Source organism: Oncorhynchus masou, chromosome 6, assembly GCF_036934945.1.
Source record: "Oncorhynchus masou masou isolate Uvic2021 chromosome 6, UVic_Omas_1.1, whole genome shotgun sequence".
Taxonomy (NCBI): Eukaryota; Metazoa; Chordata; class Actinopteri; order Salmoniformes; family Salmonidae; genus Oncorhynchus; species Oncorhynchus masou.
In genome coordinates, this window is record NC_088217.1 from 72,450,882 (window position 1) to 72,595,060 (window position 144,179).

A 144,179-nucleotide genomic window follows, 5' to 3' on the forward strand; every position below is an offset into this window, starting at 1 on the left:
TTTATGTTTGTTAATTGAGAACCTCGGGGTTTTTTGCAACAAGGTAGACGCTCGAGCTTCTTTGTTGTGTGACAACTTTTGTCCATGCTTAGGGATACATTTTTTTTTTAAATGACACATAAATAAGAGTAATTAGTCACGAAATAATACATTCTGCTCGAAACTATAGGACTGATTCACATTCAACATGCTAGTATTGAAATCTTTATCCCATAAGCTATAGTGTTAGTGTGGGTAGTTAATTAAATTATAATTGGGACACTATCAATATGCTATTTAGCCAAGTAGCCATTGTGGAGACGCAGTCCCTTTTCAGGCGGTAAATGAGGACTCCGGCTCTTATCTTGCCCGCAAAGAGACGCCTTGAGAGGGGCCGCAAAATATAATTTATAGCTTTTAATTACTCTTCATTCCGCCTGATCAGCTTGGCGTTCATCACAGCAGAGTGAATAAAAGCCGGTCAAAAGCACTGTCACTATTCCCTGGCAAGGCGCTTAATCAAAGTAAGCAGGGCAATATTATGCGCTCAAGAGCACCCCGCGTAATTTCCTAGGTGCTGATAAAGCCAGTTGAATAATGCGGCGAGTCTTCTGAGACACCATTTACAGAAATGACTTTATTGACGGCTTAACGTTGGTAATTCATTTAGCCTTTCATGTACTGGACCTGGATTTGTAGCAGTAATAGGATGATAAATGCACTGACGGCCTGAAGCTCGTATTATTGAATATAGTGGGCTAGGTTGCAACACACACACACACACACACACACACACACACACACACACACACACACACACACACACACACACACACACACACACACACACACACACACACACAGTTACGCACACACACAGTTACGCACACACACAGTTACGCACACACACAGTTACGCACACACACAGTTACGCACACACACACTTCTGCCTTCACTAACGTTAGCTGAAAAGCCCCAAGACAATTTCTAAACGAATGCTCCCACACTTTCTATTTATTTTTTTAGGCCATGATCGAATTGCTTTCATACATTTTCGATTGTTTTACTATTTTGCAGAAAGACAACAGACTGAAAGAATACATGTGCTTTTCTTGGTTGTGAGACTTAGGTAGGTGTGTGGTGGACTGAAACACCTGGCTGGATACGTACTTGACCGCTCGGACAAAGACAGCCCATATGGATAGAAACGTTCTAGGATATGACCTCAATATAGATGTGTCTCTTGCAACCCAGTCTAAGATAACTTGTGGTTTCGTACAATTGAATGTAAATGGGTTGGAGTCAGTTACACAATAACAATTAGGCAACAAAAGGTCAACCTGCACCTGGTCCCAAAGCAGTCAGAACTGGAGCACGCAGGCCAGCGCACAGCACTTGTAAAATCCAATGATCGTTGAGGGGATTGATCAGTGATTTGGGCTATCGGATGAAGTTGCAAAGACAGTTGAAAAGCATTGGTTTCATTCCGTTATTTGTGGAATCACAAAACACTCCCATTTAAAGTATATCCCTTAAATTAGTCGAATAAACAAACAAAACATGTTCCCGAATGCATCGCTACCTAATGATGAAGGATGTTGTCTGTTAAATTACATTTGGCAGTATTTTGACAATGATATGTCTACCGAGTAATAGTCATAAACCCAGGCTACTGGCAACAGCAATATCAGTTTGTAATATTTCATAAAACGAAGGTTTATCTGTAGTCAGAAGTACAGAGAACAATGGAATCAAAAGCATTCTTTCATTTGAACAAAATATCAAACTTTGTAATTTTTTTTATTTGAAATAGGTAGCCTAACTATCATAAAGCGAATGAATAACGGTACTGTCTCTTTGCGTCTTGAATTCTTTTCCCGTGAGAAAGGTTGACCATGGTTAGCCGCTCAAGCATTTGCAATGCTTATCTTTTTAGTACAGAGAAATATACAAGACATCATAAAGCAATCGGCCTACTGTGAAATAACTGTAAAATCAACTTTATTTGTTGAATAACTTTGCATTCAAGGAATATATAATACAAACTAATGTGATATTGTATTCTTTTATAGTTTAGTATATAACACTATAATATGTTAGTATTATATTTCATCTGATCTAATCTTATGTCATATAATATTATATGATATTGTGTTTTCTTATAATACATTAGCTATAACTTACATATTTTAGATTAAAAACTATTGGGTAGATTGATAATCAAAATGTTAAAACTGAAATGCTTATCTCAAAAGCCATTGTACTTTAATTAAGAAACTAGCCAAAATAAATTATAAATATGCTATTGAGTTAAATAGCCATTGTGAATTGTAATTATTCACGACCGTTGCCTCATATACGGAAGGCCTAAATTAGCTGTGCAGAACCCGGTCCATTGCAATTGCGTGTAGCCTCCATCTAGGCTAGCTTTGAACAATATTTACATTCGTCAATATACAACCATTGTATTACCAAAATAGTACATGCATTGTAATTGATTCAATTGTATACTCCTTGTAATAATGAAATAAAGTCACCTCTTAAGGATACGCTTCATCTGCTAGGCTTACTCATATGCAGGTTAAAGACCCATATAGGCCTAGGCGTATTTCATGTAGACAATTATCACGTTTCAGATCGGTTACACGTTGTTTCTTCTATTCTAGAGATTCGAACTGGGTGTTGAAAAGTGCTCTTCCATTTCTCTGATAGGCTACAGGGCTTGATACAGTGCGAGACATTTAGATACGACTCCGGAATTGTGCTGTCCTCAAGTGGCCACTTCAAGAAATGGGCTTCCCTCGTTCCCAGTGACACCATTCAAGTCACGTTCAGCTATTCATAGTAATGATGGTGCCAATATAAAACCCATGAACAGTGTCACCGTTTAATAAGGTGTAAATCATATACTGTATGTTGAAATACGTTACTAGGAAATGTGTAGACCTAAGCCTACTTTTTCCCTTTAAATTTTAATATATATTTTTTAAGTTTAAGTTATTTTTGTTTAGTTAGAATATATGGATGTGAATGTTATACATTTCAAGATTTATATCTTTCCTTGTGCAAATAGTTTCTCTTATCAACTGTCAAGTTGGACTTTTGGACTATACTTGGAAAATATTAGTATTATTATTATATATGCGTCATCATCGTCTTTATAGTCGTCACTGTTTTTGGCCTAAACAGCTTCATGCAAGTCTTCGCAATTTACCAATTACATTAATATTACAAACTTGGGTGACATCTTGTGGTCATTCTTGTCATTGTTTTGTCTTATGAACAGGAAGGAATGAAGGAGGCATGGAACGGAGGGAGGAAGTAAGGATGCGAGAAAGCAAACCGCTTCAGAAATTCAAACAGAGATTCTTCTTATCATGTCCAGTAGATGGCAGGCAATCGCTAATAAGCTAAATCAGTTCTGCAGCAGGCTCTCAGTTGAATGTGCGGTGGTAACATTGCCACATACCACAACCAAACGTAAGATGCAAACAAGCATGTAAACTATCAAAGGAGTAAGCATTATTAAGCATAGCTGTATGTTGCTGTACATAAAATAACATTTCTGTACATAAAGTATAATGTTTCAGCGTGTGAGACAAACATTTCAAAATGGCACTAAATTCTTCCTATTGATGAGCAAGCGTGCCCCCATGACAGGCTTTCAATCCCCTCCTACTGTAATTACAAACCTACTAGTCTGCAGAGCAGCATTGATAATTAGGTTATGAATATCAGCATCCCAAATGGCAAATATTCCTTATGTAGTGCATTACTTTTGACAAGAGCCCATACGGGATAGGGTGCTATTTGGGACACATCCATAATCAATCATTTACAGAGATATTCCAAAGAGAATATGACATGTGAATGATACCCACCACTGTTTTCCTCTGGTGCTCTTTTCAAGGATGACTTTTATTTCTATTTCATGCCATACCAATGTTGAGTAAATGTACATTGTGTCAATACACAGGATGACTGTGGAGCCTTGATTTGAACATGCAGGGCTACTGGAGAAATGCAATGAACATGCACGCCACAGGAGGCTGTTGAGGGGAGGACAGCTCCTAATAATGGCTGAAAACGAGTGAATGGAATGGAATGGTATCAAACACATGGGAAGTGCAATACCATTCCATCTATTCCGTTCCACCCATTACTATTAGCCCATCCTCCCCAATTAAGGTACCACCAGCCACCTATGACACACACCATCACCATCATATGGGTCATATCTCTATCAGATTGCATTTAAATGATCTGTCTGGATTTTTTTGTTGAAGATGTCTGCACAAACATACAGAATGAAAAGAAAATCCTATTCAAAACCTCTCTCAGTCAAGGTTTTTGCACCTCCCACTATCATCATCCACCACTGAAAGTCTCACCACACTCTTGAAATGCAAGAAGTATGCCCACAAACCCACATCTCAGCCCTCAGACATTTATATGCCAGAGAGGTAGAGATGTTTGCATACTAAACAGTAATTATCATTCTGCTCTCTCTCTTGCGCTCTCTCTCTCTCTCCCTCTCTCTCTCACTCTCTCTCTCTCTCTCTATATTTTTTTCACATACACACACACAAACCCACACAAACACACGAAGGAGAGCTTGTGGAGTTTGTCGTAGAGCTTAGGTTGAAGGGTCGGTATGACAGAGCAATGGAAGGGAGTGGAAAGATGGATGCACACTTAACGTATTGTATTCACTACATTTTATACTTTCATATAATACATAATGAAAAATGTCTTCATCGTTTTTTTTATAGCACTTGTTTTATTGCATACCCTTGCGGGGGAAAAGAAAGGACAGGGGGGCAGTCACCAGTGCTGAGCTACGCTTCATCTCTTCTCCGGCCTGGGTCTGGCCACAATACTTTGTCCACATCACAAGATACGTTTTCTCTTGACAAACATCGAGGGAGGTATCTCCTAGCATGGCGTATCCAACCTTGGACAGAGGCAACCTCTATGTCCCCACATGCGTCCTCCATTGCCTGGAGAAGCGGCATGCGGGCATAGGGTTGGCGATCATACTCTTTCCAGCGCCAGGCTGAGAAGAATTCCTCTATGGGATTTAGAAAAGGTGAATATGGGGGTAGGTACAAAACTACAAATTGTGGATGGGTGGTAAACCAGTTTTGGACCAGAACAGCCCGGTGAAAACTAACATTGTCCCATAAAACCACAAATCTAGCAGGCTCCTGATCTGGATCAGGGACAACAAGCATTGTGTAAATTGCATCCAGAAAAGTGAGCATATGGCCGGTGTTGTACGGACCCAGTGTGGCATTGTGATGGAGGACCCCGTTTTGAGTAATGGCAGCACACATAGTTATATTACCCCCACGCTGTCCAGGGACATTGGTAATTGCCCTCTGTCCTATTACATTTCTTCCGCGGCACCTGGTTCTGGTGAGGTTGAAGCCAAACTCATCCATATAAATAAATTCATGGCGAATTACATGGGCATCCAGCTCCAATACTCTCTGTAACAGACAAAAGGATATACAAATGAGTAAATATGGTATATCTGAAGTACTGGAAGTGGTGTTGCATACATACCTCTACAAAGTCATGTCGCATATTCTTGACTCTGTCAGAGTTTCTCCCAAATGGCACCTTGTAAAGTTGTTTCATCGTCACTCGGTGCCGTTGGAGGATGCGTTGTATGGTCGACAGGCTGACAGCATTGAGGTTGTTAAATATGGTGTCATTATTCAAGATATTCTCTCTTATCCCTCGAATCCTAATTGCATTGTTGGCCAAAACCATATTGATAATTGCAGTCTCTTGAACATCTGTAAACAAACGTCCTCGTCCTCCATGATGTCTTTGCCTTTCCACTCTGTACAGAATTCAAACACAGTATGTGTTCAGCATAGGAACTGTAAACAATGTACAAAACAATGTAGTACAGCATGATAACCAACCTCATTCATTCAATGCAGTGCAGTAAATGGATGGCTTAGAGTTATAAATGTTTATGCAATACTATGCCGTCATACGTATTTTATAGTACATTACTGTAATGCTAAAATAGTCATTAGATAATTGCATACCTGTTCTCATTTCTGAAGGTTTGAATTATGGACGCCACTGTAAATCGACTCAAGATGGGCTGGACTCTCAGTCCAGCCTCTCTCATGGTCAAACCGTGGTTGATCACATGATCAACAAGTGTTGTCCAAATCTCATCAGAGATGGCTATCCTTCCTTCTCTTCTTTGCCCTCGTCCTCTTCTTCCTCTTCCTCTCCCTCCTACTCCTCTTGCTCTCTGTCCATTGTTGGCATCCATTGTTCAAAACAGGTAATCTGACCTTTGACCTATTTATAGGCCTATACTACAGAAAGCAGTGATTGGTTAGTGATCAGTATGAGGGAGTTTTGGCCTTCCATGGTGACATCACCATGTGGTAAATTATACTGAACAAAAATATAAACGCATGTAATGTGTTGGTCCATGTTTCATGAGCTGAAATAAAAGATCCCAGAAGTGGTCCATAGGCACAAAAAGACAATATCTCTCAAAAATGTGTTTACATCCTGTTAGTGAGCATTTCTCTTTTGCCACCTTACAGGTGTGGCATATTGTGTTGGGGACAAGAAAAGGCCACTCTAAAATGTGCAATCTACCTTAAGCTGCCTCCAACACTGCTTTAGAGCAGGGATTACCAAATTTGAGTACGCATACCCCCAGTGTAGCGCGCAATGCCGTCGGGGGTATGCCAAATAAAAATGTGATTCACATTTACAGTTTTTTACAATTGCTAACAAGCGTTTACCTATACTTAAGATACTTTTTCTCAACTCTTAACACAGCAACACACCTACATCACACAATTAGCCAAATAGTAAATATTCTGCTCAAAACCACATTTTGTTCATTAAATACCAACTCTGCATTTCAAAATGCTAAAAAAAACTTTCTCTACATACGCTAACTCTATCAAGACACAGAAAACCTGACTCAATATCTAATAATTCTGTCAAAACACTAGCACATGTTTTCTATCCAAGAGGAACATATAGTCAATCATAGCACAAAGACTTTCAAAATACTAACAGTTGATGGCATTTCAAAAACTGCATTACTTTTCATGTTTCAGTTCTGCCTGCAGACAATGGACAATATGACATCCATTGTTTTTTATAATTCAGTTTCCTTTTACTGTAAACCACTCTGCATTTTTTGTTTGAGTGTCGAATGTGTGCATGTTTGGCAACATACTTTCTAAAAGGGAATGAGTCATCTTTACTTTATAGAATGTACAGTAGATAAAATAGTAAGTGACAGAATTGCTGCAGTAAAAGCTTTATTAGCAACATGAAATTGCTGCCGGTGATCAACAACACATCCAACATACATGGCCTTTGGTTCAACAGCACATCCAACATACATGGCCTTTGGTTCAACAACACATCCAACATACATGGCCTTTGGTTCAACAACACATCCAACATACATGGCCTTTGGTTCAACAGCACATCCAACATACATGGCCTTTGGTTCAACAACACATCCAACATACATGGCCTTTGGTTCAACAACACATCCAACATACATGGCCTTTGGTTCAACAACACATGCCACATACATGGCCTTTGGTTCAACAACACATCCAACATACATGGCCTTTGGTTCAACAACACATCCAACATACATGGCCTTTGGTTCAACAACACATCCAACATACATGGCCTTTGGTTCAACAACACATCCAACATACATGGCCTTTGGTTCAACAACACATCCAAAATACATGGCCTTTGGTTCAACAACACATCCAACATACATGGCCTTTGGTTCAACAACACATCCAACATACATGGCCTTTGGTTCAACAACACATCCAACATACATGGCCTTTGGTTCAACAACACATCCAACATACATGGCCTTTGGTTCAACAACACATCCAACATACATGGCCTTTGGTTCAACAACACATCCAACATACATGGCCTTTGGTTCAACAGCACATCCAACATACATGGCCTTTGGTTCAACAACACATCCAACATACATGGCCTTTGGTTCAACAACACATCCAACATACATGGCCTTTGGTTCAACAACACATCCAACACACATGGCCTTTGGTTCAACAACACATCCAACATACATGGCCTTTGGTTCAACAACACATCCAACATACATGGCCTTTGGTTCATCAACACATCCAACATACATGGCCTTTGGTTCAACAACACATCCAACATACATGACCTTTGGTTCCAAATGTGTACAAATAAATCACAATTACAGTAAAAAAGGCACAGAAGGGAAAAACACTAAAATGCCTGTCCTGTTCTAATCTATACCATCTTCAGCATTTAGACACATGTTCTCGTCCACATCACATCTTATGTCGTCTCTCGCTATGGACCTTGGATAGAAACGTTTGGTCTGCCTTATCCACCACTGGCAGTCTTCAGCTGAGATGTGTCAGCAGCCGGCATCCATTGCGTCCAGGAGGGACATTTGGTCATGTGGCCGATGATCATACACTTTCCACCTCCAGGCAGAAAAAACTCCTCAATGGAGTTGAGGAAAGGTGAGTAGGGAGGAGGAAAAGGCAAACCGTTCTTAGATGGGATGCAAAACCAGTTTGTGATTGCATGTGAATGGTGGAATGCTACATTGTCCCACGCAATCACAAATGTCCTAATGTTTCCTCCCACCTGTTCCCTTTCTGCTTCTGGCACCAGTTGTTGGTGGAGGTCATTTTAAAACAAAAGGCGCTCAGTGTTGTAGGAACCAATCTGGCATATCTGCAGGACCAAACCAGCACTCCAGATTGCAGCACACATTGTGATATTAGCTCCTCTCTGACCCAACCCTTTTCCCGATGATGTTTCTTCCCCGCCGACGTGTTTTCGCCAGGTTAAACCCTGCCTCGTCTACATAAATTATTTCATGTGGGGTCTGATTAGCCTCCAACTCCATGACTCTCTGAAAGAAATCAAACACAGTATGTGTAAATGCTTTTCCGTATGTCCTACTGTATGTACTGTAACTCATGTTTACATGTAGCATAGTGTAAAACTCACTATAGAACAAGACTTAATGGATAGACACCATACCTGGACGTATTGGTGCCGGAGTGTCTTGACCCCATAGTGTAAAACTCACTATAGATCAAGACATATTGGATAGACACCATACCTGGATGTATTGGTGCCGGAGTGTCTTGACCCCATAGTGTAAAACTCACTATAGAACAAGACTTAATGGATAGACACCATACCTGGATGTATTGGTGCCGGAGTGTCTTGACCCCATAGTGTAAAACTCATTATATAACAAGACATATTGGATAGACACCATACCTGGATGTATTGGTGCCGGAGTGTCTTGACCCGCTCACTGTCCCTTTCAAAAGGAACTGTGTACTACTGTTTCACTCCAACTCTGTGATTGGTCAGAGTCCGAGCCAATGGTAGTCAGGCTGATGCTTTCCACGTTGTGAAATACCAGATTGTCCTCTACAATTTTGCATTGTCAGCAATGTCCATTCCTACAATGGCATGCTCTTGGTCTTCACTGAGCTTTCCTCTTCCCCCAGAGGTAGGAAGACGTTGCGTCATTTAGAGGAACAAAAATACAACATATGCACAGTATTTGCATTGGGACTGGTGGCCTACAGTTACTGTGATACATAGCAGCAGTAATAATAGAAGAAGCCCTTGTGAAATGCATTACATACCTGTTGGTTTGTTGAAAACTCCGGATAATGGAAGCCACGTTTAACCATCTGAGATTAGGCTGGACTCTTTCTCAGCAATATACCATGGTTTATCACATGGTCTATGATGGTGGCTCTTATTTCATCAGTGACAACACCTCTTACTCTCCTTTGAACACCACCACACATTCTTACTCCTCTCCCCCTCCTTCTCCCTTGCCCTAGTCCAACTACGCCTCTGTCTGGTACAGCTACTCCTCTGCCTGGTCCAACTACTCCTCTAGCTGGTCCAACAACTCCTCGCCCTGGACCAGCTACTCCTCTCCCTGGTCCAACTACTCCTCTGCCTGGTCCAGCTACTCCTCTGCCTGGTCCAACTACTCCTCTGCCTGGTCCAACTACTCCCCTGCCTGGTCCAACTACTCCTCTGCCTGGTCCAACTACTCCTCTGCCTGGTCCAACTACTCCTCTGCCTGGTCCAACTACTCCTCTCCCTGGTCCAGCGACTCCTCTGCCTGGTCCAACTACTCCTCTCCCTGGTCCAGCTACTCCTCTGCCTGGTCCAGATACTCGCATTCTTACTCCTCTCTTGGTCCAACTACTCCTCTGCTTGGTCCAACTACTCCTCTCCCTGGTCCAACTATTCCTCTCCCTGGTCCAACTACTCCTCTCCCTGGTCCAGCTATTCTTCTGCCTGGTCCAACTACTCCTCTGCCTGGTCCAGCTACTCACATTCTTACTCTTCTCCTGGTCCAACTACCCCTTTGCTTGGTCCAACTACTCCTCTCCCTGGTCCAACTATTCCTCTCCCTGGTCCAACTACTCCTCTGCTTGGTCTAACTACTCCTCTCCCTGGTCCAACTATTCATCTCTTTGGTCCAACTACTCCTCTCCCTGATCCAACTACTCCTCTCCCTGGTCCAGCTATTCCTCTGCCTAGTCCAACTACTCCTCTGCCTGGTCCAGCTACTCCTCACCCTGGTCCAACTACTCCTCTGCCTGGTCCAGCTACTCCTCTCCCTGGTCCAACTACTCCTCTGCCTGGTCCAACTACTCCTCTGCCTGGTCCAGCTACTCCTCTCCCTGGTCCAACTATTCCTCTCCCTTGTCCAGACATTCTTTCTTTCTGCTCCTCTGTGTTGTTCTGTATCCACATTGAACAAAATCAATCCAAAGAGTCCCATTTTTACTGTGTATGTCCACGTAATTGAAAGAACTTCAACACCTGGTTATGTTGAAATTGGAATCAGCTGTGGTTGGTCTATTTTACACAACTTACAGTAAATCAGCTATTTCTCAATGTTTTAATGATCTGTTCATTCAAAAATGCTTATCAGCTGTTTCAATATAGCCTTTGAGCTGCTGTTGTTGCAGAAGTAGAGACTTTAATACTATATTTAAGGTTTTGAACATTAGGTATTCATTTCTTGCATGCTGTGTGCAAACATTTGTAAATAAGACAAGAAAGATCTATGATTTTGGTATTGGGTAAGCTTGTATGTAAAGAAAATGTAAGCATTTTAGAAATGTATTAATTGACTGCATATTCTGTGAAAACAACATGACTTGTGTTAATGGTATAATCCACAACAGACGGATGTTGTGCTAATTGTGTTTAGAGTTTTGAAAATGTGACTACAGATTGAACAAAAGGATGTTAGCGATTGTAAAAAAAATTGTACAAATTAAATTTTAAAAAATATATTGAAAAAATAATTATTTTTCTTCACATTTTTAAACAGTCCATATATATTTTCCAAAGCTATACGTTTGGGTGAGTTTTTTTTGTTGCCTGAGTAGCCTCGTTTCACTGCCAAAAATAACATGAAACTATCTAGTGTTCAGCGAAATAACAACACAATGTCAAATACAGGTTGCCTACTCAAATAATTAACATCCAATCACATCAACCGTTACTCTCTCGTGTGGGAATTCCACTAACGGTCCGTATGTAGCCAAACGTAGTTGCTGCTCATGTTGGTATCTGTACTGATGGTGCAAAAGCCATGACAGGGAGACATAGTGGAGCCATAACGCACGTATAAGCAGTTGCTCCCGACGCCATTTTGGTACACTGCAGCATCCACCTAGAGGCTCTTGCTGCCAAGGGAATGCCTGACAGCTTGAAAGACGTTTGGACACTACAGTGAAAATTGTTAACTTTGTTAAAGCAAGGCCCCTGAACTCTCGTGTATTTTGTGCATCGACCATGTAACACTTTTACAACATACAGAAGTGCTCTGGTTATCAAGGGGCAAATTATTGACACGTTTAAAAAAAAATTGAGAAACAAGCTTAAAGTTTTCTTTACTGACCATAATTTTCACTTGTCTGACCGCTTGCACAATGACAAATTTCACACACGACTGGCCTATCTGGGTGTTTTTATCTCGCCTGAATTATCTGAATCTAGGATTACAGGGACTCTCCGCAACTATCAATGTGCGGGGCAATATTTAAGCTATGATTAAGAAGTTGGAACTCTTCTCTGTTTACATTAACATGGACAACACACAAGTCTTTCCATCATTGTGTGATTTTTATTTGTGTGCAAATGAACTCAAGCTTACGGGCAATGTCAGATGTGATATAGCGAAGCACCTGAGTGACATGGGTACGCAATTACACAGGTACTTTCCCGAAACGTATGACACAAACAACTGGATTTGTTATCCCTTTCATGCCCTGCCTCCAGCCCACTTACTGTTATCTGAACAAGAGAGCCTCGTCGAAATTGCAACAATCGGTTCTGTGAAAATGTAATTTAATCAGAAACCACTGCCAAATTTCTGCATTGAGCCGAGCTCAGAGTGTCCTGCCTTGGCAAATTGCGTTGTTAAGACACTGATGCCCTTTGAAACCATGTACCGATGTGAGAGTGGATTCTCGGCCCTCACTAGCATGAAAACTAAATACAGGCACAGACTGTGTGTGGAAAATGATTTAAGACGGAGACTCTCTCCAATACAACCCAACATTGCAGAGTTATGTGCATCCTTCCAATCACACCCGTCTCATTAACCTGTGGTGAGTTATTCACCATTTTTGATGAACAAATAAGGTTTTATATGTAAGATGGTTAAATAAAGAGACAAATTATAGACTAAAACTCACACTCATTCTTATGTTTAATAAATGTATCGTATAGTGTGCGTGGCAGGCTTACAATGATGGCAAAAAAAAACTACATTTGAGAGTACGCTGACCCTGGTGCCAGTGGGGGTACGTTTGAAGGAGTACGGGACTATAAGTTTGGGAACCACTGCTTTAGAAAATTTGGCAGGACGTCCAACCGTCCTCACAACTACAGACCATGTGTAACCACGTCAGTTCAGGACCTCCACATCTGGCTTCATCAGCTGCAGGATTGACTGAGAACAGCCACCCGGACAGCTGATGAAACTGTGTGTTTGCACAACCGAAGAATTTCTGCACAAACGGTCAGAAACCATCTCAGGGAAGCTCATCTGTGTACTCATTGTCCTCACCAGGGTTTTGACCTGACTGCAGTTCAGCGTCGTAACCACCTTCAGTGGGCAAATCGTCACCTTTGATGGCCACTGGCACGCTGGAGAAGTGTTTCAACTGTATCCGGCTGACGACAGTCGTGTGGGCGAGGGGTTTTCTGATGTTAACATTGTGAACAGAGAGCCCCATGGTGGCGTTGTTGTGATGGTATGGGCAGGCATAAGCTATGGACAACGAACACACTTTCATTTTGTCGATTGCAATTTGAATGCACAGAGATACCGTGACGACATCCCGAGACCCACTGTCGTGCCATTCATCCGCCCGCCATCACCTCATGTTTCAGCGTGATAATGCACGGCCCACATGAAAAATGTCCCAGTTCTTCAATGGCCTGCATACTCACCAGACAGGTTACCAATTGAGTATGTTTGGGATGCTACGTGTATGACAGCTTGTTCCAGTTCCCTCTAGTATCCAGCAACTTCACACAGCCATTGAAGAGGAGTGGGACAATGTTCCACAGGCCACAATCAACACCCTGATCAACTCTATTTTAGTCAATGCCACTCCGACATTGCCCAATCTAATATTTATATATTTTTTCTTTTACTTTTAGATTTGTGGGTACTGTTGTGAATCGTTTTTTGATACTACTGCACTGTCAGGTACTACTGCACTGTTGGAGCTCGGAACACAAGCATTTTGCTACACCTGCAATAACATCTGCTAAATATGTGTATGTGACCAATACAATTTGATTTGATTTTAGAAGATCTGTTGTGCTGCATGACGCAAATGATGATCACACCAGATACTGACTGGGTTTCTGATCCACGCCACTACCTTTTTTTAAGGTATCTGTGATCAACAGATGAATATCTGTATTCCCAGTCATGTTAAATCCATATATTAGGGCTTAATGAATTCATTTCAATGGACTGATTTCCTTATATGAGCTGTACCTCAGTAAAATAGTTGAAATTGATGCATGTTGTGTTTATATTTTTGTTCATTGTAATTAATAGACCTATAAGAAACTACATTCCAAACCTCTCTGCCAATAACAGATAACTTTCTGCATTCCCCGCCCCACTCAAATCACTCCCAGACAGTCTTAGCTAAATTCTTGCTTGAGAAATTGCCTTTTGCTAAGAAGCTATTTCCGTTTGTTTTTAATTGAAAACAACCACAGTAAGGTACTCAGAAATTATTTGATGTTGAGATAAAAATGTTATTTTGATGAAAATGAGCTGTCAACCCCTTTGATCCGCCCCCGAAACAAACAAACAAACAGAAATAGTGTTATATGTAAACCAGAGAATATTAATCGATTTATATAAGGGCTGTCTAGAAAGATGGGGGAATGAGTGGGGGATGAGAGGGGTGAGATGGCGTTGGCAAACGTCTCAGGGCCCAGAGGAGGAGGGGGAGAGGGGGCACAGCTGGTAGACCTGTGAAGCAGAGCTAGGAAAGGATCCAAGTCTCTACTATACCCTCTTCAACTCCTCTCCTCTTTCTTAATTTCTGCCACGTGTTCTTTATTCTAACAATTTAAACATTTGCCCACAGTAAGGATTGGTAAACTTTAGAGAGAAGTCATAGATGTGACACCGTGGCCCTCCGTCCCCTCAACCCAAGGCAAAACACAAACAAGAAGTGATTACAGTCGAAAGCCATAATTATGAGTAGTCAAAATGAGGGCCAGCACACTGTTTTGATAGGTTTTTGTTGTGGGATTCTTGTGTTTTGTGATGTCGTTTCACAATTTGACTATATTCTCATTGTTAGATATGATGTCTGTGGGCGTACTTGTCATATTTTGATTGCTGGCCACGAAAGAAGAAAATACAGTATGTTGCATTAGTTGCCATGCTTAGATTAATTAAGGAATTGTACCCTCTTCAAACACAATACCCTCATCATAGTGAGGAGTCCTGCACAGACCAATATTGCAGTAATTTGACCAAACCTTGTTATTTTCGGAGTCCTTTTCTTCATTCATCAACGCTACAATTAAAAGCACAATCTGCAATTTCAACATTGAATGTATCTGATCAACAGGAAATATTCCCTTCAAGATAATCCTTTATGTTGGTGACGTCACGATTTGAATGTCAAATCCCCGACAGGGAGGTTTCATTTGCTCTACCAATCAAACATATTTTGTTCTTCAGCTGTTGAGGCTCATTAGTAGCCTGTGGATGTGGGACCTCATCTCCCATTCAGCATTGTGGAGCCACTAACCTTTCTCAATGCCCCTGGAGGAGCAACTATCTCATTTGTATACAAGCCATGTCAATTTCAATGTTAAAGGGCGGCTAAATGCAATTTGTGTGGAGGTGAGCTTTAAAACAAAGGAAGTGGACGTGTCTTTGTCATAGTTTCCCTGATAAGTGTTTGGGATTTGTTTTACTTGTTTTTCTGATAGGCATATTGTATCCTGATTAGGGTTGCGCAATTCTGGTAACTTTCCCAAGATTCCTAGGTTTTCCAGAAATCCTGTTTGGAAGATTACCACAGGAAATCAGGTATCTTCCATCTACGGTTTTGGGGAAAACAGACATTTTTCAACCCTAACCCTGATCTGATTGAGTTGATGGTGTTGTAAGAGTTTTGCTTTGGGGTTTTGGCTAATGTCTTCTAGTTTCATCATCCTTTTCTCCTTTTACCAAACGTTTGATGCATTTTTACTCAAACCCCTGTTTGATTATCAGAATACATTTTTTTCACCTTAATCAGGAGTAAAAATGTGAGAAACAAATACAATAGAATGACGAATGGGCCACGCAAGCACGATCATCTCAAAAGCCGGAAAACTCAATGTCAAAGAGTTGAAGACTGGCAGAAGCTGAACGATTATGTGTCATACACAAGTGATGATGATCAGAGTGCCTGAGGAGGAAGAGAAAAGGATGAGAGAGGGAGGTGTGTAGAGGTGGTTGAAGAAAATGCAGAAGGCATGATGACAACTACCTAAACTGAGATTCTGAGAGGAGTGAGTGAGAGCCCCCATTGGTAACCCATTGGTAACCGGGGGGAGGTGAGGAGGGATAGAGGAGGGATGAAGAGAAAGGGATGAGAGAGGGAAGCGTGTAGAGGTGGTGCAGAGTGCAGAGTGAGTGATGGGAACCCCCAGTTCTGAGAGGTACGAGCGATCCTTCCCTTGTACCCGGGGGGGTGGAGGAGAGGGGGGGGTGATGGATGGAGGGGTGAGGGGGGTTGTCATGATGGATCACAGCATCCCTCTAAGCTCCTCATCATGCACAGGGTCCAGCCTAACAGAGATGTGTTTTTGACAGCTATACGCCATGTGGCCCATTCCCTACCCAATGAATCATCTGATCTCTGGCTCCAACAGGCAGCACAATGCAGATTGAGGGACATAATTCAGCCGGAGGCTTTGGATCTCCAGAGTCAGACCCTGTTAGGAGAAAATGAGGTGCCGGGACAAGGTGTGACAGTGGTGGCTGATAAGTGTCCAGAATGCTAAAGGGGGTATGTGATTGTTCTGGATTTACAGAAAGTGAATAGAACTTCATCTGGGGACAGATCATTTGATTCCAAGCTTTAAATGTAACCCTGTAGAGAGAACCGGGAAACTGTGAAAAGTGTTAATTTAATAGTTGCAAGTGAGGATGATATAACCACTGAAAAGTGTTACATTCAACAAGCTCTCAGTGTTGATAGGCATTTGAAGACTATGATGTCATGGCACATCGTGTTGCTGAGTTCGAAAGGACTGCACAGCAACTTGTTACGGCATCTGTATTGCGTTGTAGCAACGAAACAGGTCTTTCATTAGTGTGCAATGCATGGGATCCCAGGTCTGGCTTCCGGGTCGTAATTTGCAACCAGTAGCACTGTCTTTGGGGTCCCGTCCTTTCAAGTCTCTCAAACAGAACACACGTCCGAGTGAGACTTGAAAACCACAGCGCAATGAGAACATGCATCGTAATGATTTTGAATTAGAACTACCCTGGCTACTGTTAAGATCTGAGTCCTCCCATTGGAACCAGTAGAGGTCACACAATATGTTTGGATGTACGATTAAACGATTCTAAATCGAGAGATTAAGACAGACACTAAACTCCCCAGTGATTGGATGATTTTTCGATCAATACTTCTCTCTGTCGACTTTGACAAGGAAATAAAAGTCAGAAGGAGAGACAAACTGATGTCTTGGATTTGTAGAATTTATCGTAGAGATATGTGACAGTGAATCTGAATGATTTCTGCCCAGAGACTAAACCAAACAGACTGTATTTGAATCCCTCAATCGGAAATAATCCCAAGCTTGATCTTGGTGTAGGTGTTGCATTTGTTTTCTCCTTTCTCCTGAGGTGAAAATTGGAAAAACATTCTCTGCCTCGGTGTGTCTGTGTCTCTCTTGATTAAATCAACCCTTGCGTTCATGCAGCATAGTTTAATATGAGGTGTTCTGTAGAAGGTATAATGATCAGCTTTTAATTATCCAACACCATATGTCATGGGTATGCCTATAATTTCCACAGGCACCTCATGTGACCCATCTGGAGGGGACCCGTCTGGATGTCACCCTGCCATCCTACTACGCATTGACTCAAACTGAGAGGCGTTTAAAGAAACTGACATTGACACTTATCTGAAAACAATGACAGACTGATTCATGGGAAATTGAACTTTCCTCTTAGTAGCTTCTTCCAAACAGAAGTGAAAGGAAAATGCCACTCAAAAACTATCTTTTAGTATTTGGGACCATGTACCAAAAACATTTTGTTTTTCATGTCAGCAATCAAGTTTTCAAGATATAGAACTTTCAAAATACGTAAAGTGTCACTGTATCGTCATCGACATGATCATCGTTCTCTGACACTTTCTGTGTTTTGAAAGTTCAACATGTTGGAGTCTTTACTGCTGACATGCAAAACATGTTGGGATTGTATCAACAGCGGACCAATAAAACAAATACCAATAGTTTTTGAGTGTTATTTTCCTTTAAGTACTTTGCTGTGTTTTGTGTATGCACGTGATACCTAGTACTGTATTTACATGATTCAAAATGCATTTCTCAATTTTCAAAGCAGGAGCAGAGACCAGAGTCATGGTCAGACTGTCTCACTCACGAGGCAGTGCAGTGGGCTCGGGGCAGAAGCGATCATTCCCGGGACAGGACAACACTGCCTGCAACTCAAGCCTGTCAGACCGAATCACATCAGAGCAAAGACCCAGACTCGTCCTTTCATCTATCAAGGAGCTTTACCAGACTGCCTGTCACCCTCCAATCTTTCACCCTCATCCAGGAAGGATCATTCTGGCCCTCCATCTTGTGGCAAGTGACACCTCCTTGCTGTTGTTGATGTCTCAATTGGATGGAGGGAGAACATTTCTCCCTCATGTTTTGTCTTTAGTGTGCGACTGCAGTCGAGACAAGGTCATCGTAAGGTTTTATAGAGGGAATGTATATGAGTGTTCACAGCGTAGGTGGCTTTTTCAGCTGCATTTTCCCTGTGATATCAAGGTGTAGGATTCTGGCCAAGTCAATTCCCACTGGGCAACATGCTGGTTGAATCAACGTTGTTTCCATGTCATTTCAACAGAATTACTTTGAACCAACGTGGAATAGACGTTGCATTAACGTCTGTGCCCAGTGTGTAACCTCTCTCTTGGCCAGTTTGTTTGAGTATTTGGTAAGTTGATCTAGTGCCTATCGACTGGGCTTAGGCTCAGTGAGGTAAAGTGGCCTTGAAAAAATGCCTTTGACCCAGGTTCTTAACCTGGTTTAGCATACTTATAACACTTAAGTAATGTATCTGTTACCTGAATATTTACATATATCAAATTATTTTGGTCTGGAGATCTTCCACATTATCATCAATCACTCCCTGAACCTAATATTCTCTCCAGACTGTTGTTTTTCCCTCAATCTCATGCCTCTAACTGTTTATGCTTTAACAACAGAAGAAGACAGCTCAGAATCACTGATCTCAAATCTGTCAGGCCGTTTGTGTTTTTCCTCTTGAAAACTTTATTGATATGCAAAATGAGGACACCTCCCTGTGGCAAATTATGAATCAACAACAGCACTTTTTGAAGAGTTCCGAAATAGAACTCCCTGTGGCCTCTTGTGCCATTAGCATTTCTTTGTCACCTTGTCAGCTGCCTGCCCCCTGGCTTCCACCATACTTATGAGTGTTTCTGCAAACCGTCAGACTCTCAGTGCATCTCTGTCCATGACATTACACCAGAACGTTTACATAGGAATGTCTAGCCCACAGCTCTGCCGGAAGGGGTCTGTATAGCTACATACTACGCACCTATTAGATTTGATTGAGTCTTGAAATGTGCCTGTGTGCATGGTGATGTCTTCGGGTGAGTCGATGCAGGCAGCTCCACTTCCTCCCTTAATTATGAAGTGATGAGGCGGGGTGATGAGAGGTATCATCACCACACACCACAACACTCTCCAGGGGATGTTAAGTGTATAATATGTGTTGGTAGCACTTTGACGCCATTGGTAATGAGTAGGATACATGAAAGGTGGATACATTATAGTCTACATGTAAAAAGGAAATGGACAAAAGTTTTCAATATCGACTATTGAGTGTATTTGATGAAACCATGCCAGAATGGCTTTTATCAGGGTGGTTATTTTGGGGGAAATAGTAGGGTATGAATTTAGTCATCTTGAACACAGCGAAATAAGTCAACAACTTAGCCAGAGCCATGTTGAACCAGACCGGCTAATATTTGTTTTGCATGATTGCTGTTTAATTGATAGACAGCTGTTTAATCTGCCTGCCTCCAGGTGGAAAGCTGGTAAAATCATCACTTAGAGACACAACACAGTCAACCTCTTAGGAACGAAGTATGCTGTTGGCTAGACATGGTTCCTCCAACGACTCTAAAGGACTTTTCAGTCAACTCCTATCCATGGGTATGTTCAGCTGGAAGAAAATGTTATGGTACCATCTGCACTTGACCAATAAGAAATTCTCCTTTTTGTTTTGCTATGGTGTGCCCTGCTGAACACAACCCAGGTCTACACACATCCACCATCATTCACCTCCCATGATAGATTGAATTTGGATGACTGATACAGAGTTATTTGGGTTTTCTGACATTTATTGACTTCTTGTTCGAAGTCTTTTGATTATTTGCGGGCTTGTTTGACATTCTACTGCACTGTTAGGAGCTAGTAACACAAGCATATTGCTGCACCCGCAATACCATCTGCTAAGCTGTGTACGCGACCAATAAACTTGGTTTGATTTGATGATACGTCAAAATGAACTCATCGTATTAAATTGAAATGACACACCTTGTTCGGTGCAAATGTACCTTCATTAGTCTCTCTCCCTCTCACTCTCTCTCTCTCTCTCCCTCTCTCTCTCTCTCTCTCTCTTTCCTCCTCTTTAAACACACATCCATCTATCATCCTCTTTAGCCACTGACAGCCCCTGAGACATAAGGGGGCAGTTGTAGAAAGGGAATAAGAGGACAGTACTGCAACAGCGTCTGGGAATATAGCATTCACCTAAAAGTAATAAGCCCCTCAGTAGAGGTCTAATGAGTACCGTAATCTTATTCAGTTCCTACAGATGACAACATATATCTGAGAAGTTAAGAGCTTCAGCTGAAGTCCATTTGTGTATGTTACTCCATGTACACGTTTTCACAGCACCAGCAAATCCCTAGTCGTAATCTCATGTACACTGAGTGTACAAAACATTAGGAACACCTTCCTGATATTGAGTTGCACACTGTTTTGCCCTCAAAACAACAGCCTCAATTTGTCTGGGCATGGTCTCTACAAGGTATTGAAAGCATTCCACAAGGATTTTTGTATTTTTTTTCCACCTATATTTAACCAGGTAGGCTAGTTGAGAACAAGTTCTCATTTGCAACTGCGACCTGGCCAAGATAAAGCAAAGTAAAACATGGGATGCCGGCCCATGTTGACTCCAATGCTTCCTATGCTTCCCCCAGGTTTGTCAAGTTGGCTTGATGTCCTTCGGGTGGTGGACCATTCTTGATACACACGGGAAAATGTTGAGCATGATAAACCCAGCAGCATTTGCAGTTCTTGACACACTCAAACTGGTGTGCCTGCTATCTACTACCATACCCAGTTCAAACCACTAAAATCTTTTGTTTTTCCCATTCACCCTCTGAATGGCACACATACACAATCCTTGTTTCAATTGTCTCAAGGCTTTCATCTCCTTCCCTTCATCTACACTGATTGAAGTGAATTAAACAAGTGACATCAATAAGGGATCACAGCTTTCACCTGGATTTAACTAGTCAGTATATGTCATGGAAAGAGCAGGTGTTCTTAATGTTTTTTACACTCAGTGTAGACTGTATCATGTATATTGTACTGTAACTTCCTCACTTGGACCAGTAGGGAGGCCACATCAGAACAGAGAAAAATATCAGATGAGAGAAAACAGGCATATGTGACTCACGGGTTTGTAATGTTTTAATTTATGTGTGAAAAAGCCCCTATGCCCCCATATAGAAAATATACTACAACTGTTAGGGAGCACAATATATGGTCTTTAATTGGCATGTAGGTTTCTTAAATACTAATTTAATACTGTAGTATTTACTATAGTTTTTTTAAATGTGTTTTTGCTGATATCATTACTGTAGTATTTACTACAGTGTTTTTTTGTGGATAATGTTGTAGTATTTGCTATAGTATTCTACAGTATACTACAACATTCTATAGTAAGTATTACACATACTCGAGGGATACTACAGTGTGTAATATTGCTTTCTACAGTATTGTACTATATAATTATATAGTAAGTACTGTAGTATTCTATAGTAAACCGTATAATTTCTTTCAAGTGAGCCTCTGCGAGTCAATTTCTGAGTGCCAATAACCCTTAACTTTACACTAACCTTAACCCTTTACCACATTCCTTACCCCAACCCTAAGCTACAAACAAAATCTAAACAAACCTGCGGCCTCAGGTAGTAGAATGGACAGATTATTACCAGTTGTCATATTTGAGTATAAGTATAGATACCACCTTAATAGAAAGTTACTCAAGTAGAAGTGGAAGTCACCCAGTAAAATACTTATTGAGTAAAAGTCTAATAGTGTTTCTGAAAAACACCACCCACGCAATCTGAAGAACACCATCCCAACCATGAAGCACGGGGGTGGCAGCATCATGTTGTGAGGGTGCTTTGCTGCAGGAGGGACTGGTGCACTTCACAAAATAGATGGCATCATGAGGGAGGAAAATTAGGTGGATATATTGAAGCAACATCTCAAGACATCAGTCAGGAAGTTAAAGCTTGGTCGCAAATGGGTCTTCCAAATGGACAATGACCCCAAGCATTCTTCCAAAGTTGTGACAAAATGGCTTAAGGACAACAAAGTCAAGGTATTTGAGTGGCCATTACAAAGCCCTGACCTCAAGCCTACAGAACATTTGTGGGCAGAACTGAAAAAGCATGTGGAGGCCTACAAACCTGACTCAGTTACACCAGCTCAGTCAGGAGGAATGGGCCAAAATTCAACCAACTTATTGTGGGAAGCTTGTGGAAGGCTACCTGAAACGTTTGACCCAAGTTAAACAATTTAAAGGAAATGCCACCAAATACTAATTGAGTGTATGTAAACTTCTGACCCACTGGGAATGTGATGAAATAAATAAAAGCTCATTCTCTCTACTATTATTCTGACATTTCACCTTCTTAAAACAAAGTGGTGATCCTAACTGACCTAAGACAGGGAATTTTTTACTAGGATTAAATGTCAGGAATTGTGAAAAACTGAGTTTAAATGTATTTGCCTAAGATGTATGTAAACTTCCGACTTCAACTGTATATTAAACAAAGCAGACAACACCATTTTCTTGTTTTTAAAATGTAAGGATAGCCAGGTGCACACCCCAACACTCAGACATAATTTACAAAAGATGCATTTGTGTTTAGTAAATCCGCCAGATCAGAGGCAGTAGGGATTACCAGGGATGTTGTCTTGATAAGTGTGTGTTGGACAATTTTCCTTTCAAAACATAATGAGTACTTTTGGATGTCATGGAAAATGTAGGGAGTAAAAACTACCTTATTTTCTTTAGGAATGTAAATTAAGTAAAAGTTACCCAAAATGTAAATGGTAAAGTACAGATACCCCCAAAACTACTTAGGTATTACTTTAAAGTATTTTTTACTTAAGTACTTTACACCACTGCCTTCTTTGTCAAATAGCCACTAATCTTGTGGAGATTGAGCAAATAAAGATCCTCACCATAAACTAACCCTAAAGCTGTGCACTTCTTTTGAAGTGAAGCAATAAAGGAAAACATGAAATGTTTGAAGGAAAATCACACACTTCAGTCTTGACGGATGATAGAATGTATAAGTGAGGAGCACCTTCACTAGTGCGAGTATTGGATGGCAGGTTGTCACTTTAACCTGCAGCGTTGCTCCATAAGACTCATCCAGGCTGTGGTCCCCGTGTTGTTCAGCAGGTAGAACATAGTGCTTGTAACGCCATGGTTGTGGGTTAATTTCCCACGGCGGACCAGTACAAAACTGTATGCAGTCCCTAATTACTGTAACTCACATTGTCATGTCATCTTTTTTTCAAACATCCAATGAGACAAACTGTAAAATAACATTTATTGGTACATCAGGAAAAAATATAATGCACTGTTAACCTAGTGGCATAAAATAAAACACAGCTCTGGATGTACCGAACACATGGGTTATATGATTCTATCTCTGTGCATTTGAACGTAGCTACATATAGGCTATTTCTCCGCATAAGGTGATCCTATTGAGTAAAACAAACTGCTGAATCAAGTAATCTTACCACATTCAATCAAACGACCTCAACTGCTATATCGCATATTTATCCTATATATTATTGGTGGTTAGAAGACCATTACAAGCACCTTGCTCTTCAAAGGAAATGAGAGAGTGAAATTAAAGATGAAGCTCTGTTTGGACCTCATTCGGAGGAAGAGTCATGGGTAGCCTCAAACTTGTCAGGCTATTTAATCTGGATACAAAATGAATCCAGAGAAGGTGCTGTACTTGTTGTTGTTGCCTCCGTGTGCTTTGCCACCGTCCAGTTTGACATAAATCTCATCCCCGGAGTCCAGGTGTAGAACCACGCTGTTACCTGCGTAATCGTAGTTCTGGTCTGCGTCCTGTGCAATAGCACTTGCCCGAACCTGTGTAATGGAAGGGATACACAAAATAAGTATAATCCTCATGAATTTAATATTTTATGGTTATTTTAATTTCGTCTCTTATGGTCAGACAAATTCCTCCACTACCACTTTGTAGATTACATCATATTATACCACTTTGGACACAACTTTGGGCATTTCCTCAGTTATGATCAGACAAATTCCTCCACTAGCACTTTGTAGAATAGGTTAATAGGTTATACACTTTGGACACCACATAAGGGGGGACGAGGACTTAAGCAGCTAAACGATCAAGCATTTCTTTACTGTGGTAATATAATGTATAGCCTACCCGATTTAACTGAGATTACCATTACTAAGCATATGTCCTAAATGTCCTACCATAAAGCCGACAAGTGCACTAGCCAAAATTATATAAAGTGAGTGCATACAATTTGTGCGTGTAGTATACGTTTTTCTCCCATACCCTTTGGGTTTTTGCGTGCATTTATAGTATGTTCTAGACATGAATTGTTTTCAAATGAATGAGAATACAATATTTTCGTGTATGCTATTTGAATTAAATAATGTTTACCTGTCCGTTTTTGCACAAGTCTGCCCACATGCTTGTCCCGTCGCCTCCTCGCATTAACACGTGGTATGTGAAAAAATACATTCCGGACACTTGGCAAGTGAACTTGCCATTGGTTGGGTCGTATTGATTTCCCAAGTTTGTGACAACATCGTCGAATTTAAGCACCTCATATCCTTCGTGTGGGTTCTTCAACCCGACATAGAACGCAACATTTGTTTCACTGAGTGCAGTGTTAACCTCGTCCGTGTCCGTTTCGGTCTTTGCAGTCGTTACCGCGGGGTAAACAGCTTTCCCGGAATCGCCCCTGTCTCCGGGTGGTCCTCTTGGGCCGGGAGGTCCTGGTTCTCCCGGTGGACCTCTTGGTCCCGGTTTCCCAGGTCGCCCTAATTCACCTTTGGAGCCTTGCGCCATTGGCGGCGGCGGGATGGCATTCATGTCCTGCATGAGCTCCATGGCGGTGGCGCTGGCGGGTTTCGAACTGTATGGATCACAGATCATTCGACAGGTGCCCATCATCTCATAGTGAGCCGAAGTCTTGGTACTTTGCACAAGCAGCGGTATTACTATGATAAGGGCCAACACCATGACGATGCCAATCACAGCGGCCACAAGTCGCTTCCTCTGGAATATCCGAGAAGCAAGCGATAGAAAGTCTGCTGAGCTTGGAGGAGTAATAGTGGAATGTTTGCGTGCGTAATTAGAAGGAAAAAAAACTGACACCAAATATATTTTCTTCCTCAATGCAACTATTCTATTTTGTGTTGTCCATAAGCCTTGGGCACTCGTGCCAGAGCAGACAGACGAAGGGTATGAATCTTGGCATGGATGGGCGCTCGCTGGTTCTCAGCACTGATTTGGAGCGCTCCTATTCTATTCCAGTCCTACCGGGGTCGCTGACGTAACACATGCGGAGTAAAGCCTTTTGCAATTTGGATTAAGATCGAAACAATAATCGGGCAATCTTTATGTATGAATTACAAATCCTCATAGTACAGCAAGGAGGATATGGAATTAGAAAGCATTAAACACTTTGATCCCACCATTTATATTTTGAAACACGCAAACCATGTGGTTGTACAGAACATGTCCCCATATAATTAAAGAGAATAGAACAGCCATTATCTGCTGAAACAAAAAGCTGTGTGTGGGGCAGGAGCTGTCCTTTCAGCACCACTCCCAATCATTGGGATGCTGAAAATCAACACGAATCAAAACATTTAGCCTATGTATCAATGCGCTTTTAAAGGAACTTAACAATTTAGTAATTTTGCTGTAGGCCTCTCTAATATTTGTTTTATTAAATATTAGTTCGTCACATCCCCTTTGTAACAAATAGCATACTCCACACTATCCATGTCAACCTACATTTACATTCACACATTCTTGTATTCTGTCTTCAATCTCCAACAAAGTGACGGTTTCATTTCTGAAACAAATCGTTTAATCCTTTTGTTCCAGAGCTGGGGTTTAACATCTCACACCCTGTCTCAGCAGCTAAGCAGTCAGCTAACAGCAAAGCTCAAATTGATTCCCGGTCATTCCTTGTTATTGAGCCTGTCATTATTGGCTACCAATAGATACTGGTAATGCAGACAGACTAAATATTTTCTATGCACGTTCCCATATACTTAATAACAGAATAGTAAATGAATGTGTTGCTGTGAGTGTTCCCTTGAAGCCCTTTGTTTGTCTTGTTGGCTAGGCCTAGGCTACTAGTGGAATATTTGCGGGACATATTTAGAAACAATCCATCGATGCAAATGTGAGTGACCAAAACTTTACTATAAAATTGTTTATTGTTTTTCAATTATAAACAAACACAAGGAAGTGGCTAAATATTTGACTCAAATGAACAACCCGTCCCATGTTAATAGTGGTCGCGTGCAGTGTGATTACTTGCATTATGACTCAAAGTTTTGTTACCACATTTACATAATGAGTTCCAAGAATCTCTGTGAGTTCCAATCTGACGATGAGTACTGTGACGTTTTCTAGACTGTAAATAACCCCGAGCAATCAATGTTCGTTTATTAGTAGCAACGACTTGTTTCTAGAGACTACTACTTGGATCACTCTCTGAAACCGTTAAGGTGTCTTGTTCCGAATGTTGGAGACCTTACCGGAAACTGTACCGGAGATGTTGGATTGTGCAGTGCGTCTGTGTTGAAAATTGACTAACCTTGGATCCAGCAACTATGGATCCATATAATGTGAGTAATCAAACACTTCACTCTGGATCAGGGCGGTAGCAAGTAGCCTGTTAGCTCTAGTCCAGGGCGGTAGTATGCGTACCTCCACACTATCACCGTAGACCAGAGTTAGCAAGTACCCAGTGATTTTTGTTGTTGTTGATTTCACGTTGAATTCACCTTAGTTGACAACTTAACCAAAATTAATTCAAAACTATATGTTGAAATGAGGTCTGTGCCCAGTGGGTTACTTAAGCAATAAGCCCTGGGGGTGTGTGGTATATTGCCAATATACCACTGTTAAAGGCTACTCTTGACATAATGCAACATGGAGTGCCTAGATACAGGCCGTGGTATATTGGCCATATAACACAAACCCTCTGAGGTGCCTTATTGATATTATAAACTGGTTACCAATGTAATTAAAGCAGTAAAATACATGATTTGTCATTCCTGCAGTATATGGTCTGATATACCACGGCTGCCAGCCAATCAGCATTCAGGGCTCTAAAGTTCTGGCAACATTCAAAACGTTTCCTTTAGGTCCATGGAATGTCAGTAGTATGATGTTACAGTCAGAACATTCCAGGGACATAGGTCTAGGCCTGGACGTTTCCAGTTTGGTCCCTGTTTGGTTGTGAGTAACCAAACATTGGGATCAGAAGTTTCTCAAAATATTCTCAACATCAGCTGGTTTGTTCCTTAAAGCTAGAATCCTTAGTTATTGATTAATTAATGACATAAACCCATTTGATTCTTATGTAATATAACTTATACATGCCTCATGATCTTAATTCAATTGTCATACGTACCCCATCAGGACCCAAAATATACGTTTGTTTTAATCCAATGTGTGTAAACAATGTAAATGTAATGGGGGATAAACACTGTATAACCTTAAAACATGGTTAAAACTGTAATGTTGATATCATGGATGGCCAGCTCTGTCTGAATTTGAGAGTGGTTACATTTCTTCAGGCCCATCCCTCAGTTTTTTACCAAAACAGAGGGCGGCATCTCCGTTTTGTTATTGTTTCAATTAAGGATTCTAGCTTTAAAAGGTCTCAGTATAATGTTTTCCCCAATACATTCTGAGAACATTAACAGGGATTCAATTTAAACTGTACTTTAGAGCTATTGTGCTTTGATAACAGGTTTTACTCTTTAAAGTTGTTCTCATTTGACTGTCTCCATGTTGATTATGTTGTTAAGGCTGATGCAGATGGGTTTTACAAGGGCGATGATTATGGATATTTCCACTGGAATGAAAAATATGGCTATTGGGGTAAGCATTTTACACCTCTGTTAGGACTTGGTTGAATAATTTTATTACCATTCCTTTATGTAAATGAGAGGATCAAGCTTCTGCTCTTATTCTTTTTACAGAGAGGTGGACCCTAAAAAACAATGAGTACATCTATGAGTATGCGTACAAGTATGAGAATGAGAACGACTATTACAACCACCAGGATCAACTTGGTCAAGGGGCCAACTGGGTAAAAGAGGCTGGTTCTTCTCAGATTGTTGATGCTCCTGCCCATCTCCCCCTCCCTACGTCCTCTGATCTCCTCAGCAGAGCCAACAGGAGCAGCCTGGAGTCCTCACAGCATTCCCTGGTCCTCTTGCAAAGTAAGTACTTTGTTCGTTAACACAGCAATGACATCTGCACAGCTACACTGTCCACAAGATACATTCATGTTGGAATTTGGAGTGCTATGATTACACTGAAGTTGATTGAGATATTGGACTAATGTAATGGAGTTTCAGATTACCTGTATTACCCAGAGTACCTAGATTTTGTACAGATCTGAAATCTAAAGACAGTTTCGTATCCACGGTGTGAAACCTCCTTCCACCCAATCTAAACAACCTGGTGTGTTTCCTCTCCTGTAGCATTGGGACTGTTGAGGAGATGATTGAGGTTGCATGGCAGAAGTGTCAGGAGTACCAATCTATGTTCTTCATGTGGTACTGTGTTACCCTGTTGTGCATACAGAGTAGGGCACAGGTACGTTTCTCCTTTGGATGAGACAGCATGAGTTAGGATGGATGATGAGGGAGAGGATGATTATTATGGTTTGCATTTTCATAAGTAAGCAAACAGGCATGTTTTAGGCCATGCGTCAATTACATTATAATTGATTTGTGTTGTTTCTGAACTAACCTTCTGTTCTATATCACTATATATAGCCCATCTCTACACCAGCGAAGCCCATCATGGTTGAGCCGCCGAACTCTAACCCAGTGAAGCCCATTGTGGTTGAGCTGCCCATCTCTCCACCAGTGAAACCCATCATGGTTGAGCTGCCCATCTCTCCACCAGTGAGGCCCATTGTGGTTGAGCTGCCCATCTCTCCACCAGTGAATCCCATCGTGATGGAGCTGCCCAACTCTCCACCAGTGAAGCCCATTGTGGTTGAGCTGCACATCTCTCCACCAGTGGAGCCCATCATGGTTGAGCTGCCTATCTCTCCACCAGTGAAACCCATGATGGCTGAGCTGCCCATCTCTCCACCAGTGAAGCCCATTGTGGTTGAGCTGCCCATCTCTCCACCAGTGAATCCCATCGTGATGGAGCTGACCAACTCTCCACCAGTGAAGCCCATTGCGGTTGAGCTGCCCATCTCTCCACCAGTGGAGCCCATTGCGGGTGAGCTGCCCATCTCTCCACCAGTGGAACCCATTGTGGTTGAGCTGCCCATCTCTCCACCAGTAAAGCCCATCATGGTTGAGCTGCCCATCTCTCCACCAGTGGAGCCCATTGTGGTTGAGCTGCCTATCTCTCCACCAGCGAAGCACGTCATGTTTGAGCTGCCGATCGCTCCAGTGGAAGCTGAGTCGCTTCAGATATTTGAGGTAGGCTACTCATTCCAAACTGTCCCTTTTAATTTGTAAATCATGGTCCTAGTTTAACTGCAATCAGAAATTCACACGTTTACATATGCTTCTTAGAAAACCCTAGCTTATTTAGTAAATATTTTCTTGACTCTTCATTTCTTAAAACTTCATTGTTGGTTAAGGGCTTGTGAGTATGCATTTCACGGTAAGGTCTCCACTTGTTGTGTTCGGCGTATGTGACGATAACAATTTGATTTGTTTATGTCCTTTCCCAATTTGACCAACCACCTCCGAAACATATTCCACTGAAGGGTTTGACACAGCGACATAAAAAAGAAAGACAGACATGGAAACTTCAGTTCCACAGGCCAGGACTACTCTTCCTCCTCCCTCCCTATTGGATTATTTTGATCCACCTACAACTCAGAGATGTCATAGGGCCCAGGATTTCTTCCCTCCACCGCCAGTGGAGCCCATCGTGGTTGAGCTGCCCATCTCTCCACCAGTGAAGCCCATTGTGGATGAGCTGCCCATCTTTCCACCTGTGAAGCCTGTTGTTGAGCTGCCCATCTCTCCACCAGTAAAACCCATCGTGGTTGAGCTGCCCATGTCTCCACCAGTGAATCACATCGTGGTTGAGCTGCCCATCTCTCCACTAGTGAAACCCATCATGGTTGAGCTGCCCATCTCTCCACCAGTGAAGCCCATTGTGGTTGAGCTGCCCATCTCTCCAACAGTGGAGCCCATTGTGGTTGAGCTGCCCATCTCTCTACCAGTGAAGCACGTCATGGTTGAGCTGCCCATCTCTCCACCTGTGAAGCCTGTTGTTGAGCTGCCCATCTCTCCACCAGTGAAACCCATCATGGTTGAGCTGCCCATCTCTCCACCAGTGAAGCACGTCATGTTTGAGCTGCCGATCGCTCCAGTGGAAGCTGAGTCGCTTCAGAGATTTCAGGTAGGATACTCACTCCAAACTGTCCCTTTTCATTTGTAAATCATGGTCCTAGTTTAACTGCAATCAGAAATTCACACGTTTACATATGCGTCTTAGAAAACTTTAGCTTATTTAGTAAATCTTTTCTTGACTCTTAATTTCTTAAAACTTCATTGTTGGTTAAGGGCTTGTGAGTATGCATTTCACGATAAGGTCTTCACTTGTTGTGTACGGCGTATGTGACGATAACAATTTGATTTGTTTATGTCCTTTCCGAATTTGCCCAACCACCTCCGAAACATATTCCACTAAAGGGTTTGACACAGCGACATAAAAAAAGAAAGACAGACATGGAAACTTCAGTTCCACAGGCCAGAACTACTCTTCCTCCTCCCTTCCTTTTGGATTATTTTGCCTCACCTACAACTCAGAGATGTCAAAGGGCCCAGGATTTCCTCCCTCCACCTCCAGTGGAGCCCATCGTGGTTGAGCTGCCCATGTTTCCACCAGTGAAACCCATCATGGTTGAGCTGCCCATCTCTCCACCAGTGAAGCCCATTGTGGTTGAGCTGCCCATCTCTCCACAAGTGAAGCCCATCGTGGTTGAGCTGCCCATCTCTCCACCAGTGAAACCCATGATGGCTGAGCTGCCCATCTCTCCACCAGTGAAGCCCATTGTGGTTGAGCTGCCCATCTCTCCACCAGTGAATCCCATCGTGATGGAGCTGACCAACTCTCCACCATCGAAGCCCATTGCGGTTGAGCTGCCCATCTCTCCACCAGTGGAGCCCATTGCGGTTGAGCTGCCCATCTCTCCACCAGTGGAACCCATTGTGGTTGAGCTGCCCATCTCTCCACCAGTAAAGCCCATGATGGTTGAGCTGCCCATCTCTCCACCAGTGGAGCCCATTGTGGTTGAGCTGCCTATCTCTCCACCAGCGAAGCACGTCATGTTTGAGCTGCCGATCGCTCCAGTGGAAGCTGAGTCGCTTCAGATATTTGAGGTAGGCTACTCATTCCAAACTGTCCCTTTTCATTTGTAAATCATGGTCCTAGTTTAACTGCAATCAGAAATTCACACGTTTACATATGCTTCTTAGAAAACCCTAGCTTATTTAGTAAATATTTTCTTGACTCTTCATTTCTTAAAACTTCATTGTTGGTTAAGGGCTTGTGAGTATGCATTTCACGGTAAGGTCTTCACTTGTTGTGTTCGGCGTATGTGACGATAACAATTTGATTTGTTTATGTCCTTTCCCAATTTGACCAACCACCTCCGAAACATATTCCACTGAAGGGTTTGACACAGCGACATAAAAAAGAAAGACAGACATGGAAACTTCAGTTCCACAGGCCAGGACTACTCTTCCTCCTCCCTCCCTATTGGATTATTTTGATCCACCTACAACTCAGAGATGTCATAGGGCCCAGGATTTCTTCCCTCCACCGCCAGTGGAGCCCATCGTGGTTGAGCTGCCCATCTCTCCACCAGTGAAGCCCATTGTGGATGAGCTGCCCATCTTTCCACCTGTGAAGCCTGTTGTTGAGCTGCCCAACTCTCCACCAGTAAAACCCATCGTGGTTGAGCTGCCCATGTCTCCACCAGTGAATCACATCGTGGTTGAGCTGCCCATCTCTCCACCAGTGAAAACCATCATGGTTGAGCTGCCCATCTCTCCACCAGTGAAGCCCATTGTGGTTGAGCTGCCCATCTCTCCAACAGTGGAGCCCATTGTGGTTGAGCTGCCCATCTCTCTACCAGTGAAGCACGTCATGGTTGAGCTGCCCATCTCTCCACCTGTGAAGCCTGTTGTTGAGCTGCCCATCTCTCCACCAGTAAAACCCATCATGGTTGAGCTGCCCATCTCTCCACCAGTGAAGCACGTCATGTTTGAGCTGCCGATCGCTCCAGTGGAAGCTGAGTCGCTTCAGAGATTTCAGGTAGGATACTCACTCCAAACTGTCCCTTTTCATTTGTAAATCATGGTCCTAGTTTAACTGCAATCAGAAATTCACACGTTTACATATGCGTCTTAGAAAACTTTAGCTTATTTAGTAAATCTTTTCTTGACTCTTAATTTCTTAAAACTTCATTGTTGGTTAAGGGCTTGTGAGTATGCATTTCACGATAAGGTCTTCACTTGTTGTGTACGGCGTATGTGACGATAACAATTTGATTTGTTTATGTCCTTTCCGAATTTGCCCAACCACCTCCGAAACATATTCCACTAAAGGGTTTGACACAGCGACATAAAAAAAGAAAGACAGACATGGAAACTTCAGTTCCACAGGCCAGAACTACTCTTCCTCCTCCCTTCCTTTTGGATTATTTTGCCTCACCTACAACTCAGAGATGTCAAAGGGCCCAGGATTTCCTCCCTCCACCTCCAGTGGAGCCCATCGTGGTTGAGCTGCCCATGTTTCCACCAGTGAAACCCATCATGGTTGAGCTGCCCATCTCTCCACCAGTGAAGCCCATTGTGGTTGAGCTGCCCATCTCTCCACAAGTGAAGCCCATCGTGGTTGAGCTGCCCATCTCTCCACCAGTGAAACCCATCATGGTTGAGCTGCCCATCTCTCCACCAGTGAAGCCCATTGTGGTTGAGCTGCCCATCTCTCCACCAGTGGAGCCCATTGCGGTTGAGCTGCCCATCTCTCCACCAGTGGAACCCATTGTGGTTGAGCTGCCCATCTCTCCACCAGTAAAGCCCATCATGGTTGAGCTGCCCATCTCTCCACCAGTGGAGCCCATTGTGGTTGAGCTGCCTATCTCTCCACCAGCGAAGCACGTCATGTTTGAGCTGCCGATCGCTCAGTTTTTTACCAAAACAGAGGGCGGCATCTCCGTTTTGTTATTGTTTCAATTAAGGATTCTAGCTTTAAAAGGTCTCAGTATAATGTTTTCCCCAATACATTCTGAGAACATTAACAGGGATTCAATTTAAACTGTACTTTAGAGCTATTGTGCTTTGATAACAGGTTTTACTCTTTAAAGTTGTTCTCATTTGACTGTCTCCATGTTGATTATGTTGTTAAGGCTGATGCAGATGGGTTTTACAAGGGCGATGATTATGGATATTTCCACTGGAATGAAAAATATGGCTATTGGGGTAAGCATTTCACACCTCTGTTAGGACTTGGTTGAATAATTTTATTACCATTCCTTTATGTAAATGAGAGGATCAAGCTTCTGCTCTTATTCTTTTTACAGAGAGGTGGACCCTAAAAAACAATGAGTACATCTATGAGTATGCGTACAAGTATGAGAATGAGAACGACTATTACAACCACCAGGATCAACTTGGTCAAGGGGCCAACTGGGTAAAAGAGGCTGGTTCTTCTCAGATTGTTGATGCTCCTGCCCATCTCCCCCTCCCTACGTCCTCTGATCTCCCTCAGCAGAGCCAACAGGAGCAGCCTGGAGTCCTCACAGCATTCCCTGGTCCTCTTGCAAAGTAAGTACTTTGTTCGTTAACACAGCAATGACATCTGCACAGCTACACTGTCCACAAGATACATTCATGTTGGAATTTGGAGTGCTATGATTACACTGAAGTTGATTGAGATATTGGACTAATGTAATGGAGTTTCAGATTACCTGTATTACCCAGAGTACCTAGATTTTGTACAGATCTGAAATCTAAAGACAGTTTCGTATCCACGGTGTGAAACCTCCTTCCACCCAATCTAAACAACCTGGTGTGTTTCCTCTCCTGTAGCATTGGGACTGTTGAGGAGATGATTGAGGTTGCATGGCAGAAGTGTCAGGAGTACCAATCTATGTTCTTCATGTGGTACTGTGTTACCCTGTTGTGCATACAGAGTAGGGCACAGGTACGTTTCTCCTTTGGATGAGACAGCATGAGTTAGGATGGATGATGAGGGAGAGGATGATTATTATGGTTTGCATTTTCATAAGTAAGCAAACAGGCATGTTTTAGGCCATGCGTCAATTACATTATAATTGATTTGTGTTGTTTCTGAACTAACCTTCTGTTCTATATCACTATATATAGCCCATCTCTACACCAGTGAAACCCATCGTGGTCGAGCTTCCCATCTCTACACCAGCGAAGCCCATCATGGTTGAGCCGCCGAACTCTAACCCAGTGAAGCCCATTGTGGTTGAGCTGCCCATCTCTCCACCAGTGAAACCCATCATGGTTGAGCTGCCCATCTCTCCACCAGTGAGGCCCATTGTGGTTGAGCTGCCCATCTCTCCACCAGTGAATCCCATCGTGATGGAGCTGCCCAACTCTCCACCAGTGAAGCCCATTGTGGTTGAGCTGCACATCTCTCCACCAGTGGAGCCCATCATGGTTGAGCTGCCTATCTCTCCACCAGTGAAACCCATGATGGCTGAGCTGCCCATCTCTCCACCAGTGAAGCCCATTGTGGTTGAGCTGCCCATCTCTCCACCAGTGAATCCCATCGTGATGGAGCTGACCAACTCTCCACCAGTGAAGCCCATTGCGGTTGAGCTGCCCATCTCTCCACCAGTGGAGCCCATTGCGGGTGAGCTGCCCATCTCTCCACCAGTGGAACCCATTGTGGTTGAGCTGCCCATCTCTCCACCAGTAAAGCCCATCATGGTTGAGCTGCCCATCTCTCCACCAGTGGAGCCCATTGTGGTTGAGCTGCCTATCTCTCCACCAGCGAAGCACGTCATGTTTGAGCTGCCGATCGCTCCAGTGGAAGCTGAGTCGCTTCAGATATTTGAGGTAGGCTACTCATTCCAAACTGTCCCTTTTAATTTGTAAATCATGGTCCTAGTTTAACTGCAATCAGAAATTCACACGTTTACATATGCTTCTTAGAAAACCCTAGCTTATTTAGTAAATATTTTCTTGACTCTTCATTTCTTAAAACTTCATTGTTGGTTAAGGGCTTGTGAGTATGCATTTCACGGTAAGGTCTCCACTTGTTGTGTTCGGCGTATGTGACGATAACAATTTGATTTGTTTATGTCCTTTCCCAATTTGACCAACCACCTCCGAAACATATTCCACTGAAGGGTTTGACACAGCGACATAAAAAAAGAAAGACAGACATGGAAACTTCAGTTCCACAGGCCAGGACTACTCTTCCTCCTCCCTCCCTATTGGATTATTTTGATCCACCTACAACTCAGAGATGTCATAGGGCCCAGGATTTCTTCCCTCCACCGCCAGTGGAGCCCATCGTGGTTGAGCTGCCCATCTCTCCATCAGTGAAGCCCATTGTGGATGAGCTGCCCATCTTTCCACCTGTGAAGCCTGTTGTTGAGCTGCCCATCTCTCCACCAGTAAAACCCATCGTGGTTGAGCTGCCCATGTCTCCACCAGTGAATCACATCGTGGTTGAGCTGCCCATCTCTCCACCAGTGAAACCCATCATGGTTGAGCTGCCCATCTCTCCACCAGTGAAGCCCATTGTGGTTGAGCTGCCCATCTCTCCACCAGTAGAGCCCATTGTGGTTGAGCTGCCCATCTCTCTACCAGTGAAGCACGTCATGTTTGAGATGCCGATCGCTCCAGTGGAAGCTGAGTCGCTTCAGAGATTTGAGGTAGGTTACTCACTCCAAACTGTCCCTTTTATTTTGTAAATCATGGTCCTAGTTTAACTGCAATCAGAAATTCACATGTTTACATATGCTTCTTAGAAAACTTTAGCTTATTTAGTAAATATTTTCTTGACTCTTCTTTTCTTAAATCTTCTTTGTTGGTTAAGGGCTTGTGAGTATGCATTTCACGGTAAGGTCTACACTTGTTGTATTCGGCGTATGTGACGATAACAATTTGATTTGTTTATGTCCTTTCCGAATTTGCCCAACCACCTCCGAAACATATTCCACTGAAGGGTTTGACACAGCGACATAAAAAAAGAAAGACAGACATGGAAACTTCAGTTCCACAGGCCAGAACTACTCTTCCTCCTCCCTCCCTATTGGATTATTTTGCCTCACCTACAACTCAGAGATGTCAAAGGGCCCAGGATTTCTTCCCTCCACCTCCATTGGAGCCCATCGCGGTTGAGCTGCCCATCTCTCCACCAGTGAATCCCATCCTGATGGAGCTGCAAAACTCTCCACCAGTGAAGCCCATTGTGGTTGAGCTGCCCATGTCTCCACCAGTGAAGCCCATTGTGGTTGAGCTGCCCATCTCTCCAACAGTGGAGCCCATTGTGGTTGAGCTGCCCATCTCTCCACCTGTGAAGCCTGTTGTTGAGCTGCCCATCTTTCCACCAATAAAACCCATCATGGTTGAGCTGCCCATCTCTCCACCAGTGAAGCACGTCATGTTTGAGCTGCCGATCGCTCCAGTGGAAGCTGAGTCGCTTCAGAGATTTGAGGTAGGATACTCACTCCAAACTGTCCCTTTTAATTTGTAAATCATGGTCCTAGTTTAACTGCAATCAGAAATTCACACGTTTACATATGCTTCTTAGAAAACTTTAGCTTATTTAGTAAATCTTTTCTTGACTCTTCATTTCTTAAAACTTCATTGTTGGTTAAGGGCTTGTGAGTATGCATTTCACGGTAAGGTCTCCACTTGTTGTGTTCGGCGTATGTGACGATAACAATTTGATTTGTTTATGTCCTTTCCCAATTTGCCCAACCACCTCCGAAACATATTCCACTGAAGGGTTTGACACAGCGACATAAAAAAAGAAAGACAGACATGGAAACTTCAGTTCCACAGGCCAGAACTACTCTTCCTCCTCCCTCCCTATTGGATTATTTTGCCTCACCTACAACTCAGAGATGTCAAAGGGCCCAGGATTTCTTCCCTCCACCTCCATTGGAGCCCATCGCGGTTGAGCTGCCCATCTCTCCACCAGTGAATCCCATCGTGATGGAGCTGCCCAACTTTCCACCAGTGAAGCCCATTGCGGTTGAGCTGCCCATCTCTCCACCAGTGGAGCCCGTTGTGGTTGAGCTGCCCATGTCTCCACCAGTGAAATCCATCATGGTTGAGCTGCCCATCTCTCCACCTGTGAAGCCTGTGGTTGAGCTGCCCATCTCTCCACCAGTAAAACCCATCGTGGTTGAGCTGCCCATGTCTCCACCAGTGGAGCCCATCGTGGTTGAGCTGCCCATGTCTCCACCAGTGAAACCCATCATGGTTGAGCTGCCCATCCCTCCACCAGTGAAGCCCATTGCGGTTGAGCTGCCCATCTCTCCACCAGTGAAGCCCATTGTGGTTGAGCTGCCCATCTCTCCACCAGTGAAGCACGTCATGTTTGAGTTGCCGATCGCTCCAGTGGAAGCTGAGTCGCTTCAGAGATTTGAAGTAGGATACTCACTCCAAACTGTCCCTTTTAATTTGTACATCATGGTCCTAGTTTAACTGCAATCAGAAATTCATACGTTTACATATGCTTCTTAGAAAACTTTAGCTTATTTAGTAAATCTTTTCTTGATTCTTAATTTCTTAAAACTTCATTGTTGGTTAAGGGCTTGTGAGTATGCATTTCACGGTAAGGTCTCCACTTGTTGTGTTCAGCGTATGTGACGATAACAATTTGATTTGTTTATGTCCTTTCCCAATTTGCCCAACCACCTCCGAAACATATTCCACTGAAGGGTTTGACACAGCGACATAAAAAAAGAAAGACAGACATGGAAACTTCAGTTCCACATGCCAGAACTACTCTCCCTCCTCCCTCCCTATTGGATTATTTTGATCCACCTACAACTCAGAGATGTCATAGGGCCCAGGATTTCTTCCCTCCACCGCCAGTGGAGCCCATCGTGGTTGAGCTGCCCATCTCTCCACCAGTGAAGCCCATTGTGGATGAGCTGCCCATCTTTCCACCTGTGAAGCCTGTTGTTGAGCTGCCCATCTCTCCACCAGGAAAACCCATCATGGTTGAGCTGTCCATCTCTCCACCAGTGAAGCCGATTGTGGTTGAGCTGCCCATCTCTCCACCAGTGAAGCCCATTGTGGTTGAGCTGCCCATGTCTCCACCAGTGAAGCCCATTGTGGTTGAGCTGCCCATCTCTCCACCAGTGAAACCCATCATGGTTGAGTTGCCCATCTCTCCACCAGTGAAGCCCATTGCATTTGAGCTGCCCATCTCTCCACCAGTGAAGCCCATTGTGGATGAGCTGCCCATCTCTCTACCAGTGAAGCATGTCATGGTTGAGCTGCCCATCTCTCCACCTGTGAAGCCTGTTGTTGAGCTGCCCATCTCTCCACCAGTAAAACCCATCATGGTTGAGCTGCCCATCTCTCCACCAGTGAAGCACGTCATGTTTGAGCTGCCGATCGCTCCAGTGGAAGCTGAGTCGCTTCAGAGATTTCAGGTAGGATACTCACTCCAAACTGTCCCTTTTCATTTGTAAATCATGGTCCTAGTTTAACTGCAATCAGAAATTCACATGTTTACATATGCTTCTTAGAAAACTTTAGCTTATTTAGTAAATCTTTTCTTGACTCTTAATTTCTTAAAACTTCATTGTTGGTTAAGGGCTTGTGAGTATGCATTTCACGATAAGGTCTTCACTTGTTGTGTACGGCGTATGTGACGATAACAATTTGATTTGTTTGTCCTTTCCGAATTTGCCCAACAACCTCCGAAACATATTCCACTAAAGGGTTTGACACAGCGACATAAAAAAAGAAAGACAGACATGGAAACTTCAGTTCCACAGGCCAGAACTACTCTTCCTCCTCCCTTCCTTTTGGATTATTTTGCCTCACCTACAACTCAGAGATGTCAAAGGGCCCAGGATTTCCTCCCTCCACCTCCAGTGGAGCCCATCGTGGTTGAGCTGCCCATGTTTCCACCAGTGAAACCCATCATGGTTGAGCTGCCCATCTCTCCACCAGTGAAGCCCATTGTGGTTGAGCTGCCCATCTCTCCACAAGTGAAGCCCATCGTGGTTGAGCTGCCCATCTCTCCACCAGTGAAACCCATCATGGTTGAGCTGCCCATCTCTCCACCAGTGAAGCCCATTGTGGTTGAGCTGCCCATCTCTCCACCAGTGAAGCCCATCGTGGTTGAGCTGCCCATGTCTCCACCAGTGAAACCCATCATTGTTGAGCTGCCCATATCTCCACCAGTGAAGCCCGTTGTGGTTGAGCTGCCCATCTCTCCACCAGTAAATCCCATCGTGATGGAGCTGCCCAACTCTCCACCGGTGAAGCCCATTGTGGTTGAGCTGCCCATGTCTCCACCAGTGAAGCCCATCGTGGATGAGCTGCCCATCTTTCCACCTGTGAAGCATGTTGTTGTTGAGCTATCCATCTCTCCACCAGTGAAACCCATCATGGTTGAGCTGCCCATCTCTCCAACTATGAAACCCATTGTGGTGGAGCTGCCCATCTCTCCACCTGTGAACCACCAGGATCAACCTTGTCAAGGGTCCACCTGGGAAATAGAGGCTGGTTCTTCTCAGATTGTCGATGCTTCTGCCCATCTCCCCCTTCCTACGTCCTCTGATCTCCCCCAGCAGAGCCAACAGGAGCAGCCTGGAGTCCTCACAGCATTCCCTGGTCCTCTTGCAAAGTAAGTACTTTGTTTATTAATTCAGCATTGACATCTGCACATCTACACTGTCCACCAGATACATTCATGATGGGATTTTGAGTGCTATAATTACACTACCTTTACAGTGAAGTTGATTGAGATATTGGACCAATGTCATGGAGTTTCAGATTACCTGTATTACCCAGATTACCTAGATTGAGTTCAGGTCTGAAATCTAAAGACTTTTTCGTATCCACGGTGTGAAACCTCCTTCCACCCAATCTAAACAACCTGGTGTGTTTCCTCTCCTGTAGCATTGGGACTGTTGAGGAGATGATTGAGGTTGCATGGCAGAAGTGTCAGGAGTACCAATCTATGTTCTTCATGTGGTACTTTGTTACCCTTTTGTGCATACAGAGTAGGGCACAGGTACGTTTCTCCTTTGGAGGAGACAGCATGAGTTAGGATGTATGATGAGGGAGAGGATGATTATTATGGTTTGCATTTTCATAAGTGAGCAAACAGGTCTGTTTTAGGCCGTGCGTCAATTACATTGTATTTGATTTGCGTTGTTTCTGGACTAACCTTCTGTTTTTATATTGCTACATATAGCCCATCTTTCCTCCAGTGAAACCAATCGTGGTCGATCTTCCCATCTCTCCACCAGTGGAGCCCATCGTGGTCGAGAGTCCCATCTCTCCACCAGTGGAGCCCATCATGGTTGAGCTGCCCATCTCTCCACCAGTGGAGCCCATCGTGGTTCAACTGCCCATCTCTCCACCAGTGGAGCCCATTGTGGTTGAGCTGCCCATCTCTCCACCAGTGAAACCCATCATGGTTGAGCTGCCCATCTCTCCACCAGTGAAACCCATCATGGTTGAACTGCCCATCTCTCCACCAGTGGAGCCCATTGTGGTTGAACTGCCCATCTCTCCACCAGTGAAACCCATCATGGTTGAGCTGCCCATCTCTCCACCAGTGAAGCACGTCATGTTTGACCTGCCGATTGCTCCAGTGGAAGCTGAGTTACTTCAGAGATTTGAGGTAGGCTACTCACTCCAAACTGTCCCTTTCACTCCAAACTGTCCCTTTTTTGTAAATAATGGTCCTATTTTAACTGCAATCAGAAATTCACACCTTTACCTATGATTTTTTGTTGTTGTTGCTTATTAGTAAATATTTTCTTGACTCTTAATTTCTTAAAATTTCATTGTTGGTCAAGGGCTAGTGAGTATGCATTTCCCGGTAACGTCTACACTTGTGTATTCAGTGCATGTGACGAATACAATTAGATTTATTTTGATTAGCTTATGTTCTTTCCCAGGGTGCCCTACAACTGCGGAAAAATAAGCCACTGAAGGGTCTGACACGGCGACATAAAAAAAGTAAGAAAGACATGAAAACTTCAGTTCCACAGGCCAGAACTACTCCTCCTCCTCCCTCCCTATTGGATTATTTCGCTCCGCCTACAACTCAGAGATGTCAAAGGTCCCAGGATTTCTTCCCTCCACCTCCAATGGAGCCCATCGTGGTTGAGGAGCCCATCTCTCCACCAGCGAATCCCATCTTGGATGAGCTGCCCATCTTTCCACCAGTGAAGCCTGTTGTGGTTGAGCTGCCCATCTCTCCACCAGTGAAACCCATCATGGTTGAGCTGCCCATCTCTCCACCAATGAAGCACGTCATGTTTGAGCTGCCGATCGCTCCAGTGGAAGCTGAGTCGCTTCAGAGATTTGAGGTAGGCTACTCACTCCAAACTGTCCCTTTTAATTTGTAAATCATTGTCCTAGTTTAATTGCAATCAGAAATTCACATGTTTACAAATGCTTTAAAAAAAAAACTTTAGCTTATTTAGTAAATATTTTATTGACTCTTAATTTCTTAAAACTTCATTGTTGGTTAAGGGCTTGTGAGTATGCATTTCACGGTAAGGTCTCCACTTGTTGTGTTCGGCGTATGTGACGATAACAATTTGATTTGTTTATGTCCTTTCCCAATTTGCCCAACCACCTCCGAAACATATTCCACTGAAGGGTTTGACACAGCGACATAAAAAAAGAAAGACAGACATGGAAACTTCAGTTCCACAGGCCAGAACTACTCTTCCTCCTCCCTCCCTATTGGATTATTTTGCCTCACCTACAACTCAGAGATGTCAAAGGGCCCAGGATTTCTTCCCTCCACCTCCAGTGGAGCCCATTGTGGTGGAGCTGCCCATTTCTTCACCAGTGAAGCCCATCGTGTTTGATTTGCCCATCTGTTCAGTGGAAGCTGAGTCTCTTCAGAGTTTTGAGGTAGGCTACTCACTCCAAACTTTCCCTTTTTTACATGTAAATCAAAGTCCTATTTTATCTGCAATCAGCAATTCTCATGTTTATTATTTACTCCACCTCCTCGCTGCCTTTCGGATTTTTTCCCTCCACCACAGGGATGTCAAGGGGCACAGGATTTTTTCCCTCCACCAGAGGGATGTTTTTTCCCTCCACCAGGGGATGTCAAGGGGCACAGGATTTTTCCCTCCACCAGAGGGATGTCAAGGGGCACAGGATTTTTTCCCTCCACCACAGGGATGTCAAGGGGCACAGGATTTTTCCCTCCACCACAGGGATGTCAAGGGGCACAGGATTTTTTCCCTCCACCAGAGGGATGTCAAGGGGCACAGGATTTTTTCCCTCCACCAGAGGGATGTCAAGGGGCACAGGATTTTTTCCCTCCACCACAGGGATGTCAAGTGGCACAGGATTTTTTCCCTCCACCACAGGGATGTCAAGGGGCACAGGATTTTTTCCCTCCACCACAGGGATGTCAAGGGGCACAGGAGTTTTTTGATTCACCTCCACCACAGGGTTGCCAAATGGCCCAACATGGAGTTAACCCATATTCAATGAGAGCAGGTGATTATGCTTTAGCTAGCTCACATTTCACAGAGAGATAGAAAGAGAGAGAGTTCAGCTTGTCATTTACCTTATATAACGCTGATTGCCATTTGTAACAGGTGCTCCAATGAGCAAATATCCAGGTTATCCATGTACAACTACCAAAGCTGGGCCTGGAATATCAGACGCTTCCCTGGTTCACATGCTCAGACCTCTCTCACCGATGTTGGTGCCGGAAGGTAAATGCCCTTTTGAACACTAAATAATCTCTCTACTCTTGTAACAAGCCTGATTGGGCTGGTGAGCAAAATAATGTTCACCATTGACTACTCTAAATCCTAACTGGGTTCAGGCTTCAATCAAAATAAATGTTGGTAGCACATGATTTACGTTTAGTTTAACAATTGATTAAGGCTCTCCTGAATTGTGTTCAGATGATGGAGGATGGGACTCTGCTGGGGATCACATGTCCACCCCTAGGACTCCCTTCTACATGGGTTGACTCTTCCACTGGACCTTTGAAGCCCTTTAAAGGTACTACATGACTTAATCCAGCTCACCTTTTGACACAACAATCCAAAATAATATATTTCAGTACATGTAATTCCAGAGGTTGATATGCTGTAAGTGCACCTTTTCAACAGTAAAGTATCTTTGTGGTAAGGGATGTCACAAACCTTCTCTTTCTCCCATAAGCTATTTTGCCCGAAGAAAAGGACGCAGTGGAGCATAGCATTTTTCTTTTTCAAATAAACTCAAGCATACCCCACTTGGTCTTAAAATAAACTTGTAATAAAATCCAATGAGACCAAGTTTGCTTATTCCTGTTATTGATGTATTGTAACTACAGTAGATTTTAACATAGCAATCCCACACTATCAGTCCATTGGACACCAAAAGGATGTGTGAAACAGTAGCCCGTTTAGATGTATGTATTGCTTTGACATTGGTAGCTTTAAACCCACACAAATAAGGTGATGGACATGTGGGCGATGTAATCAAGATTACATCGCCCACATAGTTGATGTCCTGCTTTTCCCGCCATTGCAAGTGAAAAAGAATCATCTCTATCAGACACGAAAAGGGTGATTCAACCCAACACTATCAGAGTCCCATTGTTGATAGACTAACACGTGGAGGACATGAACTGATGCTGGCTGCAGGCACACTACTGTCAGATCCAGACATATCCCTTAGGATGTGGGTGGACTTGAGCTATAATTTAATCAGCAACAGGTCTGGCTATCTCAAAAATAGATTCAATCTCATGTTATCACTTTAGCTGTCTGATTATCTCTATAATCTCGATAATCCAAAATTATATAGTAACAGGTCACTGAGAACATACACACGAAGAGATTAGTGGTCATCGAAGTATGCAGGTTTGTATTAGTCATTTCAAGTCAAGATGAAACATTTCTTCAAAGAGAAGGACAACATGACATGGTTTACCCACATCTGAGTAACTGCAGTGGCCAAAGAGCGGCCAAAGTGGCCAAAGAAATGGCAAGCCGTTGTGTTCGAAAAGGAAACTCCGGTACACTGGTTCTTATACGATCCACAATGTGTATAATGGATCTCAAAACTCTCCTCTGTTTTCTATATATAGCGTCCATTACTTTTCAACCAATAAAATAAATACACCACTCACAAAAGAATACAAGTCAAATCAATGAACTTTTATCTGATTGTGTAGATCTTGAAGAAAAACGAGTGTGAGGATCAATTTTATATTAAGTTGGACCTGTTTCATATAGCACAAGTGAAACCGAACTCTCTCTGTGCTCCATCCAGTTCAGTATAAACACATTTGTTTCCGTCAACAAAGGATAAATGCTTACTGCCTCATTACTCACATGGCTGCTGATGTGACCTTTCCCAGGGATTTGAACAATACACCTTCAGGAGATAACAAAACAAGGGAAAGAGGGAGGCAGGGCGCACCACTATCCATGCTATGGAGGTCATTGCAATGAACGACCGCTGCCCTGTGGTAGAGTCATAGGGTACAATTTCCCTAATCACGCAACTTGTTCGGAGGATGCTATGTTTTCAGAGGCCAATGGAGGAAGAGGACTCAATCAAATGTCACATAGCACAGTACAGTATATCCAACCTTAGTTAGGAACATGCAGCCTGATATAGGGTACAATGCAGTAGATTTTTTGAAATCATGTGATTCAAATGAGCAATGCCCATTGAAATATCACCAGTAAACTCCCAGCTAAACACAGAATTTGATGTTGATCTGCGCTGCTCTCTGTGTATGTGTACAATTTTGAAGCACCAAAGTGTTCCATTGTCAATACGTTGACCATGAGTTGCTACTGCTGGCTATACATGTCTGCTCCCAGGCTCCAACTCTAGCCTGACCCAGTTCTCCAGCCCAGTCTGTGTTATCTGATGCAGTGAGACTGACTCACAGAGTCATGGTCCCCTGGGCTGCATTAGTGCCCACTGCCCATCTCATAATGACAACACGTCCTCAGTTTGGGAGACAGATTTGGGCAATAGTTGATGTGGTGCCAGTGGATGACGTGGAGGAAGGTTTTTAGACTTGGCTGGATCTCTGTTGACCTTTGACCCTAAAGCTCACAGAGTGACCGGTAGTCCCTTGTTCTGTTACAAATCAAGTATTTACATTATAAACTTAAAACATGTTGTAGAAGAGAAATAATTTATCCCCTCACTGTAAGTAAACTGAATGTGGCAATCGTTCTCTGCTGCTGGTAGTCAAATGCATTCTTACAGTTGTTGGCATGAAGGGAAATATTACATGTTAAAATAGACTGAAACAGAGGCTAATGTATATGAAATATGTATACAATCGACATGAAAAAAACATTGGTCCTGTATCAAAGACAGTCATTTATTTCCAATAAATCACATTAAATGCTCTGTGATTTATTGATTACAAGATGGATTAGAGTGATATTCCACTCCAAATCAGTCGGACGAGTCAAAGGCTGCCGATGGTCATATATTTGTGTGATTCTGTGATCAAGGCTGAGGCTTTCCACAGAAATCCCAGCTTTACGCGCTCATCTTGACCGATGGAGCCGGGAAGGTTACAGTAATGCTGCAGAGCAGCCAGGGCTTGGGAGCAAGTCAGGCGGGGAAATGGTTCGGACATGCCTGGCATCCAACATGAGCCCAGATAGAGCTGTCGGCTGAGATGAAAGTTAACCACGAACACTGATGCCATAACGGATCTCGGGGTTTAAAGTCAGATTTTAAAGTGGCCTTAAATGCTGCAGCAATATATGGCGATGGCTGACAGAAATGTCTTCATAACCATATGAAATGGAACGGACCGCTACAGTCGCTGGTTAATTGCCTTTAGTCTACTTACATTATGTAGGCCTATTTTGGTGTTGCTAGTTAGTTCAATTATACACAAGACATTTTTAGAAGTTGACCAATTTTGTCGAAAAGAGTTGGTACTTCCATGTTCTGTATTTTTGGGCAAAAAGTTAGCTAGGCGTTCAACCAAGCAAGGACAGGTAGGTAACGTTAGCCTGCTCAGCTAGCTAACGTTAACTGTTAGCTCTCCTTTGAGTAGGAGTAGCGTCAGCTAAGTAGAGTATCAATATGCGCAGCCATGGCTTCAATACCTCAATGTCTAAGTATTGAAGCCAGTACACCTGCAAGAGGCGTGCACAAATGAAGGATGTCTAGCTAGTAACTTTAGTAACATGTAGTAAGTAGTAGGTTAGTTAGCAAGTTGAATCAAGTAGTAACGTTACATCAGTGTTAATTTGTGTCAGTAACACAGTCTTTACATTGAATGCTGCACAGACATAATTGTCTATTGATAGACATTTTACAATATTAGCGACTTTTCGCTTTTTTCAGCTCAGGACAGGATGCCCAAGGAGGAGATGGAGAGGCCTCTATTACTTGGTGGTGCTAGCCCCAGACATCTCAAAACCTCAATGTCCGATCCAGGTAACCCCTTGGTTGGCATCCTGGGCACAGGTGACTTCTCCCGCTCCTTAGCCACCAGGCTGGTAGCCTCTGGGTACCGGGTGGTGGTGGGCAGCCGCAACCCCAAGCGCTGTGCCTCCCTCTTTCCCGCGGAGGTTGAAGTGACCACCCAGCACCAGGCTGCCACCCAGGCCGACCTGGTGTTCGTGGCCCTGTTCCCCGAGCACTACTCCACCCTAGCTGGGCTGAGGGAGACGCTAGTGGGGAAGACTCTGGTGGATGTTAGTACTGGTACTAAGATCAACAGTGATAAGCAGTCAAATGCTGGCCAATATTTTCCCAGAGATCAGTGTGGTGAAGGGTTTCAATGTGATCTCGGCCTGGAGACTGCAGAAGGGGCCAAGGGACGGCAGCAGACAGGTAAAGCCTAGGTGATCTGCACACACAACAGTGCCAGAGAAGACAGACATTACTACTCTGAATTACATTCTGATACACCAGTATTGATGCAGGGACCGGTTTGGGGTTTTACCTTACCGGTATTTGAATGTTTGGTTTGTTAAATGTGATACGCCATGTGTAATGTCAATTTTGATAGTTTACTATGCTACTTGAGCCATCTCTCTCCGTGTCACTTTCCACACAGCCCTAGCCACGCAATAAGCGCATTTGATGTTCCTCAACCACGAGACACTTGCGTTCAGTCTGCATGGTCACTTTGGCCAAAGAGCGGCCAAAGTGGCCAAAGAAATGGCAAGCTGTTGTGTTCGAAAAGGAAACTCCGGTACACTGGTTCTTATACGATCCACAATGTGTATAATGGATCTCAAAACTCCCCTGTTTTCTATATATAGCGTCCATTACATTTCAACCAATAAAATACGTACACCACTCACAAAAGAATACAAGTCAAATCAATGAACTTTTATCTGATTGTGTAGATCTTGAAGAAAAAACGAGTGTGAGGATCAATTTTATATTAAGTTGGACCTGTTTCATATAGCACAAGTGAAACCAAATTCTCTCTGTGCCCCATCCAGTTCAGTATAAACACATTTGTCACTTTCCACACAGCCCTAGCCACGCAATAAGCGCATTTGATGTTCCTCAACCACGAGACACTTGCGTTCAGTCTGCATGGTCAATGCAGCACATGCAACAATGTTGATGACAACAATGCTGTTTTCACTTTGCTTCTTAATATAAATCGACTGGTGTTCTATAATTACACTATTAGTTTGTGTTTCTTACATCAGCAAACAGCTAGTTTGTCTTTTTCTTAGGAAGTTGCCCTACATCTTGTGAGACGCTAATTATTAGCCGCTAATATATGTACTGAGTAAAAGCAAACGTAGCTAGCTAATACAGCCTGATAATACCAGTGATGGTGTAGATCAACACCAGCATGTTGTTTGTGCAATTGTATCTTCTAAATCAAAGAGGAATATGCAAAGCAAGAATGTTAGCTACATGAAGTAGCTAAGAGAAAACATGCAACGTAGCCAAAATGTATAGGGTCCCCTGGGAAACACTTATCAAAACTTTAATTCCTACCCTGTCACAACTCCTCCCTGGCATTTTAATTTGTTGTCATCTCAAACAACACTCTATTCAAAGTGCCCACTATTATATTCTAACTATAGAATTAGAATAGTCCTTCTATTTCCATGACTCCAACAGTTTGTCTCTAATTCGCAAGTCAAATCGCAATTGCAACATTCGGTTAAAAATAAGTCCCAAGATTATTTGGCAGTGTGGAAATTCTCAATTGAGGTGTGTAAAAATACTTCCTAAGTCGTTTTTTGTTTTTGGTATCTGTACTTTGCTATTTTTGACAACTTTTACTAAACTACATTCCTAAAGAAAATACTGTACTTTTTGCTCCCTACATTTTCCCTGACACCTGAAAGTACTTGTTACATTTTGAAAGCTGAGCAGGACAGGAAAATGGGCCAACTCACGCACTTGTCATCCCTGGTCGTCTACTGCCTCTGATCTGGAGGACTCACTAAATAAAAATGCTTTGTTGGTAAATTAGGTCTCTTGGAGTGGGCCCCTGGCTATCCTTAAATACATTTTAAAAAAGAAAATGGTGCCATCTGGTTTGCTTAATATAAGGAATTTGAAATTATTTATACTTTTGATACATACAGTTGAAGTTGGAAGTTTACATACACCTTAGCCAAATACGTTGAAACTCAGTTTAACAATTCCTGACATTCAATCCGAGTAAAAATTCCCTGTCTTAGGTCAGTTAGGATCACCACTTTTATTTTAAGAATGTGAAATGTCAGAATAATAGTTAACTATATGTAGAACATGTATATTTATTCAAAGTTTATGATGTGTATTGCTGTTATCTGGCGTTATCTGGCGGAGCTATCTATAATTTCTCCTGACATTTTTTAGCATTTTTGAACATGGCGTCAATGTAAACGGAGATTTATGGATATAAATGGCATATTATTGAAAAAAACATAAATGTACTGTGTAACATGTCCTATTACTGTCATCTGATGAAGATTTTCAAAAGGTTAGTGAATTATTTTTCTTTTAATCCTGCGTTTGTGATTGCATCTTTTGTTCTACAAAATGGCTGCATATCGTCTGTGTCTTTGTGGTGGTTTGACATAAATATGTGCTATGTTTTCGCCGTAAAACATTTGAGAAATCTGACTCGCTGGGTAGATGAACAAGGTGTTTATCTTTCATTTAAGCTATTGGACTTGTTAATGTGTGGAGGTTAAATATTTCTAAGAATATTTTTGCATTCCATGCGCCACCGTTCCCCTGAACGGGGGGAGGTGGCGTTCCGAGGGGAGAATGATTTATTTCAGCTTTTATTTATTTCATCACATTCCCAGTGCGTCAGAAGTTTACATTCACTCAATTAGTATTTAGTAGCATTGCCTTTAAATTGTTTGACTTGGGTCAAACGTTTCGGTTAGCCTCCCACAAGCTTCCCACAATAAGTTGGGTGAATTTTGTCCCATTCCTCCTGACAGAGCAGGTGTAACTGAGTCAGGTTTGGAGGTCTCCTTGCTCGCACACACTTTTTCAGTTCTGCCCACAAATGTTCTATAGGATTTAAGTCAGGGCTTTGTGATGGCCACTCCAATAATTTGACGTTGTTGTCCTTAAGCCATTTTGCCACAACTTTGGAAGTATGCTTGAGGTCATTGTCCATTTGGAAGACGCATTTGCGACCAAGCTTTAAGACTGATGTCTTGAGATGTTGCTTCAATATATCCACCTAATTTTCCTGCCTCATGATGCCATCTATTTTGTTAAGTGCACCAGACCCTCCTGCGGCAAAGCACCCCCACAACATGATGCTGCCATCCCCATGCTTCACTGTTTGGATTGTATTCTTCAGCTCGCAAGCCAATTATATTTTTGTTTCATCAGACCAGAGTATATTTCTCGGAAAAGTACGATCTTTGCCCCCATGTGCAGTTGCACACCGTAGTCTGGCTTTTTTATGGCGGTTTTGGAGCAGTGGCTTCTTCCTTGCTGAGCGGCCTTTCAGGTTATGTCGATATAGGACTCGTTTTACTGTGGATATAGATATTTTTGTACCCTTTTCCTCCAGCATCTTTACAAGGTCCTTTGCTGTTGTTCTGGAATTGAGTTGTACTTTTCGCACCAAAGTACGTTCATCTCTAGGAGACAGAACACGTCTCCTTCCTGAGCGGTATGACGGCTGCGTGGTCCCATGGTTTTTATACTTGAGTACTATTGTTTGTACAGATGAACGGGGTACCTTCAGGCGTTTGGAAATTGCTCCCAAGGATGAACCAGACTTGTGGAGGTCTACATTTTTTTTCTGAAGTCTTGGCTAATTTCTTTTGATTTTCCCATGATGTCAAGCAACGAGGCATTGGGTTTGAAGATAAGCCTTGAAATACATCCACAGGTACACCTCCAATTGACTCGTATGATGTCAATTATCCTATCAGAAGCTTCTAAAGCCATGACATCATTTTCTGGAATTTTCCAAGCTGTTTAAAGGCACAGTCAACTTAGTGTATGGAAACTTCTGACCCACTGGGATTGTGATACACTGAGTTATAAGTGAAATAATCTGTCTGTAAACAATTGTTGGAAAAATGACTTGTGTCATACACAAAGTAGATGTCCTAACCAACTTGCCAAAACTATAATTTATTAACAAAAAATTTGTGGAGTGGTTGAAAAACGATTTTTAATGACTCCAACCTAAGTGTATGTAATCTTCTGACTTCAACTATACGTACATTTGATCAATTACATTTACTTTTTGTACTTAAATATTTAAAACCAAATACTTTTAGTATACTTTTTCTAAAGTAGTATTTTGCTGGGTGACTCTCACTTTTTACTTGAGGCATTTTCTATTAACGTATCTTTACTTTTACTCAAGTATGACAATTGGGTACTTTTTCCACCACTATAATTGAGTGCAGGAAATGCAGCAATGATAAGTGCTGAAATGTCTTTTGGTTGAAGTTGACTTGAACAGTATAAAACGATCAGAAGTCACATAGAATGTACATGTTGCCACCCTAGGATCACTCACTACTCATAAAGCAAATGTAGGACTTTTAATTATTCAAAAACTAAAAATACAGTCCAATTGTTTTGAAATACTGTGATAGAATATTTTGGCCATATTGCCTAGCCCTACTGTTTTATAGTTGTTTTGCTCTAAACTGGACAATGTCCACAGTATGTAATGTTACATGTTTCACACATTCTCGAGTTGCAACCATATTATCACAGGTGTTGGTCATACGGTGTTAATGTAGCTAAACTATGTGATGTGGGCTATTGGTGAAGTATCGTGTCTCTTCAGTTGGGTTCTCCTTGGTGAAGATTCCCTTCCCTGACACTCTTCTCTGACACTCGCCTCTTTACTATCCAGGTGCTGATTTCTCTATCTCCTTGGCAGAGGAGAGGCGGCCAGGGATGAAGCCAAGACTGCGGCAGATCTGGAGTACAGCGCTCTTGGCCCTACTGCTGTCACTGCAAATCACCCCCCTGTACCTCTTCCCCTCGTGGCGCGTCCCATGTCTCTCCACCCTCGGCCACTTCCTCCTCTTCTACACCTACAACTTCCTTTGTGATGTTGTCCACCCGTACCCCACTGCTGGGAAGAGCACATTCTACAAAATTCCGGTGGAGGTGGTAAACTCTGTGGCCTTGGTGACCCTGGCTCTGGCCTACCTGCCCGGTCTCGTGGCAGCCTTCCTGCAGCTGTTGTGGGACACCAAGTACATGAGTTTCCCCAACTGGTTGGATCGCTGGCTGCAGCAGCGGAAGCAGTTGGGCCTCTGTGCCTTCCTCTGCGTGCGCTGCACGCTGTCTACAGCCTGTGTTTGCCCATGCGCAGGTCTGCTCGCTACAATCTGCTCAACGCTGCCTTCAAACAGGTGAGAAAAGCATCAGTAAACTATTTATAAATAGTTTAGCCTACATACTATTCATGAATTCGTATTGAATTATAAATGTATAGGACTAAAGCATTAAAAACATTACAACTCATCGGCATTTAGAACGTTTTCAATATGGTAAAACATTTGCAATGGCTTATTCATAGTGTAACCACCTGACATCACAGTAAGCAACCATGTGTGTTTACTGTGCAGGTGAAGGTAGACCAGGAGGGCTCGTGGGTGGGTAGAGGAGGAGGTGTGGAGGATGGAGCTCTATCTGTCTATAGGCACCCTGGCTCAGATTGATGTTTAGTTGGTGGGGCTAGAGGGAAGTCAGACTGATGTTTAGTCGGTGGGGCAAGGCCTTCTTTCTCTGCTATCTCCTCACTGCCCACCGTGGGCAACTCGCTCAACTGGAGGGAGTTCAGCTTCGTACAGGTCAGCACATTTGCACAGTACACCTTTTCTGTGTACATGAGCAGTAGTTCAACGAAGCAGTCAAAGACTGGCAAAACACATTAACATTGTAGCCTACTGTAGAAAGACAACCTCTGAGCTGTGTGTGTCAACTCTTCTCCTCGCATGCTGCGGAATTCATAAAGGTTGGATGGTTCCATTTCCCAGGGATTTGTCCTTCTTTGGAGCGTTTAGAACTTTCCCTTCATATGTATGCTAAGCTGATCCAGTCAGCGCCAGATTAGTCACATGCTGCTAGTCCGTGTGATAAAAGTCCTGGGTTCTGCTTAGCCTGTCTGCCTACAGCCCGGAGCCGCAGTAAAACATTTGAGCATTATTCTCCATCAAGATTACAGTCCTGCAGTCCCTTAAGCGTGCAGCCAGCCAGACATAGTGTAGCGAGTTCAGTCCGGCTTAGTCGTAGTGCTGACGACAGACGGACGTTGCTTTAAGTGAGTTAGGCTGGTATTAGGAACTGTTAACTCGCACTGACTCTTAACAGAGCCTTGTATCTCATTTTACCAATAATTATACATTTTACGCCCAGGCTCTGTCTAACCGTCCGGGACCGGGAGGTCCGTCCCGGTCCGTGGGGCGACCCACAATTGGCATAGCATCGTCTGGGTTAGGGAGGGTTTGTCCGGTAGGGATATTCTTGTCTCATCGCGCACCAGCGGCTCCTGTGGCGGGCCAGGCGCAGTGCACGCTAACCAAGAGTACCAGGTGCACGGTGTTTCCTCCGACACATTGGTGCGGCTGGCTTCCGGGTTGGATGCGCGCTGTGTTAAGAAGCAGTGCAGCTTGGTTGGGTTGTGTATCTGAGGACGCATGGCTTTCAACCTTCGTCTCTCCCGAGCCCGTAAGGGAGTTGTAGCGATGAGACAAGATAGTAGCTACTAAAAATTGGATACCATGAAATTGGGGAGAAAAAAGGGGGTAAAAAAACAACAACATTTTTTATACATTTTAGTATTTTATGTAATAAACATGTATACTGGACAAAAATATAAACGCAACAATTTCAAAGATTTTACTGAGTTAGTTCTTATAAGGAAATCAGTCAATTGAAATAAATTCATTAGGCCCTAATCTATGGATTTCACATGACTGGGCAGTGGTGCAGCCATGTGTGGGCCTTAGAGGGCATAGGCCCACCCACTGGAGAGCCAGGCCCAGCCAATCAGATTGAATTTTCTCCACAAAAGGGCTTTATTACAGACATAAATACTCCCCAGCACCCCCCTGTGTTGTGTGACAAACCTGCACGTTTTAAAGTGGCCTTTTATTGTTCCCAGCACAAGGTGAACCTGTGTGATGATCATGCTGTTTAATCAGCTTCTTGATTTGCCCCACCTGTCAGGTGGATGGATTATCTTGGCAAAGGACAAATGCTCATGAACAGGCATGTAAACAAATTTGTGCACAACATTTGAGAGAAATACACTTTTTTTGTATATGGATTTTTAAATTTCAGCTCAGGACCAACATGTTGCGTTTTATATTTTTGTTCCATGTATATTTAGGGATGAGGATGAAACAGGTGAGTCACGACTGAACCTTCCCACTTGTCAAGAGTAATTATAATTCAGCTGCTCTCTGTAGTGCCCTGTTCTGTGCTAATAATTAGAGGGACCACACACACGGACACAGACACACGCGCGCTGACTACAGGGGCTCATTAAGGACAAATGTTGAGCTTGTAGGTCATACTGTTCCCTTGGGCCTCTTTACTACACTCGTGCTTCCACGATGAGCACATATAATATACCACTCAAATCACCACTTCCTTTCACCTCACTAAGATGTTGAGTTATTAAAAGGTTTTGTAGGAGGTTCAAAGGTCAACAATCTGCTCCCAGATGTTCTGTACGTCTGGGTAGGCCAACTTCATTTGCATGTAATCTTTCATAAAGGGGTTTGATTGGGTATGTATGGAGTATTGGGGGGTTTATAATAAGTTCAAGAGTTTAAGTGTATTTTTTTTAAAACGTTTTAATGTGAAATGGGCCATCACCACCAGATCTCACAACCTGACATATTGAATAAAATAAAGCTGGATTTCAAACCAAATTAACTCATAGTGAGTACATCTGAAGGTGGCTATCACCCAGATTCAATTCAAATAAGTTAATTATCATGATCCTCTGTCTCTCTTCCCTCCAGTCCAGACTGGACTACATGGCCCTGTTGATGGCCACCCTCCACATGCTGACCTACGGCTGGGACCGGGGCTTGGACCTGGAGCAGTATCGCTTCTACCTCCCTCCCACCTTCCTGGTCCTGCCGCTGGCTGTGCTGCTGGGGAGGCTGACTCTGTCCCTGCCATGCGTGGCTCTCCTGCTGAGTCATATCAGGAGGGGTTGGGAGAAGAGCCGAGCCATCCGGTTCACACTGCCTGAGGACGAGTGTAAGGGGCCATCACAGTAGGACATCAGTAATGTTTGAGAGAGATGCTTGGTTTAGTCTTACATGCAGGATTGAATGAAGGAAGCATGGAAGTACTGACTGTCATATTAAGGGATGTAATATCACCAGCCTTATGCATCAAAAGCAGTTTAGGGATTTCAATGGCCTTTGTTTTACTAGTGAACATGCTACTTGTTTGGATGACATGTCATCTATAGCACTACCATTTACCTTGTTATATTTATCAAGAGAAATGAACTATGGTTCTATTGCTCACTAAGCCTCCGGCACATGTACAGTGATGCATTTTGGAGATGACTATTATAGTGCTGCTTTAAATTTGCTGCGTCTACTACCTTTTAACGAAATTGGAAGCCAGACATTATCATTGTCTTCCTACTTGTTTCTTAGCCAGTCAGATACTGGGCCTCCGATGCTATCAGGTTTAAAAAAATAAATACAAAATTTGTACTGTCAGGCTTTCACTTCAACGTGAGCGAAGCCTGGGCATCCGACACTGTAGTTGCAGTGCTGTTAGATGCCTCAGCTCTGCTTGGCCTGCTCGCGGCTGAATTTGGCTCAGCTGTCTGACATGCCTGCCCTGACGCTAAGGTCAGTCAGAGCCAAAATGTTGCATCTCACAGCAATGTCATAGGTTGTTCGGGGGTGTCATGCCTGCTTCTGCTGTGTAATCACTTCTTTCTACTCGGAGATGTGTTAAGAAAATAGACCTTTCTATTTTTTGCCTTAGACTATTTTTGCATTGTTTTTGAATGCACTATAATGTTTAGACTTTACCTGGTCAGAGTCTTTCAAAGATCAAATGTGTGCCAAAGATTGTGAAAATATTTTGTCAAAGATTGTAGAAATGTACTATCAAGTCCCATATTGTTGCTGGCACCAAACCGTTGAGGATGGCTCATGTTGTGTTTGTGTTGAAGTTATAATTTAAATATGATGTCATTGTATAAAATGTACAAATTTTATTGAATAATCAAACTAACCCGTTGTCATGGTGACTCAACGGTACATGTAAAATTGTAAGAGCTATTTTATATTCTCTGACTTACATTATTTTCTTGTATCACTTGTATGGTTCTGTTAAATTCAATAAGTTCCATAGGTTTATTCACGAAATAAAATCCAAGACGTGTATTTTGATAGTGCTTATCGGCAGAATAAACATACTATGTTCAACAATTTACCCATTCTTTGTTATGCAGAAGTTTATGAATGTATTTCATGGCCTCTCACTATCCTGACTGACCTGGAGATTGACTGTGGACACCTGCTGTCCTCTTGTGGTAGCTATAGGCTATTGCATTTGTCACCTCCCATTTCTTCCGCTATTCCAATGGGATTTGAGGTGTCGCAACCTACTCAAAGGTTAAAGGTAAGACGGAATCACGGAAGTGAGCAATTCCACATGTAACGAGTAGCTCGGGCTTTTTCTGTGGAACAACATGTCTATGGTAAGCAGAAACGTATTTTTATATATAAATATGTGCAGTAACTAACCCAAAGTCATCTGTCAAAATGTTACTGATACCTTCCAGGTGTCAATACCTGAATTTGTTATGCATTTATTTTTTTAAATATTTGTATTTTTTTTGCAGTTGATCTGTTATGAATCTACTGCATGTAGCTTAGTGTTGACGTGCATTTTCACTGATGTGTGTGGCACATAGGATTGCCTTTGTCATAGTGAGATTCTTTTTTGGTGTTAAGGTATTCATCCTATTTTCAGTCAGTTATAAATGTTTTTAATACATGGCACAATGTGGTGTGGAAGACTTCTTTGGCATCAGCTCAGTTGTCTATATATATTTTATAACTATCCTTGTGGGTACCAGAAGTCCTCCACAAGGAACATATGAACAAGTGGCGAGATGTTTCCGATCCCCACAAAACATATATATATTTTTTTTAAATGTTATGTTAGGGGTTAGATGTAGTGTTCGGGTTAAGGGATAGGTTAATTAAGGTTAGGGGAGTGAGATTTTGGATGGGAATCAATTATTTGGTCCCCACAAGGATAGCAATACAATACTTAATAATACTTTTTTTCCAAGGCTGAATTTGAAAAGGCTGCCGATGCAGTGAGGAGGCTGACCGTACAACCTAGCTACGCTGAACTAGCAGTAATATATGGTTTGTACAAGCAGGCGACACTTGGCAACATCAACACGGGTGAGTCATTCTGTTCAACCTGTCCTACAGGCTGCACCTCATTGATAAAGCCAAATCCCTGATTATTTCCTAATCTTTCTGGTACCACATTAAGCATCGAGATATAATGACAGAGTGCGTTTGGAAAGTGTTCAGACCCCTTGACCTTTTCCACATTTTGTTACATGACAGCCTTATTCTAAAATGGATTTTAAAAAACAAACATTTTCCTCATCAATCTACACACAAAAACACAATGACAAAGCAGTTTAAAAAAAAATAATTAAATTGCAAATGTGTGTGTGTTTTTATTTTACCATTATTTAACTAGGCAAGTCAGTTAAGAACAAATTCTTATTTTCAATGACTGCCTAGGAACAGTGGGTTAACTGCCTGTTCAGGGGCAGAACGACAGATTTGTACCTTGTCAGCTCGGGGATTTGAACTTGCAACCTTCCGGGTTGCTAGTCCAACGCTCCAACCACTAGGCTACCCTGCTGGCCCGGCTTACAAAAAAAAGGAATACCTTATTGACATAAGTATTCAGACCCTTTCATCGTCTGTGGGGACAAACGCGCATCAATCGCTCCGTCCTCAACTTCCGGACTTGTCTCATTGCTGTTTGTGCCAAACTTGAAGGTTTTTACTTTTAATACATTTACCAATGTCTTTGTTTTTTTTCATTCAACTTTTTCTCCCGGACGCTTTATCTTTACATGGTTCTACAGGACCTCCACTAGCCGAAAAAGCTAAGTAGTTACATTAACACTGCCATCTAATTGCAGTCGATCTACTCATAATATACTGCAGAACTATCACCTTATGGTGAGGATAACTGTGTTGCAAGCACAGCTTCAGATGCAACCGTTAAGCAAGGGCAATTTAAGTGTAGGAAAGGATGAAACAGCGTCTGTGCCACCAGTTAAGTACAGATCGTAGTATAAATGTCCCCGCAGCCAGACCATTTTCTTAAGGCTTTTGGAAAGAAATGCTGTCGGCATGCTCAACTGGTATTGCTCATTCAGCCAACAGAAACTTTCAACCGGTTGTCCTGAACAGTTGCCCCTTTGGGCAGGTGATTTTTAAAAAGTGAAAAGAACCAAATTGCAAATATTTCCAAACTGATCTTTGAAAGATAGACAACTGTATGGAAGTCAGCCTGAAATACAAAGAATTTCCAGGACTTGTTTTTTAGATTCCTCCCCTGTATGTGAAAGGCAGGCAATATGTGGCACTTCTGCATGTAAATATACTGAACAAAAAGTATAAACACAACATGGCTTCATGAGCTGATCTTTTCTGCCAGCTAGGCAGCTTAGTGGAGTTTGCCGCTAGCATAGTCACTGTAGTCATCGAGTAATTATCTCTGGCCGCTTCCCATTTAGCGGGAGTGTTGAGCTCTACAGCAGTCTCACAACTCAATTGCTGGTTGAAAACTGTTTTCTGCCCCTCGCAAAATATATCATTTGTAGATAAATGTCCCTCTTTCTGGGACTCCCCCACGAACAGGAGCAAGCCTGGCTTGCTGAGGAGTGACGGACTCCATCCAAGCTGGAGGGGTGCTCTCATCTTATCCCTCAACTTAGACAGGACTCTAACTCCTCTCGCTCCACAATGAGATGGCGTGCAGGCCAGGGTGCACGCAGGCCGGCTAGGCAGCTTAGTGGAGTCTGCCGCTAGCATAGTCAGTGTAGTCCGCTTAGCTATCCCCATTGATCCCGTGTCTGTGCCTCGATCTAGGATGAACAAAACATGGCGGTGTTCGCCTTAACAATCTCATTGGAATAAAGACCTCTTCCATTCCTGTCATTATTGAAAGCGATTGTGATAATATCTCAACAGGACTACTTAATGTTAGACACCTCACTTCCAAGGCCGTCATAGTCAATTAACTAATCACTGATCATAATCTTGTTGTGATTGGTCGGACTGAAACACGTCTCAAAGCCTGATTTAAATTACTGTGTTAAATGAAGCCTCTCCTCCTGGTTACACTAGTGACCATATACCCCGCTCATCCCAAAAACATTTGTCACAAGAAATTTGCTCCCTGGTATACAGAAAATTCCTGAGCCCTGAAGCAAGCTTCCAGATAATTGGAACGGAAATGGCGCTCCACCAAACTGGAAGTCTTCCAACTAGCTTGGGAAGGCAGTACCGTGCAATATCAAAGAGCCCACACTGCTGCTCAATCATCCTAATTGAGGAGAATAAGAACAATCTCCCCCCCCCCCCCCCCCAAACAAATGTTATCCTGTCGCAAAGCTAAAAAGCAGCATTCAACAAGAGAGGATAGCTTTGACTTTAGCAGTGATACATTCATGAACTTCGATGAAAAGTTCATAATCGTTACAAAGCAAATTACGGACTCCACTTTGAATCAGATTATTTCTCCAAAGCTCAGTTGTCATGAGTCTGCACAGAACTGCCAGGACCTAGGATCAATGGAGACAATAGTTATGGTCTCTAAACTGTCAAGCTGCCTACTGGACCCTATTCCAACTAAACGACAAAAATAGCAACTTCCTGTGTTTGGCCCTCTTATGGTAAACATAATAAACGGCTCCCTATAATCTGAATGTGTTCCAAACTCACTACAAGTGGTAGTAATAAAACCTCTACTGAAAAAGCCTTAACCTTGACTCAGAAAAAGTAAATGACTATTGGCCTATATCGAATCTCCCATTCCTCTCTCAACAAAAAAAAGCTGTTGCACAGCAACTCACTGCCTTCCTGAAGACAAATAATGTATACAAAATGCTTCAGTCTGGTTTTAGACCCCATCATAGCACTGAGACTGCAGATGTTAAATTACCTTTTTTAAATGGCATCAGAACAAAGCTCTGCATCGGTCCTCATGCTCCTATACCTTAGTGCTGCTTTTGACACCATTGATCACCACATTCTTTTGGAGAGATTAGAAACCCTAATTGGTCTACACTGACATGTTCTTGCCTGGTTTGGATCTTATCTTTTGGAAATATATCAGTTTGTCTCTGTCGATGGTTTGTCCTCTGACAAATCAATTGTAAGTTTCAGGGAACCTCAAGGTTCTATTTTAGAACCACTATTGTTTTCACTATATATTCTACCTCTTGGTGATGTCTTTCTGAAACACATTGTCAACTTTCACTACCATGTGGACGACACACAGCTGTCCATTTCGATGAAACATGGGGAATCCCCAAAATTGCCTACCCTGGAAGCCAGTGTAGACATAAGGAAGTGGAGGGCGGGATATTTTTTTAACTTTTAAACTCAGACAAAACAGATGCTAGTCCTAGGTCCCAAGAAACAAAGAGATCTGCTGTGCTGTTGGATCTGACAATTAATCTTGATGGTTGTACAGTCGTCTCAAATTAAACTGTGAACGACCTCTGTGTTGCTCTGGATCTCTTTTGATATACATATCAAGAATATTTCAAGGACCACTTTTTTTTCTATCTTCGTAACATTGCAAAAATTGTACTTTTTGTCAAATAATGCAGAAAAACGAATACATGCTTTTGTCACTTCTCGGTTAGACTACTGCAATACTCTACTATCCGGATACCTGGATAAAGCACTAAATAAACTTCAGTTAGTGCTAAACACGGCTGCTATAATTCTGACTAGAAACAAAAAATGTGCTCATATTACTCCAGTGCTAGCCTCTCTACATTGGCTTCCTGTTAAGGCAAGGGCTGATTTCAAGGTTTTACTGCTAACCTACAAAGCATTACATGGGCTTGCTCCTACCCATCTCTCCGATTTGGTCCTACCGTACATATGCACGGTCACAAGATGCAGGCCTCCTTATTATCCCTATAATTTCTAAGCAAACAGGTGGAGGCAGGGCTTTCTCCTATAGAGCTCCATTGTTATGGAATGATCTGCTTATCAACGTGTGAGACACATACTCAGTCTTTAAGTCCATACTGAAGACTCATCTCTTCAGTAGGTCCTATGATTGAGTGTAGTCTGGCCCAGGGGTGTGAAGGTGAATGGCAAGGCACTGGATCGACAAACTGCCCTTGCTGTCTCTCCACTGGGATTCTCTGCCTCTGGCCCTATTACGGGGGCTGAGTCACTGGCTTACGAGTGCTCTTCCATGAATCACTGACGTGATCTTCCTGTCTGGTTTTGCGCCCTCTCTGGCTCATGCGGTGGATGAGGTCTTTGTGTGCTACACCCACCCTTGTCTCAGGGTAGTAAGTTGGTCTGTTTATCCCTCTAGTGGTGTGGGGGCTGTGCTTTGGCAAAGTGAATGGGGTTATATCCTGCCTTGTTGACCCTGTCCCCCCAGGTATCGTCGGACGGGGCCGCAGTGTCCCCCGACCCACCCCTGTCTGTCTCCATTATCTATGCTGCAATAGTCTATGTGCCAGAGGCCTAGGGTCAGTCTGTTATAATTCTCCTGTCTTATCTGGTGTCCTGTGTGAATTTAAGTATGCTCCCGCTAATTCTCTCTCTCCCCTCCCTGGCCTGATGACTCCTGGCTGTCCCCAGTCCACCTGGTCGTGCTGTTGCTCCAGTTTTAACTGTTCTGCCATGGCTAGGGAAGCCTGACCTGTTCACCAGACGTGCTACCTTGTTCCGCACCTTCTGTTTTTGACTCTTTCTCTACTGCACCTGCTGTCTCGACCTCTGAATGCTCGGACTACAACCAATGTGATTATTATTTAACCCTGCTGGTCATCTATGAACGTTTAAACATCTTGAAGAACAATCTGGCCTTAGATGGCCTCTCCACCCGGCACAGCCAGAAGAGGACTGGCCACCCCTTAGAGCCTAGGTTTCTTCCTAGGTTCCTTCTTTCTAAGGAGTTTTTCCTTGCCACTGTGCTTCTGCATTGTTTGGGGTTTTAGGCTGGGGCTTTATAATTTGATTGCTATGAGACTTAAAATTGAGCTCAGGTGTATCCTGTTTCCATTGATCATCCTTGATGTTTCTACAACCGGATTGGCGTCCACCTGTGGTAAATTCAATTGATTGGACATGATTTGGGAAGGAACACACCTGTCTATGTAAGGTCCCACAGTTGACAGTGCATGTCAGAGTAAAAACAAAGCCATGAGGTCGAAGGAATTGTCCGTAGCGCTCGGAGACAGGATAGTGACGAAGCACACGGAGGTGACCAAGAACTCGCTGGCCACTGAATGTGCTCCAGATTGGAGAATCTTCCAGAAGGACAACCATCTCTGCAGCACTCTACCAATCAGGCCTTCATGGTAGAGTGGCCAGACTGAAGCCACTCCTCAGTAAAAGGCACAGCTTGGAGTTTGCCAAAAGGCAAAAATATGGGTGAGCCAAGCTTGTAACGTCATACCCAAGAAGACTTGAGGCTGTATTCACTGCCAAAGGTGCTTCAACAAAGTACTGAGTAAAGCGTCTGAATACTTATGTAAATGTTTAATTTCCGTTTTTGTACTTTTTATAAATTTCTAAACCAGTTTTTGCATCGTCATTATGGGTACTGTGTGTAGATTGAGGAAAAGCAACAATTGAATCCATTTTAGAATAAGGCTGTAATGTAACAATGTCAAGTGGTCTGAATGCATTGTACTTATAAGAAGTTGTGAGTTTGGCCAGGAGTTTTGTGGCACTTTGAGACACTGTGCATTTACTGATATTTCCAGCATTGTCCACTAGTGCTGCTGCAGGTAGGAAATGTTCTGTAATTGACACAAGCGGTCTCCACTTAATCAATCCATGTCTGGTTGGCGCGGGGATCGCTTAAGCTAGGGGAGGCTTAGCGCTGATTCACACAGCCTATTTGGCAGGGAATACGATTTGTACACATCACTTTTCTCAAACTGATCCTCTCCAATGCACTCAGAAGTTGTATTATTTAAGGGCAGTTAAAGGGGACAGTCAATAAAACCAACCATGAAAGTATATAGAAGTGAATTCGGGGAGTAGCCCTGACCAGGACTCGAACCCGGATCCATCGACTGTCAAGCCAACACCTTAACTGTACACCAAGAGGTTTGGACTTCTTGGTGTAACGGTTCATGTGTTGGCTTGACAATCACAGCTTCAAGTCTTGGTTGGGGCTACCGTCAAAGTTTGCTACAACATATAGTACTTCCATGGTTGGTTTCTTTGACTCTCCCCTTAAACTGCCCCTAATTGACAACTTTGAAGTCCGTTGGGGAGGATCAGTTTGAGCAAAGTGAGGTTTAGAATCACTGATCTACAAACAGTATTGCTTGCCAAATAATAGATTTTGTGCGATTTAAGATTAGCAGAGCTACGCATCCCCTGACTTAGGCCATGCCCATGCCAAACACACAACTGGATAGGGATTAATTGGAGACAGCTTGTGTCAGTTACAGGATTTCCTACCTACAGCAAAGCTACTAGATGATGCAGGAAATGCCAATAAAAGTAGTGCCGCAGTGCCCCAACTACTGACCCTACTTTTAAGCAGTTATCAGCCTTTAAAGTGTCTTACTGTAAGGTGTATAATTTTGCCTCTATGCATTTCTCAAGAGTTAAAACACTTTGTAACTTAACAATTGTTTAGCTGCCTTTTGTCTGTAAGTAAACCGTTTCAAACCATTCAGGGATTGACATTAAGGGTTGCCTTATTGCCTTCGGCAAGTGACCGGAACAGTTGCACCAGTTACTGTTCAGTCTTTGGGCTGAAATAAAAGATCAGAGAAATGTTCCAAATGCACAAAGTGTATTTATCCCAAATGTGTTTACATCCCTGTTAGTGAGCATTTCTCATTTGCCAAGATAATCCATCCACCTTACAGGTGTGGCATATCAAGAAGCTGAGTAAACGGCATGATCATTACACAGGTGCACCTTGGACTAAGGGACAAAGGGCCATTAAAATGTGCAGTTTTGTTCCACCAGGTTTTTACTGAATGTGCAATTGGTATGATGACTGCAGGAATGTACACCAGAGCTTTTGCCAGAGAATTGAATCTTAATTTCTCTACCATAAGCTGTCTCCAACGTTGTTTTAGGGAATTTAGCAGTACGTCCAACTGGCCTCACAACCGCAGACCAAGTGTAACCACGCCAGCCCAGGTATTCCACATCTGGCTTCTTCACAAGCTGGATGGTCTGAGACGAGCCACCTGGACAGCTGATGAAACTGTAGGTTTGCACAACCGAAGAAATTCTGCACAAACTGTCAGAAACCTTCCCAGGGAAGCTCATCTGTGTGCCAGTCATTCTCACCAGGGTCTTGACCTAACTCTAGTTTGACGCGTAATCGACTTCAGTAGGCAAATGCTTACCTTCGATGGACACTGGAGAAGTGTCCTCTTCACGTATGAATCCTGGTTTCATCTGTACCAAGCAGAGCGCATGTGTGGGTGAGCGGTTTGCTGATGTCAACGTTGTGAGTAGAGGGCCCCATTGTGGGATTATGGTATGGGCAGGCATAAGCTACGGACAACGAACGCAATTGCATGTTATCTATGGCAATTTGAATGCACTGATACCGAGACGATATTCTGAGGGCCATTGTCGTGCCATTTGTCCGCCGTCATCACATGTTTCAGCAAGATAATGCACGAACCCATGTTGCAAGAATCTGTACACAATTCCTGGAAGCTGAAAATGTCCCAGTTCTTCCATGGCCTGCATACTCACCAGACATGTCACCCATTGAGCATGTTTGGGATGCTCTGGATCGACGTGTGCGACAGCGTGTTCCAGTTCCCGCCATAATACAGGAACTTTGCACAGCCATTGAAGACAAGTCGGACAACAATCCACAATCAACTGCCTGATCAACCCTATGGGAAGGAGATGTCAGGCTGCATGAGGCAAATGGTCAAACCAGATACTGACTGGTTTTCTGATCCACGCCCCTACTTTTTTTTAAAGGTATCTAACCAACAAATGTATATCTGTATTCCCAGTCATGTGAAATCCATATATTAGGGCCTAATTTATTTATTTTCAATTAACTGATTTCCTTTTTATATGAACTGAACTGGAGAAGTTGTTGCTTTTTACAGTTTTGTTCAGTGTAGCTTATTTTTACATTAACAGTCAAGTGATCATAATCTTCAGGTAACCAAAAAATACTCCTGACCGATGGGCAAGTGTCTATCAGACTGCCAATACCTGCCAGTTAAAGCAATATTTATTTGTTGTAAGAACTTTTAAGATGTATGCATTGTGTCCACAGAGCGTCCTGGACTATTTGACTTCCAAGGAAAATCTAAATGGGATGGTTGGAAAGCACAGGAAGGTAAGTATTTTTTTTTTGGGGGGACAATTTATTATTCTGCTTTTCCACTCTCTGTTTTGAATGTAACACAAATCTTCAATGTGTCCTGTTTCTATTTTCAATCCAATAGGAAAGTCCAAAGAAGATGCCATAAAAGAATATATTGCCTTTGTGGAAGAAATGAAAGCAAAGTATCCAATGTAGAGGTTCTTTAGGACATTCGTGCACTTCTTTTTTTAGAACCATTTTATAATTAAGCAATAAGGCCTGAGGGGGTGTGGTATTATAGCCTCCGCTTTGCATGGTGCCTAAGAACAGCCCTTAGCCATGGTATATTGGTCATATACCACAAATCCCAGAGGTGCCTTATTGCTATTATAAACTGGTTACCAATGTGAACATTACAGTAAAAAATAAATGCTTTGTCATATCTGTGGTATAAGATCTGATATACCATGGCTGTCAGCCGATCAGGACTCGAACCACACAGTTTATAATAGGTTACAATGAACAAGAAGAAAAGGGACCAAATCTGAGATTTTACATGGGTAAAGTGTTTAGAGACAACCAAGATGACTGGTCTAACAAATGCTCACCAGCAATTTGTTTATCCGGTTGAAAATATGCAGCCCTTGATCTGGGTATTTATTTCAGAAAATGTAAAAAAAAAAAATGAAAATAGAGTACATTGGTGCAAAAGAACAGCAAATTATGTTTCTTAAAATATCTGTCTTCCAAGTATAATAAAAAGTGAGAATTTTCAATCATGCCGATAAATTCTCTGGACAAAAGGCTGGTCATAACCAGACCTCTTTCCAGGATTTCTCTTTCACATGATGATGAAGAGCTGAGTCCTACTTCCCCTTTTTGAATATGTTCTTGTTTCTTAGGATTTCCACTGAACCCAAATGTCCTAGATCTTTAGGCCTGGTCCACTGTCCATAGTCCTAGAAATGTTGCTTGAGCAAATGTCAAAAATCACATCACATTACAGTGCTGTTTCCCATGCCATGTCCAAGACTTCAAGTGTGGCCAAGGGATTCTGTGGACCATTCCTCAAGTTCTAGAACTTAAGTTCCCTTAATGTCTTGAGAGTCATCTGTATAAGTGTTTTTTAACCTGTATGCCGAGATCTCCAGTGATTGGTGGGGGGGGTCTAAGGTCATGCCAGGCTGGCTGGTCTGGAACAGGAAAGCAAGGAGACCTGGGTAAGGGGAGAGACACTTTGGCTCATGGAACCATGCTGTCTGGGCTCCTCGTGTAGATGCTGCTTCAGCCTCCACCTGCGCCATCTCCTCTGCACCTCGTACTGTACCTGTGTTTGGAGGGGATGGGGATAGTGTATCACCGAGCACTAGTTAATCATGGCTGCTGCCTAATATTAGCAATTGCCCATTTATACCACTTATTTCAACTTGCATAATAGTTTTGAGAAATGGGCAAAAAACCTACCTTCCCATTTAGAAAACAGTATAGAACAGCAACTCCAAAGCCCTGAAAGGGAAGAAAGGGGAATTTAGACTTCAATTAGTATTCCGACAAAGTAAAAAAAGAAAAGTCAGTGAAAATTACCTGTGTTGATGCAAGAGCCAGCTCAACAAAGGTCCATATTTTGTATGTTAAACCACTGACTTTTATGGGTAAGAAGGCAGAGTATGTAGTATACACCAAAGAAGGTCACCAAAAGAAAAGTTGATTTGGTAAGTCTCCTGAAAATATCCAAGGAAAAAATTAAATTCTACAATACACAAGACAACTCAATACTGTACACATGTTTTGAGAGCTAGCCAACGTCTTCCGAATTGAACTTCAACAACCCGGTCAACATTCCGCCTCGCTCCACAGGTAGTATCACATTTTCATTTCACTTCATTACAGTACAACGGTTTGATTTGTTTGATCGTAGCTAGCTAGCTACATAGCCGTCTTTGTATCTAAGACAATTGTGTAGTCTGGAGCGATTTTCTAGGTTAGCTAGCCAGCTATTGTCTTTCTTTTAACGTAACGTTACGTAATCAACACTGCTAGCTAGCCAGCTAGCCCCCGAATAGCAGCACTGTAGAAACTATTACACTCGACGGAACGACTTGATTAGTGTAGTGTCAACAACGTAGCCACTGCCAGCTAGCCTACTCCAGCAGGACTGTATCATTTCAATCATTTTAGTCAATAAGATTCTTGCTACGTAAGTTTAACGTTCTGAACATTCGATAAGTGTAGTCCACTTGTCATTCCAATCTCCTTTGCATTAGCGTAGCCTCTTCTGTAGCCTGTCAACTATGTGTCTATCTATCCCTGTTCTCTCCTCTCTGCACAGACCATACAAACGCTCCACACCGCGTGGCCGCGGCCACCCTAATCTGGTGGTCCCAGCGCGCACGACCCACGTGGAGTTCCAGGTCTCCGGTAGCCTCTGGAACTGCCGATCTGCGGCCAACAAGGCAGAGTTCATCTCAGCCTATGCCTCCCTCCAGTCCCTCGACTTCTTGGCACTGACGGAAACATGGATCACCACAGACAACACTGCTACTCCTACTGCTCTCTCTTCGTCCGCCCACGTGTTCTCGCACACCCCGAGAGCTTCTGGTCAGCGGGGTGGTGGCACCGGGATCCTCATCTCTCCCAAGTGGTCATTCTCTCTTTCTCCCCTTACCCATCTGTCTATTGCCTCCTTTGAATTCCATGCTATCACAGTTACCAGCCCTTTCAAGCTTAACATCCTTATCATTTATCGCCCTCCAGGTTCCCTCGGAGAGTTCATCAATGAGCTTGATGCCTTGATAAGCTCCTTTCCTGAGGACGGCTCACCTCTCACAGTCCTGGGCGACTTTAACCTCCCCACGTCTACCTTTGACTCATTCCTCTCTGCCTCCTTCTTTCCACTCCTCTCCTCTTTTGACCTCACCCTCTCACCTTCCCCCTACTCACAAGGCAGGCAATACGCTCGACCTCATCTTTACTAGATGCTGTTCTTCCACTAACCTCATTGCAACTCCCCTCCAAGTCTCCGACCACTACCTTGTATCCTTTTCCCTCTCGCTCTCATCCAACACTTCCCACACTGCCCCTACTCGGATGGTATCGCGCCGTCCCAACCTTCGCTCTCTCCCCCCCGCTACTCTCTCCTCTTCCATCCTATCATCTCTTCCCTCTGCTCAAACCTTCTCCAACCTATCTCCTGACTCTGCCTCCTCAACCCTCCTCTCTTCCCTTTCTGCATCCTTTGACTCTCTATGTCCCCTATCCTCCAGGCCGGCTCGGTCCTCCCCTCCCGCTCCGTGGCTCGACGACTCATTGCGAGCTCACAGAACAGTGCTCCGGGCAGCCGAGCGGAAATGGAGGAAAACTCGCCTCCCTGCGGACCTGGCATCCTTTCACTCCCTCCTCTCTACATTTTCCTCCTCTGTCTCTGCTGCTAAAGCCACTTTCTTCCACTCTAAATTCCAAGCATCTGCCTCTAACCCTAGGAAGCTCTTTGCCACCTTCTCCTCCCTCCTGAATCCTCCTCCCCCTCCTCCCTCTCTGCAGATGACTTCGTCAACCATTTTGAAAAGAAGGTCGACGACATCCGATCCTCGTTTGCTAAGTCAAACGACACCGCTGGTTCTGCTCACACTGCCCTACCCTGTGCTCTGACCTCCTTCTCCCCTCTCTCCAGATGAAATCTCGCTTCTTGTGACGGCCGGCCGCCCAACAACCTGCCCGCTTGACCCTATCCCCTCCTCTCTTCTCCAGACCATTTCCGGGGACCTTCTCCCTTACCTCACCTCGCTCATCAACTCATCCCTGACCGCTGGCTACGTCCCTTCCGTCTTCAAGAGAGCGAGAGTTGCACCCCTTCTGAAAAAACCTACACTCGATCCCTCCGATGTCAACAACTACAGACCAGTATCCCTTCTTTCTTTTCTCTCCAAAACTCTTGAACGTGCCGTCCTTGGCCAGCTCTCCCGCTATCTCTCTCAGAATGACCTTCTTGATCCAAATCAGTCAGGTTTCAAGACTAGTCATTCAACTGAGACTGCTCTTCTCTGTATCACGGAGGCGCTCCGCACTGCTAAAGCTAACTCTCTCTCCTCTGCTCCCATCCTTCTAGACCTATCGGCTGCCTTCGACACTGTGAACCATCAGATCCTCCTCTCCACCCTCTCCGAGTTGGGCATCTCCGATGCGGCCCACGCTTGGATTGCGTCCTACCTGACAGGTCGCTCCTACCAGGTGGCGTGGCGAGAATCTGTCTCCTCGCCACGCGCTCTCACCACTTTTGTCCCCCAGGGCTCTGTTCTAGGCCCTCTCCTATTCTCGCTATACACCAAGTCACTTGGCTCTGTCATAACCTCACATGGTCTCTCCTATCATTGCTATGCAGACGACACACAATTAATCTTCTCCTTTCCCCCTTCTGATGACCAGGTGGCGAATCGCATCTCTGCATGTCTGGCAGACATATCAGTGTGGATGACGGATCACCACCTCAAGCTGAACCTCGGCAAGACGGAGGTGCTCTTCCTCCCGGGGAAGGACTGCCCGTTCCATGATCTCGCCATCACGGTTGACAACTCCATTGTTTCCTCCTCCCAGAGCGCTAAGAACCTTGGCGTGATCCTGGACAACACCCTGTCGTTCTCAACTAACATCAAGGCGGTGGCCCGTTCCTGTAGGTTCATGCTCTACAACATCCGCAGAGTACGCCCCTGCCTCACACAGGAAGCGGCGCAGGTCCTAATCCAGGCACTTGTCATCTCCCGTCTGGATTACTGCAACTCGCTGTTGGCTGGGCTCCCTGCCTGTGCCATTAAACCCCTACAACTCATCCAGAACGCCGCAGCCCGTCTGGTGTTCAACCTTCCCAAGTTCTCTCACGTCACCCCGCTCCTCCGCTCTCTCCACTGGCTTCCAGTTGAAGCTCGCATCCGCTACAAGACCATGGTGCTTGCCTACGGAGCTGTGAGGGGAACGGCACCGCAGTACCTCCAGGCTCTGATCAGGCCCTACACCCAAACAAGGGCACTGCGTTCATCCACCTCTGGCCTGCTCGCCTCCCTACCACTGAGGAAGTACAGTTCCCGCTCAGCCCAGTCAACTGTTCGCTGCTCTGGCCCCCCAATGGTGGAACAAACTCCCTCACGACGCCAGGACAGCGGAGTCAATCACCACCTTCCGGAGACACCTGAAACCCCACCTCTTCAAGGAATACCTAGGATAGGATAAAGCAATCCTTCTCACCCCCCCCCCCCCCCTTAAATGATTTAGATGCACTATTGTAAAGTGGCTGTTCCACTGATGTCAGAAGGTGAATTCACCAATTTGTAAGTCGCTCTGGATAAGAGCGTCTGCTAAATGACTTAAATGTAAATGTTGAGAGATTCCATTAGTTTGCCATTGTGCTGGTCATTCAGGTTTGACTGGGTAACGCTTACAGAAAGTTAACACAGGTTCTGTAACACTGTTAGCAATTAAGTCATTATTTTAGCCTACAAAATAAACATCCTTAATGCTTTGGTAATGGTACAGTATGGTCATGTTGACAACTCACTTGTATTGGCTGAATTCATTCCATGCATGTCTGGTATCTGTAGTTTTCCCACCAGAATTGTTAAGATGCTCAGAAAAAATACAAAATTAATCTGCAATAGAATGGCAACAAATGATTACCATAGGGAGTAAAAGTAATATTTACATAATCAGTTATAAAAAAACAAATTGTAAGTCTCCACCATTGAATCCATCGTATGTGACAAACGGTGACGATGCTTGCTTACAAGCCCTTTCCAACAATGCAGTAAAAAAAAATACAAGAATGAAGCTAAAGTGCATTCGGAAAGTATTCAGACTTTTTCCACATTTTATTTGTTACAGCCTTACTCAAATAGATTACATTTATTTCTCCCCCCCCCTCATTAATCTACACCCCATAATGACAAAGCAAAAACAGGTTTTTAGAAAGTGTATTAAAAAAAAATATACATTTACATAGTTATTCAGACCCTTTACTCAGTACTGTGTTGAAGCACCTTTTGGCACAAAGTACAGCCACAAGTCTTCTAGGGTATGACAGTACAAGCTTGGCACATCTATACTTGGGGAGTTTCTCCCATTCTTCTCTGCAGATACTCCTGCGTTGTCTTGGCTGTGTGCTTAGGGTCGTTGGCGAAGGTTCACCTTCCAACAGGACAATGTCTGAAGTCCTGAGTAGGTTGTCATCAAGGATCTCTCTGTGCTTTGCTTCGTTCCTGACTAGTCTCGTAGTCGCTGCCGCTGAAAAACATCCCCACAACATGATGCTGCCACCACCATGCTTCACTGTAGAGATGTTGCCAGGTTTCCTTCAGACGTGACGATTGGCATTCAGGCCAAGGAGGACAATCTTGGTTTCATCAGAATCTTGTTTCTCATGGTTTGAGTCCTTTTAGGTGCCTTTTGGCAAACTCCAAGCGGGTTGTCATGTGCTTTTTACTTATGGCCACTATACCATAAAGGCCTGATTGGTGGAGTGTTGCAGAGATGGTTGTCCTTCTGGAAGATTCCTCCATCTCCACAGAGGAACTGTGGAGCTCTGTCAGTGACAATCAGGTTCTTGGTCACCTCCCTGACCAAGGCCCTTCTTCCACAATTGCTCAGTTTGGCCGGGAAGCCAGCTCTAGGAAGAGTCTTGGTTGTTCCAAACATCTTCAATTTAAGAATGATGGAGGCCACTGTTCTTGGGGACCTTCAATGCTGCAGACATGTTTTGGTACCCTTCCCCAGATCTGTGGCTCGACACAATCCTGTCTCGACACATTACCGACAATTCCTTCGACCTCATGGCTTGGTTTTTGCTCTGACGTGCACTGTCAATTTTGGGACCTTGTATAGACAGGTGTGTGCCTTTCCAAATAATGTCCAATCAATTGAATTTACCACAGGTGGACTCCAAGTTTTAAAAACATCTCAAGAATGATCAACGGGACTCAGTTTTACTTTGAATGATTTTGAAAAATTCCTGTTTTCGCTTTGTCATTATGGAGTATTTTGTGTAGATTTTAATACATTTTTTTTTCTCATCAATCTATTTTAGAATACGGCTGTAACATAATGTGGAAAAAGTCAAGGTGTCTGAATTTCCGAATGCACTGCAACAGGGAGTACCAGATCAATGTGCAGGGGTATGAGGTACAGTATTTGAGGTAGATATATATATATATACACACGAAGGCTGGATTAGGCATCAGGATAGATCATAATAGAAGTCAAATAAAGCATTAGAGTAGCAGCATATGAGTGTGTGTTGTCAGTGTGTGTGGTTTGTCTTGTGTACCAAACATTAAGAACACCTGCCCTTTCCATGACATAGCTTTCACCTGGTCAGTCTATGACATCCAGACAACTTGACACAACTGTGGGAATCATTGGAGTCAACGTGGGCCAGCATCTCTGTGGAACGCTTTTGATACCTTTGTAGTCCATGCCCCAACAAATTGAGGCTGTTCTGAGTGCAAAAAAGAGGGTGCAACTCAATATTAGGGAAGTGTTCCTAATGTTTTGTGCACTTGGTATGTGTATATACAGTCAAACGTTTGGACACCTACTCATTCAAGGGTTGTTTTTTTTTTACCTTTTTCTACATTGTAGAATAATAGTGAAGACATCAAAACTATGAAATAACACATGGAATCATTATTGGGCTGCAATCTGAGGTGACGTTAACTCTGCTGAACTTGTCCTCTGCAGCAGAGGTAACTCTCGGTCTTCCTTTCCTGTGGCGGTCCTCATGAGAACCAGTTTCATCATAGAGCTTGATGGTTTTCGTGACTGCACTTGAAGAAACTTTCAAAGTTCTTAATGTTCCGCATTGACTGACCTTCATGTCTTAAAGTAATGATGGAATGTCGCTTGCCTTTGTTTATTTGAGCTGTTCTTTCCATAACATGGACTTGGTCTTTTACCAAATAGGGCTATCTTCTGTATACCACCCCTACCTTGTCACAACACAACTGATTGGTTCAAACACGTTAAGAAGTAATTTGTGGAATTTCTTTAACTTTTAACAAGGCACACCTCTTAATTGAAATGCATTCCAGGTGACTACCTCATGAAGCTGGTTGAGAGAATGCCAAGAGTGTGCAAAGCTGTCATCAAGGCAAAGGGTGGCTACTTTGAAGAATCTCACATTTTGATTTGTCTAACACTTTTTTGGTTAGTCCATTGACATTAGTGACAGGCTTATTTACTGGTTTCAAGCACGCGACAGGGATGATTGGATTTGGTCACTATAATAGTTTTGATATTTACATTATATTACATTTATCTGTGCTATGTCTATTTTTTGTTGTTGGCTCGCGGTCCCTATATGCACAAAAACAAAAAATGTATTTTCACACATTATAGCCATCAGACAAGCTATATCAAAAACAAAAATGGATAACCTCTAAGGTTTGGTTTTTCAATAAAAAGCTCTATAAAAACTTCATCAAACAAGAGCTTGAAGTGATTAGCAGCCAGGAAAAGGTTGCTGTTGGGTACACTCAAACGGCAGGGTCACTGCAGAGACCAAAAATAGAGGATGGGCGAGAGTGGCTGAGTCTGTCTCTGACGTCGGGGGTATGGCAAGGGCCAGTCACGCTAACGTAAGAAATAGTGGTCTGACGTCTAGTCGGCTGCTAAGAAGAAGGTGTTGTCCATGATAGCATTGTTGCGACTTTGTCACTATATTTAGCGAGTATTCAGATCCCTCTAGCGACACATTTTCAAAAAATTGACTAGCGACTTTTCTGGTGTTATTGGAGACTGACGTGAAAGCACGTGTCGTTCTTACTCTTCTCAATGAGCAGCGGGTGCTGCCTAAGTGGACCATAAGGTTAAAAACCAAACCAAATTAAGAAAACTAGCACCTCACCATACAAACACATAAAAATCATATTTCAACCAAGAAGGTGCGACACGAAAGTCAGAAATAACGATATAACTCATGCTTTACCTTTGAAGATATTCTTCTGTTGGCACTCCAATTTGTCCCGGAAACATCACAAATAGTCCTTTTGTTCGATACACTCCTTTTTTTATATTCCTAAAATGTCAATTTTTTGGGCATTTGATTCAGAAAAACACCGGTTCCAACTCGCCCAACATGACTACAAATTATCTAATAAGTTACCTGTAAACTTGGTCCAAACATTTCAAACAACTTTCCTAAAACGTAAATAATCAATAAAATTTCAGACGGAATATACGGTCTTCAATAGCGGATAAAATCAAAGTGGAGCGAGCTCCAGGTCGCATGCCCCAAACAAAAGGATCCACTTGGCTTGACACTCATTCTGAATAGCCGTACTTCTTCATTTCTCAAAGGAAAAACTTCAACCAATTTCTAAAGACTGTTGACATCTAGTGGATGCCATAGGAACTGCAACCAGGTGCCTCATAAATCAAGTTACCCATAGAAACCACAGTGAACTCAACAAAACAAAATTTCTGGATGGTTTGTCCTCTGGGTTTTGCCTGCCAAATAAGTTATGTTATACTCACAGACATTATTTGAACAGTTTTAGAAACTTTAGAGTGTTCTCTATCCAAATGGGACATGCATATCCTAGCTTCTGGGCCTGAGTAGTAGGCAGTTTACTTTGGGCACGCTTTTCATCCGGACGTGAAAATACTGCCCCCTATCCCAAAGAGGTTATTAAGAAGGTTTTGTGAATCTGGCCCCTGAATGGCAGGGAGCTCGGTCCCAGTATTATACTGAGCCTTCCACACCACCCGCTGTAGCGCTTTGCGGTCGAGAGCATTGCATTTTCCATACCAAGCGGTCATGCACCCAGTCAAAATGCTCTCTGGTGCAGCTGTATAACTGTTTTGCCAATTCGAGGGCCCATGCCAAATCTTATTCTCTCCCCTCTCTTCTGCAGTCCACGCTCAGCTCCTTGGTCTTACTGACATTGTGGGAGAGGCTGTTGTCCTGGCACCACACTGCCAAGTCTATTACCTCCTCCTTGTAGGCTGTCTCATCACCATCGGTGTTCAGGCCTACCACCGTTGTCGTCAGCAAACTTGGTGTTTGGAATTGTGGGTGAACAGGGAGTACAGGAGGGGACTAAGCCTCTGTGTTGAGGGTCAGCGTGGCGGAGGTGTTGTTGCCTACCCTCACCATCTGGGGCCGGCCTGTCAGAAGTCCAGGATCAAGTTGCAGAGGTTCAGTCCTAGGGTCCCGAGCTTGGAGGGGAATATAGTGTTGAATGCTGAGCTGTTGTTTATGAACAGCAATCTCACATAGTTATTTCCTCTCTTGTCCAGGTGAGAAAGGACAGTGTGAAATGCAATTGAGATGGCATCATCTGTGGATCTGTAGGGGCAGTACGCTAATTGGAGTAGCTCCAGGGTGTCTGGGATGATGGTGTTGATGTGTGACATGACCAGCCTTCCAACGCACTTCATAATTACAGATGTGATGTGCTACAGGGTGATAGTCATTTAGACAGTTTACCTTGGAGTTCCTGGGAACAGGTACAATGGTGGTCAGCTTGAAACATGTTAGGGTTACAATCCAGGACAAGGTGAGGTTGAAAATGTCAGTGAAGACACTTGCCAGCTGGTCTGCGCATGCTCTGAGAACGTGCCCTGGTATTCCATCTCGAACAATGCATAGGCCTAATCATTAGTTATCACCAGCGATTGATGCACTTACAATTATGAAGAGTATGACTGGTAATCGGAGAATCCACCAAACCCAGTCATGTACCCTTGTCTCCCAGCAGCTTGAGGAGAAAGGGAAACATGCATGTATGTGAACTATGATGATGCAATTATCATAGACTATTTTAAACAGATGACATCCCATTCATCTGCATCTCACCCTTCATCCTCGTAGAAGTATTTTGCCAAGCCCCAGGATACAATGCCAATCATTGGCAAACCTATGTAGGAAAACAAAACAAAAACAGTTTAGTTAAATACAACCCTCTCATTTCAGTTAATAGTTCACTATCAAGTCTGTCTTTTAACAGATCAAAATGACATGACATTGCTAGATGACAATGACATGGTGTCAGTAGTGTTGTTGTAATGTAGAGAGGACAGGTGTCCGTACCCCAGCCCAGGATGATGTACCACCAAAGGTGTTTCTTCTTGGAGAAGGAGACGCTGACCAGGGTGTGGAGGTAGTGTCCCTCCACCAGCAGCCAGCTGTAGTTAGCCATGATGCAGTAGTTGAGAACATCACCACTAACTTACACACCACCTACAGGATATGATGAGAAAAGATATATACACTACATGACCAAAAGAATGTGGACAACTGCAAGTCAAACATCTCATTCCAAAATCATAGGTATTCATGTGGAGTTGGTCCCACCAATTGCTGCAAAAACAGCCTCCACTCTTCTGGGAAGGCCTTCCACTAGATGTTGGAACATTGCTGCAGGGACTTGCTTTCATTCAGCCACAAGAGCATTAGTGAGGTGGGGCACTGATGTTGGGAGATTAGGCCAGGCTCACAGTCAGCATTCCAATTCATCCCAAAGGTGTTTGATGGGGTTGAGGTCAGAGATCTGTGCAGGCCAGTCAAGTTCTTCCACACCGATCTCGACAAACCATTTCTGTATGGACCTTGCTTGTGCATGAGGGCATTGTCATGCTGAAACAAGAAAGGGTCTTTCCCAAACTTTCCACAAAGTTGGAAGTACAGAACTGTCTAGAATGTCATTGTATGATTGTAGCATTAAGATTTCCCTTCACTGGAACTAAGGGGCCTAGCCCGAACCATGAAAAACAGCCCCAGACCACTATTCGTCCTCTACCAAACTTTACAGTTGGCACTATGCATTGTGGCAGGTAGCGTTCTCCTGGCATCCGCCAAACCCAGATTAATCCTTCGGACTGCCAGATTGTAAAGCGTGTTTAATCACCCCAGGGAACGCATTTCCACTGCTCCAGAGTCTAATGGCGGTGGTCTTTACACCACTCCAGTCAACGCTTGGCATTGCGCATGGCAATTGCACATGGCAAACCCATTTTATGAAGCTCCCGACAAACAGTTATTGTGCTGATGCTGCTTCCAGAGGCAGTATGGAACTAAGTAGTGAGTGTTGCAACCGAGGACAGACAATTTTTACAGTTGACCGGGGCAGTTCTAGCAGGGTGGAAATTTGACGAACTGACTTGTTGGAAAGGTGGTATCCTATGATGGACAGTGCCTCGTTGAAAGTCACAGAGCTCTTCAGTAAAGCTATTCTACTGTCAATGTTTGTCTATGGAGATTCCATGGCTGTGTGCTCAATTTTATACACCTATAAGCAATGGGTGTGGCTGAAATAGCCGAATCCACTCATTTGAAGGGTATTCACATACTTTTGTGTGTGTATAGGAGCGGTATTTTTGTATGTTCATATCATGTTGAAAGATGAATAATTTATCAAAACAAGGATTAACAAGAGTTACAAAAGTAAGTTATTCCACTTTCACACACTAAATTACTAATTTCTCTATCAATGTGTTCATCCATTCACACATGCATTGACAGTCACTACAAAGGACAGTAGATACGTACTGGGTAGTTATCACAGTGGTAGAAGTCTTCATCGGTGAAGAGCACAGAGTCTTTGATGAAGATGAAGGTAGCACGCAGGGTGAAGAAAACGAAGAGTTGGATGTGGATGTAGTTTCTGGTGCAGTGCAGTTTCCTAGACAACAGGAAAAGTGTAAAAGCAGTTTGAAATGTCCTCTTTGACCAACATGCTTTTGTAATATGTTTAATCCCCCACTGAGACCCAATATTAAGATACGCATGTTGGTTACAGTGCAGTTTACTGGGTACCCAAATGGATTATCACATTTTCATCATAACAGTTCTTAGACTTGATTCTCTGTTTCTCACCTAAAGAGACAGAGGATGGTGATGGCAATGGTGAGAGAGAGTAGAGAGAGCACGTAGCCTGCAGTGTACATGGTCTTCACGTAGGGGAAGTACATGTGGGAGTTATGTGACTGGGAGAAAAAGAGACCTGGGGTAAGAATTATTTTACATAAATTGTCCGTATTGTTAAGTCAATGCTCAACACTGATATGGCTTTCCCTTATTTTAAAGTACTTGTCCTGCATCAAAAAAACAAACATTGATGTAGCACATACTAAAAGTACACATGTACCCACCTCTCCAAGTAAGTGGAAGGTTTCGTTGAAACATGCATGCTCGTAAGGAGGGAATGGGTCCGTCCAGCCCGTGTCTGTGCAGTTCCGGTCCACTTTACCTGGAAAATCATACAGCCTCATCAATACTTACTATACTGTTCAAATAAACTAATTATGGCCGTGAAAATAGTCAGCATCAGAGTAAAAAACATTTGTGTTACGTAAGGTTGTCATAAAATCACTTCTTGATGCCTCTGTTTCCACAAGCAGACCTTTAATGAACTCTATACCACTCCTCTGTCCTTTTAGTCTATCGCCTGTATGAGCATCCATCAACAATTTATGTTAGAAGGACAAACATTTTTGTATTGAATGGAAACAAATTATCTTGTTGATGGATCATTAACTAACACACATAACAGCCAGGGGTGGGAGTCTAACACATCATAACAGCCAGGGGTGGGATGGGGGTCTAACACATCATAACAGCCAGGGGTGGGATGGGGGTCTAACACATAACATGCAGGGGTGGAATGGGGGTCTAACACATAACAGCCAGGGGTGGGATGGGGGTCTAACACAACATAACAGCCAGGGGTGGGATGGGGGTCTAACACAACATAACAGCCAGGGGTGGGATGGGGGTCTAACACAACATAACAGCCAGGGGTGGGGGTCTAACACAACATACCCACCCCTGGCTGTTGTCTAACATAACATAGCAGCCAGGGGTGGGTGTCTAACACAACATAACAGCCAGGGGTGGGTGTCTAACACAACATAACAGACAGGGGTGGGGTGGGGGGTCTAACACAACATAACAGCCAGGGGTAGGGTGGGGGTCTAATACATAACAGCCAGGGGTGGGGTTCAAACACATCATAACAGCCAGGGGTGGGGTGGGTGTCTAACACATCATAACAGCCAGGGGTGGGATGGGGTCTAACACATAACAGCCAGGGGTGGGTGTCTAACACAACATAGCAGCCAGGGGTGGGTGTCTAACACAACATAACAGCCAGGGGTGGGTGTCTAACACAACATAACAGCCAGGGGTGGGGTCTAACACAACATAACAGACAGGGGTGGGGGTCTAACACATCATAACAGCCAGGGGTGGGTGTCTAACACAACATAACAGACAGGGGTGGGTGTCTAACACATCATAACAGCCAGGGGTGGGTGTCTAACACAACATAACAGCCAGGGGTGGGTGTCTAACACAACATAACAGCCAGGGGTGGGTGTCTAACACAACATAACAGCCAGGGGTGGGTGTCTAACACAACATAACAGACAGGGGTGGGTGTCTAACACATCATAACAGCCAGGGGTGGGGTCTAACACAACATAACAGCCAGGGGTGGGGTCTAACACATCATAACAGCCAGGGGTGGGTGTCTAACACAACATAACAGCCAGGGGTGGGGTGGGGGTCTAACACATAACATGCAGGGGTGGGATGGGGGTCTAACACATAACAGCCAGGGGTGGGATGGGGTCTAACACAACATAACAGCCAGGGATGGGATGGGGGTCTAACACAACATAACAGCCAGGGGTGGGATGGGGGTCTAACACAACATAACAGCCAGGGGTGGGTGTCTAACACAACATAACAGCCAGGGGTGGGTGTCTAACACAACATAACAGCCAGGGGTGGGTGTCTAACACAACATAACAGACAGGGGTGGGTGTCTAACACATCATAACAGCCAGGGGTGGGGTCTAACACAACATAACAGCCAGGGGTGGGGTCTAACACATCATAACAGCCAGGGGTGGGTGTCTAACACAACATAACAGCCAGGGGTGGGGTGGGGGTCTAACACATAACATGCAGGGGTGGGATGGGGGTCTAACACATAACAGCCAGGGGTGGGATGGGGGTCTAACACAACATAACAGCCAGGGATGGGATGGGGGTCTAACACAACATAACAGCCAGGGGTGGGATGGGGGTCTAACACAACATAACAGCCAGGGGTGGGGGTCTAACACATAACAGCCAGGAGTGGGGGTCTAACACATCATAACAGCCAGGGGTGGGGTGGGGGTCTAACACAACATAACAGCCAGGGGTGGGGTGGGGGTCTAACACATAACAGACAGGGGTGGGGTGGGGGTCTAACACAACATAACAGCCAGGGGTGGGGTCTAACACATAACAGCCAGGGGTAGGGTGGGCGTCTAATACATAACAGCCAGGGGTGGGGTTCAAACACATCATAACAGCCAGGGGTGGGGTGGGTGTCTAACACATCATAACAGCCAGAGGGTGGGGTGGGGGTCTAACACAACATAACAGCCAGGGGTGGGGTCTAACACATAACAGCCAGGGGTGGGGGTCTAACACATCATAACAGCCAGGGGTGGGGTGGGTGTCTAACACATCATAACAGCCAGGGGTGGGGTGGGTGTCTAACACATAACAGCCAAGGGTAGGGTGGGGGTCTAACACATAACAGCCAGGGGTGGGGTTCAAACACATCATAACAGCCAGGGGTGGGGTGGGTGTCTAACACATCATAACAGCCAGGGGTGGGGTGGGTGTCTAACACATAACAGCCAAGGGTGGGATGGGGGTCTAACACATAACAGCCAGGGGTGGGTGTCTAACACAACATAACAGCCAGGGGTGGGTGTCTAACACAACATAACAGACAGGGGTGGGTGTCTAACACATCATAACAGCCAGGGGTGGGGTGGGGGTCTAACACAACATAACAGCCAGGGGTGGGTGTCTAACACAACATAACAGACAGGGGTGGGGTCTAACACATCATAACAGCCAGGGGTGGGGTGGGGGTCTAACACAACATAACAGCCAGGGGTGGGGGTCTAACACATAACAGCCAGGGGTGGGGGTCTAACACATAACAGCCAGATGTGGGGTGGGGGTCTAACACATAACAGCCAGGGTGGGGTGGGGGTCTAACACAACATAACAGCCAGGGGTGGGGGTCTAACACATAACAGCCAGGGGTGGGGGTCTAACACATCATAACAGCCAGGGGTGGGGTGGTGGTCTAACACAACATAACAGCCAGGGGTGGGGGTCTAACACATAACAGCCAGGGGTGGGGGTCTAACACATCATAACAGCCAGGGGTGGGGTGGGGGTCTAACACATAACAGCCAGGGGTGGGATGGGGGTCTAACACATAACAGCCAGGGGTGGGTGTCTAACACAACATAACAGCCAGGGGTGGGTGTCTAACACAACATAACAGCCAGGGGTGGGTGTCTAACACAACATAACAGCCAGGGGTGGGGTCTAACACAACATAACAGCCAGGGGTGGGGTCTAACACAACATAACAGCCAGGGGTGGGGTGGGGGTCTAACACATCATAACAGCCAGGGGTGGGGTCTAACACAACATAACAGCCAGGGGTGGGGTCTAACACAACATAACAGCCAGGGGTGGGGTCTAACACCTCATAACAGCCAGGGGTGGGGTGGGGGTCTAACACAACATAACAGCCAGGGGTGGGGGTCTAACACATCATAACAGCCAGGGGTGGGGTGGGGGTCTAACACATCATAACAGCCAGGGGTGGGGTGGGGGACTAACACAACAAAACAGCCAGGGGTGGGGTGGGGGACTAACACATCATAACAGCCAGGGGTGGGGGTCTAACACCTAACAGCCAGGGGTAGGGTGGGGGTCTAACACAACATAACAGCCAGGGGTGGGGGTCTAACACCTAACAGCCAGGGGTGGGGTGGGGGTCTAACACATAACAGCCAGGGGTGGGGTGGGGGTCTAACACAACATAACAGCCAGGGGTGGGGGTCTAACACATAACAGCCAGGGGTGGGGTCTAACACATCATAACAGCCAGGGGTGGGATGGGGGTCTAACACATAACAGCCATGGGTGGGTGTCTAACACAACATAACAGCCAGGGGTGGGTGTCTAACACAACATAACAGCCAGGGGTGGGTGTCTAACACAACATAACAGCCAGGGGTGGGTGTCTAACACAACATAACAGCCAGGGGTGGGGTCTAACACATCATAACAGCCAGGGGTGGGGTGGGGGTCTCTCACCTTCTGATTTGAAGAAATCGGGACAGTTGTGTGATGCAGTTTCCCCTATAAAAGCAGGAGACCAGCAATTCAAGTGGTCCCACATACCCTTGCAGTCTGAATAAGAAAAACAAATCAGGTACAGTCTTCTTTTTTCTCTCTCTCAAATTCTAATCATCAAAGTGTGTCGAATGTTGTTGTATTTGTGGGGGGGTGGGCTATACATGTGTTTGGTGGTTTGTTGTCATGCATTATAAGGCAAACAGTACAACGGCAGTCCTTGTTTGATCGTTGTGAATAATTTACATTTTAGTCATTTAGCAGACGCTCATATCCAGAGTGATTTACAGGAGCAATTGGGGTTAAGTGCCTTGCTCAAGGACACGTTGACAGATTTTTCACCTCGTCGGTTCGGGGATTCGAACCAGTGACTTTTCAGTTACTTGCTCAACACTCTTAGGCTACCTGCCGACCATAGTACAGTAATAACAAGAGGAGCAAGACAAACATCTCTGATAATGAGCTGTTCTCACCATCATGACAGTAAGTGCCACTGACACTGCCTGCAACGGAAAAATGCGGTCTCTCCTTCACTGCAGCCGAGGTGAGTAAAACATTTAAACGTGTTAACCCTCGCAAGGCTGCAGGCCCAGACGGCATCCCCAGCCGCGCCCTCAGAGCATGCGCAGACCAGCTGGCTGGTGTGTTTACGGACATATTCAATCAATCCCTATACCAGTCTGCTGTTCCCACATGCTTCAAGAGGGCCACCATCGTTCCTGTTCCCAAGAAAGCTAAGGTAACTGAGCTAAACGACTACCGCCCCAACATAGCACTCACTTCCGTCATCATGAAGTGCTTTGAGAGACTAGTCAAGGACCATATCACCTCCACCCTACCTGACTCCCTAGACCCACTCCAATTTGCTTACCGCTCAAATAGGTCCACAGACGATGCAATCTCAACCACACTGCACACTGCCCTAACCCATCTGGACAAGAGGAATACCTACGTGAGAATGCTGTTCATCGACTACAGCTCGGCATTCAACACCATAATACCCTCCAAGCTCGTCATCAAGCTCGAGACCCTGGGTCTCGACCCCGCCCTGTGCAACTGGGTACTGGACTTCCTGACGGGCCGCCCCCAGGTGGTGAGGGTAGGTAACAACATCTCCTCCCCGCTGATCCTCAACACTGGGGCCCCACAAGGGTGCGTTCTGAGCCCTCTCCTGTACTCCCTGTTCACCCACGACTGCGTGGCCACGCACGCCTCCAACTCAATCATCAAGTTTGCGGACGACACAACAGTGGTAGGCTTGATTACCAACAACGACGAGACGGCCTACAGGGAGGAGGTGAGGGCCCTCGGAGTGTGGTGTCAGGAAAATAACCTCACACTCAACGTCAACAAAACTAAGGAGATGATTGTGGACTTCAGGAAACCGCAGAGGGAACACCCCCTATCCACATCGATGGAACAGTAGTGGAGAGAGTAGCAAGTTTTAAGTTCCTCGGCATACACATCACAGACAAACTGAATTGGTCCACTCACACAGACAGCATCGTGAAGAAGGCGCAGCAGCGCCTCTTCAACCTCAGGAGGCTGAAGAAATTCGGCTTGTCACCAAAAGCACTCACAAACTTCTACAGAGGCACAATCGAGAGCATCCTGGCGGGCTGTATCACCGCCTGGTACGGCAACTGCTCCGCCCTCAACCGTAAGGCTCTCCAGAGGGTAGTGAGGTCTGCACAACGCATCATCGGGGGCAAACTACCTGCCCTCCAGGACACCTACACCACCCGATGTTACAGGAAGGCCATAAAGATCATCAAGGACATCTACCACCCGAGCCACTGCCTGTTCACCCCGCTATCATCCAGAAGGCGAGGTCAGTACAGGTGCATCAAAGCTGGGACCGAGAGACTGAAAAACAGCTTCTATCTCAAGGCCATCAGACTGTTAAACAGCCACCACTAACATTGAGTGGCTGCTGCCTACACACTGACACTGACTCAACTCCAGCCACTTTAATAATGGGAATTGATGGGAAATGTTGTAAATATATCACTAGCCACTTTAAACAATGCTACCTTATATAATGTTACTTACCCTACATTATTCATCTCATATGCATACGTATATACTGTACTCTATATCATCGACTGCATCCTTATGTAATACATGTATCACTAGCCACTTTAACTATGCCACTTTGTTTACATACTCATCTCACATGTATATACTGTACTCGATACCATCTACTGTATCTTGCCTATGCTGCTCTGTATCATCACTCATTCATATATCTGTATGTACATATTCTTTATCCCCTTACACTGTGTATAAGACAGTAGATTAGGAATTGTTAGTTAGATTACTTGTTGGTTATTACTGCATTGTCGGAACTAGAAGCACAAGCATTTCGCTACACTCGCATTAACATCTGCTAACCATGTGTATGTGACAAATAAAATTTGATTTGATTTGATTTAGTAACGTTGAACTCAAATGGGGCAAGTAACCACAATGATAATCCGGTATGTTGAGATGTAACCTACTCTACTGCCACTAGAGGGAAATCTAGTCCACTGTCAAACTGGCCTGGTTCCCAGTGATGTGTGGTGCTGTTTCAGATTTTGATACCTGTGGGACTGGAAATGATTATACTCTTATGTGGTATGCATATCATATAATGCCATTAAAAAAAACAAATTCTAAGAACATTGACTATTATGGAATAGAGAAGGAACATGTTGCCCTATATTTGTTTAGCTTAGGAAAACATGACAAACCATGCTGGGTATGAATTTCTAAGGGGGAAAAAATACAAACGGTCTCATCTCACCTGGTTGGGGAGTTTTGGACACATTATGCAGTCGCAACTCATGAAGACACCTCTCCTCCTCTCTAATAAGAATGATGTAAAAAAATTGTCACTGGAATTAAGTGGAATTATGTTTTTTTTATGTTTGCAAGTTAATAACAAGTTGAAATGTCTTGAGTCAATAAGTATTGTTATGGCAAGCCTAAATAAGTTCAGGAGTAAACATATGTTAACAAGTTGCATGTTGTTTATTTTTTATTTTTTTTATGACTACCTCATCTCTGTACCCCACACATACAGATAATTGTAAGGTCCCTCAGTCGAGCAGTCGATTTCAAACACAGATTCAACCAGAAAACCATGGAGGTTTTCCAATGCCTCGCAAAGAAGGGCACCTATTGGTAGATGGGTAAAAATGTTAAAAAGCAGATATTGAATATCCCTTTGAACATGGTGAAGTTTTTAATTACACTTTGGATTGTGTATCAATACACCCAGTGACTACAAAGATACAGGCGTTCTTCCTAACTCAGTTGCTGGAGTGGAAGGAAACCACTCAGGGATTTCGCCATGGGGCCAATGATGACTTTAAAACAGTTAGAGTTTAATAGCTGTGGTAGGAGGAAACTGAGGATGGATCAACATTGTAGTTACTCCACAATACTAACTTAATTGACAGAGTGAAAAAAGGGAAGCCTGTTGTACAGAACAAAAATATTCCCAAATATGCATCCTGTTTGCAACAAGGCACTAAAGTAATACAGCAAAGAATTTTGCAAAACAATGTACTTTTTGTCCTGAATACAAGGTGTTATGTTTGGGGGAAATTCAACACAACACATATGGAGAGGACCACTCTCCATATTTTCAAGCATAGTGGTGGCTGCATCATGTTATGAGTATGCTTGTAATTGTTGGAATGGGCACAGGTAAAATCCTTGAGGAAAACATGGTTATGTCTGCTTTCCACCAGACACTGGGAGATGAATTCACATTTCAGCAGGACAATGACCTAAAACATAAGGCCACATCTACACTGGAGTGTTCCTGAATTGCCGAGTTACAGTTTTGATTTAAATCTGCTTTAAAATCTATGGCAAGACAACCTATTTGACAGAGCTTGAAGAATTCTGAAAAGAACAATGGGAAAATGTTTCACAATCCTGCTGTGGAAAACTCTTAGAGAGACTTACCCAGAAAAGACCAACAGCTGTAGACTCTGCCAAATGTGAAAATAATACACACTGAGTATAACAAACATTAGGAACACCTTCCTAATATATATATATAATATAACTATATATATATATAATATAACTATATATATAATATAACTATATATATATATATAATATAACTATATATATATATATATATAGTTATATTATATATATATAGTTATATATATATATTATAACTATAGTTATATTATTATATATATTATATTATATATATATAGTTATATTATATATATATATATATATAGTTATATTATATATATAGTTATATAGTTAAATATATATATATATATATATATATTTTTTTTTTACAAAATGTTAGACCCCCCCTCACGCTTATAGTTATAGTAGTAGTTATAGTTATATTATATATATATATATATATAGTTATATTATATATATATATACATATATAGTTATATTATATATATAGTTATATTATATATATATATATAGTTATATTATATATATATATATATATATATATATATATATATAGTTATATTATATATATATAGTTATATAGTTAAATATATATATATTTGTTGTTTTTTTTACAAAATGTTAGACCCCCCCTCACGCTTTTATATTAAAGTATTATGTAGATCATTGACAAAAATAAATAAATATGTATCCCACTTTGTAACAACAAAATGTGGAAAAGGTCAAGGGGTGTGAATCATTTCTGAGTGTATAACACATAAAAAATATTCCTTAGTTTGTAATTTTCTCAAAATCTAAAGCAATAACCTTCAACCTAGATTCTCTTTCCATGACATAGTAGACTGACCAAGTGAAAGCTATGATCCATTATTGATGTCACTTTTTAAATCCACTTTAAATCAGTATATAAAGGTAAGGAAACGGGTTAAAGAAGGATTGTGAAGCCTTGAGACATGGATTGTGTGTGTCAATTCAAATGTGAATGGACAAGACAAAATATTTAAGTGCCTTTGACCAGGGTATGGTAGTAGGTGCCAGGTGCACCAGTTTGAGTGTGTCAAGAACTGCAGCACTGCTGGGGGTTTCCACGCGCAACAGTTTCCCGTGTGTATTGTAATGACCTGACTAGATCATAAATGAGCAATTGTCCAGACAGAGGCTTGAGTTTGCGAATTGACGTTTTATTAAACCAACTTTACACAGGCTACTGTTTGGGCCGTAGCACACGCCAAAAAGATAACAGATAACCCACAAGCCAATCGTGACCTTCTCTTGGGAAGCCCAGACGTAAGAGAGACAGAACAAAAAGCTGAACCTGGTCTTAACTTCCAATGCTCCACCCCCCCTCCACACCACTCCGCCAACCATCAGGATGCCCGGCATCAGAACATTCCAGGCATTCCCGTGATTGGCAGATAGCAGGTTGATTGACATGTCGGACCCCGCGAACACCGGGTACTGGTCAGTACAACACAACCACCTCCTAGCCTAACACATAACACACAGCTGTCTGTGCGGGTCGCTACACAGCCCCCCCACCACAAAGTCCCTCGTCCCCGAGGGAACAAACAAAGTCTCTGAAGCGACCCGGAGGTCTCCTTTGCCTGCGTGTCCGTGATGGTCGCAGAGTGCCCCTCTGGGAATCAGGGGATGAAGGCATGGGGGACAAGGAAGCGGGAACGGGTAATACAGTCCGTGGCTCTGGGGAACCACGCGGTGACACAGGGGGAGACAGGGGAGTGGGCTGTCTGGAGCCTTGTCTGCGGCACCTGAGGGTGGGTGCCTGGAGAATGTCATTGCCAGAGCGGGGAATTGTGGGGGTTCCTGGGGTTTGGGGAAAAGAGGCCCCTCTGTATGGGGCTAACCTGTCCCGGTGCAGTGCCACCTTTCTCCCCCTGGGAGGAAGCTGCACCCGGTACACAACCTCCCCTACCCTCTCCAGGACACTGCAGGGTCCCACCCAGTGACTGTCCAACTTGGGGCATCTGCCTTTTTTCCTTAGGGGGCTGTAGACCCAGACCAGCTCCCCAGCCACAAAGTGCCTTCCCCGGGTGTGCACGTCATAGTTCCTTTTCTGCCTCACACCTGCATTCACCAGCTGCTCCCTGGCGAAGGTGTGGGCTGTCTCCAGGCGGTCCTGGAGTCTCCGGGCATACTCCGGCCCCGGAGGAACATGAGGGCTATCCAGGGGCCGACCAAACGCCATCTCCGCAGGGGTGCGGATCTCTCCCCCAGCATGAGGAGGGCAGGCGTGCAGGAGGTGGAGTCTTGGACAGCGGAGCGGCATGCCATGAGGACCATAGGCAGGTGCTTGTCCCAGTCCCGCTGGTGTTTGGAAGAGACGATGGCCAGCTGCTGTCCAAGCGTTTTGTTGAAGCGCTCCACAAGGCCATCACTTTGAGGATGGAGAGGAGTAGTGCGGGTCTTGTGCATACCCAGCCTCTCACACATGGTGGCGAACACACGGGACTCAAAGTTTCTGCCTTGGTCGCTGTGGATGGACTCTGCAGCTCCAAACCTGCTGAACATCCCCACTGTCAGGGCGTCGACGATGGTCTCTGCCTCCTGGTCAGGCAGAGCATAGGCCTCGGGCCATTTTGTGAAATATTCCATGGCCGTGAGCACCCAGCGGTTTCCACTGTCTGTGGTGGGGAACGGCCCAACTACATCCACTCCCACCCTCTCCATGGGAGCCCCCACTGGGAACTGTTGGAGCTGAGCATGAGAGCGGCCTGGGGGGCCCTTTCTCGCTGTGCAGTTGTCACAGCGGCGACAAAAGTCCTCCACATCCCTCTTGTGCTGCCCCCAGTAGAAGCCCTGACGGAGACGGCGCAGTGTTTTTGTGACCCCAAAGTGTCCAGTCCCCACCCCCCCATGAGTACTCTGGAGCACAGCATCCCGCAATGCTTTTGGGACCACCACCTGCCACCTCTCCTCTCCCGTAGCTGACTCCTTCCATGCCCGCTGTAGCACGCCATCAGCCAGCCGCAGTCTCTCAAACTTCGACCACAACCCTTTGGTCGCGAGTGAGAGCGCTGTCACCTCTTCCCATTGTGGCCTCACCTGCGCCTCTACCCACTGTAGCACTGGCTGTAGGTCTGTGTCCCGTCCCTGCTGCTGCCGCCATTCAGCCACGTCGACAGTCTGCAGCTCGCAGCAGACCGGCCCGCTCGCCCGACACACTGTGGCACAGACACCCTCCTCTGCCCGCAGCTCTCTCTCCCGTCCCTCTCTCCGTTCACAGTGGCGGCAGCCGTCTGCAGTACAGGGCCGACGGGACATGGCGTCGGCGTTGGAGTGGCGTGCCCCTGCCCTGTGCACCACCATGAAGTCATACGGCTGAAGCTCCTCCAACCAGCGTGCCACCTGCCCCTCTGGCTCTCTGAAAGACATGAGCCACTGGAGAGCAGAGTGGTCAGTCCTTACAGTAAAGGGCAGACCACCCAGGTAGTACTTGAAGTGTTTGACGGAAGCCACAACAGCCAAGAGCTCCCGCCGGGTGACACAGTAGCGGCGCTCATGTTTGTCAAATGTTTTGCTGAAGTACGCCACCACTCTCTCCCCTCTGGCCCCACCTGGGCCAGCACCCCACCCATGCCCACATTGCTCGCGTCTGTGTCCAGGATAAAGGGCAAGGTGAGGTCAGGGGGCGAGCACGGGGGCCTCGATCAGTGCACGTTTGAGGGTGTTGAACGCCTCCTCACACTCCACTGTCCAAGTGAAAGCCTTGTCCTTCGGCAGCAGGCGGTTCAGTGGAGCAGCAACGCTTGAGAAGCCCCGTACAAACCTCCTGTAGTACGAGGCCAGGCCCAGGAAGCTCTTCAGCTGACGCTGGTCGGTGGGGGTGGGCCAGTCTCTGACAGCCCCTACCTTGTCCTCCATGGTGCTGATCCCCTCCTTCCCCACTCGGTGGCCCAAGAAGGACACCTCTCTCCTCATGAAGTGGCACTTCTCGGGGTGGAGCTTCAGACCTGCGGCAGCCACCCTCTCCAGCACACGCCGTAGCGCCCCCAGGGCTGACTGGAAGGAGCTGCCATGGGCCAGGATGTCATCGAGGTATACCAGACACTGCTGTCGGGGATGCCATCCAGCACCCTGTCCATCAAACGCTCAAAAGTAGCTGGAGCGTTGCACAGGCCAAAGCACAGGACCTTGAACTGCCAGTGTCCTCTGTTAGTGGAGAACGCAGTTTTGGCTCTGGCCTCTGAGGAGAGGGGCACCTGCCAGTAGCCACTGCGGAGGTCTAGTGAGGAGAACCAGGAGGACCCCTAACCAGGTCCAGCGACTCATCGATACGTGGTATGGGGTACGAGTCCTTCCTGGTTACCTCATTCAGCCGCCTGTAGTCCGCACAGAACCTCAGCTTGCCCCCTTCTTCGGAACCATGACGACTGGCGCCGCCCAGGGGCTGTCTGAGGGCTCAATGAAGTCTGCCCGCTGCATCTCCAACACAGCCTTGTCTGCCGCCTCCTGGCGTGCCAGCGGGATACGGCGGGGACGCATCTTGATGGGTCGAGCATCACCTGTGTCGATCTCATGCTGCACCAGATGAGTCTGACCCACCTCTTCCTCACTCAACGCAAAGCTGTCTCTGAATTCAAACAGCAACTGCCACAACCGTTCCTGCTGCTCGGGGTCAAGACCAACACAGTTCCTCCCCCATATCTCCCTCACTGCAGACAGTGTCCTCTCCTCTCCCATCTGGGGTAGCTGGGCTGGGGGGTTGCGGCCCGGGCTCACAGAGGGCTGTGTCATGGAGGTAGCTGGTGGAATGTAACACACCGCCGTAGGTGACAGGGGGACTGGGGAAAAGTCACACACAGCTGTGGGGGAGGGGGCGCAGCCATGAGTCTCTGCTGCTTTAACTGTTGGAGTAAAGGGTTTGTTGGGTTGAGTGAATGTGACATTAGGGGGAGCCATGGTGACTTCCGTCCCTCCCTGGAAGCTCAGTGTGCCCCTATTTAGGTCTAACTGGCAGCCTGTGCTCCTAAGAAAGTCCAACCCCAGGATACAAGGTTCCTGCACAGCCGCCACCCACACAGGATGACGCACAGTCCTGCCCCCTACTGTCAGAGTCATTATTCCCTTCCCTTTCATGGGTGCCAGCTCACCTGTGACTGTGCGGAGCTGCACAGTTGTAGGCTCACACTGAGTCCAACCTGGCACAATATCTGGCCTCACCAGGGTTACTGTGGACCCAGTGTCCACCAGGGCGGAGCAGGGCACCCCCTCCACAGTGACAGGGACATGACAAAAGTCCCCAACACAGGTCCGGCCCACCACAACAACAGGCTCCATCCGCTTGCCCTCGTCTGCTTCTGGGGGAAGTGGAGCCTTGCTTCCCGTCTGTGCCGGTGGGCTCCTCCTGAAGATGATGGTGGGTGGGATAGAAAGCCAGGGGTCCGCACTACCCGGTCTATGCGGACCCCGAGCCGTTTCCCTGAGCTCTGGGGGACATGGGGCAATCTCGGCGCAGATGGCCTGGCTGGCCACAACCCCAGCAGACCCTGGGACCAGGGCTTGTGTTTCGTGCCGCCTGTGGCGACACAGCCCGAATGAGTTTTGTCATTTCGGCCACCCAAGCAGGCTTTTCCGGCTCCGGGCTGCTCTGCCCCCAGCTTGCACAGAGGGTGTGTCTCCCTGCACCCCCACCAAAGCCCCAGCCCACACCAGCTCCCTCTCCAAAGCCATCTCCAAGGCTGTCTGCAATGACTCAGGATGAGCCAGCTGGGTCTGTATGCGCAGCTCCGTAGGAGAGAGCGCCTGTATGAACTGGTCCCGTGCTAGCTCGCTCTGCACGCAGGGGGCATGTGAGCATATGCCCGCCGAGAGAGGCTCTCAATGTCATTAGCTAGCACCCGTAGAGGCTCTCCAGGCTGTCTGCGTCTATTACTCAGTTCGGAGCGCAGTAGCCCGGGCTGTACACACTGTCCATAGCGCCTCCTCAGTGCTCCCACTAAAGCACCATAATCATGCCTGTCCTCGGGGCTAATCAATATCAAACAGGCCAGAGCTTCATCCGTGAGGCATAAAGCCAACTGCAGTGCCCTTTCTTCATCCGACCACCCCCTAAAATGAGCTAACAGTTCAAACTGAGCATGAAAAGCTTCCCAATCCGCCTTACCGGAATACTTCGGGGTCTTAACAGATACGGACGCAGCCGGGAACTGGGCGCCGCCATGTTTGTTTACATCCTGAGCCCCAGATTCCTCGTCATGCCGCGTCGACGTCGCCACTTCGGTCCGCCCACCAGAATCCGCGCGAAATACAGACGACGAAGCACTCATGCCCGCTTCAGCCGCCATCGCTCTAACGTCCTCCCTCAAGCGGCCTCTGCGCTCTGACGCCCTGGCGATCTCCTCAGACAGAACCCCCGACGTCCATTCACACGCACCTCCTTGGCCATAATCGTCCCCTACCTCCACCTTCACTTTCGGATTCCCTCGACGCATTTTCAATCCCCGTTCTCACCTACGGTAGCTAGCCACATAAGTCAGCTAGCTAGCTGGCTAACTTGTATTAACGTTTTTACTTCTGACACCAATGTAATGACCTGACTAGATCATAAATGAGCAATTGTCCAGACAGAGGCTTGAGTTTGCGAATTGACGTTTTATTAAACCAACTTTACACAGGCTACTGTTTGGGCCGTAGCACACGCCAAAAAGATCAGATAAAAGATAACAGATAACCCACAAGCCAATCGTGACCTTCTCTTGGGAAGCCCAGACGTAAGAGAGAGAACAAAAAGCTGAACCTGGTCTTAACTAACAATGCTCCACCCCCCCTCCACGCCACTCCGCCAACCACCAGGATGCCCGGCATCAGAACATTCCAGGCATTCCCGTGATTGGCAGATAGCAGGTTGATTGACATGTCGGACCCAGCGAACACCGGGTACTGGTCAGTACAACACAACCACCTCCTAGCCTAACACATAACACACAGCTGTCTGTGCGGGTCGCTACAGTATTAAGAATGGTCCAGACCAGACATCCAGGTATCTTGGCACAACTGTGGGAAGCATTGGATTCAACATGGGTCAGCATCCCTGTGGAACGCTTTCGACACCTTGTAGAGTCCATGTCCTGACGAACTGAGGCTGTTCTGAGGGCAAAAGGGGGTGCAACTCAGTATTAGGAAGGTGTTCCTAATGTTTCGTACACTCAGTGTATAAGTATGTACCTCTTCCAAACATGCCCAGCTGTTTCAAACACATGCCTGTATTCTTACCTTTATGTACATGCCCAGTAGGATTCCAATAATTCCAATATGCATTTTGTCAGTCACAAGCATTATTTACCAGTAAACTGTAACCTAATTATAGACTTGAATGAACTGTAAGCTGACTTTCGGTACTAAAAGTCTGAAATAATCGTCCAATTCAAAGCAGCAAGCCATCAATCAGCATCCACTGGCTTTGTCCAAACCAACTGCATATTTTGTTTGCGCAGTTCTTACAACTGACCTTTTTATAATAGACTAGTAACAAAGATAATAGTATATAAAGATAAGCAGAAACTGCTTCTCCAATAGAAATCCCCGATAACGCTTGTAGGCGAAGTCATGGCGAAGTTGGCTCGCTAAACTCATGCGCAGAAATACCATTGGGTCTAATGGTCGTCTAACGCTGAACTGCGCATGTGCATGCCGTCATATCAAAGGCGCTTGTTTTCACTTTCACGAGATTGTAGTAATACAATGTTCAACTACTTAATACATTGGCTTACACTAGGTTGTGCCTTTATATAAATAAATTACTAAAGAATAATTTTTCACTTCTGTAATCGACTTCTCAAACCCCGGTCTTGTCTGCTTGGTCTGTTGTGCAAGCGTTCCCAGAAGTCTGGTGATGTTGCGCCTCTGGGTTTAGAAACTCTTTGCGAGTCCGAACCGCGTCCCACCGAGGCATTACTATGGCGACGAGAGTGTTTGGTGGAGGTTCTGTCGGTGAAACAACAGGTACGTGCAGTTTTCAACCTTGAAAAGCACCGACATCGTGCAATGAATAAAAACGTGTGTTGTTTATGAGCTACCAGATCGAACCTATATTTTTTTGTTTACACACTAATATTTCCTGAAAGTCGCACGGTTGTAATGAAGTTTGATAACAAGCTAGCTAGCGGTTCCTCTTTGCTAGCTTCCACTTTCTCTTGCTAACCCGTCCCTAGGTAGTTTGCTTATTTTCCAGTGTCAACTGTAGCTGCACATGCACAAAGTTGGCTTGCTAGCCATGTGTCATTTGGTTCTTCTCATTATCCCATGGACAACATTGCATCTTTGAAATGCAAGCATTTACATATCTGATGTGATATGAATTGTGATATTGTTTGCTGTCTTCTTCAGCCCTGTTTTTAATGGAGAAGTGATGGAAGTGGCACACACTGCATCAGAGACATTCACTGACAGTCAAAGGAAGAAGACCCCTCTTCCACTGTGCCGACTGGTGGAGGACAGAAAAAGAAGTCCCTCTAATGTCCCTCATCACCTACTAGAGACCCGTAAGGACCCTTACACTTTAACGATTTGATACATCTCAGTCATATATTTAACGGGCTATGTTCAGTCAAGAAGAAAATGTTTAGGGTAGTAGAGCACTTGGGCTAGTCCTATAATATGCATGCTCATGATGCTATCTGAGTTACCGTTGACTACATTATACAGTGTGTGGCTCCTCAGGCGTTTTGGCTTCTTATATTTTACATTTGAGTCATTTAGCAGATGTTCTTTTCCAGAGCGACTTACAGTAGTGAGTGCATACATTTTCTTTGTACTGGTCCCCCATGGGAATCAGACCAACAACCCTGGCATTGCCATGCTCTACCAATTTGAGCCACCTGGGACTAAGCAGATGGTGAATACATATATCTCTTTTATATTATACTTATACCTTCCAGAAACCTATACCAAACTCAAGAGCAACAGTGCAATCCAAGCAGAACCCTCAGCACTTCACTTCAGTGGGTTTAAACTGGGGAAGGACTATCACAGGAGCCTGGTGAGTGAAGCAATGAGCTCCAGCAATGTGTTGACTGTTCCAAGAGAACAAAAGACAAAGCACTGACTTTTAGATCAGTTGTGCAGTTATATGTACTTCATTTACCAGTACATTATACCCAGGTGTCATGTAATTTAGTCTTTGTTTTAATCTTCCTCAGAAATTGATCAACATATCATCTGAAGTGATCAACATTCACATTATCCCCACCCAAACAAAGCATTTCAAAACAAAATATTTAAAAAAGGTATTTGTTTCTTACTATTTGATGTCAAGTTATGCGTTCCGTCTATAATCTTTGATTCGTATGCGTGTCAGTGTTGATGCTTAATTCCTCCATTTTGATAATCTGTGCAGCATCGTCTTGTCCCTGGACTGTCCTACACAGTGAAGGTACACTTCTGTCCTGACGAATGGCGCTACTTCTACGACTGTATTCGGATTCATTGCAAGGTTGGAATCCAGTGCTATGTTAGTTTCTAATCAAGTTTGCCTGCTGTCATGTCTGACAGTGATCTCTTCAACTTCTACTTCTAATCTATTCAACTGTCACTCAAAATAGGGATTTGCTGTGTTTATGCATCACATGTTGTTTGTTGTCAACATTTCTCCATAGTTGCTGCAAGGTAATCCTGGTCCCAGATCTGTTTGTGCTGTCATGCAAACTTCTAAGGTCATTGTTACTCTGTGGCAAACTGATCTGGGACCAGGGTACTGCTAGAAGGTTCCCTCCTGCTTAGAACTCCGGGAAATTAATGTATCAGGGAGCATTGCTATTCTCTCTCAATGTCTCTCCAGGGGGAAGAGAATTTACAGGTTCCAGTCCATGCCTATCCCATCATCGATGACTTGCTCATCCCAACACACATCACCATACCAGCTGTACCACTGGGCCAAAGGTGAGGTGAGGTGGACATTCGTGTCTCTCTGTGCATCCTTGCCTTTTGAATAGTCTTTCAACCCATCAATGAAACTTTCTACGTGAGTTGCATGGCCACTCATATCCCTTACAGAAAAAACACATCACCTGTGAAATCACGTGTTTTTAGAACACTTCACATATGATCACGTTTCCACATGTGCAGTTTCATGTTATCACATGTTGCTTTAAATGTTGTTACACGTTATCACATTAATTTCGCATAAGATCACATGATACCATGTGTTTTTGGAACACTTCACGTGAAATTAATGTATTTTTTCTGGAAGGGATAGGCAACAACTACAGCCTAGTCTGCTAAGTGCACCAGTTTCTGAATTAGCCTGCCAGATAAACATGATGAGTGGCAACAAAGGTTTGTTTGTGGAATCAACTTATTGTGTTACTATGGTCATGTAACGCATCACAAAAGTTTGTTTTTAATAATCTCTGTTGAAAATAATGATGCGGTGAGCAGTCAATATATTAGAGTCCATTTGCACAGGTAGATAGCTAAGTTCTCTAAGCATGCTGGGATATTTGCTAGGGTCAGTAGTATTTGTCTTGAATATTCAACAATCTTCAGTTAAAACAATACGCTTGGAAAGAGAATACTTTATCGAAATATGAATATTTGTAGGGCCATAGAGATATAATAATTGTTTACATTTTACCGATTGTGACGCAATGTACTTTCCATTATTATTTTTAAGAGGGCATTTTTTTTAATCTCTTGTTGAAAATTATTGTCTTTTGAACTGAGTGGCAGGCTGAATTTGATTTAGCTTTACATTGTAGGCCTCAATTAACATGTAGGCTGTTGTCCCTTTCTCTCTGGGACTGTGCAATATCTGTGCTTGTTATCTTTGACCTTTGACCCGTCTTTGACCTTCCAGTGTCAGCCATGTGATCCCTCTGAGCTGCAGCTGTCCCATTGACTTTGAGTTCCAGGTGCACATCATCCAGCCACACAAGGCCTTCTCTGTCCTGCCCCTGTCAGGTAACTCCAATCAACAGACTTGGTAGCACTTAGGCCACTGAATAAAGTCATAATGTTAGAGTCCTGATGACAGATGATAGAACAAGATAGAAACAACATCTCAGTCAGACAGACACACAGACAGACACACAGACAGACACACAGACAGACAGACAGACAGACAGACAGTGAGTGAGTGAGTGAGTGAGTGAGTGAGTGAGTGAGTGAGTGAGTGAGGATAACCCCTGTATTATTCTATTATCTACAGTTGGAATATATTCTGGGATTAATGTATTAAGCCCATGAGTCTCCTTGCCAGATATGTATCAATTAATTTTTTAGTATTTGACGGTAGGATCATTTGTGGTTTAGTAATAAGGTTCCGGCTATGTTTTTGTGTTAGTTCCTTGAGGTGATTAGTTTAAAATTTGAACCACATAAACATTTTTTTGCTGGCTCCCAGACACCCAGACTCTGCTCTATGAACTCACGTAATATGATTAGCTCATTACCCAGTCGACCTGTGATTCCTTAACACCACCATCATGTCTTGTGTTTGAATTACTGTGGAAAGATGCTGATAGTCTCCAACAGAGCCACCTTGACACAACGCAGTCAGGGAGGGAACTGTGCTGTTTTGTCTCTGGCATTGATGGTGATGCTTTCCAGACAATGAGTGATGCTGGATCTCCGGGGTTATGCAAATAGCCTAGTACTCAGACTGGGTAGAGAGATCTGAAAAAGTGCCTCTATGTTTCCCATGGTTTGAGGGTATCGAAGTGTTGAGTTTAGGTAGGCGTACGTATTGTTTTCCTTTCAAAAATGTATTATTGGTCACATGTACAATTCTGAGTTTGTCAAGACCTAGTCCTTTGTTTGTGTTTGATTCTAGGAGTGATTCCAGCCAATGGGAAGGTGGAGGTGACCGTCACATTCAGGCCGTTCAAGTATGACACCTCCCAGGTCACTCTACAGGTGGTCATCTCCCAGTTCAACTCTAAACCCTATGTCTGCACCATCAGCGGGTCCTCCTCGCCCCTCCTGGCACTCAGGTAATCCAGAACTATTCTTAAATGTTAAAGGTTAATTCATCAAACACTATATTGAATTATGCTATTTTTACCAGGTCACAGTTACAATTATATACATATTTGATATATGGTCAGCAAAGTTCCTGTTTTCTTGGTTTGTATCACATTATTGCTTATTATTTTCTGTCGTTGTGAGTTCCAATGAATGGAAAGCATGTGATTGTTAAGTGGTTACAATATCCTTTTGTAAACAATGCTTACATACGTTTCATAGAGCGAGTGCTATTGTGAGAGAGATCAAGTGCTGCACGTGTACTGTATTGAAGCTCTCTGTCTGCAAACATTTTGAAAATAGAAATTGTACAAACATTTAGAGAGATAAAACTTAACCCTTGCAGAGAAGAACCATACAGTGCATACTGTTCCATTTTCATACATTCAAATGTTTCTCTATTTCTAAGTGTGTATCCACATTAGGAATTTTACGGTTGATAGATACTTGAAAAATTTCCCACCCAAAAATGTATAATGATGTATCATGTTTATCTACATTTATTGAAAATGCACGTACAGGTATATGGTTCTTCTGCACGATTCTAAATATGATGATATCCTTTTTTTCCATTGATTTCTGTTCATGACTAAATTCTTTGTTTCGTCCTGGGCTACAGATGCAAAACCACGCACAGTCATTTATACTGATAAACAGGTTGTTCTTGTTCTTGAGTCTGTATATAAAATATCATTTTTGATTCAGTTCCCATGAGAAAATGGGTGCACTCCATCACTGACAGTGAACAAGTTTTACTCCCCTGTGTTATGACTAAGGGAAGTTAATGATTTATCAAGCAAGGGAACTGCAGTCATATCAAAATGCATTGGTTTCCAATCCATTCACTGTGTGTGCTTTAGATCAAATATTCCCATGGTTACTTCTCCCTGGACCCGCAAGAAAAGTTATGAAGATAAGATTTGAATGAGTTAATGGAAGAATCGGCAGATTGTAGATTTAGAAGGAGCACCTTCCTAATATTGAGTTGCACCCCCTTTTTTATCCTCAGAAAGCCTAAGTTCGTTGTGGCATGGACTACAACGTGTCGAATGTGTTCCACAGGGATGCTGGCCCATGTTGACTCCAATGCTTCCCACAGTTGTGTCAATTTGATTTGATTTGAAGTTGGCAGGATGTCCTTTGGGTGGTGGACCATTCTTGATACACATGGGAAACTGTTGCGCTTGGAAAACCCAGCATTGTTGTAGTTCTTGACACCCTCAAACCGGTGTGCGTGACACCTACTACCGTAACCGTTCAAAGGCCCTTACATCTTTTGTCTTGCCCATTCATTCTCCGAATGGCACACATGTACAATTCATGTCTATATTCTCTCAAGGCTTCAAAATCCTTCCTTAACCTGAAGTTTACACCTCACACAAGTGGTTATGGGCTTAATAAAAGAAGACACCTGTACCATGTGAGGTTATAAAGTTGAAGTGTATTACATTTTGAGTTTGCATCCCGATATTACAGTTTATAAACATCACAGAAGACTGAAATATAACAAAACCGTTTGCCATAGAAACACCGGATTTTCAACAGGTGTTTTTAAATAATGTTTATTAATTATGAAATTATTAAAACATATATTAGTAACATTCCACAGAAGAGGCCACCAGAGGGCAATTTGGTCATTATACTGCAGGAAATGTGCTACATGCATTTATTGGTGTTGTTTCTGACCCAGTCAACAGGAGAAAGACATGGGACACGCAAGAGAAGTTTTGTTTGTTGACAGTCGAGGGCCTCCACCTGTCTCCTTGATACAGCCTCTGACCAAAACCAAGCAGAGGTCAATGCGGACACCTGAAAAGTCAAAGGTACCACAAAGCATTTAACTCCAGATGTACCAAGGGTGCGTTTCCAGAAAGCCTTCTAGCTGACATCACACCTTGTTTATCTTGACAACCCAGCTGCACAGAGATGAAAAGTCATGCTAGAAATAAAGGACAATGGTAGCGACGGGGCTTTCCAGAAACTCACTCCAGTTCATTTAGCAGACTATGCTACGATGTCGATAATGAGGTAATAATATGAATATGAACATATCTTGTGTGTGATTGGTTTTGAATGTTTTCAATAGACTGTAAGGGAGAGAAGAGAGAGTGATGTGAAGCTGAGCCTGAAGACTGCAGTTGATGTGTCCACCCCTGCTGGAGTGGTCAAGATACTGATACAACAGACTGATAAACTGAGCTCTAAAGACCTGAGGGAAGGTACCTGGACAACTTTCACACCAGTAATCAACTTTCACACCAGTAATCAACATACATTAGATTTTCTCTAAGAGATAAGAGAGTGTCATTCAAAAATCACTTAATGTATAGGGGGGAGAAACCCGGTTTGTTGGATGACTTGTTTGCTAGTGTGACTAAAAGCTCTAAGATGATTCAAATTCTGGAATGCTTAATTCATTGCCATTTGGGTCTGCTGCAGACTGTATTTGCTGCTACTAAGTTACATACATATATATATATATATATATATATATATATATTTTACAATTCAGCCATGATGTCCCAACCTAAGCTGGGCCTCCAGACAAGACAGATGAAGGAGGCATTCTTTGAGACCAGGGTTCAACAGGACATCCAGGAGGAGAGAGCCAATCATCTCAGATGGTGAGGAACCATAATTTACTCACGTTAATAATCATAAACAGTGCATTCGGAAAGTATTCCGACCCCTTGACTTTTTCCACATTTTGTTACATTACAGCCTTATTCTGAAATTGATGATTAATTTTTTTTTATTCATCAATCTACACACAATATCCCATAATGACAAAGCAAAAACAGGTTTGAATTTGTTTTTGCAAATGTATAAAAAATATCACATTTACATAAGTATTCAGACCCTTTACTCAGTACTTTGTTGAAGAACCTTTGGCAGCGATTACAGTCTCAATTTTTCTCGGGTATGATGCTACAAGCTTGGCACACCTGTATTTGGAGAGTTTCTGTCACGCGTGCTCCCCCTGTCTGGTGTTCCAGGGCGTCAGGCGGCCCATCATTACACACACCTGACACCATCATTACGTGCATCAGCGCAATTTGGGACTCACCTGGACTCCTTCACTTTGTTGATTTCCCCCTCTATATCTGTCTGTTCCCCAGTTTGTTCCCTTGTCAGCATTAATGTCGTTATGATTTTCATGTCCAGACACTGTCTTGTCTTGTTTCATGTCTGTTTATTAGTTAAATGTTCACTCCCTGTACTTGCTTTTCATCTCCAAGCGTCTGACCTCACAGAATGCTGACACCAAAATTTGAAGCATCAGGGAGTTTTTGTTTTTGTTGGTGACGTTGGGTCCGGGTGCCGCTGCCGGAGCAGCCTGGGGTGCCTCAGTTGGCTTGTTGGGCTTCCACGCCTTAGCTGGCTCGAGAGGTTCCCTTGCCTTGGTTGGCTCAGCAGGCTTCTATCCCACATCATGTCTCACCCGGCTCGTTGGGCTCCCACACCTCGGCCGACTCTTCAGACTTCCACTCATCAGCTGGCTTGTCAGGTTCGCCCAGGTGGGATGTCGGGTGGCGCCACTAGGGGGGGGGGAGTACTGTCAAACCTTCTCTCGCTCCCCCTCTCTGGCGCTCGAGGATGCAAGGCGGCCCATCATTACGCACACCTGTCACTATCATTGCATGTATCAGCGCAATATTGGACTCACCTGGACCCCATCACTTAGTTTATTGCCCTCTCTCTATTTGTCTGTTCCTCAGTTTGTTCCCCGTGTCAGCATTAATGTTATGTTTTTGATGTCCAGACGGTGTCCTGCCTTGTTTCATGTCTGTTTATTAATTAGATGTTCACTCCCTGTACTTGCTTCCTGTCTCCAAGCGTTTGTCCTCACAGTTTTTCCCATTCTTCTCTGCAGATCCTCTCAAGCACTGTCGGGTTGAATGGGGAGCGTCGCAGCACAGCTGTTTTCAGGTCTCTCCAGAGATATTAGATCAGGTTCAAATCCGGGCTCTGGCTGGGCCACTCAAAGACATTCAGAGACGTGTCCTGAAGCCACTCTAGCACTGTCTTGGCTGTGTGCTTAGGGTCGTTGCCCTGTTGGAAGATGAACCTTCGCCAATGTCTGAGGTCCTGAGCGCTCTGGAGCAGGTTTTCATCAAGGATCTCTATGTACTTTGCTCCGTTCATATTTCACTCAATCCTGACTAGTCTCCCAGTCCCTGCTGCTGAAAAACATCCCCACAGCTTGATGCTGCTACCACTATGCCTACCACTTGTCCTTCTGTAAGGTTCTCCCATCTCCACAGAGGAATTCTTGAGCTCTTTCAGAGTGACAATCAAGTTCTTGGTCACCTACCTGGCCAAGGCCCTTCTTCCACGATTGCTCAGTTTGGCCGGGAAGCCAGCTCTAGGAAGGGTCTTGGTGGTTCCAAACTTCTTCAATTTAAGAATGATAGAGGCCACTGTGTTCTTGGGGACCTTCAATGCTGCAGACATTTTTTGGTACCCTTCCACAGATCTGTGTCTTGACATAATCCTATCTCTGAGCTTTATGGACAATTCCTTTGACCTCATAGCTTGGTTTTTGCACTGTCAACTGTGGGACCTTTAATAGACAGGTGTGTGCCTTTCGATTGATGAGGGAAAAATGTATTCATAATGTATTCATAATCAATTTTAGAATAAGGCTGTAACGTAACAAAATGTGCAAAAGTCAAGGGGTCTGAATAATTTCCGAATGCCGTGTACAGTCATGGCCAGAGGTTTTGAGAATGACACAAATATTAATTTTCACAAAGTCTGCTTTCTCAGTTTGTATGATGGCAATTTGCATATACTCCAGAATGTTATGAAGAGTGGTCAGATGAATTGCAATTATTTGCAAAGTCCCTCTTTGCCATGCAAATGAACTGAATCCCCCAAAAACATTTCCACTGAATTTCAGCCCTGCCACAAAAGGACCAGCTGACATCATGTCAGTGATTCTCTCGTTAACACAGGTGTGAGTGTTGACGAGGACAAGGCTGGAGATCACTCTGTCGTGCTGATTGAGCTCGAATAACAGACTGGAAGCTTCAAAAGGAGGGTGGTGCTTGGAATCATTGTTCTTCATCTGTCAACCATGGTTACCTGCAAGGCAACACGTGCCGTCATCATTGCTTTGCACAAAAAGGGCTTCACAGGCAAGGATATTGCTGCCAGTAAGATTGCACCTAAATCAACCATTTATCAGATCATCAAGAACTCAAGAGAGCGGTTCAATTGTTGTGAAGAAGGCTTCAGGGCGCCCAAGTAATTCCAGCAAGCGCCAGGACCGTCTCCTGAAGTTGATTCAGCTGCGGGATCGGGGCACCACCAGTACAGAGCTTGCTCAGGAATGGCAGCAGGCAGATGTGAGTGCATCTGCACGCACAGTGAGGCAAAGACTTTTGGAGGATGGCCTGGTTTCAAGAAGGGCAGCAAAGAAGCCACTTCTCTCCAGGAAAAACATCAGGGACAGACTGATATTCTGCAAAAGGTACAGGGATTGGACTGCTGAGAACTAGGGTAAAGTCATTTTCTCTGATGAATCCCCTTTCCGATTTGTTTGGGGCATCCAGAAAAAAGCTTGTCCAGAGAAGACAAGGTGAGGGCTACCATCTGTCCTGTGTCATGCCAACAGTAAAGCATCCTGAGACCATTCATGCGTGGGGTTGCTTCTCAGCCAAGGGAGTGGGCTCACTCACAATTTTGCCTAAGAACACAGCCATGAATAAAGAATGGTACCAACACATCCTCAAAGAGCAACTTCTCCCAACCATCCAGGAACAGTTTGGTGACGAACAATGCCTTTTCCAGCATGATGGAGCACCTTGCCATAAGGCAAAAGTGATAACTAAGTGGCTCGAGGAACAAAACATATTTTGGGTCCATGGCCAGGAAACTCCCCAGACCTTAATTCCATTGAGAACTTGTGGTCAATCCTCAAGAGGCGGGTGGACAAACAAAACCACACAAATTCTGACAATCTCCAAGCATTGATTATGCAAGAATGGGCTGCCATCAGTCAGGATATGGCCCAGAAGTTAATTGACAGCATGCCAGGGCGGATTGCAGAGGTCTTGAAAAAGAAGGGTCAACACTGCAAATATTGACTCTGCATCAACTTCATGTAATTGTGAATAAAAGCCTTTGACACTTATGAAATGCTTGTAATTATACTTCAGTATTCCATAGTAACGTCTGACAAAAATATCTACAGACACTGAGGCAGCAGACTCTGTGAAAATTAATATTTGTGTCATTCTCAAAACTTTTGGCCATGACTGTAGATTACCGTATCTATGATTATGTACTAAATGTCATAGGTCATTCAAAGTGTACTGTAGATAAATGTCTTTTTGATTAAGGCAAGTTCACCTTGGGAAGGACCCTGTCTCGACACAGACCAAAATGCAGGTTTTGGAGGAGAGAGATGTTGCAGATTATGAATATATGGTAAGATTTGTAACTTATCATGATAGTCATAATAAACATAAAACACTGTTGCTGTATGTTGTATATCCGACATATTTCATGTTTTCCTCTGCTCTGGCTCTGTTTTCTCATCACTTGGGCAACCAGTTTTTCTCCGGTTTGCATACCATATTGTTACTATGTTTTATATACACATTACCAAAAGTATGTAGACACCAACTATATTTAGAGTTTTATTGAGAACAGCCAGTAAATGTATAAGTAGTAACTTTTCCTTAGATATACAACATGAGGCTGTAATGTCAGATGGAGCTGCTGCTATTGCTGTTTCTTCTAAAGAGGAACAGATGACAGATCTCTCTCAGGACACTTAAAAGCACTTCCTCTCCCCTCTCTCTGTTTATTGGCTGTATTTACTGTGTTCTTTACAGGCCACCATTGTTTTTAGAGAGGCCAACCACTCCACTTGGGGATTGGATAAACTCCTTTCAAGTGTTTTCTCTGGAATCTGGAGCTCAGGCCAGAAACCGAAACAGCCTTTACATCTCTTCCCTATGCCTTCTGCTGATCTGTGTTTCATACATTTATGTAACAGAGGTAGTTTAGTGACCTTTCTAGTGTGATGATCAGTAACCTCAGCTGAGACTTGAAGAGTTGCATTGGCTCCCAGAGCAAATGTCTAGGCGTTTGGCTTAGTGGGCTAATGCATTCTCCCGGGATTGATCCCTGTTAGTCACACTTGCTCGTATTCTAAACATGACGAACCCCCGTCTTAATTGAACGTCCGTCTTAATTCCAGGTTAGAAAAGGAGAGGTGAGGGAGGAGAGGGACTTTGCTCGAGGCCAACCTAAGCTCTCTACCAGACGGGTCCTGCGTAACACAGGCCAGGTAAGCATGTCGAAGTCAAAACGGACCTGTTTGCCTTTAAAATGGCATCAAATGGAATGGATATAGCTCCCCCCCCCAAGTATGAGAGCTGCTTGTTTCCATTTTCTTTTTCACAATCAAAACGTCTGTTCTGTTTGTACCTTCCAGGCACCGGTGGGCACGCCTTCCTTCCGCATGTACTCCAGCAGTCATCTGGAGATTAGGCAGAGAGCTCTGAGGCTCTTCCAGCAGGCAGCCCTCAAGGTACAGTACTTAGCCCTCTCTCTTTCACTCTATTGGCCCTGTAGGCATAGAGTGCCTCATTCCAGCCCACTCAACACAATGGTTTTTCACTCTCAAGCCAAAACCACAAGCCAAAACCCTGTGTGATGGTGTGTATACTCTTTATGATAACGATCTTAAGCCATACCATAAGATGGTGTAGTAGTAGTTTTGTAGTGGGGCACAGTCCAGTCTAATGAAAGTAGTAAGAAGCTAAGAATAGACATTCTCTGTAGTATGTCTGGGATGGGAATTCCTAAGGTCAGTTATATTTAATGATGTGGCCTACATTTGAATAAGTTCAACCAAATGCCAAACTGTAAAACCAGTATGTTATACAATACCTTATAGGTAGTTGGAAAGCTGACAATGTCCATGTCCTGGTTCTCTTTAATATCATATTTCTCCCAAAGCATACTTGAAAATATTTAGTTTTTTTGTATTTATATCATTCTCTATTTGAGCAAGAAAGATGTGTGGCAACAGATGTCATACAGCACGAAGAGGGTTTACTTATAAACATGCATAACCTTTCGAAACAACACAACTTCTAAGTGAGTGCACCATGTGTTTCAGGTGGTGATTCAATGTCGTGTGAACAACAGACTGGTCTCGTTGAGGAGGCTGACTCGAAGCTTGAAGCGCCTGTCCATAGGAGTAAGAGGTATTGCACTGTTGAGACCCCAAAGGGCAAACGTGTTCTCTATTTGACACAGGCATATGATCAAAATACATATCTGAACGATGCAGCACACACATTTGTTGTGCCAAAATAAAAATCTATCTTAAAGTTATTTTACCCCCAAGTCATTGTGATGTTGGAAGCGAGCAAGATGCATGCATTTTTCTGTTTCAGTTGAGGAGGAGACCTTTCATCTCCCGAAGATCTCACCAGACAGCGTGATTCCGTTCACATTCCCTATCTTCTCCCTTCCTAACCAGTCTGATGAACTGGTAAGTGCAGTGCCCTTTGATAAAAAGCCATCTTGTTCTTGTGTGGACTACTTGCAAAGAAGGAACACTGATTTGATTTGCCCAGTAGCTTGTATTCATTGAAATGATTTAGTGAAAATGACAATAACGTAGTTTTGGCCTTGTACTTTATGCCCAGGCTCCCAATGCATTGGGTGCCGTCCCTGTTAGGCCTATTGAGGTCCTGGTCAAACGACACACTCCATTCTTCAATCTGAAGGTAAATAAAGAATCATTGATATTGCTTCTACATTGTAGCACTAACAACTAGCCATTTTTGCCTTTCTGTCACGGCTGATGATGACAGGGATTTTGCTTGGAAATTGTACAGTAACATGCTCACTTGTGTCCCATTACGTGTGTTGTTTTTCAAGGTTCCCCAGCACTACAAGTTAATGGGGTACCAGCCTGTTTCGGCCTTTGAGGCTGCTGCTAGCTACATTCCCCCAACCCAGCCCAGGACGCTATGCACTGGGGCACAGGTGAGCCAAGAGACAACTCACCAGCAACACTGTGGGACACTTACATTGGTGGTGTGTAATACACAGATCCATTTATACAAAAGCAAATAAATCAAAGTCAATCTTTTAAGCCTTTTATGAGATGATAAACAAGTGATAAAACATAAACAATGTAATAGAACAGCAATAACCCTGAGAACGGAGAATGGTTCGATTGATTACTTAATGGTGTCACTGTCACTAGGATCTGCTCTGCTACTCTGACATCCAATAGCGTGTTTGTATTTGCTCAAACTGATACAGCAATAACCTCATTGTTTATGTAATCCAGCCATTAAAAAAAAAAAAAATCCTATAGTTTCCCATGGTTGACAAGACCATGACAAGATGACCATTGACCACCCTTCCCATAGCTCATGGTCCCCACTTAGCTCTCATCATACAAGCACTTACTCATTTATGGACAGCTCTCCATAGCAAACTCTTTACCACAACATTACTTATTATAGAAACATCCTACAACTGTCAGATCTGATCTTACTTTAGGACAACGTCAAGTAGGATTTTTGCAATTGCAGAACTAGAGCTTCTAACTGATTGGCCCCATCTCATTGATATGATTTTGATAGTATATCTCTGCTCTTGCCAGCATGGCTGTTATACAAGACTGATATATCTTTTACATTTTTTTTCTCTGCTGGATCATATTCATTAGGAAACACTGTAGGAAAACATTTTGTAACGGCAAACAAAAATGTATGTTTGGTATTGAACATGTTTAGGTCGTCTCTCCTGTTTCAGTCTTTCCTTCAGTTTCCTAATGTACTGGTTGCTTGTGTGGTTGTGTCCCTGTCTGTCAGGATGAATTGTTGCCCAGAGTGATCCGTTCTCCCTCGGGGTGTGCAGTGGCCAAGCCAGAGGGCGAGGAGGATGTGGAGCAAGAGGACGAGTGTCCCAGTCTGAGCTTCACGGCCCCCACCGCCCTGCTGAAGCCTCCCTACGCCCACCCCCTCAGAATCTTTGTAAGGCAATATCACAGAATATGATAGAACACATGTATTTATTTATTTACAGTATATCAGTGGAGGCTAGTGGGAGGCGCTATAGGAGGACGGGCTCAGTGTAATGGCTGGAATGGAATATATGGAACGGTATGAAACACATCAAATATGTGGAAACCACTTGTTTGAGTCCGTTCCACTTTTTCTATTCCATTCCAGCCATTACAACAACCCAGTCCTCCTATAGCTCCTCCCACCAGCCTCCACTGCTGTATATATATAAATGTGTTCTATTTTACATATCTACAGTATGGACCACATCTATGTCATATCTCTAGTAATAATGATTGGTGTTACTATCATGCATAGTGTTGGAATCGCTGTCCCGATGATTCCCACAACAGCTGTTCCTCTTCTCAATAGTGGAATCATTGACTGGGCCTGAGAATATCGATAATTGTGAATAATTGTACACTGTTCATGTTCCATGCTGGACTTTGTTCTGCTCTGTAGAACCCAGCCCCCGGTCTCCATGCCTTCAAAGCAGACCCCCTCTACCTAGAGTGTGATCTGGAGTTCCACCTGTGTCCACTGCCCCGGTACACCATCCCAAAGCCCTCTGTGTTTGGAATGCACACCCCCAGCACTCAGAAGAGATTTTTGGACCGAACAGTAAGTCTCTTTCATGTCAACAGGAGTTATTAATAAAACATTATTTTTTTTTTACATATTTGTGTACTAGCATTGCATTTCTATGTAATTAAAATAGAATAGAATAGAATACCTTGAATGTTCCCACAATATGGAAATTTGTAGTAATTGAAACTAAAGCCAAAGCCGTTTTTACAACAATTACACTGTGTTCTTTATCCTGATCAAATTGCAGGATGTGATCCGAGGTGTGATGACCTGGAAGAAGTTCCCATCGGCTGCCCTGGCCGCTCTGTCCAACACTCCCACACTCACCAGTAGCTGGGCCCCGCGCGTGTAAGGCTCCAGTAACACAGCTTTATAGGGCTGTCTACCATTCACACCACACATACAGCTGCATAGAGAGACCGCTGAAGTGACTTAACGAATCATTATGTACTAACTCATCTATACTATGTGTTCTTGAGCAAACAGTACAAAGTATAGGCTGTTGTTCTTCACACACAACTGAACACTTTTCTTATTAGCTTATCTTGTTTGATCATCTTGTTTGACCAGCCAAGGTGTCATGGTACTGGGATGCTATGGTTAGGTAGATAGCACAGGAGGTTGGTGGCACCTTAATTGGGGAGAATGGGCTCGTGGGAATTCCAGGAGTAGAATCAGTGGAATGGTATCAAAAACATCAAACACATGGTTTCCATGGCTTCCAGGTGTTTGATGCCATTCCGTTTGCTCTGTTCTGGCCATTATTATGAGCCGTTCTCCCCTCAGCAGCCTCCTGGGGGAGATAGTTAATTAGGGTGGTTTGCTATTATATTCAGATTGTCCATTGATTACAGAACTTCAATGAAGGCACTGCACGCAACCAGTAAGGTCTTGTACCAACACAGCACTTAAAAAACCTCCTACCCTTCCTCAGAGCATTTGACTTGACGAACGTGGAAAAATCTTTTGCTCCTTGGGAAGTACACTGTAAGTTATAAACACGTCCTCTCACTGTCAACTGCGTTTATTTTCAGCAAACTTAACATGTGTAAATATTTGTATGAAAATAACAAGATTCAAACACAGACATAAACTGAACATGTTCCACAAACATGTGACTAACAGAAATGGAATAATGTGTCCCTGAACAAAGGGGGGTTTCAAAATCAAAAGTAACAGTCAGTATCTGGTGTGGCCACCAGCTGCATTAAGTACTGCAGTGCATTTCCTCATGGACTGCACCAGATTTTCCAGTTCTTGCTACCCCACTCTTCCACCAAGGCACCTGCAAGTTCCCGGACATTTCTGGGGGGGAATGGCCCGAGCCCTCACCCTCCGATCCAACAGGTCCCAGACATGTTCAATGTGATTGAGATCCGGGCTCTTCGCTGGTCATGGCAGAACACTGATATTCCTGTCTTGCAGGAAATCACGCACAGAACGGGCAGTATGGCTGGTGACATTGTCATGCTGGAGGGTCATGTCAGGATGAGCCTTCAGGAAGGGTACCACATGAGGGAGGAGGATGTCTTCCCTGTAATGCACAGCGTTGAGATTGCCTGCAATGACAACAAGCTCAGTCCGATGATGCTGTGAAACACCGCCCCAGACCATGACAGACCCTCCACCTCCAAATCGATCCTGCTCCAGAGTACAGGCCTCGGTGTAACACTCATTCCTTCGACAATAAATGCAAATCCAACCATCACCTCTGGTGAGACAAAACCGCGACTCGTCAGTGAAGAGCACTTTTTGCCAGTCCTGTCTGGTCAGCGACGGTGGGTTTGTGCCCATAGGAATGTTGTTGCCAGTGATGTCTGGTGAGGACCTGCCTTACAGCAGGCTTACAAGCCCTCAGTCCAGCCTCTCTCAGCCTATTGCAGACAGTCTGAGCACTGATGGAGGGATTGTGCATTCCTAGTGTAACTCGGGCGGTTGTTGTTGCCATCCTGTACCTGTCCCACAGGTGTGATGTTCGGATGTACCGATTGTGGTCTGCCACTGCGAGGACGATTAGCTGTCCGTCCTCTCCCTGTAGTGCTGTCTTAGGCGTCTCACAGTACAGACATGGCAATTTATTGCCCTGGCCACATCTGCAGTCCTCATGCCTCCTTGCAGCATGCCTAAGGCACGCTCACACAGATGAGCAGGGAATCTGGGCATCTTTCTTTTTCCAGAGTCAGTAGAAAGGCCTCTTTAGCGACCTAAGTTTTCATAACTGTGACCTTAATTGCCTACCGTCTGTAAGCTGTTAGTGTCCTAACGACCGTTACACAGGTGCATGTTCATTAATTGTTTATGGGTCATTGAACAAGCATGAGAAACAGTGTTTAAACCCTTTACAATGAAGATCTGTAAAGTTATTTTCATTTTTACGAATTAGCTTTGAAAGACAGGGTCCTGAAAAAGGGACATTTCTTTTTTTGCTGAGTTTAGGCCATCCACAAACTTCCTCCAGCTGGCTCAGTGTGTTTGTGTGTCCACTTCTTCAAATCAAATCAAATGTATTTGACACATACACATGGTTAGCAGATGTTAATGCGAGTGTAGCGAAATGCTTGTGCTTCTAGTTCCGACAATGCAGTAATAACCAACGAGAAATCTAACTAACAATTCCAAAACTACTACCTTATACACACAAGTGTAAAGGGATAAAGAATATGTACATACAGATATATGAATGAGTGATGGTACAGAACAGCATAGGAACATCTTCCAAGGATGTTCTTGCTGGCTTCATCTCTGCCTCCAGATCATTTGAATGGCTAATCCTAAACTGTAGCACATTAACTACAGATCCAGACCAGTGCAAGTCTCACAGACAGACTGATGAATGGAAACACAGTGATTTACTTAATATTTACAGGGTGAGGGGGGACCGGTACTCTGTTCCCTTGTGTAAGATCTATGGCCATGGTGCAGACTCCTTTCTGGAATCCATTCCAATGCCAGGGTTACTAACAGCCAGCGCTATATCCTCTGCTTTGTTGAAGTAGTGTCCAAACAAGTCCAAGTGAAATGTTGCCTATACAGGTAGGCCTCTACACCAAACCATAGGACTGCCTAGTCATCTGACGTGAAGATATTGGAAACATCAACAGAATGTTATTCTGTATGTTTATACTCGGCTGTACAAGATGGGCTGAAATTGTGTTTTCTGTATAAAGTTGAGATAATTGACTGACTCAATGACTCAACTCTGTGTACCAGTCCTTTAATGGTCTACCAGTCTCTATCACCTGACTGTGTGTTCCACCAGGTCTGACCCCTTCAACAGTGACATACTGCCCACCCTGGCGCCCACAGCTCTGAATGGCCTTCCAGAAGATATGACAGAGGAGCTACTGGATGGACAGTAAGCACTAACACACGCTGACAGACAGACGGACTGAAAGTAACAGGTATCCATTTCAGAGGGTTTGTGTGACTGATGTGTTTTACCAGATCTGAAAGCACGGGAGTATCTCTCACGCCTGAGATGATCCGAGCCGAGTTTCCCCTGCCAGAGAATGTACCTTCCACTCCCAGACAGCTGAAAGACGACAGCTTTAAAGATGACAGCAGGTATACTGTTCCACACACACACACACACACACACACACACACACACACACACACACACACACACACACACACACACACACACTGCAGGACTAGGAGCATCATACATCTGTGTTTCCACTAAATTAACCTCTAATCCCTATGAGGAATACTGGCATTTAATTTAGCCTACAACTCAATCATTGTGTCTTCCCTTGAGTCCTTGCCAATTGTCATCAATCAATAACTTGAATTAGCATTTTGGTCACGCACTCCATTTTCTGTTTCTTCCTTCATGTTTGGTTTGTCATTATCTCTGTACATCTACTGACGGTGTGGCATGCTAATTGTTTGTAATTCTATTTGTCAACAATCATATTATAATCAAATGATCTCTTCTAATTTGGCTAAAATAATGACGTTACATCAGCATGACGCAGAGATAGTAAGTCGCTTTGGACAAAAGCGTCTGCTAAATGGGATATATAAGAGACACAGAATTAGAATGCTGTTGCTGTACTACTGTCCCCTTGTGGCCAGGTTGGGATTGTAAAAGAGGATGTTTGATGAAGGTAAGATAAAGGTGGAGATAACAACAGCTCATTGTGCTTCTCCTCCACTAGTTCCCTGAGTCCCTGTAAAACTCCCCAGATGATGCCTCTCAGTACAGCAAACATCTCCAGGTGAAAACAACACAACACCTATCCCTTCCAGTCAACATCAACTACTAACACAGACTCACACACGCACAAACACACACACATTTCTTCCCCTCTCTCTCTCTCTCTCTCTCTCTCTCTCTCTCTCTCTCTCTCTCTCTCTTTCTAATCTAAGACATATCTCTTTTTTATGTAATGGAAGATTTCAAAACCAAAAACAATAGGTATGATTATTCATATTTGTAAAACATTTACTCATATCTTCTACAGGGAATCAAGAGAGCAGCAGCTGGAGATGTTTCTGAAGTCTCAGACCAATAGACTTGGTGCCAAGGTGATGGCGCGACTCAACCACCTGAATATTGTGGGCAAGACTAATTCACCCTCTACACCAGAGAATAAATAGTGCTATATTTGTTATGAGGCACTAAGGTTGATGCAGGAAATGTCAGATTACAGTACCAACATACATTGACTGATATATTTCATATAATACATTTCACTGTAAAATATCATTACTGTAGCTGTGCTATTGTATAGTTACCACACTGATGCTGTGCCCATCATCTTGCATTGACACTGACCAATTCATCCAAGGACATTTTCATTTAAAACAGTCTTTATGTACTTTAAATTTTGGCTTCTTGTTTCATTTAATTAATGACAGGCCTTTCTGGCAAATAAAATAATTGATAAAGGAATGATTCCAAATGAATACCTGTGTGTCACGGATCCACAGTTAAAGCAATCTCTATTGCACTCCACACTGCTCTTTCTCACCTGGCCAAAAGGAACACCTATGTGAGAATGCTATTCATTGACTACAGCTCAGTGTTTAACACCATAGTGCACTCCCAGCTCATCATTAAACTAAGGATCCTGGGATTAAACCCCTCCCTCTGCAATTGGACCCTGGACTTTCTGAATGGCCGCCCCCAGGTGGTGAGGGTAGGCAAAAACACAAACGCCATGCTGAACCTCAACACGTGCCCCTCAGGCGTGCCTGCTTAGTCTCCTCCTGCACTCCCTGTTCACCCATAACTGCGTGGCCACGCACGACTCAAACATCTTCATTAAGTTAGCCGATGACACAAAGGATCGTGGTAGGCCTGATCACTGACGACGATGAGACAGTCTACAGGGAGGAGGTCAAAGACCTGGCAGTGTGGTGCCAGGACCACAACCTCTCCCTCAACGTCAGTAAGACAAAGGAGCTGATAATGGACTACAGGAAATGGAGGGCTCAGCACGCCCCTATTCACATCGACGGGGCTGTAGTGGAGCGGGTCGAGCGATTTCAAGTTCCTTGGTGTTCACACATCACATAGTCCAAACACACCAACAGTCGTGAAGAGGGCACGACAACTCCCCTTCCCCCTCAGGAGGCTGAAAAGATTTGGCAAAAAGTTCTACAGCTGCACCATTGAGAGTATCTTGACTGGCTGCATCACTGCTTATTATGGCAACTGCTTGGCATCTGACTTGTAAGGTGCTTACAGAGAGTACATCACTGGGGCCAAGCTTCCTGCCATCCAGGACCTCTATACCAGGCGGTGTCAGAGAAAGGCCCTAAAAATTGTCAAAGGCTCCAGCCACTCTAGTCATAGACTGTTCTCTCTGCTACCACACGGCAAGCGATACCAGAGTGCCAAGTCTAGGTCCAAGAGGCTGCTTCTAAACACATTCTACCCCCAAGCCATAAGACTCCTGAACATCTTGTCAAATGGCTACCCAGACTATTTGCATTGCCCCTCCCCTCTCCACACCACTGCCACTCTCTGTTGTCATCTATGCATAGACACTTTAATTAACTCTACCTACATGTACATACTACCTCAACTAACCGGTGCCCCCGCACATTGACTCTGTACCGGCACCCCCCTGTATATATTGTTATTTTTTACTGCTGCTCTTTAATTACTTGTTACTTTTATCTCTTATTCTTATCCGTATTTAGGGGCTTGTAAGTAAGCATTTCACTGTAAGGTGAACCTGTTGTATTCGGCACATGTAACTAATAACATTTGATTTGATTTGACACCAGATAAGACATGAGAATTTCACCAGATAGGACAGACTGGCCCTAGCCCCCCGGCACATAGACTATTCCAGCATAGAAACCCGAGGCTGACATCACCAAGAGGTAGAATATATACAGTAGAGAAAACAATAGTGGTCCTAAAACTGAACCTTGAGGAACACTGAAACTTACCCTTAATTTGTCAGAGGAAAAACCATCCATTGATAACTTTCCGACAGATAAGATCTAAACCAGGCAAGAACTTTTCTGTTTAGACCAAATTAGGGTTTCCAATCTCTCCAAAAGCATATAGTGATCGATGGTGTCAAAAGCGGCACTAAGGTCTGATGCCATTAAAAAGTACCACATTCAGAAGCTTTTAAAAACATTTTGTTGAGGAATGGGAGATTTGATATAGGCCAATAGTTTTTTAAACATTTTCTGGGTCAAGGTTTGGCTTTTTCGGGTAGAGGCTTTATTACTACCACTTGTAGTGAGTTTGGAACACATTCAGAGGATAGGGAGCCGTTTATTATGTTCAACATAAGAGGGCCAAACACAGGAAGTTGCTCTTTTAGCCGTTTAGTTGGAATAGGGTCCAGTAGGCAGGTGGAAGGTTTAGAGGCCATGATGACCATTTTCGTGAATGTGTCGAGGGATACAGGATAAAAAACCGTGAGTGTCTCCATTGATCCTAGGTCCTGGCAGTTCTGTGCAGACTCAGAGGGGACTGTAATTTGCTTTCTAATAATCATTATCTTTTTGTCAAAGAACTTCATGGATTTATTAAATATATTTTTTTTTACCTTTATTTAACTAGGCAAGTCAGTTAAGAACAAATTCTTATTTTCAATGACGGCCTAGGAACAGTGGGTTAACTGCCTGTTCAGGGGCAGTACGAATTTGTTCATCCTCACTTGGGGAACGCTTCTTTTTGACAATATAAAAAATAAAGGTTGGATTATTTTTATTCTACTCAATCAGGTTGGAAAAGAAGGATGATCGAGCAGCAGTGAGGTCTCTTTGATACTGCACGGTACTGCCTTTCCAAACTAGTTGGAAGACTTCCGGTTTGGTGGAGCACCATTTCCATTCCATTTTCTGGAAGCTTGCTTCAGGGCTCAGGTGTTTTCTGTATACCAGGGATCTACTTTCTTGAGATAAACGTTTTTTTGTTTGTTTTTAGAGGTGCAACTGCATCTAGGGTATTATGCAAGGTTAAATTTAGATCCTCGTTTAGGTGGTTAACTGATTTTTCAACTCCTATGTCCTTTGGTAGGTGGAGGAAGTCTGGAAGGGCATCTAGGAATCTTTGGGTTGTCCGAGAATTTATAGCGCATCTTTTGATGATCCTTGGTTGGAGTCTGAGCAGATTATTTGTTGTAATTTCAAATGTACTAAAATGGTGGTCCGATAGTCCAGCATTATGAGGAAAAACATTTAATCCACAATATTTATTCCACGGGACAAAACTAGAACCAGGGTATGACTGTGGTATGACTGCGTAGGTCCTGAGACATGTTGGACAAAACCCACTGAGTTCATGATGGCTCTGAAAGCTTTTTGGACTGACTGTGTATTTATTCACGTGAATATTGAAGTCACCAAAAATGTTAAAGTCACCAAGAATATTATCTGCCATGACTACGAGGTCCGATAATAATTCAGGGAACTCAGTGAGGAACGCCATATACGGCCCAGGAGGCCTGTAAATAGTAGCTTTAAAAAGTGATTGAGTCGGCTGCATAGATTTCATGACTAGAAGCTCAAAAGATGAAAACAGTCTTTTTTTCTTTTGTAAAACGAAATTTGCTTTTGTAAATGTTAGCAACACCTCCGCCTTTGAGAGATGCATGGTGGATATGGTCACTAGTGTAACCAGAAGAAGAGGCCTCATTTAACAAAGTAAATTCATCAGGCTTGAGCCATGTTTCAGTCAGGCTAATCACATTAAGGTTATGAATTATGAGCAGTGATTAGTTCATTGACTATGACTGCGATGGAAGTGAGGGATCTAACATTAAGTAGTCCTGTTTTGAGATGTGAGATATTATCACAATCACAACCTGAGCTGACTACACTGACTGCTAGCGGCAGACTCCACTAAGCTGGCAGGCTGGCTAACAGCCTGCTGCCTGGCCTGCACCCTATCTCATTGTGGAGCTAGAGGAACCCTGTCTATGTTGATAGATAAAAATGAGAGCACCCCTCCAGCTTGGATGGAGTCTGTCACTCCTCAGCAGGCCAGGCTTGGCCCTGTTTGTGGGTGAGTCCCAGATAGAGGGCCAGTTATCTACAAATTCTATCTTTTGGGAGGGCAGAAAACAGTTTTCAACCAGCGATTGAGTTGTGCAAGTCTGCTGTAGAGCTCATCACTCACCCTAACTGGGAGGGGTCAGAGACAATTACTCGATGCCAACATATCTTTCGAGCTAAGTTACTCACTGAAGTTATGTTACGCTTGGTGACCTCAGATTGTTTCATCCTAATATCGCTGGAACCGACATAGCAAAATCCTTAGCTCTGTCAGTCTGTGGATTGCTTCTATGAGTGAGACAGAGAGACACAGGATCTCATCCAAAACTAACCAAAATACAGTGGTTTGTTATGGATCAAATATGAATATGTGCTGTACTGTATATTTGGTTGAAATGACAGTTTCTCAGCTGAGAAACTATGTCCCTCTTTAGGCCCTCTTCAGTCTGTCATCTGCCCTTTTTTCAATCTCCCTCCTCGTGTTCAACATTTTCCCAGACTCTCATTGATTTCAAAGCATCTGCCGTCGTTTCCCGACACCACCTCTATCCTCTCCAGCAGCCTTCTGACCTGTGTGCCATCGTCGTCCCCGCTCACATTGTCAAACACGTGGTACCTGTTATTGCATTTCTCCACCAGCTGCTTCCAGCTGACTTCTCTCTCCAAGAGCTGCTCTATCCTCGAGTCCTCCTCCCTCAGAGCATCACCCCCAGTGAACAGCACGATGGTGTATCGCCAGATACTTTCGATGGGAAACTCTAGCTGCTCTTCCACCATCCACTCCTTCCCCCTGAACGTGTGTCCATGACTAGCAGGAAAATGTGTGGTCCCCTGGAGGACACATGAACACGTTGTACGCCAACCTTGTACGCCAACCTTTGCTTAGCGCTCTCCAGTGAGTCCAGGGGGAAATAGTGCCCCCTCTAGGCCGGGATGTCCATCACAGTGACACTTCTTCCAAATACTTCCGCTTCTCGTTTGGGCTCTGACAGCGAACTCCTCTTGGCCTAGGATTGTGTTTCCTGTGTTTTTCTTGCTCCCCAGGAAGTCAATCCTCAGCTCTGAGAGACGATCTTGGTTCCTGACTGTAGAACAGATCTAGGATAAGTTCCTCCCATGTCCATGTGATATTATTCATTATGATCTAAAAGGCTAAACTGATCCTAGATCAGCACTCTGAGAGGCTTTATGAATACAGGCCCAGGCATACTTTACCTTCAGTACATACATCTGAAAAATCACATTTTCTTATTGGCAAGAAAAAGACATATACTGTACTGTAGCTACCCTACCAAATATGACTATTAACACTGTTAATGTGACATTAAGTCTACTATGTTGTAGGCCTACACATTACGCAACCCAAACAAACTTTAATTAGAATGCAGGCTTACTATTGTCAGTCATGTTCACACATTTTGTTGCACTCCCGCTTTCCTCCAAATGGTAAAGTCCTCTAATCTCGTTTATGTTGATGGTAGAATCAGTCATTCAATTGTCAGGAATGGCTAAATTACGGTATACGGCATGTTATGACTAGCAGTGCTGTTGTCAGCAGCACTCGTCTATTTTCACTTCTTTGTTGCAGTGCAAATAAAAACGTTTAGTCTTTTATGAGTCTCAAAGTCCCTCACTCATTTAACTCTGGAGGAGGGCCAATATCATGTCATTTAACTCTGGAGGAGGACCACTATCATGTCATTTAACTCTGGAGGAGGGCCAATATCATATCAATTAACTCTGGAGGAGGGCCAATATATTATTTAACTCTGGAGGAGGGCCACTATCATGTCATTTAACACTGGGGGGGGGGCAATATCATATCATTTCATTCTGGAGGAGGGCCAATATATCATTTAACACTGGAGGAGGGCCAATATCATATCATTTCATTCTGGAGGAGGGCCAATATCATATCATTTCATTCTGGAGGAGGGCCAATATCATACCATTTCATTCTGGAGGAGGGCCAATATTTACATTTACATTTAAGTCATTTAGCAGACGCTCTTATCCAGAGCGACTTACAAATTGGTGAATTCACCTTCTGACATTCAGAAGGTGAAGTAGGGTTAATGATAGATGTAGTAGGGTTAATGATAGATGTAGTAGGGTTAATGATAGATGTAGTAGGGTTAATGATAGATGTAGTATGGTTAATGATAGATGTAGTAGGGTTAGGGTTAATGATAGATATAGTAGGGTTAATGATAGATATAGTAGGGTTAATGATAGATGTAGTAGGGTTAATGATATCATTTCATTCTGGAGGAGGGCCAATATCATATCATTTAACTCTGGGGGAGGGCCAATATCATTTAATTCTGGGGGAAGGCCAATATCATTTCATTCTGGAGAAGGGCCAATATATCATTTCATTCTGGAGGAGGGCCAATATCATATCATTTAACTCTGGGGGAGGGCCAATATCATATCATTTAATTCTGGAGGAGGGCCAATATCATATCATTTAATTATGGAGGAGGGCCAATATCATATCAATTAACTCTGGAGGAGGGCCAATATCATATAATTTAACTCTGGAGGAGGAACAATATCATATAATTTAACACTGGAGGGGGCCAATATCATATTGTTTAATTCTAGTCCACCTGTGGTAAATTCAATTGATTGGACATGATTCGGAAAGGCACACACCTGTTCATATAAGGTCCCACAGGATTGTGTCAAGACACCGATCTGGGGAATGGTACCTTATTTTTGTAGCATTGAATGTCCCCAACAACACAGTGGCCTCCATCATTCTTAAATGGAAGAAGTTGGAACCACCAAGACTCTTCCTAGAGCTGGCCGTCCAGCCAAACTGATCAATCGAAGGAGAAGGGCCTTGGTCAGGGAGGTGACCAAGAAACCGATGGTCACACCTACAGAGCTCTTGAGTTCCTCTGTGGAGAAAGGAGAATCTTCCAGAAGGACAACCATCTCTGCAGCATTTCACCAAGCAGGCCTTTATGGTAGAGTGGCCAGACGGAAGCCACTCCTCAGTAAAAGGCACATGACAGCCCACTTGGAGTTTGCCAAAAGGCACCTACTGTAAAGACTCAGACCATGAGAAACAAGATTCTCTGGTCTGATGAAACTAATGTTGAACTCTTTGGCCTGAATGCCAAGAGTCACCTCTGTGGTAAACCTGGCACCATCCCTACAGTGAAGCATGGTAGTGGCAGCATCATGCCTTGGAGATGTTTTTCAGCTTCAGGGACTGGGAGTCTAGTCAGGATCGAGGCAAAGATGAACGGAGCAAAGTACAGAGAGATCCTTGATGAAAACCTGCTCAGGACCTCAGACTGGGGTGAAGGTTCTCCTTCCCAACAGGACAATAACCCTAAGCACACAGCCAAAACAATGCAGGAGTGGCTTCGGAACAAGTCTCTGAATGTCCTTGAGTGTCCAAGCCAGAGCCCAGACTTGAACCCCATCGAACATCTCTGGAGAGACTTGAAAATAGTTGTGCAGCAATGCTCCCCATCAAACCTGACAGAGCTTGAGAGGATCTGCAGAGAAGAATGGGAGAAACTCCCCAAATACAGGTGTGCCAAGCTTGTTGCATCATATCCAAGAAGATTCAATGCTGTAATCGCTGCCAAAGCTGCTTCAACAAAGTACTGAGTAAAGGGTCTGAATACTTATGTAAATGTTCTATATTTTTATTCTTTATAAATTAACAAATATAAAATAAAATCATGTTTTTGATTTGTCATTATGGGGTATAGTGTGTAGATTGATGAGGGTGAAAAAAACAATTGAATCAATTTTAGAATAAGGCTGTAATGTAACAAAATGTGGAAAAGGGGAAGGGGTCTGAATACTTTCCAAATGCACTACATATGCCTCAATGTTATGGTTGTTCTAAATGATTCCCCTTTGTCTTTTATACAATAGACAAGATGTGCAACAGGATTAACTCTCATTAAAAAAAATATATCTTTTTTAAGTGTAATATAAAATGTACCAAATTTAATTGACGTCAGTTGGCTATTTGAACTATTCAGGATATTCACCCCCCCTCCAAAATATCAGGAGATTAGTTTGATTTAATCCCTCAACTTCACATTTTAAACCCTTTATCATTTGATATCTCATTTTGTAGTGACAGCGTATTTGGACCTGCGCCTAAAAGCATTAACAATACAATACAACAATCCTTCACTCTCCTGGGGACCGTAGGCTGCTGTTGTCTATGATCTTTAAACCACATATTCTACACAGCTCATACTCTTATGCATCACAAATCATGAATATCAATGAGTTGTACTTTTCCTTTTGGGTACCTCCATTTAAAGAGGAGTAGTGGGTACATCAACACAGTTGTGTTTTCTGTTAAATCCCTCAACCGTTTGACTGTACTAAGTATGATGTGACTCTATTTAAAATGCACTGGCTATAAGAGTGGAAGAGTGGTGATGAAATATAATTCATTAATCTGGCAGTCACACAGGTTCTGTGTAGATGTTGTACTGATGGTTGTTGTGTTGACAGCCTCAAACTAGTGCCACCACTATCCTTAAAGGAAGTACACAAAAATAGACCTTTATTTTAGGACTTTGTTTACACAGATTTGAAAGGCTTGGGAGGCATGGGTGCCTGGCTGGGGTTGAGGTCATTTCCGATCTTTCTTTTTCATCACGTCAAATGAGAACAGAGAACAGATGATTCCACTCGTGGTGTGGCACAGAGTGACCCAAGCCAGACGGTGAACTTGGGTTGGCAGATGTGGGCACTGCATGCTTCTGTCTCGCTCAAACCACTCTATCCATCTGCACAGGCAGAATATATTTGATTCTAAAGGCGGAACCCACATTCACAGCTGTGTTGTGTTCAGTGGGGAGCTACTAGCTGAACTTATCCAATATGAACACCATTTTTTTGGTTCAGTTGCAAAATGTTTTATTATTGTGTGCCCAATTGAACACAACCCTGACATGCAACTTCAGAGATGTACAAGGACTAGAGTATCTGGCCACCGTGTGGCGCCAAAGCCCTCAATTGAGAATCACCTCCTAAACTGATGGTGCCTTGTATGAGACAGCCAGGCCTCGTACCCCACACAGGGCACAGTGGTCAGGTGCTTTGTCTGCTAGCTGGCAGAACACTTCGTTACTTTGGAGAAAGATCAGAATAGGACAGCTGTTGGTGTAATAGTGTGATGACACATTCATTCATTAGGGTTAAATTGAAACAATAAGAATCACAGATGTGCCCAATCATTGCTTTTCACAAGGGAACTGAAGACAGAGAACATTCTGTAATAAAAACAACCCAAAGGTATGCCTATCCTGATGATATTTGGGATTAAATATAATTTCCCCTTTCTTAGATTACGCCATTCTTAAAACTGTAGCATTTATGTTCGTGCTGGTTCCAGTTGTTGCATTGCAGCACTAAACTAATCATTTTAAAGCGTTTGTTCATAGAGTCCTACAGTGGAGGTGTCATAATACCCATAAAACTAGCGGTCAGGCCTCCCGGGTGGCGCAGTGGTTAAGGGCGCAGTACCAGCGCCAGCTGTGCCACCAGAGACTCTGGGTTCGCGCCCAGGCTCTGTGGTAATCGGCCGCGACCGGGAGGACAATTGGCCTAGCGTCGTCCGGGTTAGGGAGGGGTTGGCCGGTAGGGATATTCTTGTCTCATCGCGCAACTCCTGTGGGCGCTAACCAAGGTTGCCAGGTGCACGGTGTTTCCTCCGACACATTGGTGCGGCTGGCTTCCAGGTTGGATGCACGCTGTGTTAAGAAGAAGTGCGGCTTGGTTGGTTTGTGTATCGGAAGACGCATGACTTTCAACCTTCGTCTCTCCCGAGCCCGTACTGGAGTTGTAGCGATGAGACAAGATAGTAGCTACTAAACAATTGGATACCACGAAAATGGGGTAAAATTTTTATTAAAATAAAATAAAAAAACTAGCGGTCAAACAGGGAAATGTTTTCAATCGTTTTTCCACCATTCATTTTTCACATAGGGGATTTTAGAAACACTTAAAATAAGGGCTGTGTTTTGTGTAGGCTTACTCTAGCGTGACATTTTGAAAACTATGTAAATCTCTCTCTGAGAAGGTGACTTTTATCAGTATATTTGGCTCTATTTACTCTCAGATTCGAAAAAATGCTAATTAGCATCAAAGTATACATCATGCAAGACTATGAATCCCTGCAAGCTCCTTCATGCCATCTCTAGCTGATACCTTTGCTAACAGGTATTGTGTCAACTTAAAACTTGCACAAGACAGTTTATAGAATTGTCTATTTTAAAAAATATAGCCTATTTATTCATTACTACCTTTAGCTAACATTAGATAGTTCATCCAGAGATTCTTGCTTTAGTATTGATTGGGCAGTCTCAACCAGATCATCATGGGATTTGTAGTTCTTTATGATAGCCACGCAGCTAATTAGCATTTTTTTTTGGGGGGGGGGGGGTAAATAAATTTGAATATATTGATAAAAGTCACCTTGTCCTAGAGAGATTTACACGGTTATAAAAACGTCAAGCCTGGGTAAGCCTACATGAAACACAGCCCTTATTTTAAGTGTTTCTAAAATCCCCAATGGGAAAAATGAATGGTGTAAAAATGATTGGAACCATTTCCCTGTTTGACCTCTTGGTTATATGGGTATTATGACTCATACTGTGGTGCTCTATAGCCTTTTCTAATGTTATGATCATATTCTCTCTATATCTATCAGCCTCAAGCCGCTGATACTGTAGTTTAGTAGTAGCAGGAGCTAAAGAATCCTTTCAATTAAAACATGCGTTCATTGGGATGTGGGATTATTTGGCCCTGATTTAGCCTGCTGGGGTTTCATCAGAGTGTGCTCTGCTCAGGGATTAAGCACATAGGACCTGCTTAATCTTGGCCACAGATTACAGTGTTCTCCTATGGCCTGCCCTGTTTGCCGAGGCTACCCACAAACCCACCCACATGGATGACAGACAGATGATAACGCTCCAATGGGACATTTGTGCTTAGCATTACATATCATTTACCTCACTTCAGACATGTCCACTCGCCTCATACCTCGACTGGAATGTACTTACATACATAGATATGGTGAAGTGTGCATGGATGGATAGATGTTCATAAGATTTAAATCAGGAAATTATTCTGTGTTAGTAATACTGTGTACTGTACGTAGCCTGCTTTCCATTAACTCACTACTTAGAGATTTGATGGGTTGAGGGGATTGGTTTAAACGATGACCTGCTAGTTCCATTGCATGAAGCTACTGCTTATCTAGCAATGTTTGGCTACCACGTGGTTCACATGTGGCGCGTAGTGATTTCTGATTTCCTACCTCAACAAGTCCTTACCCTATGCCCCTCGGGCCAGCCCTGTGTTGCACGGCTCGAGTGCCGTGGACAACATGAATCGAGTCACGTTTTTCCCAAACAATCTTATCAAGACAAGGGTTTTACCAACCATCCTGGTCAGTTATTAAACAGGAGTGCTGTGCAGACGTGCACTCCCACTATGCACGCTAGTGTGTATACACGCCCCCTGGACATAATCTGCCCAAATATCAGTGACAACAGCACAGCTGTTGGAGAATCCTCTCGGGATCATCGTCGGACTGGAGCGATAGAGCAGAACCGCCTGGGATTAGGAAGAGAGTATCACCATTTTGCGCACATTTTGCGCACAGTAAATAAGTGTGTGTGTATGCACGTGTGTATGTGTGGTGGGGGATGAGTGTGTGTGTGTGTGTGTGTGTGTGTGTGTGTGTGTGTGTGTGTGCAGAGCCATATATAGACTATAAATATATGGCCCTGTGTGTGTAGCTATGCATGTGTTTGCTTATGTGGGTGTGTCCAGAAGTGATTCCCTCAACCCATCCCCACTTGGTCGACCATACATACATTGTGGACACAGCCATTGCTGCCACATGCAATAAACAGACAATTGCCTGCTACAGCAGATATTACATTTGATATATTCCTCATAGTATTGATACATGTCTTGCTAATACGGTAAGGACAGTAGTACAGTATGATGCCGTATGTAAGTGCTTAGAGTAATATTGTTCCATAATGCACACACCGATCTTCATTTCATTTGATAGATGGTATGACTGACAGGGAACTTCAATAGCGATGTGTTCTATAAATCATTGCCACTGTAAGATTGGCCAACAAACCTTGACCCGTAGACCTGCAGGTAGCCCTTACTGATTTAAACCAGGCCTCTGCCTCGGTACGTTTTTTTTTTTAAACTGCTCACATCATAGAGATGGATAGATGGTGCTTCTACATCTGCATTGCTTGCTGTTTAGGGTTTTAGGCTAGGTTTTTGTTTAGCACTTTGTGACATCTGCTGATGTAAAAAGGGCTTTAGAAATACATTTGATTGGTTGATTGATTGATGGTACCCCCTCCTATCTTTGCCATTGATCGCTCTGTGACAGCATGGGCAACACAAATGGATGGCTATCTCCATATTAAAATAGTCAATTGTCTTATTTTGTGTTTCAAACAAGCTTAAAGCCATCATTGGCTATATACTGACATCATGTCATGCTGGAATGTTTTAACAGGAGAATACTTCATTGCATAATCCCTCCCACTGACCTGGATTAAATTCTTACCAAGTACAGACAAACTCGTTTGAGGAAGAATAATATGCGTTGATCATTGGCCGATCACTCAGAAACCATAACTTGGTGGGATTTGCTAACTGAAAATGCTGAAAGCCCTTCATGGTGTTGCCTGTGCCATCACACCATCACAGTATTTTGTGGCAAGTGGGCCCTCTATCCATCTCTATGGCTCACTTCTACTACTGTTGAGTGGACTAAATTTAGATAAACTACCGATCAGATGAATTATAGATTTTTCCGACGCATCTCTGTGACCTGACCCGAAAAAAACCTCAACACTAATGGTTCCTGTCATTTCCTTTATGCACTATGTGGTAAACTGTGATTTATCCTCACGTTGACAGGAGGACATAGCCGGGTTATATTGATATTTGCTCAGGGTTAGCTGTCAGGTGTGTGGGGAGGGAGTGTGGTTTGTTGGGGTGGTGGAGAGGAAGCCATGGTGGTGGTCTGACAACCTGGATCCCCCCTCAGACGTAAGCCAGGCAAACCTTTCCAAATAAAAGCCCTATATTTAGGGAATTGAGCAGGAAGAGTTGTTTTGTTGTTAGTTGTGTCTGTTTCAGGGAGAGGTAACATATTCTCTTAAATTTATTCGTAATTTCTATTCCTCCTTTTTGGTAGAGACAGATATTCGTTATTTGTTCAGTTGTTTGTGCTAAGCTAGATTGTCAGAGGAGCAATGTGTTGCCTCAGTTTTAGGACGGGTGTGGTGAAGGTACAGTGGATGGGGGTGGCGGTTACGCGCCACAGAGGCATGGAGATTCTGGCGGATGGATCAAACACAAGCCTGTGTGGTTGTGATGCAATCACACACGAAACTGAGCAACCGTGACAACATTCAACATTGTGACTTGTATTTAGCTTACTCCATCAACATACAGTACATGTACTCTCATTGGGTATTTATGTTACTGAACAACTAGCTATATGCAGCACGTGATGAACCTTCTGTACAATTACAACAAACAGTCAGTCATTGAGAATACATTATCTTTGACAATAACGACCTGACCAAGATGGAGGAATGAACTGTGCAGCAAGCAGACAGGTGACAACGTTACAGACAAAGCAGACAATAAAAAAATATATATAAATCAACTCTTAAACGGAAAAAGAAAAATACATATTTACAACACATCGATGGGGTGCAACACATATCATTAAAAACATAAAGGACACGGCTACAGTTAAGGCAGTGTTTCCCAAACTCGATCCTGGGGACACCAAGGGGAACACATTTAGGTTTTTCCCTAGCACTACACAGCTGATTTAAATAATCAAAGCTTGATGATAATTATTTAAATCAGCTGTGAAGCGTTAGGGCTAAAATCAAAACGTGCACCCAGGGGGGGCCCCCGGGGCCGAGTTAGGGAAACGCTGAGTTAAGGGCTAAAAACAGCCACGGGATGGATGTTTAGACTGTTGACGAAACTGGAGAGATGAAGGAATCATTAAGTGATCATTTATTATGGATATATCTGGGTGGTTGAAACTCTGAATGCTGATTGGCTGACAGCCGTGGTATATCAGACCGTATACCACGGGTATGACAAAACATTTATTTTTACTGCTCTAATTACGTTAGTAAACAGTTTATAATAGCAATACGGCACCGGGGGGGGGTTGTGGTATATGGCCTATATACCACGGCGAAGGGCTGTATCCAGGCACTCCGCGTTGCATCACGCTTAAAAACAGCCCTTAGCCGTGGTATATTGGCCATTTACCACACCCCCTCGGGCCTTATTGGTTAAATATAAACCATGCGTGAGAAGAAACACCCTATAATGAGCCTTGTGTTAAGCTCCTCTCTCTCACTTAACCCTTAGCAGTAAAGGGATCATTAGTGAGTGAAAAGCCCATATACATCCTAGTTGCAGGGATAATAGCAGTAATGTATTCACTCAATAACTTTAACCCCTCTCCAACCCCTGGTTGTGCAGGTTTTTGCCCCATCTTTGCTATAATACACCTGATTCAGCTAATCAATGTGCTGAGGAGCAGCCGATCAGTAGAATCAGGTGTGTTATAGTCAGGGTTGAACTAGCTCCAACAGGAGTGTACTGCTTCCTAGAAGGAAGATTAGCCACCTCTGCCCTTTAATACGTTTCCACATCCGCATACTGTCCTCTTCTCTCTTCACCTACGTCTGTGTATTACTTATTCACATTTTAATAGCACTGTGGTGGCAAAGCTTGCAATTCTCACCGGGCGGATTCCTTCACAACAGAAGAATTGAAATGCCTCCATTATACCGAACCGTGTGTATATGCCGGTGTCCTTGTGTCAGTGAAAGAGGATTTGCTCATTTATCTGCCGAACAGGAACGAGCGATAAGGTTTCCTGGAGACGGAAAAACCAGGGTCCTATTCATAAGGCACCAAACGAGAAGAAGAAAAATAAAAGAAACGGGGAAGGACTATCTGAACTCGTCCAACAAGAAACACTTATTGTTTCCCATTGCAAAACGTTTTGCTACGGTGTGCACCAATGAACACGACACAGACCTGGTTGTCTGCCAAACACACCAAGCTTTTCGGCAACAGAGCAGTGTCACCCACAAAGCAGGCAATTAACACGAGCTTCTCACCCCTTAATTATTTCTAAGCTTCCTTCCATTTCCCAAAGATAGAAATGTAGAGTTGTGCACCACACACCCACTTGTTATCACAATGGCAAATTTCCAGCCTCTACTTTGAGATATTTAGCTGTAAAGAGTCGTAATTAGGATAATAGCGGGTATAGTAAATATGATCCCTTTGCATCGGTGTCTCTACTTTTTTGTATGTATTTTGTGTAACTCATGAAACCATTTCCCACTTACCCCAACTAACAGGATACGTATGTGGCCCAAGGTGATTTTGTTATGGAATTTCAAACCTTTGTGACTGCATATCAACCATCCAATCAAAGGAGAAGGGAAAGTGGTGACTTCTGATTTGTAATGGCCGTTGTTGGTGGAAGAAGAGGAGGACTAATGCGCAGCGTGGTAAGTGTCCATATTGATAATTTATTATCATGAACACAAGAGAACGTAACAGTCCTGAATGGTGAATACAAAAAACACTGAACAGAAAAGAATCACCCACAACTCAAAGGTAAAACCAGGCTACCTAACTATGGTTCTCAATCAGGGACAACGATTGACAGCTGCCTCTGATTGAGAACCATACCAGGCCAAACACAGAAATCCCAAATTATAGAAAAAAGAACATAGACTGCCCATCCCAACTCACGCCCTGACCACACTAAAACAAAGACAAAACAAAGGAACTAAGGTCAGAACGTAGGGCGGCGCACAATTGGCCCAGCGTCAGCCAGGGTAGGCCGACATTGTAAATAAAAATTTGGTCTTAACTGACTTGACAAGTTCAATTTAAAAAATGTAATATGTTTTTTTTACTCCTCTAGAGTCTCTTGACGCACCCTTGCATCAATCGAAGTAACATAATCAAAAATATCCCTTTTCAAAATCTGTCAATTTAAACGAGAGATATCTGTCTAGATATAGGACATACACTTCAAAACATTATTTCTTATGATTTATTTTTCACCATTTATTAATTCAATATTTTCTCTCTTTTAAAAAAAATATCTAATGAAACATATGAACCCTAATGGAACATATTAACCTTGTGTGAAATGTTAGTAGGAAGACATAAAAAACCCTCTGAGCTATTCCTGCCTCCCATTAAAGCTCAGCACAATGCATTTACACACACACACACACACACACACACACACACACACACACACACACACACACACACACACACACACACACACACACACACACACACACACACACACACAGACGGACATTAGGAACTGGTTTAATGTGTGTTAACTACAACAGTAGTAATCTGATACAATTCCGCAGTCTGCACACACACAGACAGACAGTCTCATGCACCGTATACAGAGATAGCTCCGTGGATTAGAGTGGGGTTACAGTAACATGCTTGAATGCGTGTGTCTTTACCGGAGATTTCCCTGCATGTGCCTCCAGTGGAAAAGAACTATGGGATCTTGGAGAGAGAGTTCTGCACATGAAGTTTCCTTGTAGGGACAGAACTGCAGAAATGTTACTACTAAGGCAGAGGGAACAGCCCGCCCTTGGAGCACTAAACCTTTCAAAAGGCTCATCACTTATTCAGACCGCTGAGCGTGTAGTTCATGAGGGACTACTGTCAAGTTTGGCATGGTGAATCATTTGTTCTTGCCGTGTCGTGTATGCAATACAGTAGTACCTCACCCGAAATGTCTCTTTCTCTACACTGACGTTTTAACCTTCAATTTTGCTTAAAATCTTAATAGTAAACTCCCTGACGACGGTCATTTGGCGTTGAGGTCAGGGATGGGGGTCAATTCTTTATAAACAAGGAAGTGATTTTCAATTAGGAATGTTAACATTTTTGGGATTGTAATTTCAGTTTACTTACTGAATTTACCAAAGTGAAATGGAATTGGCCCCAACCCTGAATAGGGTGGTCTGTGTGTTCCACACTGAGTGTTCAAAACATTAAGAACACCTGCTCTTTCCATGGCATAGACTGACCAGGTGAATCCATCTAAAAGCTATGATCCCTTATTGATGTCACTTGTGAAATCCACTTCAATCAGTGTAAATCAAATCAAATCAAAATGTATTGGTCACATACACATATTTAGCAGATGTTATTATGTGTGTAGCAAAATGTGTGTGTAGATGAAGGGGTTGGAGACAGGTTAAATGATTTTCAAGTCTTGAGGCAATTGAGACATGGATGACATGTCTCAATAGAGAAAAGATTGAAGTGCCTTTGAACAGGGTATGGTAGTAGGTGCCAAGCTCACCGGTTTGAGTGTGTCAAGAACTGCAACGCTGCTGAGTTTTTCACTCTCAACAGTTTTCCAAGTGTTTCAAGAATGGTCCACCACGCAAAGGACATCCAGACAACTTGGCACAACTGTGGGAAGCATTGGAGTCGACATGGGCCAAGCATCCCTGTGGAACGCTTTCAACACCTTGTATGATGAATTGAGGCTGTTCCAAAGGCAAAAGTGGGTGCAACTCAATATTAGGAAGGTGTTGCTAATGTTTTGTGCACAGTGTATATCTGACAATAGAAACTCTTCAGGTAGCGTACAGTACCTGTGGTAAACCACTCTGAATGCTAATCCAAAAACATACAGTACCCAACTGAGAGTTGAATTTGATTCAATCAGTTTGGATTCAATTTTCCCACATCAAGTATGATGCACATATTCAAACCAATTATAACTAAGGAGGGAGTATTTTCGTCCTTGATTTGGTATTCATGAAAAAGAACACACCCAGTTCTCAATCAAACACTTCACCGTAGTTGCTCAGTGTCTATCATACGAGTTAATTCAAAGTAAATCGAGTTTAGTGGGCTTTATTTTCCCTGTTCGTTTCTAAGCGGAGTTCTACTGGTCTCTGTTGCCTTCTCTTCTCTGTGCCGCCCCCTCATCTCTCCACATCCGCAGGTGGTGTCTGTAATTGTCAGTGCCGCTTGGCGATTGGCTAGTCTTCGCTCCACTTGCCACGGGTGATTCAATCTTCACCTTCCGAAGCATAGCTGGTGGCATGTTAGACCAAACACTTGGTTTGAAGAAAGTACATTGCATTGCATTGGTTGTGGCTTTGTTTTTTATGATAAGTAAGTCACTTAGTCAGTGGTGTATCAAAATCTGATTCCGCTAATTAGCACTTTTAAGTCCTTGAGTTTTTCCGTTTTAAGACCACTAATGATCTATGCTCTCTGCTAAATAATCACTTCACACAAGCATGTATGAATTACTACTATAGGTAAACAATACCTCTATGTAAACTATGTAGATGTTTAACTGGAGTTTCAAATCTGCAGCAACACACTGCTGATTGTTTCAAAGCAGTTTAGTCTCAAACATGCACTTTTTGTCCTTAAAAATATCCCCCTTTTTTTTTTTATCTCAGTGGGACAAACTGGTCAAATTATAAAGGGGAAAACAAGGACAATCCTGAAATATTCTGATAGTGTTGTGTTAGATAATAATGTAGAATCACAATGTCACAATGACCTAATCCCTTGTCCTGCTAGCAGACTAGCCACACAGCGGTGGAGACAAGACACCTCTTGGTTTATGTTCTATTCTCTGCCCTACCACCACAGGGCATCTTTGGCTCCTCTCAGCTCCCATGGAAAAACATTACATAGCAGACCCAACATCTTCCAGACTAATGCATTTTTCATTTGTCATTAATATTCATTATTGTCAGCCGTACAGGAACAGGAAGCTGATCATATATCCTTCCCCTTTAATGCCCAGAGCCTGCTACCAACTGGTGTCATAGGTTATAACTGCATGTCTCAGTGTTCCGAATGAAATCTATCAAGGTTTTGGGGATATGTCAGGGATCGTTTTCCTTATGCATTATTCATGTCATAAAAACATTTTTAAGGAGTTGGAGATTAACAGAAATAACGGAAAAGGCATATTATTGACTTTGCCAATTACAAAAATCTGGTACCTCTCCAATAAGCCAGCTTTACCATCTATTGTTCCTATCTTCCCATCTTCCTATGTGCCCACTTCAATTCTTTACCTTATGGACTCAGTGTCAATAGGCCGTTGGTGAGAAAAGCTCATCTTTTTGAGTGTTCTGTTTTGGTCAATGTTGATTGAATGATGTATACATTTACAGGGAGAGTGTAAACATTTGGAGCAATTTCCTCCCGTGTCATCCTTTCATTTCAATGTCATTTCCCATCGGATGATTTATGCTGTTTGTCACTGAAACCGTCCCAGAGTCTCTGCTTTACGACTTTCTCACCGCTGCCTCCACCACCCTGCCTTGAATTATTATGGAGTTTATGAACAGGAGGTTATATTTTCATTCCAGATATCACTCTGCAATATCATTTGAGAGTTTTATCTGTAGGAGTGAAGTGGAGAGTATTGTACTGTATATATCAATGATGTCGCTCTTGTTGCTGGTGATTCTCTTATCCACCTCTACGCAGACGACACCATTCTGTATACTTCTGGCCCTTCTTTGGACACTGTGTTAACTAACCTCCAGACAAGCTTCAATGCCATACACCTCTCCTTCCGTGGCCTCCAACTGCAAGTAAAACTAAATGCATGCTCTTCAACCGATCGCTGCCCGCACCTGCCCGCCCGTCCAGCATCACTACTCTGGGCGGTTCTGACTTAGAATATGTGGACAACTACAAATACCTAGGTGTCTGGTTAGACTGTAAACTCTTCTTCCAGACTCACATTAAGCATCTCCAATCCAAAATTAAATCTAGAATCGGCTTCCTATTTCAAAACAAAGCATCCTTCACTCATGCTGCCAAACATACCCTTGTAAAACGGACTATTCTACCGATCCTTGACTTCGGCGATGTCAAAATACAAAATATTTATTGCCTTATCTCCCTAATCTTAACCCATTTGCACACACTATACTGTATATAGATGTTTTTCTATTGTGTTATTGACTGTATGTTTGTTTATACCATGTGTAACTCTGTGTTGTTATTTGGGTCGCACTGCTTTGCTTTATCTTGGCCAGGTCACAGTTGTAAAGGAGAACTTGTTCTCAACTGGCCTACCTGGTTAAATAAAGGTGAAATAAAATATTGGGATGTCTTTGAGAATTGAGGGTGTTGAAAATATAGTGACCATAAGAGCATTCTGTGACTTTTCTTTATAATCGATCCATCACTCATAGTTCTGATCTCCCAAGACAACCCTCCAAGGCTGGACCTTCCGATGGTCCTTCAAGCTACAATACAAAACACTGTCTAGGAACTACTCTCATATCCAATCTACCAAGTTAATTCCATACATATTTTCATAACTGCCAATTCAGTTACCGTTTTTCTCTTAATCTCTTGATTTACTCGTCCCAATCCCAGATGAAGATGCAGCCGTCAGTCAGTGCATAAATTATAATCACCATCAGTAATATAGAGCATCGCTCAGTAAAATGCAATGAATTGCAATTTTGCTGTCGCTTTTCCACGTGTGACTCTTTTTCTGAGATATTTAGTACAGTGTCCATTTTAGGACAACCTCAGCCTCAAGCCGAGTGAGGCAGAGGGTGTCCTAACATGGACACCATAAAGGAGCTCTACTGAGAAGAGAAGCGGGGCTATATGCATTTATCTTCTCTCAAACCAATCAATATGCCACTGTAACCCAAGGCCATGCTATCGGAAAATTGCCAACGCAGATCACAATACCAGGCAGCAGGAAACTCAACAGAATCTCACTTTATCGTATAAGTTGCAAAACAACAAATGACTTCTGTCTGTGCATGGTTTGGTCAACATGCCATCAATACCCTCGGGCTACAGACTGAGGTTTAAGGCATCTGAAATCCATCCCACTTTAGGCCTGGAATCCGTAGCAATCGACCCTTTGTGTGACCGCACCATCTTGCCTTGCTGTCGGCGACTGGTACGAGTTCCCATCTTATTTTAGTCTTATTATAGTGTCACTCTGGAATCTCACCAACCGAACGTTTGCCCAGGTATATCTAAAGGGCATGTCACATTTCTACACTGGAGGGATATTGCGGAATGTGCAAAGTCAGTATTTGTACTATAAAGTGGGGAACAAATAGCCTGGTCCCAGATTTGTTTGTATTGTAATCTTATAACAATTGCTTAACAAAAAATGTTTGGCATGACAATGACCAGGAGTTGACAATACAGCACACACAGATCTGGGACCAGGCTAGGTAACAGATATGTAGTTATAAGGGCTGGTTCAGGCGGGTTCAGAGTCCAGCAAAAGCAGGAGCACAGGGAAAACACGCTGGTTGACTTGAAACAGACAAAACGAACTGGCACAGAGAGACAGGAAACACCGGGATAAATACACTGGGGAAAATAAGATACACCTGGAGGGGGTGGAGACAATCACAAGGACAGGTGAAACAAATCAGGACATGACAGTAGTAAAATAACTGCCCTATAATTTATGCAGTGAAAACCTACTGTGTATCTCTTTTTAAATAGTGTTGGCGCTGTAAACTACAGTATAAATCAGTGTTGTAGTGACTCAGACTCAAGTTAGGATTTTCATGACTCGACTCGGACTCAACCAGTGGTGACTCGGACTTGACCAGTTATCACTTTGTAGTCAGAAAATCTCTCCCTTTTGCATAACTCAACATACTAGTTACACCAGCAAATGTTGGATAGCTGTATTATCTGTTTAGCCTTACAAATGTGCCACACTGTAATGAAATGTAGCAACAACAAAAAATGGTTGGACAACAACTTTCAGCGCCACCAAGGGACATGTGACTTGAGTATAAAGGACAGAGACTTGGACTTGTGACTTGGGACTCGACTCGGACTCGAGGTTTAGTTACTTTATTACATCACTGATATAAATTGCTGCTGAAAATCAATCCAGTCCATTCAACATACTGTAGAACCAGCCAAGCTTGTCTTTTGATATGTGTCGAATGAGATTTTACACAGGTGACACTCGAAGCAGCTTGATTTGAAAAACGTTGATGATTGCCACGAGACAACGAATTTTACAGGGCAGTGGCAAGCAGACAAGTCGATCCTTTATGTGTATAGCTAAATATCTATTTTCGCTGCTGATTCTCCTTTGAGCCCCGCCACCTGCGGCTGTTGTTTTCACGCAGGCGTCAGAGGCAGATCTCTTGTGGTTTCACAGCTTTGGTAGCATCAGCAGTGCCACTAGAAAAAGGGGAAAAGGAACGAATACATGGCTGATTGGGTTATAAATAGTCTTGACGGGGGTCTCTGCCTCATAATGGGCCTTTGAAGCACAGAGAAAAGCAGAGTAAAAGCAGCATGCATTCAAAGTCACACAGAAATGTTTTATTCTACCTACCAGATATGCTGTAACATTCTTTTGAGTAAGAATACAGTTAGGTATTTTGCGATCTTGTCTCATCGCTACAACTCCCCAACGGGCTCGGGAGGCGAAGGTCGAGTCATGCATCCTTCGAAACATGACCCGGGATCAAACCCGGGTCTGTAGTGACGCCTCTAGCAATGCAATGCAGTGCCATAGACCTCTGTGCCACTCGGGAGGCCCGAAGTGATCTCACTTTTAAGCGAGATCAAGCATGAGAAGCAACATTCCATGAATGCATTCATTTTATTTTGAGTATGACTGTGTTCTGGGGAAAGGCTAGCACAGTGTATCTATTGACTTACCCATTTTAGATATCTAATTTGCAAACTGAGAGATGTGACCATATTATAAACCTGTGGTTCAAAGACACGTGACATGATGTGACACACAGAAGCTGTGTGTGTGTTTAGCTATGATACATAAAATGTGTGTGTTTAGCTATGATAATAAGCTGTGTGTGTTTAGCTATGATACATAAGCTGTGTGTGTTTAGCTATGATAATAAGCTGTGTGTGTTTAGCTATGACACATAAGCTGTGTGTGTTTAGCTATGATAATAAGCTGTGTGTGTTTAGCTATGATACATAAGCTGTGTGTGTTTTTAGCTATGATACATAAGCTGTGTGTGTTTAGCTATGATAATAAGCTGTGTGTGTTTAGCTATGATACATAAGCTGTGTGTGTTTGGCTATGATAACAAGCTGTGTGTGTGTTTAGCTATGATAATAAGCTGTGTGTGTTTAGCTATAATAATAAGCTGTGTGTGTTTAGCTATGATAATAAGCTGTGTGTGTTTAGCTATGATACATAAGCTGTGTGTGTTTAGCTATGATAATAAGCTGTGTGTGTGTTTAGCTATGATAATAAGCTGTGTGTGTTTAGCTATAATAATAACCTGTGTGTGTTTAGCTATGATAATAAGCTGTGTGTGTTTAGCTATGATACATAAGCTGTGTGCGTTTAGCTATGATAACTTGTGTGTTTAGCTATGATAAGCTGTGTGTGTTTAGCTATGATACATCAGCTGTGTGTGTTTAGCTATGATAATAAGCTGTGTGGGTTTAGCTATGCTAATAAGCTGTGTGTGTTTAGCTATGATACATAAGCTGTTTGTGTTTAGCTATGATAATAAGCTGTGTGTGTTTAGCTATGATACATGAACTGTGTGTGTGTTTAGCTATGATACATAAGCTGTGTGTGTGTTTAGCTATGATACATAAGCTGTGTGTATGTTTAGCCATGATACATAAGCTGTGTGTGTTTTGCTATGATACATAAGCTGTGTGTGTTTAGCTATGATAATAAGCTGTGTGTGTTTAGCTATGATACATAAGCTGTGTGTGTGTTTAGCTATGATACATAAGCTGTGTGTGTTTAGCTATGATACATATGCTGTGTGTGTTTAGCTATGATAATAAGCTGTGTGTGTTTAGCTATGATACATAAGCTGTGTGTGTTTAGCTATGATAATAAGCTGCGTGTGTTTAGCTATGATACATAAGCTGTGTGTGTTTGATTATGATAATAATCTGTGTGTGTTTAGCTATGATAATAAGCTGTGTGTGTGTTTAGCTATGATAATAAGCTGTGTGTGTGTTTAGCTATGATAATAAGCTGTGTGTGTGTTTAGCTATGATAATAAGTTGTGTGTGTTTAGCTATAATAATAAGCTGTGTGTGTTTAGCTATGATAATAAGCTGTGTGTGTTTAGCTATGATACATAAGCTGTGTCTGTTTAGCTATGATACATAAGCTGTGTGTGTTTAGCTATGATACATAAGCTGTGTGTGTTTAGCTATGATACATAAGCTGTGTGTGTGTTTAGCTATGATAATAAGCTGTGTGTGTTTAGCTATAATAATAAGCTGTGTGTTTAGCTATGATAATAAGCTGTGTGTGTTTAGCTATGATACATAAGCTGTGTCTGTTTAGCTATGATAAGTTGTGTGTTTAGCTATGATAAGCTGTGTGTGTTTAGCTATGATACATAAGCTGTGTGTGTTTAGCTATGATACATAAGCTGTGTGTGTTTAGCTATGATACATAAGCTGTGTGTGTTTAGCTATGATACATAAGCTGTGTGTGTTTAGCTATGATACATAATCTGTGTGTGTTTAGCTATGATAATAAACTGTGTGTGTGTTTAGCTATGATAATAAGCTGCGTGTGTTTAGCTATAATAATAAGCTGTGTGTGTTTAGCTATGATAATAAGCTGTGTGTGTTTAGCTATGATACATAAGCTGTGTGTGTTTAGCTATGATACATAAGCTGTGTGTGTTTAGCTATGATAAGTTGTGTGTTTAGCAATGATAAGTTGTGTGTTTAGCTATGGTAAGCTGTGTGTGTTTAGCTATTGATACATAAGCTGTGTGTGTTTAGCTATAATACGTAAGCTGTGTGTGTTTAGCTATGATAATAAGCTGTGTGTGTTTAGCTATGATACATAAGCTGTGTCTGTTTGGCTATGATAAGTTGTGTGTTTAGCTATGATAGGCTGTGTGTGTTTAGCTATCATACATAAGCTGTGTGTGTTTAGCTATGATACATAAGCTGTGTGTGTGTTTAGCTATGATAATAAGCTGTGTGTGTTTAGCTATAATAATAAGCTGTGTGTTTAGCTATGATAATAAGCTGTGTGTGTTTAGCTATGATACATAAGCTGTGTCTGTTTAGCTATGATAAATTGTGTGTTTAGCTATGATAAGCTGTGTGTGTTTAGCTATGATACATAAGCTGTGTGTGTTTAGCTATGATACATAAGCTGTGTGTGTTTAGCTATGATACATAAGCTGTGTGTGTTTAGCTATGATACATAATCTGTGTGTGTTTAGCTATGATAATAAGCTGTGTGTGTGTTTAGCTATGATAATAAGCTGCGTGTGTTTAGCTATAATAATAAGCTGTGTGTGTTTAGCTATGATAATAAGCTGTGTGTGTTTAGCTATGATACCTAAGCTGTGTGTGTTTAGCTATGATACATAAACTGTGTGTGTTTAGCTATTATACATAAGCTGTGTGTGTTTAGCTATGATAAGTTGTGTGTTTAGCAATGATACGTTGTGTGTTTAGCTATGGTAAGCTGTGTGTGTTTAGCTATGATAATAAGCTGTGTGTGTTTAGCTATGATACATAAGCTGTGTCTGTTTAGCTATGATAATAAGCTGTGTGTGTTTAGCTATGATAATAAGCTGTGTGTGTTTAGCTATAATAATAAGCTGTGTGTGTTTTAGCTATGATAATAAGCTGTGTGTGTTTAGCTATGATAATAAGCTATGATACATAAGCTGTGTTTTAGCTATGATACATAAGCTGTGTGTGTTTAGCTATGATACATAAGCTGTGTGTGTTTAGCTATGATACATAAGCTGTGTGTGTTTAGCTATGATACATAAGCTGTGTGTGTTTAGCTATGATACATAAGCTGTGTGTGTTTAGCTGTGTGTGTTTTAGCTATGATAATAAACTGTGTGTGTGTTTAGCTATGATAATAAGCTGTGTGTGTTTAGCTATAATAATAAGCTGTGTGTGTTTAGCTATGATAATAAGCTGTGTGTGTTTAGCTATGATACATAAGCTGTGTGTGTTTAGCTATGATACATAAGCTGTGTGTGTTTAGCTATGACAAGTTGTGTGTTTAGCTATGATAAGTTGTGTGTTTAGCTATGGTAAGCTGTGTGTGTTTAGCTATTGATACATAAGCTGTGTGTGTTTAGCTATAATACGTAAGCTGTGTGTGTTTAGCTATGATACATAAGCTGTGTGTGTGTGTGTTTAGCTATGATACATAAGCTGTGTGTGTTTAGCTATGGTAAGCTGTGTTCAGCTATGATACATAAGCTGTGTGTGTTTAGCTATGATACATAAGCTGTGTGTGTGTTTAGCTATGATACATAAGCTGTGTGTGTTTAGCTATGATACATAAGCTGTGTGTGTGTTTAGCTATGATACATAAGCTTTGTGTGTGTTTAGCTATGATACATAAGCTTTGTGTGTGTGTGTGTGTGTGTGTGTGTGTGTGTGTGTGTGTGTGTGTGTGTGTGTGTGTGTGTGTGTGTGTGTGTGTGTGTGTGTGTGTGTGTGTGTGTGTTTAGGTATGATAATAAGCTGTGTGTGTTTTAGCTATGATACATAAGCTGTGTGTGTTTAGCTATGATACATAAGCTGTGTGTGTTTAGCTATGATACATAAGCTGTGTGTGTTTAGCTATGATACATAAGCTGTGTGTGTTTAGCTATGATACATAAACTGTGTGTGTTTAACTATGATCCATAGGCTGTGTGTGTGTGTGTGTGTGTGTGTGTGTGTGTGTGTGTGTGTGTGTGTGTTTAGGTATGATAATAAGCTGTGTGTGTTTAGCTATAATACATAAGCTGTGTGTGTTTAGCTATGATACATAAGCTGTGTGTGTGTGTGTGTGTGTGTTTAGCTATGATACATAAGCTGAGTGTGTTTAGCTATGATAAGCTGTGTGTGTTTAGCTATGATACATAAACTGTGTGTATGTTTAGCTATGATACATAAGCTGTGTGTGTTTAGCTATGATACACACAATGTGTGTGTTTAGCTATGATACATTAGCTGTGTGTGTTTTGCTATGATACATAAGCTGTGTGTGTTTTGCTATGATACATAAGCTGTGTGTGTTTTGCTATGATACACAAGCTGTGTGTGTTTAGCTATGATAATAAGTTGTGTGTTTAGCTATGATACATAAGCTGTGTGTGTGTGTGTGTGTGTGTGTGTTTGTGTGTGTGTGTGTGTTTTTAGGTATGATACATAAGCTGTTTGTGTTTATCTATGATACATAAGCTGTGTGTGTTTACAGGGATGCCTACGAGTCATCTTTTGGGTTTTGAATCCAAAATAGGCGACCTACGTGATATGTGTAGATCTGATGAGAAATGTTTGGGAGGGAGGGGTTTTGGATCACTACTGGCTGTAAGCGAACAAGTGATGCGCGTTTTGAACAATACTGACTGTATCCAAAACTCAGCCAGTTGTTCACATAACATAATGCAGCACACGACTGAAGAGAGAAGAGACAACCAATTTGCTATTTCCAGCATCAGCGTGCGCTCTGGAAAGTCAGCGGGAGAGTGGAAAGACAGTTTGCCAGTTACAGCAGCGCGTACCCTGAATGATAATAAAGAAGTGGGTGTGAAGCTTGACCACGAAGACGGGGGTGAGAAGGTGATGAAGCGTACTTCATGAGCTGTAACCAAAAAACAACTGGCATTTGGAAAGTTTAAGGTGAGGGAGAAAGTGTAGTGGAACAAGTATTGTTAGCATTGTTAAGTACAGTATCTTGCTAGCTGGATCGAATTCTCTGTTAGCTTGCCAGATAAATGTTGAGCAACATTTGCCAACTTAACTGATCAACTAATGGAGTTTATGGTGTGAAAATTAATTGGCTAATACAGTCAGACAGCTAACATTATCTAACTAACGTTACAACATCAGATGAGCTGGGCCTGGCTTAAGCTGGATGCCACTAGAGGTGAAAGGAACACGACACTTTCCCTCACACTTTTTCAATACAGTGGATAAAAGGGTATGGCAGGTGTACTCTGCCTGAAAGAGATCAGCAACGGGTATCATGCTCTGCTGGCACATTGTAGAATATACGTCCACAGGCAGAAAGTGTACAATGTAATAATGTGCAGTGTAGCCCAAAGATATTGCTTTTGTTGTGTTGAACTTGACAGTAACACTTGTGTGAGTGAGGTGGGGATTATTACAGTTTTTTACTCAGTGAACGTTATTTTGCACACATGTAGCCTTGTGCACTTGATCGATGTCAGCAAAAATAGAATGCCTGTTTGTTTCTACTTTAAGATGTTTTTCTTCTCCAAGTGCAATATTTAGATGTGTGTGGTCAGCATTCTATTATAAAGGCTGTCATGGCTAACAGTAATATTAGTGCATTGTTCTTTCTCAAGACTTGAGTGTAATTTGCAGTAAAGTCTATGCAACATATTACATTGGATTGCTTTTACATTTTTTTTTTTAGCTGTGAGTTAGGTTCACATTACCCACATTTTATTTTACACAGAGACTGATCATGTAGATCATATTTTTGGTTGTTTATTTAGTTAAAACCTGCATTTCCCCCTAGCAGGGATTTTTTTTAGCATGTTTCAGTGCCAAAAAAAAAGTATTACCTTTTTGGGCTCTCACCAGTTTGCATCACTGATTTAGCTATTTTGTTCTGGTTTTATAGATATCGCCTGTTGTTCTCCCCGTATCCTCTCTAGGAACCAGTATGCACACAACACACACACACTGTCACGATCGTTATAATGATTGGACCAAGGCGCAGCGTGCGTAGAATTCCACATGTTTAATAATTAATCAACTCACCAAACAAAACAGAAGAAAAACAAAAAGTGACATTCTGGGCTGCTCACAGGCAGCTACACAAAAACAATAACGAGAAACAAACGACCGTACAGCCTTGTAGGCTCAAAAACAAGGTCCCACAAACAGGTGGGAAAAGGCTACCTAAATATGATCCCCAATCAGAGACAACGATAGACAGCTGCCTCTGATTGGGAACCATACCAGGCCAGCATAGAAATACAAAAACTAGACTACACATAGAAATAATAAATTAGAACACCCCCCAGTCACGCCCTGACCTACTCCACCATAGAAAATAAATGCTTTCTATGGTCAGGACGTGACACACACACATTTGTTTGACTATCAAACAATTGATTCCCATTCCAATTATTTTTTCCCCCTAACCTTAACCCCAAACCCTTAACCCTAAATCCTACCCCTAACCCATAAGCCTAATATCGCCTTTTTCCTTGTCTGAACTGGCAAAATGTTCCTACTTTTCCTTGTTTTACTATTCTTGTGAAGATTTCAGGTCCCCACAAGGATAGTAAAGCCAAACACACACACTTGGAATGCCCAATTCCAAAAGGCCTTTGAGGAAACAGCTAGTCCATGCGATGATATAGCCTCGGGTCTCATAACAGATTCCAGAAAATGAACAGTGTGATAACAAGCAGGGCTAATGGTTCATTCTTCATCAACACTTTCCCCATTATTGGCATATACAATTTAGAGATGATAATCATTATGGGCAGCTAATGTCTTTGGAGATATCAACATACTCCATTTGGCGAGGTTCTCACTAGTTTGGTGTTGGGAGAGGGACATCTGAATGTTTGCACTGATGCATAGTTTATGTATATGTACAGACTGGGGTGATGTGGGCATTGATACCACACATTTTAGTGTAGTACTGTCAATTGAAGTGCTACCCACTTTACTGCCTTTATTGTCATATCCTCACATTTGAGCAAGTTTAATTTCTTTGTCACGTTCTTCTCACATTCTTCAGATTTAGTTTCATCGAACCTGAGTCTTGACAGTTTAGTCTCTTCGGTCGGTGAATGTAGGTAAGCCTAAGATCAAGATTTGATATGCATTCGGTAACTAGTTGACCCACACAGGATATTGGGGAAATAAACAATGGAGCCTTCCCATCGGACCATCAACAATGAATACTTTTTTCCATGCGTGCAGCTCAGTATTATGCCTGGGTCAGCTTGGGTCATACATTTTAGACCTGTTGGTGAATTTCAGTGAATGGAAGCCCTACTGTAGGTCAAGAACTTCAAGAAACAATTGGTCACAATGTTCATCAAGAAGACACATTTTAGAGAAGCCAGAAGGGCCAATGAGAGCCTGTGGAAAGGTT

The 144,179-nt window shown here is 43.5% G+C and overlaps 3 protein-coding genes, 1 long non-coding RNA gene and 2 pseudogenes across 4 annotated transcripts; 4 read left to right on the top strand and 2 right to left on the bottom strand.

Moving 5' to 3' along the window:
* Window positions 1–23,748: 23,748 nt before the first annotated feature.
* On the bottom strand, window positions 23,749–25,556 carry LOC135541193 (complement C1q-like protein 2). Its single transcript, XM_064967302.1, has 2 exons — window positions 24,876–25,556; window positions 23,749–24,322 (listed from the first exon to the last, which is right to left on the bottom strand). Exons 1-2 carry the CDS (start codon window positions 25,458–25,460, stop codon window positions 24,143–24,145), a joined length of 765 nt encoding a protein of 254 aa, XP_064823374.1. The 5' UTR covers window positions 25,461–25,556; the 3' UTR covers window positions 23,749–24,142.
* A 17,719-nt stretch (window positions 25,557–43,275) lies between these two features.
* LOC135541194 (uncharacterized) lies at window positions 43,276–43,926 on the top strand. Its single transcript, XR_010455935.1, has 3 exons — window positions 43,276–43,404; window positions 43,600–43,699; window positions 43,862–43,926. It is a non-coding gene; the product is annotated as an uncharacterized LOC135541194 (long non-coding RNA).
* A 3,105-nt stretch (window positions 43,927–47,031) lies between these two features.
* On the top strand, window positions 47,032–55,389 carry LOC135541682 (metalloreductase STEAP3-like; annotated as a pseudogene).
* A 1,352-nt stretch (window positions 55,390–56,741) lies between these two features.
* LOC135542585 (acyl-CoA-binding protein-like) lies at window positions 56,742–66,801 on the top strand. Its single transcript, XM_064969674.1, has 4 exons — window positions 56,742–56,840; window positions 57,441–57,558; window positions 65,675–65,737; window positions 65,847–66,801. The coding sequence occupies exons 1-4, from the start codon at window positions 56,832–56,834 to the stop codon at window positions 65,918–65,920; spliced, it is 264 nt and encodes an 87-aa protein (XP_064825746.1). The 5' UTR covers window positions 56,742–56,831; the 3' UTR covers window positions 65,921–66,801.
* LOC135542584 (vasoactive intestinal polypeptide receptor-like) lies at window positions 66,783–94,282 on the bottom strand (annotated as a pseudogene).
* Window positions 94,283–94,730: 448 nt separating this feature from the next.
* On the top strand, window positions 94,731–114,365 carry cfap221 (cilia and flagella associated protein 221). Its single transcript, XM_064967303.1, has 25 exons — window positions 94,731–94,820; window positions 95,205–95,359; window positions 95,756–95,856; window positions 96,017–96,103; window positions 96,214–96,309; window positions 96,655–96,755; window positions 97,672–97,775; window positions 98,647–98,806; window positions 100,528–100,660; window positions 100,924–101,056; window positions 101,350–101,461; window positions 105,185–105,272; window positions 106,051–106,140; window positions 106,288–106,383; window positions 106,978–107,065; window positions 107,258–107,355; window positions 107,513–107,593; window positions 107,748–107,855; window positions 108,695–108,856; window positions 109,349–109,507; window positions 109,722–109,822; window positions 112,734–112,829; window positions 112,919–113,038; window positions 113,638–113,697; window positions 113,944–114,365. Exons 2-25 carry the CDS (start codon window positions 95,227–95,229, stop codon window positions 114,077–114,079), a joined length of 2,643 nt encoding a protein of 880 aa, XP_064823375.1. The 5' UTR covers window positions 94,731–94,820; window positions 95,205–95,226; the 3' UTR covers window positions 114,080–114,365.
* The last annotated feature ends 29,814 nt before the right edge of the window (window positions 114,366–144,179 follow it).

Coding starts and splice junctions, on each gene's coding strand:
- LOC135541193 (XM_064967302.1), bottom strand. CDS start 25,460: ATGGTGTTGGCCCTTATCATAGTAATACCGCTGCTTGTGCAAAGTACC. Junction 24,323..24,875: donor ACTTGTGCAAAAACGGACAG/GTAAACATTATT, acceptor TCCATTACACAG/GTTCGGGCAAGTGCTATTGC.
- cfap221 (XM_064967303.1), top strand. CDS start 95,227: ATGGAAGTGGCACACACTGCATCAGAGACATTCACTGACAGTCAAAGG. Junction 106,141..106,287: donor TCCTGCGTAACACAGGCCAG/GTAAGCATGTCG, acceptor TGTACCTTCCAG/GCACCGGTGGGCACGCCTTC. Junction 106,384..106,977: donor TCCAGCAGGCAGCCCTCAAG/GTACAGTACTTA, acceptor CATGTGTTTCAG/GTGGTGATTCAATGTCGTGT.
- LOC135542585 (XM_064969674.1), top strand. Junction 57,559..65,674: donor ACTTGGCAACATCAACACGG/GTGAGTCATTCT, acceptor TTGTGTCCACAG/AGCGTCCTGGACTATTTGAC. Junction 65,738..65,846: donor TGGTTGGAAAGCACAGGAAG/GTAAGTATTTTT, acceptor TCAATCCAATAG/GAAAGTCCAAAGAAGATGCC.